Below are 116,018 nucleotides of genomic sequence, written 5' to 3' on the forward strand. Positions count from 1 at the left end.
CCTTCATCATCTGTGAGTAGCCAGCAGTGATATAAACCAATCATTACTACTCTTCCTTTTGATAATGAATAAAGAGATAAAGGCAAAAGCTTCCAGATTATCTGCATTGGTGATTTCACAAGCTCTTTGTTGCTGTTCTCTGTCCCTGTTCTAAATCACTTTCTGTAGTGGTTTATTTTCTGTTCAGCACTGTGGTTTTCTTACACAAGTAGTAGCTGCCTTACTGTTTGTCCTGTTCTGCAATGAGATGTCAGCAGTATCCTCCTACTGTGCTCTCCTGTTTAGACAACCTTTTAGCCTGCGCTAGGAGCAGCCCTTTGAATCTTCATAGGCTTGCATCTAGCTGATCCTCAGCTACTGTTCTGGCCTGATGTTAGTAGACTCTAGAACTAGTAGAGCCAGGCAGCTGTTCAGCTGTTTCTGAAGCAGCAAAGTACAGAGGTGGAGCCATGACTTCTACTCTCCAGCACTGTTGGCTTCTGCTGTATGGGATTCTTCTGCCAGCCCCCTGAGTTTTGGGCATGAACGTGTGCTAAAACAACCCTGCCCTGTGCTACTCTGTGTTCCTCTTTACTGCTCTCATCCTCAGCCCCTGAAGACAATTCCCAACAAAGTCCTGGGGCATGGATTGGATTTTCAGCTCTGTGCCTGTTTTATGTGTGCTTTTCTAAACATTTCCTGCAGGCTTTATTTGACAAGACTGCCTTCAGACCAGCAGGTTATCTGAATGCTAGCTGACAGAGTGAAGGTGGGAAAAGCCCTCTTCACTGAAGGTTTATGATAGGTCTATAGGTTCTACAGGCAGTCAACTGCCTCTGAAGACTTTTCATTCAGACAGGGCCACAGGGAACAGTCAGGAATGCTGTCCCCTCCCCCTCTACTCTGCCCTGGGGACACCTCATCTTGAGTTTTGGGCTCCCCAGTTGAAGAGGGACAGGAATCTGCTGGAGAGGGTCCAGCAGAGGGCAACGAGGAGGATTAGGGGTCTGGAGCACTGCCTGGTGAGGAGAGGCTGAGGGACCTGGGGCTTTTTAGTCTGGAGAAGAGAAGACATAGAGGGGATTTAATAGATGTTTATAAATATCTGAGTGCTGGGGGTCAGGAGGCTGGGGACAGGCTCTGCTCAGTTGCTCCCTGGGATAGGACAAGGAGCAATGGATGTAAGCTGCAGCACAGGAGGTTCCACCTCAACACATGGGAGAACTTCTTCACTGTAAGGTTCACAGAGCACTGGAACAGGCTTCCCAGAGAGGTTGTGGAGTCTCCTTCTCTGGAGACTTTCAAGACCCATCTGGATGTGTTCCTGTGTGACCTGAGCTAGATTGTATGGTCCTGCTCTGACAGGGGATTGGACTGTGTCCTCTTGTTCTGTAACAGGTTGTCTGGGAGAAAACCTGAGAGGGTAGAGAGATGCTAAAAGGGAAATGGAGACATCAGGGAAGCAAACAATGGAAAGGGCAGATGAGAGAAAACACAGCAACACTGCCTGATTAAAGGAGTTGACCATTCTGTCCCTTCTCCTTCCAGCAGTGTTCACTGTGTCCTTTACCATGCATTTAGCAGTGCCTAGCTACAATCCAGCTTTGAGTGACATTTTCAGGTGTGGTTTTGTCTGCCTCAGCTGAATGTTGCTCTTCCTGAAGCAGTCAGGACAGGACACAGTCTCAAGCTGTGCCAGGGGAGGTTTAGGCTGGATGTTAGAAAGAAATTCATCATAGAAAGAGAGATTGGCCATTGGGATGTGCTGCCCAGGGAGGTGGTGGAGTCACCATCCCTGGAGGTGTTTAGGAAGAGCCTGGATGAGGCACTTGGTGCCATGGTTGAGTTGATTAGATGGTGCTGGGTGATAGGTTGGACTGGATGATCTCGGAGGTCTTTTCCAAGCTGGTTAATTCTGCATTCTACTTGTTTGGAACTGGAACCATTCCCACATCGTTCCTGTGACTTCTTTCTGTATGAAGGGTGGCTGTGGCTTTGGCAAGCCATTCTTTGCAGGAGTTTGTGTCCTGCTCTACACCACATCAGTGAACCTATTCTGCTGAAAAATGACCTGGCAAAAATGCCTTCTTTTTTTTCCCCTTCCCTTTTTTTTAAGTGAACTCTGCCTGATTCAGTGTGAGGCCACACAAAGAGCTGCTGGCACAGCTTCAAAGTGGCCTGCCATGCTGCGGGAACAGAGAAGTGAAGGTCCAGGAGGATTTGCAGCTCAATGCAGCCTCCCCCCTGCACCCCATATACATCATGCTATGTAAGCATGGCCAACTCCTTTAAGCAGGCAGTGTTGCTGTGTGGTTTCTCTCATCTGTCCCATCTGCTCCTTCCATTGTTTGCTTCCCTGATGTCTACATTTTCCTCTCTACCCTCTCAGGTTTCCTCCACCTTTATGGAATCCACTGGCTGATATAGTATCATACTATCAGTCAGGGTTGGAAGGGACCACAAGGATCATCTAGTTCCAACCCCCCTGCCATGAGCAGGGACACCCCACACTAGATCAGGCTGGCCAGAGCCTCATCCAGCCTGGGCTTTAACACCTCCAGGGACAGCACCCCAACCACCTCCCTGGACAACCCATGCCATCCCATCCCTATGCAAATTTCATCAAACTCACTGGAAGTCCCTTATTCAAATAGCCCCTGCTACCCCTGGTGCTCTTTCCTGTGCTAAGCAGATGAGGACAGAAAAAGCCACCCCCAAAGCACCTATATTTGCATAAGCATTTTGCACAGTCATTTGTTAAAGCCTTGGTACTAAGCTTATCCAAACCAAAGCAAAGCACAATCCACTCTCCCAGAAGCTGATGGGAAGACTCCTGCAAATACAGCCCTTGATTTGCCTCCCATCCTTGTGTCCTGGCAATTGCAGGAAGGATCAGGTTCCACAGGCATAGCACAGAAAGGATAAAACAAACTCCAGAGCTGCTTCAGGTACAAGGTTCCCTTCCCACACTTCTTTTTACAGCTTGCTGCTGCTGCTGATAGGGGGTTTAAAACAACCTGTTCCTCCTCTGACATTTTGGTCTATGGACTATGCACAGCTAGAGAGCAAAGAGGAATTACTTGAAATAACATGCTATAACAACTGCTGCTCCGGAGAGGACACTAACAGCACTGGTGGTTTTGAGAGCTTCTAGTGGGGCCAATTCACATAAATAGAGCTGGAAACTTAACCCAAGCTTCCATCTTCTTACCTATTTCTATGCTTCACTTCCTTGCCTGCTTTTGCTTTAAGTTCCTTGTTTCTATTAATGTTTGCCCCTGCCTGGCCCTGTGTCTGCCAGCTCATAAAACCTCTGGTTAGTTAATACATTCCCAAGGTTGCTGGCCTCAATGAGCCTCTCTCTCTCTCTCTCTCTGTCCTAATCAAAGTATGGAGAAACCTCCCCACAGGTTATTTGCTGTACACTTGTGGCATCCCTTCAGCTCTCATCTCTGGCAGCTACCTTTTCTTAACCTCCCTGTCTGAATGTGAAAGAGGTGTAGTCCACTGCAGTTCAAGTCCTGCTTGCCATGACAGGCACATTTCTTTTGTTCCCTTTTTCTGTTTGTGCAGCTCTTAAAGATTTATTAGCCACAGACATGACAAAGGCCTGTGCAGGACAGCTGGCCATGATTCCTGCTGGTGCATTTCACCACCCCTAGGTCTTTATGCTTTCTTTAGCAATTCCCTGGCAATCATGGCAGAGGCTTCTGCTTTGTCATTAGGCTGTGGTGCAGAACCATTTCGTGCAGTGCCACCAGAACTGGAATGTGCCAGCTCCTGGCAAGCACTTTCCAAAGCTGCCACACAAACACAAGTGTGTATAATTGCAGAGGGATGTGCATCCTCAGTCTCTCACGGGTAACTATGCATTTATTCTCCCTAACAAATACTTCTTTTTCTCTCACTTGATATTTACATTCCCACAGCAGGATTAGATATTTTTTCCCCTTCCTGGATTTTGGTTAATGCCTTCTCATGGAATCAGAGAATTGTTAGGGTTGGAAGGGACCTCAAGGAGCAGCCAGTCCCAACCCCCCTGCCATGGCCAGGGACACCTCACACTACATCAGCTTGCTCAGAGCTACACCCAGCCTGGCCTTCAAACCTTCCAGGAATGAGGTTTCCACCACCTCCCTGGGCAACCTGTGCCAGTCTCTCACCACCCTCATGGGGAAGAACTTCTTCCTGACATCCAACCTGAACCTACCCACTTCTAGTTTTGTTCCATTCCCCCCATTCCTATCACTCCCATTTCTGAGGTTAAACAAATAATGATTCACCAGACTGGCTGACACCTGGAATGATTTAATCAGGCCATCCCTAATGGGAATGACACTGACTCACATTTCCACACGTAGGTGGGACTGGCAATTGTCTTTTCCCCCTAATTGTCTTGCTTTGCTAGTGAGAGATAGTTTTCTAGGTTATATCTGAAACCTGCTGATCATTAGAGGTACATTCTTTCCATGGATGTTTGTATTTATAGTCAGTGGAAACATCTAGGACACAATCTGACCTACAAACTTACATATGGAGCAGCAGCCTAGATAGAAAGAGCTGTACTTAAGTCTGAACTCTGAACCAGAGCTAAAGATGGCTCAATATGTACACATACAAAGGCAAAATGTGAAACAGGAATTCACATATTAGGGCAGGCAAGAGTTCTGGGGCTCCACACCCCCCATCCCTTAGGTGCTGTCTGATTGCTTGTCCCTGGAGGTGGGCAAGAGGGGATTGGATGTGGCACTTGGTGCCATGGTTTAGTAGCCAGGAGGTCTTGGGTGACAGGTTGGACTTGATGATCTCTGAGGTCTTTCCCAACCTTATTGATTCTGTGATTCTATGTAATGTTTTAATCAGATTTAGTGCACAGATGGGGAGGGGAAGACTTCAAATATTAGCATAAAAAGTTGGAATATTCCAAAGAGTTTAACTAAAAAAAAAAAATTCTATATGGAAAGGGAGAATATGATGAAGCACTGGTTAGGTTTTCATCCAGCTGTGCCTATAGCCTTTGTCCCTGCTTTTCTCTCTACCTGTCCTCTCATCCAAAAGGTGCTTAGGCCATGGTCCTCTTTCTGGCTATCTGCCTGGTCTTTCCCAAGAGATTGGCTTACTCCAGACCCTTGCAATTCAGCAATACTTGGTGATGTTAGTGAACAGAGCTGACCCTGGCTAAGCTGATGGCAGTGGCATGTCATGAGTTTGGCAGCAAAGATTTAACCCAATTAGTGTGACCTGACACACTTGCAATCTAGTACAGCCTGAAGTCTCAAAGCAACGGCCCCTGAAACCACCAGGGACTTAGCTGAAAACTAGAACCAAGCAGAACAGGACTGAATCAAACACAAAACCCCCTGTAGCTGTTTGACATAGCTTGTTAACTCACTCTTGCTTTGCTTGTTAGGGCACATCAGGTGAGATGCCCACACACTTCTAAAGAACAGAGCAGGGGGACACAACAGAGCTGAGAAGATCCTCTTCTGCATGTATATAGAAAGCATGGGGACAAAATGCAGTCTATGGGCTGACTGACCAGTAAGTAGTGAAGCTCCACAGCAGTGCAAAGCAGTGGCAAAGGTGATGTGAGGTAGCTGAAGAGATCCCTGCAGTGCAAAGCAGTGGCAAAGGTGATGTGAGGTACCTGAAGAGATCCCTGCAGTGCAAAGTGGTGGCAAAGGTGATGTGAGGTACCTGAAGAGATCCCTGCAGTGCAAATCAGTGGCAAAGGTGATGTGAGGTAGCTGAAGAGATCCCTGCAGTGCAAAGCAGTGGCAAAGGTGATGTGAGGTACCTGAAGAGATCCCTGCAGTGCAAAGTGGTGGCAAAGGTGATGTGAGGTAGCTGAAGAGATCCCTGCAGTGCAAAGTGGTGGCAAAGGTGATGTGAGGTAGCTGAAGAGATCCCTGCAGTGCAAAGCAGTGGCAAAGGTGATGTGAGGTAGCTGAAGAGATCCCTGCAATGCTCTGAGACATCTTGTGGGGCCAGCATTTGGCCTTAAACCCCACGTCTGCAAACCTCCTGCAGCAGCTTTTTTGTTCTGGTGATTTTGCAACATGCTACAAGGAAATCCTGGTGCAGCTTTCTTCCCCCCACCTATTTAGTATTCATAGAGCAGCCTTTAAAATCTTCTTCTCCCCTCCTTCAAATACCAAAGCAGCCTTTCCTTGCTCCATTAGCACCACCAGGTGCACTTGCATGGAACATTTGCACCTGTACTTCACTGCAGTTATCCTGAAAGTCACAGTGTTTATGCCTTGGAGGTCAAACAGATACAACATAAAGCAGGAAAAAGTCTCAAAGTATCTCACTTAAACAACCACAACAGACACAAACCAAAAGCAAAGCCAGCCAAACAAATCACCACAAAAAACCCAACCCAACCCAAACAAACTGCAGTTACATTGAAATTCACAGTGTTTATTCCTTGGAAGTCAAACAGGTGCAACATAAAGCGGGAGAAACTCTCAAAGTATCAAACCTCACTTAGCAAACCCAAACAAACTCCAAACCAGACAAACAAATCACCAAAGTAACACCCCCCAAACCCAAACAAACGGACAGACATCAAGCAAGCTCTGTGCCGTTGCTTTTGTCTGTAAAAGGTCCTGAAAGCTGCATGCAGAAACTTAGGCAATGTCACTCCTTAGCAGTCCAGGACCTCACTAGTGCAGGTTCTCAGCTCCAAATAAGGCTACACTATGTTCTTGCATGGATCCCATTCAGAAGCCTGTGCAATTTTGGGGCTTGTTTTGTCATTCTGTCAGTACCATCTTTCTGCTTTTGGCTCAGAGCAGGAACAGCTGTAGGAGATCACAACAAGTTCCACCTAGCTCTGTATCCCATCACAGACAGCAGCTGGCAGGGATGATGAAGTGGTACAAGGATGGAAAGATAAAGTAATACTTGCCCAAACTGAGCTCTCTCAGTCTCTAATGACATGCTTCAGAGGCTGCTTGATGAAAAAAGAAAAGAGGCAAAAGGTAGTGCCCTGTGCAGTGCCTGTTACCAGCTGCTGCCTTCACTTCCCAGTCTTATCAAAGCTTGGGAACTAAGCTGCTGGTTCTGCATCTTCTCTATTTTTGTCTCTTTTATGGTTGCTCACTACCACTGAGAAGCCCAAATGCCTCACTCATTCTATGCATGCTGCATCTCCAGTGGAAAAGCAGACTCAAAACTCTGGGATTTGCTGGTACTACTCTTATTGGTAGTCCCAAAGTCAGTCTTTCAGGTAAGACTCCTAACTAGCCTAGCCTGGGATCCTAGTGTTCAGGACAAACAACTACCTCCAGAAGTGCCTGGTGTGCAGGAAGGGAGAAGAATGAGAACAGCAGCATCTTTGAAGCAGTGATCTCTGACTGAAGTTTGGGATGTGGATACAGAGGTGGGGAATAGGTGTAGGAAAAACAAATCCTGAGGAGATTCATAACCACTTTTCAGAGGCAGATCTGAGAACAAGGCAGCTCCAGACAACGTTTTCACAGGCAACATAAAAGAGGCAAACCCAGAGGCAGCAGTGGGGAAGCAATCAGGATTCAGGCTCCCAAAAGACTTCCCAGCCCAAGGGAACAACTGGAGGGCTTGCTCCCTCTGCTGGAGCATCCTAATAGATCCACAGGAGACGTGGTGGTTTGACCCACTTGAAAGTCCACAGCAGATCTCTTGGACTAGGAAATGAAGTTTAAAGCAGGGTTGATTGCCGTTGCTGGCTTGCTATGACAGGGATTTCCTATAGGGCTGAACGTGTATGAGAGCATGCAGCTGAAGGCAGAGGGGAGAGAGCTATTTTGTTGCTTTTGTTCTGAGAGAAGGCAAAATCATAGAATCATTTAAGCTGGAAAAGACCTTTAAGATGTTTGAGTGCAACCATTAACCCCAGCACTGCCCCATGAAACATAGAACAGCTCCTGTGACATGACCTTTGCTCCAGGCCAGATCACTCACCATCATCCCTGGAGCCATGGGCAGAGAAAACCACCTGCCTGTTTGAACTGTATGTTCTTGTTGAGTACAGCCGGGCCTTAAATACTTCAGCTTACAGATAAACAGCCTATTCCCAGAGCAAAGAGAGAGTAACCTCTCCTGAAGCATCTTCAGACAAATACAAGGTCATCACTGTAGTTATTTAGTACTGGTGTTGGGTAATATCAATCCTGGTATCATGATACATGTTGACATCAAGCAACTGTGACTCAGGCACTCACTGGCACAGCTCTACTCTTGTTTGCAACAGAAAGAGGAGCCTCAGTCACGAACTCTCTCTTAAGAATTGTGGCCACCTTTGTGCCAGGAGACACCCCACAGGACTTGGGACACACTGTAGGATCTGGTACCTTGCAACTCAGCTTTCTGTCTGCTAAGTGAGAGTCTGGAGAGCCTTACCCCTCCATACCTTTTTATAACTTCGTGTACACCACTGTGGTGAGGAGTTGTCTCCTCCTGTACAGAACAGCCAACAGTTGGTACAAACACCTCCAGTGTTAGCTGAACCCTAAAATACTCAAAAGAGTGAAATATTTTTACTGTGGAGACCAGCTCCAGGGCAGGTAAGGCTGTGCTGGGCAAGGGGTCTGAAGCCAAGAGCCATCAAAAAGCTCTTTTGGGGGCTTTTTGAAGCTTGGCTGTGCCAGGGCCTGGCAGCTCATGGGTTGGCTGCTGAGAAAGAGGGGGGGTGGAACCAGCACCACCTGGAAAAAAATCTAATCACAGAATCACAGGATGTTAGAGGCCCTCTAAAGCTCATCCAGTCCAACCTCCCTGCCAGAGCAGGGTCACCTAGAGCAGATCACACAGGAACACATCCAGGTGGGGTTGGAATATCTCCAGAGAGGGAGACTCCACAGCCCCCCTGGGCAGCCTGTGCCAGGGCTCTGTCACCCTCACAGGGAAAACACTTTTCCTCCTGTTTCCATGGAACTTCCTCTGCCTCAGCTTCCACCACTGCCCCTTGTGCTGGCATTGGGCATCACCCAGCAGAGCCTGGCTCCAGCCTCTGGGCACTCACCCTGCACATCTTTATCAACATGAATGAGGTCACCTCTCAGGCTCCTCCTCTCCAAGCTAAGGAGCCCTCAGCTTCCTCAGGCTGTCCTCATAAGGAAGATCTTCCAACCCCCAGGTCCTTTTCCCCTTCGCTGCTCTCCAACAGGGCAGTCCCCAACCTATCCTGCTCCATGGGGTTTTGCTTTCTCAGGTGCAAGACTCTCCCCTTGCCCTTGTTGAATTTCATTCAGTTTTTCCCTGCTCAACTCTCAGCCTGTCCACGTCTGGCTGAATGGCAGCACAACCCTTCTGTGTCAGCCACTCCTTCCAGTTTGGTGTCATCAGCAAACTTGCTGACAATGGTCTCTGTGCCCTCAGCCAGGTTGTTGATGAATATATTGCATAGTACTGGTCCCACTACTGACTCCTGAGGGACCACACTCAATATAGGCCTCCAACTAGACTCCATCCAATTGACCACAACTCTCTGACTTCTCTCCTTCAACCAGTTCCCATCCACCTCACTCCCTGATCATCCAGACCACACTGCCTCAGTTTAGCTGTGAGGATGCTGTGGCAGACAGTGTCAAATGCTTTACTGAAATCAAGATAAACCACAGCCACTGCTCTACTGTCATCTATCCACCTGGTCATGTCCTCATCAAAGGCTATCAGCTTGGTCAAACGTGACTTGCCCTTGGTAAAACCACATTGACTACTCCTAATCAAGGTGTTAACACACCAAACAGCCATTGCCAGCTTCAGGGCAGGCAAGGCTGTGCTGGGCAAGGGATCTGAAACCCAAGAGAGAGATCAAAAAGCTCTTTTGGGGGGTTTTTGAAGCTGGGAAAAGGAGCTTGGCCGTGCCAGGGGCTGGCAGCTCATGGGCAGGCTGCTGAGCTAGAGTGTGAGGAACCAGCACCACCCACCTGTGTGGGCACAAAGAACACCACCCATGGTTGATCAGGCAGCGAGAAGCCTCTGGGAGGGCAGCACAGGGCAAGCAAACAGCGACTGTCTGTGCCGCAGATGTCGGCAGCTCGTTGGGCCCGGCGCTGAGCCTCTGCCAGTGCACAAGGGAAGTCCACTTGCCCGAGTGACCAGCTCCTGTGGGGTAAGTCTGCACTGGGGAGGGAAATGTCATAACCAAATTGGTTAGCAAAGGGCTCCTTTTGAGTCAGCTCCGCAGCTGGCACGGGCAGGGCGCGTGGGCAGGATGCGAGGTGCCGAAGTTCGCTGAAGGGGCGATGGTGGCTGCTCAGAGGGGGACTGTGCTCCCAGCACACACCAAAGTGCATATTGGTATCCAGGCCACAGGCTGTAAAATGCCACAGCCTTTCCCTGGCAACAGGGGGCAATGCTGACAAAGTTGGGGAGGGGTTTGGAACACAAGCCCTATGAGGGGAGGCTGAGGGAGCTGGGGTTGCTTAGCCTGGAGAAGAGGAGGCTCAGGAGAGACCTTCTTGCTCTCTACAACTACCTGAAGGGAGGTTGTAGCCAGGTGGGGGCTGGTCTCTTCTCCCAGGCACCCAGCACCAGAACAAGAAGACACAGTCTCAAGCTGCACCAGGGGAGGTTTAGGCTGGATGTTAGGAGGAAATTCTTCATAGAGAGAGTGATTGCCCATTGGAATGGGCTGCCCAGGGAGGTGGTGGAGTCACCATCATTGGAGGTGTTTAGGAGGAGACTTGATGGGGTGCTTGGTTGCATGGTTTAGTTGATTAGATGGTGTTGGATGATAGGTTGGATGCAAAGATCTTGAAGGTCTCTTCTAACCTGGTTTATTCTATTCTATGGATGTGTGCAGTGTGAGCAGGCTGGTGAAGCGATGGAGCTCAGGGAATGAAGTGAGTAGGTTGAGAAACATCAGGGAGAGTGAGAGGGAAATTGGTTACTTCCACAAACTAATCTCTACAAAGAGAGAATGGGAGTTAACTCTTAGTGGAGCAGAGGATCTGATAACCTCTCATCAGTAAGCCCCACTGCCTTCCTGTAGCAACCTGCAGGGGCAATGGGAACAGGTCTCTGCCTGTCGAAACAAGTGATACAAACGGAGCAAGCGTGCTCCTTTAACAAGCACACCACCCTTGCAGAACATGTATGGAGCTCTGCAGGAGGAGCAAGGCTCACAAGGGCTCACCAAGGCCAGAAGTGTCACCAAGGCTGACTTGCCTCAGGCCAGCCAGCAAAACTGAGCAGGGGGGTTAGAACTGGATGATCTTTGAGGTCCCTTCCGACCCTGACTACTCTGTGATTTGACTAAAACATCAGCTAGGCGCAAATGAATGGACCTGGGGGCCTCTCCAGTTTGAACAGCCTCTTATTTTCTTCTCTTTTTTTTTGGTCACCTCAGCAAACACCTTGCCCAGACCTTCTGCTGATCATCTTGCAAATCCCATGGAGGAAATGGAAGCCAAGTTCTGCAGCAGTGACAAAGAGGAAGCTTTCAAGAGAGAGCTACCATATTGCACAGGGGAAATAGACTTCACAGCTTCTGGGAAGAAACGTGGAAAGGTAGAACCCAGAAGAGCTTTCACACTCTTTTGACACTGTTGCTGCTGTTCAGCTGGTACTTCTCAGCATTAAGCATAGAGATTGTAACAGTGAGGGTCAAGGTGCCACAGCGTGAGGCACCACATTGTACTCAAGTAGGCTTCACACCTTCCTGAACGTGAAAGTGATTTAAAGCGAGGCCAGGAAACATTCACTTGTCCTGCACCAAGGTGCTACAAAGTACAATTCATCCCCAAACCAGAAAACACACAATCATATCCCCAGCTTCCTGCACTTTGCATCACTGGAACTGGATGATCTTTGAGGTCCCTTCCAACCCTGACAATTCTATGATTCACCTGGGTTTAACTTTTCTGCCTAAAATCAATCACTATGGATTGAAATAGTTTTAACTTATTGTTGAGCCATTTTAGGCCCTGCTTAAAACTTTCTCTCTCTGTTTTGCTAATAGACAGAGGCTGCCCCTAGACAGAGGCTGCCCCTAGACAGAGGCTGCCCCTAGACAGAGGCTGCCCCTAGACAGGCTCACCTCCTTCCTAGCCCATTGGATACCTTAGTATGAGAAGGAATTTCTGGGATCAGAAATCTGCCTTAAGATTTTGTTTCATCATAAAGCCTTAGGCACAAAGCCACAATACACACAAGCAGCAGCAAGAGATGCCTGCAAGACATCCTCAAAAGAAAAGAAAAAAGGCATTCAATCAGGTAAATGCTTCAGGTAGTGCAGAACCAAGAACCAAATCAGACATTTGTTGGCTTTGCCAGCTGCCCTGGAACTGAAGGCAGTTGGGGAACAGTAGCATTAAAGAAGAGAGTGACTTCATAGAATGGCTTGGGTTGGAAGGGACTTTAGAGATTGTCTACTCCAAGCTCCCTGGCCGTGGGCTGGAATACCTCTCAACTAGACTTGCCTGCTCAAGGCCTCATCCAGCCTGGCCTTGAATACCCCCAGGGAGGAGGCATCCCCAGCCTCTCCAGGCAGCCTATTCCAGAGCTCCACCACCCTCACAGTGAAGAAATTATTCTTAAGCTTCAATCTAAACCTACTCTCTACCTGCTTAAAACCATTCCCCCTTGTCCTATCACCAGACACCCTTATGAGCAGCCCTCCTGCAGCCTTCCTGTAGGATCCCTTCTGACATTGGAAGGCTACAACCCATGGAAATGATACAATTAGTGAGAGGACAATTCCACAGATGCCTTGCTAGATTCCTCCTAGTAGTTAGTCCTCTGTCAGGCCTTGTTCAAATGTGTGGGGTTTTTTTTTAACTAACCAAGCTGATGGTAAGTTTCCCTCTGCAACCACCACAGCAGGAGCAATCTCTCTGCTGTGTCCTACTGTCCCATCCTCATTCAGTGGTTCTTTGTTTTGTTTGTTGAAGTTTATCAAGGTCCTGAGTACCATCGATCCTGGCATTATATTCAAGGTGCTGCTCAACAAATGGAAGCTCCCTGCTCCCAATTTGGTTGTCTCTTTAGTAGGGGAAGAAGAAGACTTCCAGATGAAGCCTTGGCTCCGGGACACCTTAAAAAAAGGACTTATAAAGGCAGCTCAAAGCACAGGTCAGTGCTTTAGGCTTTAGAGGAGTTTATATTCCTGCTGAATGAATTCTCACACCTAGCATCCAGGGCTCTTTTAATGCCAGGGGACCTGCTCACGTGACTACTTTTGGAGGCTCTGAGCTCTGCTCTACAACCTGTATTTAAATAGCTTTGAGAATGTTGTCTGTTGTAGTAGAAATAGCAAAAATAAGTTATTTCAAACCAAATTCCTCCAGGCAACCATTCCTGAACTACAATAATCCCTGAGTTTACTCCCTGAGAGGTGACACTAGAGAGACAGCACAAGATGGGGCCAAATACACTGTCCCTCTATTGCAAAGCAATTCTTAGGAGAGCAGAGCAATTTGACTTCACCAAGAGTGAATTTAGGTCAGAAATAAGAATGCTTGTTTTCTCCATCCTCGCTCCTTAGCTGCCAGTCAAAATACACTCACAACAGCTTTTACTTTGTTTTCTTCAAATCTAAGAGCTGAGCAGGCTTTGTTAGTCGAATCAGAGGTCAGAGACTCTGGTTTAACCAAAGAGACTTTGGTAACAACTAACACAGACCCCGTCAGCTCACTTTCTGCCTGGCTGCTCACAAGAATGACAAGAGTAGTAGAAAGCATTTAAAACCATAAAGAAGGGTCTCCTCATGTTGAGGTGGAACCTCCAGTGTTCCAGATTAAACTCACTGGTCCTTGTCCTATCACTGGGCACCACCAAAAAGAGGCTGGCATCTTCACCTTGACCCCCACCCCTCAGATTTTTATAGACATGAATAAGATCCCTTCTCAAGACTAAACAGCCCCAGGTGTCTCAGTCTTTCTTCACAGGAGAGATGTTCAAGTCCCTTCATCATCCTTGTAGCTCTCCAGCAGACCCTGCCTCTCTTGAACTGGGGAGCCCAAAACTGGATACAGTATTCCAGGCATGGTCTTACCAGGGCAGGTTCAAGGGGGAGGAGAACCTCCCTAGGCCTGCTGGCCATACTGAAATCCAGCACTGCAAGCAATGCTCCCTGACACACAAACATGCTCAGTTATAATGAAACTCTCTGGAAGGTGTCCAGAGAAGGGCAACAAAGCTGGGGAGGGGTCTGGAGCACAGCCCTGTGAGGAGAGGCTGAGGGAGCTGGGGTTGCTTAGCCTGGAGAAGAGGAGGCTCAGGGGAGACCTTCTTGCTCTCTACAACTACCAGAAGGGAGGTTGTAGCCAGGTGGGGGTTGGTCTCTTCTCCCAGACCATCTGTGACAGAAGGAGAGGACACAGTCTCAAGCTGCACCAGGGAAGGTTTAGGCTGGATGTTAGGAAGGAATTCTTCCCAGAAAGAGAGATTGGTCATTGGGATGTGCTGCCTGGGGAGGTGGTGGAGTCACCATCCCTGGAAGTGTTTAAAAAGAGCATGGATGAGGCACTTGGTGCCATGGTTAATTGATTAGATGGTGTTGGGTGATAGGTTGGACTGGATGACCTCAAAGGTCTTTTCCAACCTGGTTAATTCTGTGTTCTGAAATCATCTGGGTTTTCAAACCAATTTCAGGTGCCTGGATCTTTACCAGCGCCCTGCGTGTGGGAATCGCCAGACACTTGGTGCAAGCAGTCCGAGATCATGCCCTGGCCAGCTCCTCCTCTGAAGTCAGAGTGATTGCCATAGGAATAACTTCACTCCAAAAAATCCAGCACAGAGGCATTCTGGACAGCACCAAGGTACTTTTCACTTATCCTGGCTCCTGAAACAGGACTGTTTAGGAGTAAGCTGCACCTTCACAACATCTGGGAAGTGGTAGGCAGAGCAAGGTTGAACTAACTTAAAAGTTGGGTTTAAAGTGTGTTGTGAGAGAAAACAGAAGCTCAGAGTAAGAAGATTTGTTAGACCCTAATGATTCCTGCCCTAGGTGATCTCTACAGGTTCCTCTCTACAACTGCCTAAAAGGAGGTTGGAGTGAGGTGGGGGCTAGTCTCTTCTCCCTAGTATCAGGTGATAGGATGAGAGGAAATGGCCTGAAATTGTGCCAGGGGAGGTTTAGGTTGGATATTTCTTTGCTGCAAGAGTGGTCAGGGATTGGAACAGGCTGCCAGGGAGATGGGAGTCCCCATCCCTGGAGGTGTTCAAAAAACCGTGTGAACATGGCACTTTGGGACACGGTTTAGTGGCCATGGCGGTCTTGGGCTCGATGATCTTAAAGGTCTCTTCCAATCAAAACAGTTCTATGATCCTGCTTTGCCAAGGGGGGTTGGACTCGATCTCGAAAGGTCCCTCCCCACCCCTACCATTCTACGATGCTGATTCCGTGCCCCGCGCACTTGTGCACTCGGCAGCAGTTCTGCGGCTCTCCAGCAGGTGGCAGCATTAGACACAGGCTCAGCCACTAGCGTCAGGACCAGCGCCAAGGGAAAGACATCCCCGGGAGTCATGGAATCAATAAGGTTACAAAAGACCTCAAAGATCATCAAGTCCAACCTGTCACCCAACACCTCATGACTAACTAAACCACGGCACCAAGTGCCACATCCAATCCCCTCTTGAACACCTCCAGAGATGCCTTTAGTGTCTCTCCCACCCCGCCTTGTCCACTTACTTCAGCAGCATTTACTCCAAACTATTTCAGAAATCACAGAATCATAGAATTGTCAGGGTTGGAAGGGACCTCAAGGATCACCTACTTCCAATCCCCTTGCCATGGCCAGGGACACCTCACACTACATCAGGCTGCTCAGAGCCACATCCAGCCTAGCCTTAAAAACCTCCAGGGGTGGGGCTTCTACCAAATACCATCAAAAGGGTATTTTCCAGCATGGAACACAAGCCAAAAATATTTCAAGACCCAGTTTTCTTAAGTAGTCACTGAATTGGTGTCTAACATGCAGAAATTTGCTCAACACACCAGACCAAAAATGCTAGCCAGGCAGGATTTCATCTTGTTATTATTGGGAGCTCTGGGGACTTCACAATCCAGGGCAAAGCAAGCGGTGTTCTTGGGAAACAAAACAAAACAAAGCAAACAAACAAACCAGCCATCCAAACACCAACATTAAAAACCTCTCCCAGCAAAACAGCTGCTGGAAATGTCAGGACAATTTGATGCTGGATTGACCTGGAGGTGGAGCAATGATTTAAATAGCACGACCTTCCTGTCAGTGAGCATACAGCCTGCCCTAAGCAGCGTATAACAGCAAAGTAGGTGTGTAGTGACAACGACTGACAATTCCTCTGGGCTGTTTTACTGCCCTGCAGATGCTAAGAAACAAATGACCAGTGCAGCCCTTTGAGCTCACTCCTAGTTCTTCTCTCAGCCTAGCAAGTAGCAGCTAACAGCTGGGAGATAGCCAGGACCACATCTGCAATCTGAAAAGTGTGGCCAGCAGGAGCAGGGAAAGCATTCTGCCCCTGTGCTCAGCACTGGTTAGGCCACACCTGGAGCCCTGTGTCCAGCTCTGGGCCTCTCAGTTTAGGAAAGAGGTTGAGTTGCTGGAAGGTGTCCAGAGAAGGGCAACAAAGCTGGGGAGGGGTCTGGAGCACAGCCCTGTGAGGAGAGGCTGAGGGAGCAGGGAGTGATTAGCCTGGAGAAGAGGAGGCTCAGGGGAGACCTTCTTGCCATCTACAAGTCCCTGAAGGGAGGTTGTAGCCAGGTAGGAGTTGGTCTCTTCTCCCAGGCAAGCAGCACCAGAACAAGAGGACACAGTCTCAAGCTGCACCAAGGGAGGTTTAGGCTGGTAGTTAGGAGGAAATTCTTCCCAGCAAGAGAGATTGGCCATTGGGATGTGCTGCCCAGAGAGGTGGTGGAGTCACCATCCCTGGAGGTGTTTAAGAAGAGCCTGGATGAGGCACTTAGTGCCATAGTTTAGTTGATTAGATGGTGTTGGGTGATAGGTTGGACTTGGTGATCTCAAAGGTCTTTTCCAATCTGGTTAATTCTATTCTATTGCCATTGGGCATCCCCTTTTCTCATCCTTTTTGCTCTGTCTGGTGGGACTCTTTAGCTGGAAGAATTCAACCTGGCTGAACTGGTCCCACAGGACCTCAGAGGAAAGAATTGTGATTTTTGTTGAGGAAAGCTCTTCTGGCAAATGCAAACTAATTATTTCACCTCCCTCCCAGGCCAAGTGATCAAGCTGTACCTGGATCTTTCCCAGCCAGCAGCTACACAACAAGTGCACTGGCCTTTTTCCTCCCCTATAACTAAAGCCCAAATTCTTTTTCAAGGAATATTTCTTGTAGAGCACTCCTTGCCCTGTGACTTCAGGCACTGCTTCCACTTAAAGGCACTTTGGATTTTAGTCAGTGGCTTTAAGACAAAGGAACTATAGACTGGGATGCTGATCTAAACCCAGTTCTCTTTATACTTGGCACTAACACAAGCAGCTTGTTGTACAAAATAGAGCTAACAATCCATGCTAGCAAGGAGGAAAACAAGCCCTGAGATCAGTGGCTCCCTCTCATCTCCTCTGTGTTGGTGCTGTGCTTCAAACATCACTGATAGATCTCTTCCTCATTTTTCAAGGAAGAAACAGGAAAATCCCTGTGGGCCCTTTCAGTTTGTTGTTGTTGTTTTGCTTCTGAGCCCTAATCAAAGGCCAGATCTTTGGCAAACAGGCTTAATGTTACACAGCAGCAGGATACAGGCACACCCTCAACATCCAAACACAATCTGAAGGCAATTTCATTGTGTCAAGAAGCTTTCCCCCCACACTCCCCCCAAAGAAGAGAGGTAAAGGCTGTGGCACTTGGTGGGTTTAATGATTTGCACATTTACTGCTTTTTTCTCATGGAACAGCCTCGGTCCCTGCTCTTCCCTGAGCTGCTGACAGGGAAAGAAGCCATAGGAACACACCTGGTCATAGCCTTTCCTACCTTGCTTTCAAGGAGATTTCTCTTCTGTAATTCTTCACTAAGAGAGTTGTTAGCTATTGGAATGGGCTGCCCAGGGAGGTGGTGGAGTCCTCATCCCTGGAGGTGTTCAAGAGGGGATTGGATGTGGCACTTGGTGCCCCACCTGGGGTGGGTGGTGACAGGTTGGACTTGATGATCTTTGAGGCCACAGTATCACTGAGGTCTCCTCCAACCTTGAAGATCATCGAGTCCAACCTGTCACCACCCACCCCAGGTCTCTTCCAACCTTGGTGATTCTGTGACTGACTGCATGCAGCTTCATTTCAGAAAGCCACCTAGGGGCTTGCTGTGCTTAACCCTTTTACCCACAGCATGGAGGAGCTTGTCTGCTGGGTTACTCACTGTGTTTATGCATCAGTAGTGCAGCTATGTGCTCCTGGTGATCTGTCCACTCCTTCTCCAACATCAGCCTTAGCTCAGGAGAACCTGGGTGGTCCCTCTGGTGGGCTTACCCCAGGATGCAACTGGGCACCTGCTCTTCCTAGTGGACACTGCCAAAAGCTGAGATGAAGAAAGATCTGGCTCTTAAAAGCCAGAACATGAATCTCTCTGCCACACCTTCATGACAGCTAGGTCACCTTGCAGAGTTACACTGCTCTGTCTAGAAGGGCTTTAACCCTTGTGCCCATGAAGCAAGTGGGAGGGAAATGCACTATTAGAACAGGCACATCAGCCAAGCTGATAGTCTGAGATCTGTTCAGCAACTCAAAGGCTGCAGGAGTTGGGGGAAAAGGCATAATAGCAGGAAATGCAGATTTCAAACAGCTGCTTTAATCTGTCTTACTTGCCACAGGTCAAGAAGAATAAGCAGGTATTTGCAGCTAGGAATGATGCATCAAAGTGGATGGGCACCAGTGGGAAAGGAAGGGTTATCATGGAAGTAAGGGGACCTTGGAAAAGTGTGTGGAAGACTGTATGTATAATCAATCTTTAGAGCAAAAGACTGTAACAGGGGGGGTTTGGTTTACCCAGGCAGTAGTTTTCTGCAAAAACTCATTAAGATACAACCCACTCACCCACAGCAAAGGACAATATTGCACCTTCTGCCTGGCCCTCTTAGAGGATGCAAATCCCAAACTGAGAAGGGCCAATAGCCCTCACACAAGCCCTGGCAATTAAATCAAGCTGCATTTCAATTGATATGGACATGTAGCAGCTAAGTCATCTGCTGGGCTAAATATGGACAAATTGAAGAGGTTTGCCTCTGTTTATACCAGCTGAGACTTTGGCCCTCCATCCCTAACTCTCTGGTCTCATGGGCCTTTTCCATTTGTTCAGCAAACATTTCCATAGCCTCTAAATGAGCGCCCATGTTGCAGAGATGAGGACTGGTGCCACTGTATTTTGCACAGACCAAGAGAAAAAGTTCAGGGCTTTCAGCCCTGTCAAATCTGGCACCCTTCTCCTCCTCCACCCTCTGTGAAGGGTCTGTTTGAGGTGGTGTGCATGACAACAGAAACATGGAAGTCATGGAATCACAGAATTGTTTCAGCTGGGAAAGACCTTCAAGATCAAGTTCAGTTATTCTCTAACTCCACCAAGCCTGGTGCTAATCCACATCCCACACCACCACATTCTTGTGTCTCTTCAACACCTCCAGGGATGGGGAGTCAACCACTTCCCTGGGCAGCCTGTTCCAGTGTTTCAGAACCCTTTCAGTGAAGAAGTTTCTTCTAACATCCAACCTAAACCTCCCCTGGTGCCACTTAAAGCACACAAAAACACGGACTATGTTTTATAGGGAACACCAACGTCTCTCTCTCTCTCCCTCTCTCTAGAATGAAAGCCTTGTACACTACCCATCAGATGACAATATTCAAGGCCCACTGTACTCCCTGGACCACAGCCATTCCCATTTTATTTTGGTGGATCATAGATCACCAGATGAGGCAGATGGAACCACTAAGCTACGTGGCGCCTTGGAAAAGTATATTTCAGTGCAGCGTACTGGCTATGGCGGTAAGCAGACACTACACAGGCATCCTAACGTGGACACCACTCATGCTACAGGAGCACAGAGTAGATCTAGCTGGAAGAGACCTCAAAGATCATCCAGTCCAACCTCTGACCCAAGGGTCAACACTAGACCATGTCCCTAAGCGCCAGCTCCACACGCTGCCTGCATACCGCCAGGGATGGGACTCCACAGAGAGATGTTTGTGTGCCCTTGGCTTTATCAAAGCCAAGTCCAGTTCTTCACTTGGACAATCATTTCCACAGGCAAGATCAAGCAAACATTTGTCATTGTCTAAGAAGTAGAACTAAGGCAACTTAGTGAAGCACAGCCAGCAGGGCGAGGGAGGGGATTCTCCCCCTTTACTCTGCTCTGCTGAGACCCCACCTGGAGCACTGTGTCCAGTTCGGGAGCCTCTGTTACAGGAAGGATCTGGAGGCGCTGGAAGGTGTCCAGAGAAGGGCATCTTGTTCCAGTGTCTCACCACCCTCATGGGAAAGAGCTTCTTCCTAACATCCATTGTGAATCTACCCATTTCTGGGTTTGCTCCATTCCCCCCAGTCCTATCACTCCCTGACACAGTAAGAAGACCCTCCACAGCATTCTTGGAGCCCCCTTCAGATACTGGAAGGCCACAATTAGGTCTCAGTGGAGTCTTCTCTTCTCCAGACTGAACAACCCCAACTCCCTCAGTCTGTCCTCACAGCAGAGCAGCTCCAGCCCTCTGCTCATCCTCATGGCCCTTCTCTGGACACCTTCCAGCACCTCCAGATCCTTCCTGTAACAGAGGCTCCCGAACTGGACACAGAGCTCCAGGTGGGGTCCATCAGTGTGACCTTTGCTTATGATGGCAACTGACTACTGGGCAGGCCTCCTACTGCAATTGTTGCAGTGCTAATACCATTACCTTCCTTTGGTTTCTGTGGTACCTGCAGTGCTGAGACAGAAGGGAGAGCTCACCTAGCCACACTCATAGGGTCAAAGCAACGTTCAACTCCAGAGCCCACACTGTGGCTGCACAGATGTACCTGAGAGCACCCAAGGAATGCTTAGTTGAGAACTCAGAGAGAGAGAGGGGGGAAAACCCCACAGGTGGATGGTCAGGGGTAGGCTGAGGCTGCAGCACTGGGAGTTAGGAAGCAGCCTCTTTCTGCTTGCCAACCAAACGTGGCTGAACAAATCTCAGTGGAACAATCTTCTGTCAGAAGATGCTGATTCATTTGACAAATGTTTTGCTGGAACAGACTGAATTCAGTCCTATCTTCTATAAACAAACCCAAGTGGTGTTCATTTAGGCTCATTTGCAGTCAAGCTGAGCAAAGCTGTGTGACTTTACTGGAGGAAAAGAAATACTTTAATAAGGTCACACAGCAATTCCTTACTGAAAAAACACCAAAACCCCAAACCAAACCTGGAAGTCTTTCAGAGGATGTTTTGGATATGCTGAACATTCTTTGCAATAAAGGACTTCCCACCTTCCCAGCTGAAAGTCTGACTCTCTCCCCACCCCCAGCTAGATTCTCTCCAGATCTGTGGTAAATGAAGGATATTTGAAGCCATAAACATCTCTTCAGGAACTTGCAGTCACAGAGGTCACTCTCCAGGCTGAAGCACCATGTTCCAGAGGCACAGCAATGTGATGCTAGTCACTAAACCATGTGAAGTTAATTGCCAGTCATGTCCTGGCTACAGCTTACTTCTACCTTAGAATCGTAAAATGGTTTAGGTTGGAAGGGACTTCAGAGATCATCTACTCCAACCTGACCTTGACCACCCCCAGGGAGGAGGCACCTTCAACCTCTCTGGGCAACCCATTTCAGAGTCTCACCACCCCATGAGGTTCTTCCCCATGAGGGTGGTGAGACACTGGCACAGGTTGCCCAGGGAGGTGGTGGAAGCCTTATCCCTGGAGGTTTTTGCAGCCAGGCTGGATGTGGCTGTGAGCAACCTGCTGTAGTGTGAGGTGTCCCTGGCCATGGCAGGGGGGTTGGAACTGGCTGAGCCTTGAGGTCTCTTACAACCCTGACAATTCTCTGATTCTTGCTCTCTACAACTTTGTGAGAGGAAGCTGGAGTGAGGTGGGAGTCTGTCTCTTCTCCCAAGCAACAAGCAATAGGATGAGAGAAAACAGGGTGAAGTTGTGCCAGGCGAGGCTCAGGTTGGGCACTAGGAAAAATTTCCTCCCTGAAAGGGTTGTCAAGGCCTGGAACAGGTTGCCCAAGGCAGTGCTGAGTCACTGTCCCTGGAAAGATTAAAAGCTGTGTAGAAATGGCACTGAAGGACATGGTCTAACATGGCACTTGGTAGCTTTAGGTTAACAGCTGGACTCAGAGATCTTAAAAGCCTTTGCCAGCCTAAACTATTCTGTGATTCTATGGTTTTAAACCCTTCTACAGGCTTTTCTCCTGGATTCCACTACACCTCCCTGCACACACAAGGCATAACACCTGGGCAAGCTGGTAGCTTTTCACTCCTAACTCTACCTTAACATAAATAATGGCAGCTGCTGCCCTGAAAAGCTACCAATCTTGTCTTGCACCCTAATGTAGCTCCACTACTCCACTATCTTATCACCTTGCAGTAAGTAAATAGCTTAAAAGGTCAACATTGGTGTGACCCAGAGAAGTGGCAACATCCATGTTGGGTGGCTGAGGTCAGAGCACACTGACCTGCTTGCCAGGGATCATGTATGACTTCCAGGGCAAAGACATCTTTATCCTGAATCTTAGACTAGGACCCTCTCTGCCAGGTCACAGTCTTACTCTCTTCCTTTGCCACTTGCTGCTGCAATTGCCTGCTTTCTGCAGGCTCACATTCTGGTAGGTACCAGAAAAGCACAGAGCTGGAGAACTATTTTCAAGGGTTTGCCAAATTCATAGAATCAATAAGGTTGGAAAAGACCTCAGAGATCATCAAGTCCAACCTATCACCCAACACCTCATGACTAACTAAACCATGGCTCCAAGTGCCACATCCAATCCGCTCTTGAACCCCTCCAGGGATGGTGACTCCACCACCTCCCTGGGCAGCACATCCCAATGGCCAATTACTCCTTCTGGGAAGAACTTTCTCCTCACCTCCAGCCTAAACCTCCCCTGGAGCAGTTTTGTGAAAGCTGCTAAAGTTAACCCATCTATTTCACAGGCACTGGCAGCATTGAGATCCCTGTGCTCTGCTTACTGGTAAATGGAGGGCCAGGCACACTTCAGGTAAGAAGCTCTTTGCAACTTCAGAAAAATAATTTAACTGCTGCTAAGTAATTAATGGCAAATCTGGCTGGCTGACAAGCACAGGTATGGGCACCTCACCTAATGTCCATATCCATACACCATTAAGGGCTGAGCTCTGTTAATATTCGATTTGCCAGTATTTGTTTGGGAGAAATACTTCCTTGTGAACAGGCACCAGCTGATCATTAAAGCTTCCACTGCCAGCTTGTACAGTGAGAAGAAGGAATCCCAAATCAAAACCAAAGCAGAGAAGCCAGCTCCAGACTGAATGAATAGAATAGAATTCACCAGGTTGGAAAAGACCTTTGAAATCATCAAGTCCAACCTATCACCCAGCACCATCTGATCAACTAAACCATGGCACCAAGTGCCTCATCCAGGCTCTTCCTAAGCACCTCCAGGGATGGGGACTCCACCACCTCCCTGGGCAGCACATTCCAATGGCCAAGCTCTCTTACTGGGAAGAACTTTCTCCTCACCTCCAGCCTAAACCTCCCCTGGTACAGCTTGAGACTGTGTCCTCTTGTTCTGGTGTTGGTTGCCTGGGAGAAGAGACCAACCCCCACCTGGCTACAATCTCCCTTCAAGTAGTTGTGGAGAGCAAGAAGGTCTCCCCTGAGCCTTCTCTTCTGCAGGCTAAGCAACCCCAGCTCCCTCAGCCTCTCCTCACAGGGCTGTGCTCCGGACCCCTCCCCAGATTTGTTGCCCTTCCCTGGACACCTTCCAGCAACTCAACATCTTTCCTAAACTGAGGGGCCCAGAACTGGACACAGGACTCCAGGTGTGGCCTAACCAGTGCTGAGTACAGGGGTAGAATAGAATAGAATAAATAGAACAGAATAGAATAGAATAGAATAGGACTGTATTGGGACAAAAATAGCATCATGAACATAGAAGTTGGATGCATTGCTTGTCCTAATCAGGCTGCTCAGCTACTCAGATGTGTTATGAAAAGTATAGACAGGGTCCTGTACATGGATGACTTGCTGCAGGATCAGAAAAATCCAGCTTAGAGGACTGGGGACTGACTCCATAGTTAGGTATAGGTTTATTCCTAGTTAGCAAGAACTGCTTTTGGGGCTAACAGTTTCTTTCCATACATGGCTTCTAAAGATGTACTTTTTAAACCACAGAGAATGTGCAGCGGCTTGGAAAACTCTGCTCCCTGGCTTATCTTAGCAGGGTCTGGAGGCACAGCTGACATCTTGGCAGCCTTCCTGAGTGACCCACAGCTTATCACCCCAGAAGCTGTTGAAAAGCAATTTAAGGAAAAGTTCCCTGCAGAAAGCTTCTCACGGAAGGACCTTCTCCAGCGGACAGCAACAGTAAGCTCATGTGCTTGATAACAACCTGCACCACGCTCACAAGCTCTCCCCCCTACCATTTCTAGCTTGGGTAATCCATTCAGGTTTGCTGCCCTGAAGTTTGGGGTACTCCAGTGCTCTGACACTGCCATCCCAGAAGAGCCTTCCAACAGGAAAACCAAGTGCACAGTGATCAGACAAACTACTTTGTCCCAGTGACTCAAGAGAAGCAGAGCCAGCAGGTCAAGGGAGGTGATTCCCCGCTCTGCTCTGCTCTGGTGAGACCCCACCTGGAGTACTCCAGTTCCAGAGCCTCTATTACAGGAAGGATCTGGAGGTGCTGGAAGGTGTCCAGAGAAGGGCCATCAGAATGAGCAGAGGGCTGGAGCTGCTCTGCTATGAGGACAGACTGAGGGAGTTGGGGTTGTTCAGTCTGGAGAAGAGAAGGCTCTGAGGAGACCTCATGGTGGCCTTTCTGTATCTGAAGGGGGCTGTAAGAAAGCTGGGGAGGGACTTTTGAGGGTGTCAGGGAGGGATAGGGCTGGGGGGAATGGAACAAAACTAGAAATGGGTAGATTCAGGTTGGATGTTAGGAAGAAGTTGTTCCCCATGAGGGTGGTGAGAGCCTGGCACAGGTTGCCCAGGGAGGTGGTGGAAGCCTCCTGCCTGGAGGTTTTTGCAGCCAGGCTGGAGGTGGCTGTGAGCAACCTGCTGCAGTGTGAGGTGTCCCTGCCCATGGCAGGGGGGTTGGAATTGGATGATCCTTGAGATCCCTTCCAACCCTAACAATTCTTTGATTCTATGACTCAGCTGAACACTTAGGGCTCTGTTCTTCCTCAAGTAACAGCCCAGCACCCAGGAACCTCTCAGTCCTCGGGGAGGAGATGAAGCATTATTTATACTCCACAGCTGTGGAGCTTGTGCAGCTGTGACAGAAGAGGCACAATTCATGAGCTACAGCTGTTAAATGGAAACCTAAGCTTGAATAAATTGAGAAGACTGAAGGGTTTTTGGAAGCACCCATTGTCAGCTATGTCTGTCCTTAAAACAGAAAGCCCAGAGTCCCAGTTTCCCTCACTCTTTGTCTTGAGGCACACTTGTTGGGCTTAAACCCAACACTTAAAGCTTAAAAGCTTAAGTGTTTAAGAAACAACAAAAAACCCCTTTGAGATTGTCTGTATGTGAAGATTGAAGTGCCCTGAGATAGCCAAGTCCACTCAACCTGACCTGCTACTCATGTTTTCGCAGTCCCTGCTGTAATCCTGAGCTTGACAAAATCCACATATTGATTCCATAAGGAAAACTTTGCCAGATCACCCACACAAAAAGGGTGGAAGGGCATCTAGAAGCAATATTGCCAGATGCTCACAAAGTCTTGGGGCAGCTGCACTGCAAGGGAGAAAACTCAGAACAGCAGGAGGAACGAGGGGAGTACAGTGCAGATCAATATCTGATGTCTTTTACTCAAAGAAGCTTTAGAGACAACAACTCTGAGAGCAAAACTTAAATGCCAAAGCAGGAAAAGGCACAAGAAAACTAATGGCCTGCTGGCCAGAGCAGGACTGAGGAGTCAAACAGAACATGAATTAAGGAAGGGTCTTCTAATTAAAGCATTGCTCTAGTCCTCAGGATATCCAACTTCTGGTCCCCACACTGTTCTAAGTGCTTATGAAAAAGGCAGTAACTCCCTCTTTGCCTTAGGACTTATTTATATATGGGAAATTAATGTTTGTCCTCTTGCCAAAGCTCAGCTTAACAATTAGACCATATTTTGGGGCAACACTCTATGGGTGCTCTCCCCTGGGCTCTTGGGCACTAGCATCCAGCAGCAGGATGATGTGTAAAGAGATCTTTGTTTCAACTCACCCCACAGATCCAGAACATTGTTTCACAACAGCATCTTATAACTCTGCACAACTTTGAGCAAGACGGCTCAGAAGAACTAGACACAGTCATTTTAAAAGCTTTAGTCAAAGGTAAGAACAACCAACACAGCACAGTGTAATCCTTGACTTATTTGACTTCTTCAGTGCCACAAATGTATTTCATTCCTGTCCAGAGCAAGTTCAGCTGGATCAGACTTCCACTCCTGAGGCAGAGCTCTCCTGTTTCCTTCTCAACAAGTTAGCTGTGGCTGTCACCCATAGCTCTTGCTTTGAATTAGTGCTTGCTTTTAAATCTCAGACTATTGTATAACACTCCTTTATTTCACTGCCTGCTTCTTTTAGCAGTACAAGTTATAGAGGAACTGAAACATGCTGGAGCAGTTGTTGCAGTTATGAGCCATTTAGAAAGAACACCAAGGACAATAACCCTCCAAACCCCCTCCAAATGCAGGTAGACTTGAACTGCCTTAGTTTCAGAAGCAATCCATTTCTCATGTAAGGAATCTCCACTGTCTCTCCTGAAAGACAGATACTGTGCACCCAGTTCAGTTTGCTTTAGCCTAAATTGAATGTGGGCTAAGCCTCACCAAACATTCTATTCCTAATGTGCTAACTGAAGCAAGACAAAGCCACCACCCAGTCCTGTCCTTCCCTTACTGCATGCCAAGGGCTCTCTCAAAGGCCTACAGGCATTTAAACTGACTCCTTTAATAGAGAGTTCAGCTAGGGGAGGAAAGAAAACGAATATTAAATCTTAATAGATCTTAAATTGGGGGGGGGGGAAGGTGGGGGAAGTGCTGTGATAGCTGAAGGAGAGCTTGTGTTGCTAATCAAAGTACCAATGTTTCTTTGCATTCCCTGTTTTTGCCAGCCTGCAAAAGTCACAGTCAGAAGGCTCAGGAGTACCTGGATGAACTGAAGCTGGCAGTGGCCTGGAACAGAGTGGACATAGCTAAAAGTGAAATATTCAATGGTGACGTGGAGTGGAAGGTAGGAGGCTTTAATGCCTTAAAGGACAATGGGTGTATGATCCAACATGGACAGGACACTGGTAGTAGGAGTCTTCATTTGTTAAGACTGCCTACATTCTCCACTGACAGGTTGAGCAGTAGTAGCCTGCCTCCTTGGGCTTTCTGGTCCCCATGTGGTTATGGATAAAGGCAATAATTCAGGGTCACAGTCTCTTTCTTGAGTTTTTTAGGAGCAAGGATCTTTTCCCTGCCTTCTGTATAGACCTTTAAAGGAAACAAACCCTAGCTTAACAAGCAAAAGCAGCACACAGATGTTAATGTTGGAAGATAGTAGGAAGGATGTCACCACTTCCACCTGCTGTAAAACTGCCCAGTGTGGTACCTAACACCCCCACAACTCCTACAGCATGCTCTTTGTGTCAATGGCTTGACATGAATGTTACACAAACATTCTGTGGCAGAGAAACCTGGAGAGTTCACAGAAACACAGAATGTTAGGGGCTGGAAGGGACTTTGAAAGCTCACCCAGTCCAACTCCCCTGCCAGAGCAGGGTCACCCAGAGCAGATCACACAGGTCTTGAATATCTCCAGAGAGGGAGACTCCACAGCCCCCCTGGGCAGCCTCTTCCAGGGCTCTGTCATCCTCACAGGGAAAAAAAAGTTTCCTCATATTTCCATGGAACTTTCATTGCCTCAGCTTCCACCACTGCCCCTTGTGCTGGCATTGGGCATCACCCAGCAGAGCCTGGCTCCAGCCTCTGGGCACTCACCCTGCACATCTTTATCAACATGAATGAGGTCACCTCTCAGGCTCCTCCTCTCCAAGCTAAGGAGCCCTCAGCTTCCTCAGGCTGTCCTCATAAGGAAGATCTTCCACTCCCTTCATCAGTTTTGTGGCTCTGCACAGGACTCTTTCAAGCAATTCCCTGAGGTCCTTCTTGAACTGAGGAGCCCAGAACTGGACAATACTGCAGATGCAGCCTCACCAGGGCAGAGCGGAGGCACAGGAGAACCTCTCTTGACCTACTAACCACAGCTCTTCCAATGCACCCCAGGAGGCCATTGGCCTTCTTGGCCATCTTTGGCCATGAGAGCAAATTGATGGCTCATGGTCAACCATCTATTCACTAGGACCCCCAGGTCCTTTTCCCCTTCACTGCTCTCCAACAGGCCAGTCCCTAACCTGGGGGTTGTTCTCTCTCAGGTGGAGGTTCTCCCTCTTTATCTCATTCTATCCACTGTTAACCTGGTGGAAGACAAAGCACCCATGTCCTCATATCAAATCTTATCTCCCTCCTCATCCATCCACGATTAACCCTAAAACCCTCCTTCTTTCTCCTCTTGTCCCCTTCATCAATCTAGTCCTGTGACCTGGAGGAAGTGATGATGGATGCTCTGGTCAATGACAAACCAGAATTTGTGAAGTTATTTGTGGACAATGGGGCTAACATGCCTGAATTCCTGACATACAGTCGTCTGCAGAGACTTTACTGTTCCATTTCCCAGAAGTGCCTCCTCTATGAACTTCTGCTGAAGAAAAGTGAAGAGAGCAAGCAGACCTCGGCAGGTCAACAGCAGAAGGGGCAGGAGAACCTCTCATGCTTCACTCTCAGAGAGGTCTCCAAAGTCCTCAAGGATTTTCTCCATGATGCAGGCAATGGTTTCTATCAAGACTCCATGCATGGAGGCAAGAAGAAATCTGTGAGTTACAACTTCCTGCTCCTTTCCAATTTAGAACTGAACAAATTTTACCTACGTCTAGTGGAATGGTTTGGAACTTTACCACCACATCAACAAAAACTAAACCCCAGAAGCTGCCTTAAAAGGCACCTAAACCCTAGAAGCTGGGTTTAAATTGGTCTTAAAGGGCTCTTAAACCCCAGAAGCTGTTTTAAAGTCAGGTTTAAAGCACACTTAAAACTCAGAAGCTATTTTAAATGGTTTTAAAATACACTTAAAACTCAGGACTTGACCTATGTTGTCCTACTTCCTCTGGAGAGCTTTTTAATCAAATTCTAAAGGAATAAGCAGTGCTCTACTTAAAATCCTCCCTGTGAGGCAAGGGTTTCTCAAAGCAATGACTAAAAAGAGGCTACTGATGTACTCTGTTCTTGTCCTGAACAGGGCCTGGGCAAGATTTATTCCTGTAGAAAGAAAATGCCTTTTGTTCCCCTTTTCTCTGAAGCCATATCCTCCATGGTGCTCGAGCAGAATCCAGGCAGAACTGAAGGCAAGCCCAGATTAGTTAATCACAGGTTTGCCTCACATGCTATTACACACCAGCAGTGAAACCCTGGCCGCAATATAAAGCCAATGAGAGCTTTGCCATCGCCTTCAATGGAGTCACAGCTCCATCCAGAACGTTCTCACACATCTTGAGCTTTGCTGGGGACACGACAGACCTCTGATTCAGTGCAGAATGAACTAATGAATCAGTCCCACAGAAAAGGGACCACAAGAATATGAAGTAGTGGGCAAGGCCCAGAGCAGCTTAGGTCATGTCCATGGTTTAGATGCCAGGAGGTGTTAGGAATTAGGTATTAGGTTGGACTTGATGATCTCGGAGGGCTTTTCCAACCTGGTTGATTCCGTAGCCATGTCAGTGGCAGGGAATGAGACTGCAAGGCAGGTTTTCATCTTTACAAACCGTATTTCAGGAGAAAATGACCACAAAGCAATCACCTGAGTCCTTGGACATGAACCAGAAAAGTGAAAATCCTTGGAGGGATTTGTTTGTATGGGCAGTACTTCAAAACCGGCACAAGATGGCAAACTACTTCTGGGCTATGGTAAGCTTTGCCCTGTTGCTGCTTCGGGGGAAACGCTGGCATCTTTCAAGTGTAGGAGGTGGGGTTTGTTCAGCCTTCCAGCTCAAGCGACAGGTTTGTTTCTAAAGCACAAGCAGTTGCATTCACAGGGTCTTTCATCCCCGTGTCGCTGATGCTTCCCCGACACAGAGGGAGCGCAGGGCAGCGGCCGGCGCAGGGCAGCGGCCGGCGCAGGGCAGCGGCCGGCGCAGGGCAGCGGCCGGCGCAGGGCAGCCTTTCTTCCTCCTTGCTGTTGGGGAATCGCCATGCTCAGCCTCCTTCTACAACAGGTCAGTTGTTTGGGCTCTAGGCTCAACCTTTAGCTAATGGGCTGTCTGTGTGGGAACAGCAGCACCACACTCAAAGGCTGAGCTTCAAGCTGGCATAACTGGCTCCTGGTTTAAAATCCTCCACAACCTCATGCCTCTGTAGCACAGTGCCATAGCTTCCCTGCCCTGCTGAGCCAGACACAGCTGTCAGACTCCATCCCTGAGCTTCCAGACATTGCATCTGGCATGGGGGAGGCTTGGGGAGAGACGAACTGCAGCACAGCTCTTCAGCCAGAGTGTGTGTGTGCATGCAGCCACATCTGCACCTCTCAGGGCCTTGTGTTTCTGGAGCTGTTACCAGAAGGCACGTTCCTCTGCTGTGTGCCACCATTGTGCCCTAACAGCTGGGCTCCCTCCTTCCCCATACGTCCTCATGCAGGCTCTCACCCAGCCACGTTCCACACTGTGAGGCTGTTCAGCTCTATTCCCATAAACCATTCTTCTACTTTCAGTTTTTGCCTACTACCCTGAATCAGGCCCCTTTAAGGTCAGTCCAACCCAGAAGCCTTTAATCAGAAAAGGCACAAGAATTGCCAGTATATCATTTCCAATTCTCAAACACCACCAAAGCTGCCACTTGGGTTTGGCATTTTGGACTTCCAAGCCTGTCTTTGAAGAAGGTTCTTCAAAGGGAAGACATACATGAAATGTTGTTGCCAGAAGTGTTCCTTAGGGAGCTCTCCCCAGTGGAGGGTGTTCAGAAATGCCCTCCAGGGGACAGTGACAGCAGCACCCCTGTCAATTCTGCAGGGTCAGGAGGGTGTAGCTTCAGCTCTGGCAGCCTGCAAGATCCTTAAAGAGATGTCCCGCCTGGAGACAGAGACCAGAGTGGCACAGATCATGAAAGAGGCCAAGTACGAGCAGCTGGCTGTGGGTAAGTAATGGCAGCTTTTTAACACCATCAAACATTTAAGAGGTAACTGCCAGTGGAAGGCAAGCAAGTGAAAAAGAAAACAACCCACTGCTTCAGTTGCAGGTCAGCTCTCATGAATAGTTTAACAGCCTTGCAGCACAGGCAGTCCCAACCAGTCAAACAACACAGGAGGAGGACTTAAAGCCCAATCATTCTGGAAAAATCAGTACTCCAAGACTGGCCCCTGGGGTGCATGGAAGAACTTAGGCTCCTGCTGCACGTTGGTACTTTGAGTGTCTGATCTCAGTGGAAGGTCTACGACAGCGACCGGCGAGGCAGAGCAGGCAGAGCGCTTCCAGGCTGGCAGCAGCCTGGCTCTCCTGCAGTATCAAGCCTGCTCTCTAAGGGCCACCAGAGCAACAAGTTTCAAAGGTTTGTCTTTGCTGCTAAAAATAATTTGAGATTACCTCACCCAGCAGAGGGCTAACTGCGCTGCAAAACCGCAGGGAGGCTCAGGCTGGTTTCAGAGCAGACTGCACAAGCTGCCCCTCCCTACAGCAGCAAGAATCCAGGCATCTGCAATGCCGGAATGCCAACCCCTCTCCCGCCTTTAAAACCAGATGCCTGCACACGAGCTCCGCTGCTGACCTCACTTCAGTCAAACCTGTACCTAAGGTAGCGCTGCTGTGAGCAAAAGGCTTTGAAAAGAATGCCACAGGGGGAAACAGAGAGGCTCTTGCTCTCTCCTTAGAGCTAGCACCTGGAGCTGAAGGCTGGTGCAGGCATTGCTACATTATTTATACACAGATCACATTTCACCCTCCTCTTCTCACACGGCCGTTGGTGTTTACAAATAACAAAAGTAGGAGAAGATACAAAAAGGGAGAAGATACAAGCAAACAAAAAGAGAGAAGACAACTCAGGTTCTCACAGGCTCACAGGATGTTAAGGGTTGGAAGGGACCTCAGGAGATCATCAAGTCCAACCCCCCCTGCCAGAGCAGGACCATAGAATCCAGCACAGGTCACACAGGAACATATCCAGATGGGGCTTGAAAGTCTCCAGAGAAGGAGACTCCACATCCTCCCTAGGGAGCCTGTTCCAGTGCTCTGTGACCCTCAGGATTACAAAGCTCAACTAATTTGGTCATGGAATTACTGCTCCACAGAAGTCTGCTCCTTGGTCAGCATTAGAGCAGCTCCTCCATGCTAATTTCTGGCCCAGATGACACTGTCTGTATGAAGTAGAGTGATCATTCTTTAAGCCTGCTGAATATCACATCAGCTGCTGGCAAAGTCTGGGTATCAGCTTATTTTAAGTGAATTTGATCCTTTCTCCAGCCCTCACAGTGTGACACCAAGGTGTAGGCTGGCCTAGGGAAGGCGCTGAGATAATGAAGTGAATCAGCAGAATGAAACAGGCACAAGAGGTCAGATCTTGTCTAATGAGAGCACCTTGAATGTTTGGCTGTTTATCCTGATTTCTGAGCTCCAGGACAAGCTTCTCTGCAAACAGGACTGTGCCACAGCATCCTACCAAGTCTAGTGTGTCATAGCTATGTCTTAAAGCCAAGGATTTGTTGGTTACAAGCCAAAGCTGAGCTGCTCCCTTTGCTTAGTGTGTTCAGGAGAGAGGGGGCAGCTTAGCAACCCATCCCTGGAAGTGTAAGAGGGTCACCCAAGAGAGACTCTTTTGTTTGGTATTGCCTAAAGCTCCACATGAAGCAGCTCCAAACGAGAGACTGTGGCAATTACTGACACATTTCCAGGAAGTTTCTTGCAGTCTGTAGAAGAATTGCAAGAGGAAAATTTCCCCTCAAGTCAAACAATAGGAAAAAGCAAAAAGCAAGCCCATGAGAGGCCCCAGGCTGTGAAGGGAGCATGCAGACAGGGGGTGAGAGGGAGGTACTATGAGTTTACTCCACACCTTTCTGCAGATACTGGGAAGGGTTATTTTCTTTTCACCAAGGCAAACCTATTTCATCTGCCCTCTGTTCCAATATGTGTACACACATGCAGAAATCCATAGCAAGTTATTCTTGTGTCCAGCATCCTCCTCCTTCCCCTCCCACCTCCTCTTAGCAATCCCAGGCTCTCATCAATTACTTCAGCTGCAGCAAGGAGCAGCTGGTAGTGCTCAGGCTTTGCTGCCACCATGCTCTGCCCTCCAGCTATCACTCTCTTGCCTTCCACTCTGTATTTTTGAGTTATTATTTTAAATGGCAAGCTCTGCTTGTCTGCTTCTTTCTTTTGGCAGAACTGTTCAGTGAATGCTACCACAACAGCAAGGAGAGAGCGTTTGCTCTGTTGGTGAGGAAAAATCAGTACTGGAGCAAAACCACATGCCTTCAGCTGGCTGCTGAGGCAGATGCAAAGTCTTTCTTTGCACATGATGGTGTCCAGGTAAGTTTTACAGACCTTTCCCTCACCATCTCTGCCCCTAGGCTCCTTACACATAATGTTGGCTACAGAAGAGGGAGGCGCAGCAACTGAGCAACCCCGTGGAATACATCCCCTAAGAGGCATTCCTCGAAGAGGGGACTCTTCCCTCTAATTAGCACCATACAAAGAGGGCATTATACTGCATCCTTGACAACACAACATAGCTCCCCCCTTCATCCAGTTGGCCCACAGACCACTGGCCTGAAGAGGAGGTTTAGCTCTTATTCCATCCTGTGTTTTTTCTTCCTTCCTTACTCCCAGAGAAGCATAAGGAAAGCACATTAAACCTGCCTGAGGCATAATGAAGCTGCTCCAAGACGTGAGGTAATGCCTTGCTCAAGATTCAAGGAAGAGCTCACTGATAAAAGTTAAATCAAATTACTAATCAGCTTTGCCCTCACAAGCCAAGTTCCCTCCACAAATACAAGGCTAAATGAAGACTGATGGTGCTTTTAGCTCCCAGTGCCAGACTTGCACTCTCTTAGTACTACAGATGTTGCTTAATTCCACTTGACCTCTTGTTCTTTCCACTGTCCTCTTCGTGACTCTCTGCACACTGAACATCTGCAGAGGGACAGGCAGAGCACCTCTTTGCTCTGATCTTTAGGTTTCCAGAGCATTCCCTGCCTTGGGAGCCACAGAACATAGGAGCTCTTAGCCATATGGATGTTCCTCTGATGGTAAAACCATCTTTTTGTTTTCCTCACTTTCAGGCCTTCCTGACAAAAATATGGTGGGGAGACATGGCCACAAGCACAAAGATCCTGAAGTTAGTCTGTGGCTTCTGGTGTCCCTTCCTCATCTACACCAATTTAATAACATTCAGGTAAAACCTTAACTATTTGGGTGCAAGGGATAAGTAAAGGATGTTGAGCCATCAAAATTATCCAGGCTCAACATTTCTCACCTAAGTGATAAAAAACAGCAGTGTCACCTCAGAGTGTCAACCAGGACTGCTCCACTGTTAACCAAAGCCTGAGGCTGAGTGATTTGTGTCTCCTGTGCTACTGCCTCTTCTCATATTTCAAGGATCAGTGCCATGGTTTCACAGATCACTTCTGGTTTGCACAGCCCACAGGAAAGTCTGTTGGAATTCTGTCAGCTCCAGGTCCTGGAGTAACTCCACCTGGAGTAACTCCAGGTGTAGCACCATTTACTTCTGGCTTGGAAGAAGCCTGGTTCAAACCTCAGTACTTGGAAAAACAACCAGCAAAAAGCAGTATTGCCAGCCACAAGCCTTGACAGCTCTAAGTCAAGCTTAAAACCACAGGACTGACCTGAAATCAATTAAGATTCTCAGAGGAGACCTTATTGCTGTCTACAACTACCTGAAGGGAAGTTGTAGCCAGGTGGGGGTTAGTCTCTTCTCCCAGGCAAGCAGCACCAGAACAAGAGGACACAGTCTCAAGCTGCACCAGGGGAGGTTTAGGCTGGATGTTAGGAAGGAGTTCTTCATAGAAAGAGAGATTGGCCATTGGAATGTGCTGCCCAGGGAGGTAGAGGAGTCACCATCACTGGAGGTGTTTAGGAAGAGACTGGATGGGGTGCTTAGTGCCATGGTTTAGTTGAGTAGATAGTGCTGGGTGATAGGTTGGACTTGATGATCTCAGAGGTCTTTTCCAACCTGGTTGATTCTATTCTAACTATGATTTCTCTGAGTCTTGTGGATTTCAGCTTTCTCCTTACAAACAGGGAGGATTTACAGAGGTGAGGATTATTAATTATCTGATAGCTTCTCAGTGGAGCAAGTCCAAGATAAGCAAATGCTAGCAGGCCTGTGTGAATGCCCATTTAGTAGTGGAAAAATTGCCAACCATCACATTTCAACTGAGTTTGTTTCCTTACAGCGAGGAAAAACACTCGAAGAATGAACCAGAGCCATTCAGAGAGCTGGACAGTTTAGATACAGAGAGGACTCTCTTTTTCCCCAAGGAAGAAGATAGGTAAGTCAAAAAAACATTAGTCAATATAAACATTTGTGACAACAACCAAAAGAACAGGACACTTCTTGTGGATTAGTGACCTGCTAATGGCTGATAGGTGTTGGATTTAAGAGCCAAGCCCCTGCCAGGTTACTGAGCTGAGCAGAAAGAAGGTTCTCAGCAAAAGCTGCCATGACCCGAGTGCATCACTACATAATTACTACACAACAGCAACAGCAGGACTTGCAAACATCAGTACATGGGAATTCTGTATTTCCCATCATGGGAAATGGTTGTGAAATACTAGACCACGTTGCCCAGATGTGTGGTGGAGGCCCCATCTACAGTAAGATTCAAGATCAAACTTATCTGGGTCCTGAGCAGCCTGATGTAGTTGCAGATGCCCCTGCTTACTGCAGGGGGGTTGGACAAGATGACCTTATAGAATCATCAGTAAGGTTGGAAAAGACCTCAGAGAGCATCAAGTCCTTTGAGGGTCCTGTCCAGTTCAGTGGACTCTATGATTCTATAGCAGTGCTCTTCATTTATGTTTTAAAATATGGGCCCTGAGGACCCTGACCTACAAACTCAGGAGCATCACACCGATGAGTAACTGAGCACAAAGCTTTGGTCAGTTGCTTGTGGTCACTCACAGACCTGTGATTCAGAAAGTCTGATGCCTATACTTCTGCCACACTCACCACCAGCACCTGGGAGGCCACAGGGGTTGGAGTCAGAAGGGGAAGACTTTTGATAAGCACAAAGTCTGAGTAGTGCTGAGTAGTGCTAAACAGCCTCTGGCATTAAGCATGTGTCTTTCAGTGGTAGTGAGGAATCATCATCCACATTCTGAAGACCTGGACCAAGTCATTTAACTGCTGCTCTACTGGAGAAAATCATTAGTCCTTCTCTGTCTCCAACTTATAAAACAAATGTAAAAGCATCAGCCTCTTGGGAGCTATTTGTAAGCAATGTCCTAAAGCACTTCCATATGCTGAGTGAAGCCTGGTTTGGTCTTTACATTCTGCCTTCCAACTGCTGTTATCTTAGCCCTTTATTTTAACAAAAAGGTTCTCTCTGTCCCAGATCTATTTTGCCATCTCACAGTAAAGCTGCAATTATCTGCTTAGGATAGTGGCCTGTTACCATGGCAATGTGTTTTATGATGTCATAAATTCAGAGGCAGCACAGGATCAGGCACACAGAAGAGGCTGGCTGTGAGGAGAAACTTGTCCTGGTAACAAATGAAGTTAGTGATTAGGAAGAGTGTCAGGGGAAATGAAAACGCAGTGAAGAGTCACTGTTTATTTTGGTGGGGGTTTTTTTGTGAGCTGCAATAGAAAACACCCCCTCCTGTGCCCAGCTTTTGACAGAGTTCACACCTCTCAGAGCCACAGCCACAAAACTAAAGATCCAATAACCTGCCTGGCTTCCACAGGAGAGCAATTGATGTGGAAACAAAACCTCTCCCTAAGATCAGGTTGCTTTCAAACGCAGGGAACTTGCAGTTTCTGCTCTCAGGAAGATTTCCAGTGGCCAAGAGGCAGCACTTCATGTTCCAAAACACAGCAAACCCAGCTGCAAATACCCAGGTCAAATTACCCCTTGGTCACCAAAATACTTGTGCAATTTCACAATAGTCAAAGATTACCTTAATAAAGAATTGATGAGGTCAAGTCTTTTCGCTAAAAGGCTTCTATATTGCTTCCCCTGCCGTTTACTGTAATCACAAAGGGCCAGATGCCAGCACTTCCAGTGGTGTAAAGGACTGAAGTATAGAATCAGGGAATTGTCAGGGTTGGAAGTCACCTCAAGGAGCAGCCAATTCCAACCCCCCTGCCATGGGCAGGGACACCTCACACTGCAGCAGGTTGCTGCAAACACCTCCAGGGATGAGGCTTCCACCACCTCCCTGGGCAACCTGTGCCAGGCTCTCACCACCCTCATGGGGAACAACTTCTTCCTAACATCCAACCTGAATCTACCCATTTCTAGTTTTGTTCCATTCCCCCCAGCCCTATCACTCCCTGACACCCTCACAAGTCCCTCCCCAGCTTTCTTACAGCCCCCTTCAGATACAGAAAGGCCACCATGAGGTCTCCTCAGAGCCTTCTCTTCTCCAGACTGAGCAGCCCCAACTCCCTCAGTCTGTCCTCAGAGCAGAGCAACTCCAGCCCTCTAATCGTCCTTGTGGCCCTTCTCTGGACACCTTCCAGCACCTCCAGATCCTTCCTGTAAGAGAGGCTCCAGAACTGGACACAGTGCTCCAGGTGTGGTCTCACCAGAGCAGAGGGGGAGAATCCCCTCCCTCGCCCTGCTGGCTCTGCTTCTCTTGCTGCAGCCCAGGATAATGCTGAGCTAATTCCCACGAACTAAGTTAGGAAATCATCACCACATCTATATTCTTGCTTTGTTTTGTTTTGCAGAGGAAATGTGAAATTGGAAACACAGAACCCTTCTGCAAACACAGCGTGGGCTACATTCCTGTTTACTCGGTGGAGAAAATTCTGGAGTGCCCCTGTAACTGTATTTATGGGGAATGTGATAATGTACTTTGCTTTTCTGTTTCTATTTACATATGTCCTGCTACTGGACTTTAAACCACCTCCACCCAAGGGCCCATCTGCTAAAGAAATTATACTTTACTTCTGGGTTTTCACCATTGTCTTGGATGAAATCCGACAGGTCAGTACCCTGCTGCATTGGATACAGAATTAACCAGGTTGGAAAAGACCTCAGAGATCATCCAGTCCAATCTATCACCCAACACCATCTAACCAACTAAACCATGGCACTAAGTGCCTCATCCAGGCTCTTTTTAAACACTTCTAGTGATGGTGACTCTACCACCTCCCTGGGCACACATTCCAATGGTAAATCACTCTTTCTGGGAAGAACTTTCTCCTCACCTTCAGCCTAAACCTCCCCTGGTGCAGCTTGAGACTGTGTCCTCTTGTTCTGGTGCTGGTTGTCTGGGAGAAGAGACCAACCCCCACCTGGCTACAACCTCCCTTCAGGGAGTTGTAGACAGCAATAAGGTCTGCCCTGAGCCTCCTCTTCTCCAGGCTAAGCAACCCCAGCTCCCTCAGCCTCTCCTCACAGGGCTGTGCTCCAGACCCTCCCCAGCTTTGTTGCCCTTCTCTGGACACATTTGAGATTAAGATGTAATAAGGTAATAATTACACAATAAACCCTGAAGCAGGATGTTGAATAGAGCTGCGAGCTGCATAACTGTACAAACTTGAACATTTTAAGTGTCACTTTTGCAAAGAAGAACAAAATCCAGAACTTACCTTACCCAAAACACATGCATCTCTCTCTCTCCCACAGCAAGCTGTTCCTCCATCATATAAACCTTTAGTCCCCACCTCTGTTGTTCCATCCTGTTCTAGCAGTAGCCAAACCAAATGGGCTGATGAGACTCAGGTGTCTGAGTGCACTCCCCTCCCACCACAAATAATGAGAGTTATAGTCTACACCTGGAAACCCACCAGACAGCTCTACACTCTTTTAAGTGATCCTTCCCTGCTGATGACTGTTTGAGAAACTCAAGTAAATGACTCCAGATTGTTTGTGGTTTTCTTACTTCTCAACTCAAAATGTTAGTAGAACTCTTTCTGGTTTGCTTTCCTCACAAACAAAACCAAAACAGCCTTCTCCATTACCCTCCTGGTGGCTGGTTTTGGAATGGCCTCAGCTCAACAAGGGAAAGAATGTGGGAACTATGGTGCTAGTGTGTTGCCAACTGTGTGTGCATAAAGCTGTCCTCTTCAGACACACACACACAAAGCAGCTACAAACATTTACTGTGAGGAACAAAGGTGTTCATTGTTTGAGCAAAAGGGACACCAAAGGGGATCCCAGTTAAGATTGATTTTGAAACGATGCAGCAAGGACATAACCACAGAATCACCAAGGTTGGAAGAGACCTCCAAGCTCATCAAGTCCAACCTGTCACCACAGACCTCATGACTAAACCATGGCACCAAGTGCCACGTCCAATCCCCTCTTGAACACCTGCAGGGATGGTGACTCCACAACATCCCTGGGCAGTGCATTCCAATGGCTAACAGCTCCCTCTGTGAAGAACTTTCTCCTCACCTTGAGGCTAAACTTCCTCTGGTGCAGCTTGAGACTGTGTCCTCTAACCAGAGGGAGATGTGGAAAATATCTGGCTCAAAGAATGTTTCATTGTAAACCTGTAAAACACGATGAGTTCCAGGCTAAAACCCAGTTAAGAAGCTCAGCTCTCTGCCCAGACAATCAGATGATCAGATGTGTGCTCACTGACAGCTCCAGCACACAGATGCCAGACCTGTCCATGCTGATCAGAGGGTGAGGTCTGGAACCTGAGCTCGGGCTGGGAGTTCTTGTGTTGGTCAACAGCCAGACTGCTAACAAAATCTTTACTCAGGTCTCAAAAAGCCTTAAGGCTAATATCACAAGAAGTAAAAAAACCCCAAACCAATAATTTTTCCTTTTTCTTCCAACTTCAGTATTGTAAAGACACCAAACTGAGCTTCTGTTTTCAAGTGGTTGTTCCTATTACACTAGGAATTTGGGGTTCCTCTTTGCAATGGAAGACAACAGGTATTATGTTAAAGCTGCCAGTGAAACAATGCAAATGGAAAGAGATCAATACCAGTGATTATTCCTCTTCTTTCAGAGTACCTACAGAGATGAAGACACCAATTTAGGGAAAAAATTTAAACTCTATGTGGAAGATAATTGGAATAAATGTGATATGGTTGCCATCTTCCTCTTCATAATTGGGGTAACCTGCAGGTATGTATAAATATAAACATCAATGTATCCAGCTTCACAGCTTCACAGATTGCACCTCAAAAGTCCTCTTGTCCAACCCCCCTGCAGTCAGCAGGGACACCTTCAGCTAGGTCAGGCTGCCCAGGGCCACATCAAGTCTGAGCTTGAATGTTTCCAGGACCTCAACCATATCCCTGGGAAACCTTTTCCAAGATTTGACCATTCTCATTGTGCAGAAATTCCTCCTGATGCTCAGCCTGACTCTGCCCTGCTCCAGTTTCAAGCCATTGCCCCTTGTGCGATCTCCACAGGCCCTTCTAAATAGTCCCACCTGAACCTTATCTGTAGGTCCTCTTCAGATACTGAAATGCAGCTCTAAACCATGGTGTGGCCTAACCAGTGCTGAGTACAGAGGCAGATACAGGCCAGGATGCTGTTTGCCTTCTTGTTCACCTGGGCACACAATGTTACATTCCTCTTACATGCTTCTGCACCCCCAGCCCTGAACCACATGCCTTTGCCTAGCTAGGCTGTGCCTGGAATGGAATGGGAATAGAATAGGAATAGAATTAACCAGGTTGGAAGAGACCTTTGAGATGATCAAGTCCAACCTATCACCCAGCACTACCTAATCAACTAAACCATGGCACCAAGCACCCCATCCAGTCTCTTCCTAAACACCTCCAGTGATGGTGACTCCACCACCTTCCTGGGCAGCCCATTCCAATGGCCAATGTCAGGAAACTGAGAGCAATGTTTGATGAAGGAAACCCTTCCCAGCAGCACCTGCTGAGGTCTGACCTTTCATTTCATGCCTTCTGCAGGATGCTGAACTCGACTTTTCAAGCTGGCCGTACAATCCTTGCCCTTGACTTTATGGTGTTCACTCTCAGACTCATACATATCTTTGCAATTCACAAACAGCTGGGACCAAAGATCATCATTGTGGAAAGGATGGTAAGTGTGCAGTCTCAGGGAAATCCTTGTGCTTGCTGGAAAACGGAGAGTAGAAAAAAATCTTCTCTTTCCACAGAGGTCTGTAGTGGAATATCTTGGTCCCAACTGACCAATCTTTAGAACTTAACCTAATCATAGAATGGCTTAGGTTGAAAGGGACCTTAGAGATCATCATCCCTGTCATGGGCAGGGACACCTCTCAACTAGACTCAGCTGCTCAAGGCCTCATCCAGTCTGACCTTGACCACCCCCCGAGGGAGGAGGCATTCACGACCTCCCTGGGCAGCCTATTGCGGAGCCTCACCACCCTCACACTGAAGAACTTCTTCCTAAGAACCATTCTAAACCTACTCTCCTCCAGCTTAAAATTATTCCACCTTGTCCTGTCTCTAGACACCCTGATGGCCCTCTCAGCCTTCCTGTAGGAGCCCTTCAGGTACTAGAAGGCAACTATAAGGTCCCCCTGGAGTCTTCTCTAGACTGAACACTCACAACTCCCTTGGCATATTCTCACAGCAGAGCTGCTCCATCGTGGGCACCCCTCTGGACTCTCTCCGACAGTTCTGTGTCCTTCTTATGCTGGGGACACCAGAAATGGACTCAAAATTCAAGGTGGGGTCTCACCAGAGCAGAGTATGGGGGCAGCATCACCTCTCTTGCCCTGCTGGCCACACTCCTTTTGATGCAGCCCAGGGTAGGATTTGCCTTCTGGGCTGTATGAGCACATTCATCTTCACTTTGGCAAATGAAGAGCAGAGTGTCTTTGACTTCCTGCTGTTCCTCCTAAGCTGTGTGCATTCAAAGAAAGACCTCAGACAGATGCCAGGCAATGTGCAGAGGGCAGGGCAGTTACTGACTGACTCTGCTCCACTTGATGTTATTTGCAAGAAGTGTGAAAACAAAAAAATCTGTGGAAAAGGCAGGCTGCAGGTTTCCCACAGGAGTTACTACTCTCACTTCTGCTTTGTAGCTCCAAGTTCTCATGAAAACATGTTAGTCCTTTGTGAGCATGTGTTGGAAGATGTTGATAGAAGGAGGTTATTTATTGCCACTCTCCTGCAGGAAGTGAGATGCTAGGATGAGAGTTTCTGCTCTTGGGTATGAGTTGGTTGCTTGAAGGAGCTTTTTCTTTTGGCATGTTAATCCTTCAGGCCAATTAGCTCATGGTAACTGATTAATAGGAGTTCATCTGATTGTAAGTGCAATTATAGATTCTACAAACATTTGATTTGTGACTCACAGCAGAGCTCAGTGAAAGCCCTACAGTCTAAACATGCCTATACATTGAATAAACACAGCTACCAAGCTATTTGGGTTTGTCTCCAAATGCAGTAACTGGGAGTCTAACATGACATTTGCTTGGAGTAGCAAAAGGCTAAATGGCAAATAAATATTTGTCCTTGAACAGTATCTAGCTTACAGCATTAGCAGGCTTTTACTGGGAGAGAACAAGCCAGACTTGCAGCTCCCAACCCTTCCTTGCTGCATACCAAACCAGGGCCTTGAACAAACACAGCAACATGTCCACTGTGTCAGCATCTGAAGCCATACAAGGTGACCTGCAGAGTAAGAAAATGCAAAGAAGATCATAAACAGCAGCCTAGACACAAAACATAAACTAGGACCTTCCTGAGGAGGCTCAGGGGAGACCTTATTGCTCTCTACAACTCCCTGAAGGGAGGTTGTAGCCAGGTGGGGGTTGGTCTCTTCTTCCAGGCAACCAGCACCAGAACAAGAGGACACAGTCTCAAGTTGCACCAGGGGAAGTTTAGGCTGAAGGTGAGGAGAAAGTTCTTCACAGAAAGAGGAATTGGCCACTGGAATGTGCTGCCCAGGGAGATGGTGGAATCCCCATCCCTGGAGATGTTCAAGAAAGGATTGGATGTGGCACTTGGAGCTATGGTTTAGTTGCCAGGAAGTGTTAGGTATTAGGTAATAGGTTGGACTTGATGATCTCTGAGGTCTTTCCCAAGCTGTGATCTTCCCCCATCCAAGCTAACACACCACCTTAGCTTTGGTTGAACCTCACATCAAATGAAAGAACAGTGAAAGTTACTTGGGGTTGGACTTGATGATCTCTGGAAGTCCCTTCCAACCCCCTAGCATTCTATGATTCTACTTCAGCAAATGACATCTTCACCAAGTGGGTTCAGGCAAGAATGTTTCCCTTCATTAATCAGAGAAGCACTCCAAGGTGATCTCTTTCTGTCTTTCTCCCTTTCAACCTTGCTCCAGAACAGCTGAAATAAGACTCTCAGCTGCTAAAATGGCAGTTCAATAGCAGAACAAGGAGTGCTCACACAGAGACTGCTGACTGGAAAAGAACATCTCCAAACTTGCCACCACTCTAACTATGGCACCATTAGAGTGCTGAAGCATGGCTACACTTTAAATCAGGCAGAGAGCAAAGCAGACTGGTGAAACTCAGGAGAGAGACATCAACTGTGTCTTCCCTGCTTAGATATTGTGTTTCTTAATAGAACTCTAAGTAACATCCTGGAGCTCTGAAAGGCTTTTGGGGAACAGCACAATCCAATAATCTAATTGCAATGAATCCACAGTCCCTAATGAACTCTGTCAGACTAGATGGGAAGAGGATGAAGTGTTCCTCTTCCACCAGGGAGAAATTATTGCACTTGGAATGCATATTAGATTTGGTTGGGGTGTTTTTTTAAGTAAGTGTTTTAGGATTCAGTTGCTTCTGCTTCTGTAGAGAAACACAATGCTTAAAAGCAGGAAACAGCCCCTCAGATGCATGACTTAGCTTGAAAACCCAAGACACAAGCTCCCTGATCCATGCAGCCTTCCATGCCTGCTGTACCAGTGGCTCAATGGTCATCAATGAGCAGCAACTGCCGCCAGCAGCTCACTGCTGCAGACCTCTTGTGATGCCCAGTAAAGCAGTCGCTGGCACTGTGAGATCTCACAGGGAATCTACACTTGAAAGCTGATCCATTTCAAAGAGAAGATGTGATTGATGTGTAGATGATTGAAAAGCAAGGCTTTTTCACTTAAAACATGCCTTTATCTAAATAAGCAATCAAAGCAAACTGATGATGACAGGCAAAGAACAACATGATAACAGCAAGATCAAGAGAGAAATTCTGTGCATGGAACTGGAGCCTATTCCACCTCCTGAGCAAGCTTGTAAAGGAACAGAATTATCTGAGCTGTTCTCCTACAGAAAGACTGCTGTTCTGTGACCATGCTGTTACAGGATCACCAAGGTTGGAGGAGACCTCAAAGATCGAGTCCAACTTGTCACTACAGACCTCATAACTAAACCATGGCTCCAAGTGTCACATCCAATCCCCTCTTGGACACCTCCAGGGATGGGGACTCCACCACCTCCCTGGGCAGCACATTTCAATGGCTAACAACTCTTTCAGTGAAGAACTTTCTCCTCACCTTGAGCCTAAACTTCCTCTGGTGCAGCTTGAGACTGTGCCCTCCTGTTCTGGTGCTGGTTGCCTGGGAGAAGAGACCAACCCCCTCCTGGCTACAACCTCCCTTCAGGTAGTTGTAGACAGCAAGAAGGTCTCCCCTGAGCCTCCTCTTCTCCAGGCTAAACAACCCCAGCTCCCTCAGCCTCTCCTCGTAGGGCTTGTGCTCACGGCCTCCCCCCAGCCTCTGGACACCTTCAAGAGTCACCTCTCCTCCTCTTCTCTCCTCTCTTTTGCAGATGAAAGATGTTTTCTTCTTTCTCTTCTTCCTGAGTGTGTGGCTCATTGCCTACGGCGTGACAACTCAAGCGCTGCTTCATCCCGACGACAGCCGAGTGGAATGGATATTCAGAAGGGTGCTCTATCGTCCCTACCTCCAGATATTTGGCCAGATTCCACTGGATGAAATAGACAGTGAGGAAATTTCTTTCCCCCTCCCCCACCTCTCCCCTTAGTTTGGCTAGTTTGGAATGCATGCTTCAGACTAGAGCATGGAATTCCCTCCCAGTATTGTCTTTGTTTTAGTGCTTCTGGGTCCTGCAGGCTAAAGCTGCCACATTACTATCATATAAATGGTGTATTTGCAAAGAGATAATGTGCCCTGTGCAATTACATTAGAGCACAAGGGCTGGCCCTGTTTAGAGAAGCTGCCTGGAACATTCACACATGGATTAGCAGCCTGAAAATTCCTTCCTTCCTTCCCTTCAGTCCGTTTCTGTTGAGTTTAACCTAGACCCAGATAACCCTGGGTAAACTGCAATAATAGCTTCTCCACAGGTCTGGGCAGTAGTTTAATGTGAGAGTGTTAAAGCAGCACAGCTCTGCCCATAAGCAAACACTTCTGGTTCAGAATAAATATTCCTCCAGAGAATTTATTGACTCTGGAGGTAAAGCTGCCCAAACCAAATAAAGCTGGTAATGGCATGTGTGCACCACTGCAAACAAGACAACATATAAATGATCAGAGCACGTGGAAACACTTGGGCAGAAAAGTTCAAAGGCTTCTCATAGGCAAGCAGATGAAACACAGAAGAGGTCATCTCCTACAGAAGTCTGAAGTGAAGCTACAGCATTTAGCCAGAACAACAGCACTAAATCATAGACTCACAGAACTGTGGAGGTTGGAAGAGACCTTTGAGATTATGCAGTCCAACCACTCACCTATGGCTCACAATCCCACCACTACTGCTGAGCCACTACCACTAAACCACATTCCTCAGCACCACATCCAGGGACAGTGGCTCCACCACCTCCCTGGGCAGCCTGTTTCGATGCCCAAGAACTCTTTCTGTGAAGAAATTCTTCCTAGTATCCAACCTGAACCTCCCCTGGCACAACCTGAGCCCATTTCTTGTCCTGTTGCTTGTTGCATGTGAGAGGAGACTGACCCCCAACTCACTCCAGCCTCCTCTGAGAAGTCTCCCCTCAGCCTCCTCTTCTAAAGGCTAAACAGCCTCAGTTTCCTCAGCCAGTCTTTGTAAGACTCATGTTCAAGGCCCTTCACCAGGTTAGTTGCTCCTCTTTGGACATGCTCCAGCACCTCCAAGTCCTAAAATTGTGGCAATATTGAGGCAGGATTAAAATTTGAGGCAATTTAGATGGAACCAGAAAAAAATCCCATAGACAGAAGCAAATTCCTGAGTAGTATTTCATGTTCACCCTGCTTAGGAAAGCCAGAAAACCTCTGAATGAGACAAGAGAGCAGGGTGTGATTCATCTCACTTAACTTTGACTGCCTACACAGCACAACCAGTGGCTCATTTCCATTACAGTAATTGGAGAGGAGCAAATATTTTCTGGGACAAGATTCATCTCATCTGGAAATGGGTTAGAGCCTGCATTCCCTAGATGTGTGTGTTTCTCTCCAGAGGGTGTCTTCACCTGGATAAATGCCTGGCTAAAAGACAGAAGAGAAAAAACAATTCATTACACAGGCAACTTCCAGAAGGCAGGCATTTGTCCTGGGGCCCTCTGGGCTTGTTCTGTTTGACATCCTTAGGAAACAGATGGAAAAGGAGAAGGGTAATGGGAGGGGGGCAAAATCTGCTGACAAACTACATTACTAGGTAATAAAGACTAAAGCTGACAACTAAGAGATCCAGAGGACCCTCATGAATAGAATTAACCGGGTTGGAAAAGACCTTCAAGGTCATGGACTCCAACCTATCACCCAACACCATCTCATCAACTAAACCATGACACCAAGTGCCCCAGCAAGTCTCTTCCTAAACACCTCCAGTGATGGTGACTCCACCACCTCCCTGGGCAGCACATTCCAGTGGCCAATCTCTCTTTTTGGGAAGAACTTCTTCCTAAGATCCAGCCTAAACTTCCCCTGGTGCAACTTGAGACTGTGTCCTCTTCTCTCACTGGTTGCCTGGGAGAAGAGACCAACCCCCACCTGGCTATGGCCTCCTTTCAGGTAGTTGTAGAGAGCAAGAAGGTCTCCCCTGAGCCTCCTTCTTCTCCAGGCTAAGCATCCCCAGCTCCCTCAGCCTCTCCTCACAGGGCTGTGCTCCAGACCCCTCCCCAGCTTTGTTGCCCTTCTCTGGACACGCTCCAGCAACTCAGCATCTTTCCTAAACTGAGGGGCCCAGAACTGGACACAGCTACTTCAAACCTCAGGAGCTACTTGTAAGCCTTGCCAGGCTTGGTTGAAAGAGATTTTGCTCACCAAAATGCAAAGCTTTTGTCTCTGCTCTAAGGATCACACGTGGCAGGAGGGTCTGTCAAAACTACCCTTTTGAGTTCTCTCTCTTCCTCTGCAGCCTCACGAATGTATCCCAGGAATTGCACATTGGATCCACTGCAGACTCTGCAGGAGAACTCAGAAGCATGCCCCAACAGCTATGCCAACTGGCTCGTCATACTTCTCTTGGTCATCTTCCTACTAGTCACAAATGTTCTCCTTTTGAACCTCCTGATTGCTATGTTCAGGTAGGAGCAATTTCAGGACAGAAGCTCAGAGGTTTCACCAAACCATGGTTACTGCTATGCATTTTGGAACACGCTAGTCCTGCTCCTCATGAATGCTCCTTGGGTGTTGAGAGGTAGAGCTCTGTGATCATAGAGTTCATAAGTTCTCGTTATCCTTCCTCTAGCCACATTAAAGAGAAGAAGAAGCCTCTTTTACTGCTAAAATTCAATTAAACAAGCACAGAAGGGCCTGGCTCCCTGGCTGGGCTGCAGCAGAAGCCTGCAGGTGCATAGCAGCTGTAAACTTGGCAGGCTTCACAGGGTAATCTGCTCATAGGGGAAATGCTTGATGTCAACACTGCTAATAATGATCTATTTGGCTGAAGAACTGAGGTGGCATGTTTGCTGTTCTTGCCCAAGTGCAGTGGAATTACCTTTCTTAAGGGAAAAAAAAAATCCTAATGTCTTTTTTTAACATTTGAAGCCTGCAACTGCAATTGTTTTAGTTATGGAATCATAGAATTGTCAGGGTTGGAAGGGACCTCAAGGCTCAGCCAGTTCCAACCCCTCTGCCATGGGCAGAGACACCTCACACTACAGCAAGTTGCTCACAGCCACATCCAGCCTGGCTGCAAAAACCTCCAGGGATGAGGCTTCCACCAGCTCCCTGGGCAACCTGTGCCAGGCTCTCACCACCCTCCTGGGGAACAACTTCTTCCTAACATCCAATCTCAATCTCCCCATTTCTAGTTTTGTTCCATTCCCCCCAGTCCTATCACTCCATGACACCCTCAAAAGTCCTTCCCCAGCCTTCTTGTAGGCCCCCTTCAGACACTGGAAGGCCACAATGAGGTCTCCTGGGAGCCTTATGTAGCCTGAGGTCTAAGAACTTGCACAAACTATAGGTTAAATTAACGCTGCTTGCCGAGCTTGCTGCTCCTTCTGTAAAGTAAGCATGGGACTTTAGCTTACTTAGCTGTGTTTAAAAAACAGTTCCACACTTTTTTTTCCCCTTCCCAATTGCAGTTACACCTTTCAAGTTGTTCAGGGCAATGCAGACATCTTCTGGAAGGTTCAGCGCTACAACCTGATTGTGGAGTATCACAGCCGGCCTGCCTTAGCACCACCCTTTATCATCATTAATCACCTAACTCTGGTCCTCAGGAGGATCTTCAACAGAGTGGAACAGAAAAATGAACACTGGGGTGAGTTGTTAACAGGCATCTAGAGTAGAGGAGAGTAGAGAAGAGTAGAGAAGAGTAGAGAAGAGTAGAGAAGAGTAGAGAAGAGTAGAGAAGAGTAGAGAAGAGTAGAGAAGAGTAGAGAAGAGTAGAGAAGAGTAGAGAAGAGTAGAGAAGAGTAGAGAAGAGTAGAGAAGAGTAGAGAAGAGTAGAGAAGAGTAGAGAAGAGTAGAGAAGAGTAGAGAAGAGTAGAGAAGAGTAGAGAAGAGTAGAGAAGAGTAGAGAAGAGTAGTTCATGCTCTTTAGCTAACTCAAGAGTCATACTCAGCTGCAAAAAAAAGTCTATTGTCTTCCATCACAAGATAAAAAGAAGTAGAAAATACTTATTTTACACTACATTTTCCTGCCATGACACTCCTGCCATGGCAAGACTTCATTTTTCCTTAGCATAGCAGCCTTCCATGACCAATGTAACAGAAAAAGGAGTAAAATAACATTCCTTTCCTTTTTTTTTCCCCCCTACAGAAAGAGATCTTCCAGTTGGCCTGGATCAAAAAATCATAACATGGGAGCTGGTGCAAAAAGAGAATTATCTTGTAAACCTTGAACAGGAAAGGAAAGAAAGCCATGAGGAAAGGCTGAAGGCCACATCCAATAAGTATGTGATTCTGACCCACTGAAAGCTTTCCTCACAAGGAATTACCTCTTGTCTTACACAGAAGCCCAGCATGGTGGGGTTGAAAGGGGCCTCTGGAGATCACCCAGTCCAACCCATCTGCTAGAGCAGGGCCACCCAGAGCAGGTTGCCCAGGATCAGTGTCCAGGGTGGGTTTGGAATCTCTTCAGAGAAGGAGACTCCACAACCTCCCTGGGCAGCCTGCTCCAAGGCTCCAGCACCCTCACACCAAAGAAGTTTCTTCCCATCTTCAGGTGGAACGTAGTGGGTTCCAGTTGGTGCCCACTGCCCCTTTTCCTGTTGCTGCCCACTGCCCCTTTTCCTGTTGCTGATAAGAGTCTGGCCCCATCCTCTTGCCCCCCACCCTTTTGCTATTGATCAGCACTCAGAAGATCCCTTCTCAGTCTTTTCTCTAGGCAGCCCCAGATCTCTCAGCCTTTCCTCACTGGAGAGATGCTCCAGTCCCCCTGTGTCAGGCAAGAGGTGAGAGTATCTCAGAAATGCTGCTCTTGCAGGAACATCCCAAAAGGGGGTGATTTTAGGGGACTTTGGGACATCTCAGCACCACAGAAGTGCCAGTGAGGAACTGTGGCCCCAATAACATGGGCTTTGTGCTTTAGTTTCTTCTGAGGCCTCTCCTGCTTTGCTAACCTGTCTGCTTCGTTTCCACAGGGTGGATCATCTGTCCAAATACTTTGGTGGACTGAAAGACCACGAAAAGAGATTTAAAGCTATGGAAGCCCAGGTAAGCAACAGCTTTAAAGGCACTGCTAGCAGCTTTAGGATTTGACCTTTAGGACTTCTCCTTTAGGCTTGGCAAAACCTGGTTTGGGATAAGCGGAAGGAGGAATGGAGCTGTATTGTGGCTTCACTTTCCTTATTGCTTTCCTCCTGGTGGTATCATATGTAAAGTAACAATTCTGAGCTCTGGTAGAGAGGAGAAAGGGGGATACAGCCTTTCTTGCTCTGCTTGCCTACTCAAGAAGCATTTGTTCCCTCTGATAAGCATGCTTCTGGAAGCAAACACTTCACCTTCCCTCCCCCTCCATTTTCTTCCTTCTCCCAACCTTTTCTTTCTTTAAACCCTTTGAAAACACTCATATTCTCTCTGATCTGACCCAGACTAATCTCCTTGGACACCAGCTGTGCTGATTTTCATAGATGCCAGACAAGATCTCCAAGGGAAGTGTCCAACATACAATAAAGGAAGCCCTGTCTGGAGCTTTTGATGACAAGCCCTTGAAACACAAACAAACATTTATTTATATCTATATTTTTAAAACACTCTGCAAATGCTCAGCATTACCCTGTCTGTGCTATGAGGCACAACTGCTGTTGTTTTCTTTGCCCCTAGAACTCTCTGGTGTACTTTTGGCTTTGCTCAGAGTTCCTTATCTTAATGCTCCCACTGCAGTTTCCCCTCCCCTTCTCATCTACTTTATGGCTTCCTGAAAAAAGCCACGCTAGTCACTGAACAATGTTGACACCAGATCCAGGTTCAACAGGAATGCACTGGGAAAGCTTTAATAGTTTGTGCCAGCTCGAGGTAATGCAATATGCTCCCAGAGAAGGGAAGGTATTAAACACAATTTTTCCTCCAAGACTGCTCAACTCTTTGAAATAGTAAATAGATGTGGTAACTCTGGTGCTCTTTCAGTCTGCTGCCCAGATCCTGTTTCATGCAGAGTTAAGACTGGATGAAGCACTGCAAAAATGAGCTGATGTAGAAATCCCTGTTGATTCTTCTGTAGATTCACTACTGTGCAGCTGTTATCTCCTCCATAGCAGAGGTTTTGGCCAAATCCAACCTCTTGTACAACCAACCCGCTCCAACCTACCCAGGTAACTATTGAAAACAACCACAAAGCAATGGTTGGGCTCAGTGATCTTAAAGGTCTTTTCCAGCTGAAATCATTCCATGAAAGCATTTGAAATCCATGAAATTTTCTGCTGAAAAGCTGAACAATTCAGTTAAAAATGGAAGGGAAAAGGAAGATTGGAAAAGAACCCCATCAGGAGGCACCTAGAGGTAATGGACCTGTAAGCAAGAAGCAGAATATGCATACTTCAGAATGAAAATACTAACTTTAGCCCATTATATTTAAAAGCTTTGGGGGAAAGGGGAGTCTCTCATGTCAAGTTCAAATGATCTCACCCAACTTTAAGCATATACATAGGAATCCCTTTGCCACAGAGTTTCTTTGTCATGAGGTTCTTGAATTGCACAGAATCACAGAATGGTAGAGGCTGGAAGGGACCTCGAGAGATCACCCAGTCCAACCCCCCTGCCAGAGCAGGATCACCTATACCAGACCACACAGCAATGCATCCAGACAGGTCTTGAACATCTCCAGAGAGGGAGACTCCACAACCCCCCTGGGCAGCCTGTTAAAGGACTCTGTCACCCTCACAGGGAAAACATTCTTCCTCATGTTCACATGGAATTTCCTATGCCTCAACTTCCACCCACTGCCCCTTGTGCTGTCATTGGGCATCACCAAGCAGAGCCTGGCTCCATCCTCTCAGCACTCACCCTTCACCTGTTTATAAACGTGAATGAGGTCACCTCTCAGTCTCCTCTTCTCCCAGCTAAAGAGCCCCAGGTCCCTCAGTCTCTCATAAGGGAGATATTCTACTCCTTTAATCATCTTGGTGGCTCTGTGCTGGACTCTCTTTAGTAGCTCCCTGTCCCTCTCGAACTGAGGGGGCCAGATATGGACACAATATTCGAGATGAGGTCTCACCAGGGCAGAGTAGAGAGGGAGGGAAACTTTCTTGACCTACTAATCACACCCTAATGAGGTAGTAATACCAGAACATTTCACATGGCTAACAGTAATAATGAAAACCAATTCAGCAACCCTCCTACATTATTTTAGAATACATAGAATAAACCAGGTTGGAAGAGACCTTCAAGATCATTGTGTCCAACCCATCAACCAATCTAACCCATCTAAACAACTAAACCATGGCACCAAGCACCCCATCAACACAACTCATTTACCTTCAGAGCTGCAACTAGTCCTGTCCATTAAGAACCATGTTCTGTGTCCCAGGGGTTCTGCTGTCAGGAGTTTAAAATGTCAGAGAGACAGCAGCAGACTATTCCTCAGCCACCACAGGATACCCAGCACAATAAGGATTCTGGATATGTTTCCTAATGACCTATTTCAGTATCTACCCATCAGTGCTGCAACAACAACAACAAGCCCTCCAAACCCCATGAACTGCACATACATAAACTATATGGGAAAAAGAAGCAGCTAGGAACTCCAAGAGGTTGTGACATGATGAGACCTCAAGTCACTTGGGCTCAAACTAACCTCAAGCTTGACTTAATTCTGTTAGAAGCTTATAAAACACACACAAATGGCTCCATTGTCAACATTCCAGTAAGGAAAACCACCCTGCAGCATTGTTCCCCTGACACCTGAATGCTGCAACTGCATAGAGCAGGAACTGAACAGCTGAAAGACAAAGAAACCTGCTTTTAATCATAGAACTGTAATAATCTGCAATACCTTTTCATTTGGGGTTATTTTTCAATGTTCTAAACTTTGTTAAGTAATTTCTGTCAGGTGGCCCTTGTCCTGAGGTGTTAAACAAGCACATGGCTTTTGCAATCCTGTTAGGTGCCACGAATGCCAGCGTGGAAGTGCCTTTGCCAGAGAGAAGTGGAAGAGAAGCTCGAGCAGATCAGGCTGAGCCTGATCTCCTGTTCATTGACAATTAAATGGTGTTCTCTTCAGATTAACTCTTTTGTCCTACTGAACTACTGCAGAAGTCAAATCCCACCCTGGTGAACTACTGTAGAAAGTCATATCTCAATCTCCTGACAGCCCAAAGGCCAGCCCTCTCTTGGCCTTCGTGCCAAGCAGTGCCAGTGTTTGACACCACTGAGCATTTCTTGGGTTTCCTCCGCCAGTTTCCTCTTCCTTCCTGCTCCTGTGTTCTGTGGTCCTTTCTCCAAATACCCATCCCACCAATCACACAAAAACCTTTCTCCTCCAGGATGACTCTGCCACCTTCTTTTCTAAACACCATCTGCCTCCTGTTCTCCAAATACCACCCTCACTCCATTGCTCATTCCATGTTTCTCTGTTCAAGGGAGTCTCCCTTTTAAAGGCTGATCGCTTCCACACTAAAAACAAGCCACTTCCTTGGCCAAGAAAGCAAGCTCCTATTTCTGAGCTGCTTAGAAAGGAAACTAAGAAATACTTTCCACAGGAAAGGGCCTGGGATCCTGAACTATTACAGTTCATACAGCTCCTGGAGTCCTTACCACCCTCCAGTGCTTGCACTCACCACGGGCTCTTCTCACGCTGCCTTCTGCGGGTACTCCTTTGCTGGTGTTCTGTAGCGAGGGCTCCCCACTCCCCACCCTGGATGCTGGAACCTCATCCTGCTGTCCTCCAGTGTGCAGTGGCTTGCAGCCACCTCACACAGGCTGAGCAGGTGACCCTCCTGCAGCCAGACCCCCCAGCCTGGGCTGCTTGCCTGTGTCAGTGACACATCACAGCTTCTGTGAAAGGAGACTTGGCCTTTATGCATCCCACCGCAGCCACACCTCAGGTTTCTGCTTTCATTTTGCTTTTCTCTCTCAGGTCAAGAAAAGAAAATCACTCACAGACTTTAAAGCAAGCATGTGTAGGGAGAATTTTCCTATCAGGGAGGAATTGAGCCTGTTTGTCACTGTTTTCATTACTTCTCTGGCACCTGTATTTTTAGCACACAAAATCCAGCTGGCTTTGTTAGAACAGTGTATGAAAAGATGCACCAATAAAATGGAGATTACTGCTGGCCTTCAAAGGGAGATCTCTTTGGAATAACACAAACAGCATCATGAGGGGGAAGCAATGGGCTGGGCTGGGCTGTGCTCTTACACTGATAAGCTCCAGCTGAAAGCAGTTTTCTCACCCATAGGACACTGCTTCCACGCAGCCTAAAGGTAGGTTGTGCAAAAAGCTTTCCCTGCTACCAGGAGTGGAAAGAATCTCAGCTCTAATAAAAATACCTTTCTGACACAAGCCTGTTACTAATAGAAACTCACCTTGTTAGGATGTCTCACAAAACAGCCATTTTTCCAGTTTACTCAAGTGGTGCCCCAGACCTCAGTGACCCCACCAACACTGATGGAATTTCATTGCTGCCCTACCTGTTCCTCACCCTAGGCAGGCAGAAATTACCAAAGCAGTTAAGTTCGTTCTGAGCTACATTTTTTGGTAGGAAATAATATCTGAGGTCACCCCCCCTCCAGCACGCCCTGCTCTTGGCAGCACCTTCCATTCCAGTATGGATGCTGCTTTAATTGCAATCAGCACATTCATCCCCTACTGGAACCCCAAAATCTAGCTGTTTGGAACTGGTTATGTCCCAGTGGTGCACTGGGACAACTGATCTACTTAGCAATGACCTGTTAATGAATGCACATCAAACTATACACTCATATGAGGGAACAAGAATAGTATAGAATAGAATAGTATAGAATAGAATAGAATAGTATAGAATAGAATAGTATAGTATAGAATAGTATAGCATAGAATAGTATAGCATAGAATAGTATAGCATAGGAGTAAACCAGGTTGGAAGAGACCTTCAAGATCATTGTGTCCAACCTATCATCCAACACCACCTAATCATCTAAACCATGCAACCAAGCACCCTATCAAGTCTCCCCCTAAACACCTTCAAGGATGGTGACTCCACCACCTCCCTGGGCAGCCCATTCCAATGGGCAATCACTCTCTGTGTGTACATTCTGCTTTGAAAATTCAAAGGTAAATTTCAACAGATGGAGCAATATTTATGTGGTTTTCTGCTTCTGCTGCCAAATGGTGCTCAAACACAATCACCCAATGATTTGGGCCTACCAGTCAGTTGCTGATGAGATGCTGACACCCTGAGAGGGTGTAACCTCCTTGAATACTCTTCTGAGTCTGAGCATGCACCACAAACCCCAAAGTCATCTTTTACTGCAGTTATAAATACTAACACTAAGGTGGTTTAATTTGGGCTACTGGCAAAAAAAATGTGTCAGTCCAAACTGATCTGAGCTAAGCTGAGTTTCAAAGCATATCACTTTTCAAAGAATTTAATCTTTCAACCTTATTTATTAACGTTCTGTGTGGAAAAAAAAACCCCGACTCTGACTATTCATTCCACTGTGACTCATTGTATGAGGTGATTCATTCCATGAGGCAACTCTCCAGATACTGCAAAGTGACTGAAAAATGTTCAAAATGTGGGTTTTACAATCTAAAATATGAGACTTGAGGGAGAAGTTGTGAGATGGTAAGCCCAGAGTAACCTTCTTGACGTTCGAGACCATTCTCAGATCAAACAGACTATTTGTTAGTGCTCCAGAGCTGCATTCACCAGCATGGCTCAGAGGTGAAGAAATCCAGCTGCAACTGAAGGTTTCCTGAATCCCAAAGGATTATCCCAGTCCTGGTACAAACACCTCATTCCCACCAAACCCACGATGTGGAAGCAGTGCCACCTTCAAAGGACTAACAGTCAGAGCCATCACATCCTGTGTCACCAGTAAGAGGAAGAGCTGCTGCCCAGGTAAACAACTGAAGCTGTGGAATTCTGACCTACACTCAAGAGGGTGAGGCTCTGCTGAAGCCATCCTGAGTGTGTCCTCACCAGGAGGGATCCACACTTGCACCTCTCCCCAGGAAACACTGGGGCTTTATCATTTAACACTAAGTAAGGGAAATATTAAGCCCATCTTAAAGAAAATACTGGCTTAGCCAGCCCCCTGGGCCCTCCAAACTCATGACTGGGTACTGGTGTGCCTTCACTCCCAATGGCAACGACAGACAGAGCCTGGGACAGGGCTGAGGGAAAGCCCATCTAGTTGAAGATCAGGTTTTATTTTCATCTTTGTTGCCTGATTCTTCAGGATCTGGAAACTGCTCTAAATCTGGAGGTTAGGAGGAAGCCCAACAGCCCTTCAGCTCACACATCTTGTTCTTTGAGTATTTCACCTCCAGGGCACTCACCAGGGAGCTACTCAAGCAGACACAGCACACCTGATTCTCTCCTGCTTGGGTCCAACTATCAGGTGCCCACAGCCTTCTCACGAAGAAAGGGTCTGGAATGTATTTCAGGCAGCTTAATTTCTAACACCACAAAATGTTCTGGTGGCTACAATGCAAACTGTTAAGACAAAAAGCTATCCCATGGTTTCAGAGCAGGGAAAAAAAAAGAGTAGTGAGAGAAAAAAACCAAACATATGCAAAGACAATACAAGTCCTTAGATGTTTCCAATGGGCTCCATCCTTCAGGCCTCTTCCTCCTCTTCATCATCCACTTTAGGTCGGAAATTTTTCCTGTTCTTCTTCTTACTGCAATGGAATCCAACTGTTTCCACTGATGCTTCTTCATCTGTGCCACTGAGCCTTGCACTAAGCTTTTCTTCTGCACTCAGGTCCCCCATTGTTGTACATTCCTCCTCCTCTCCTGCTTTTCCACTTCCACTGTCTAAGTGCCCCAGCTCTACCTTATCTTCTTCCCTTGAGTCATCAGTCTTCTTCAAAGATTTTCCTTTCAGATCTGTTTTCAAGTGTTTCTTATCATCCTCTCCGGCTGCTGTTCTCTTTTCCAGTCCATCCACACCCCTTTTTGCTGGTTTGGTGAAAACAATCCTCCCAGCTCCACAGCTGGAAGGGTCCTGGTTGAAGTAAGGGGTGTAGCTCTCTGGAGTAGCTGAGCTTTTTTTCTCCCCTCTTTTCTTCAGACCCTCTAGAAATTCCATGGCCACTGCCCTGTTGGTCTTGTCACTAGACTCTGAAACTCCATCTAGGCTGTATTTGGTCCAGCGCTCTGGGTGTGCCACGTAGTCAGGCACTGCAGGAGAGGTCTTGGGAGCCTGCACAGCTTTGGTTTGCTTTCCCAGGCTTTCTGGCACTGTGGCTCCTGACGCTGTGCTCGGAGGCAACGGACGCTTAAACCTCCCATCAATGACATTATCCTCAGGCATCGAGGGCACAGCTGCCTTGGCCGCCTCTTCCAGACAATCGAAAATGCTCTGGCTGCGGAGAGAGAACGTAGAGCTCATGCCCCTCAGATGGAACAGCTGGGCAGGAGACTTGTGCCTGCTGTCTGGAGAGGCAGGGCCCAACCCTGATCTGCAGTCCCCATCATCTACAGACGTCTCCTCAGGAGATATTGTATCAACCTCTGCTTCATCAGCTAAGCCCAAATCATCGGAATCAGAATCGCTGAGCGACACCGTGTCCGAGGGCAGGACTCCTTCGTAGTCTGTGGCACCACCAGCCACTATCCCCAGAAAGGGTTCACCTGCTTCCTGATCTCCCATCTTTGGGCTGTCACTCCACTGAGGTCTTTGGTGCGGGCCCAGGAACAGCTCCAAGTGCGGTTTTCCAAACGCCCACCGAGTTCAGTGCCTAGAATAAAAAGGATGATAAAAACTGAGCTGTGAAATGAGACCCAAGTATGAGGCCATCACCCTAGGTGGTGCAAAATAATCATTAATGCAGGGCAAGAGGCAGCTCTACTTCAGGCATTCCTGAGCAACTTTGCTTGAAGAACCCCAAAAGCATTATTTCAGGAATGAATGCACCTCAAAGACTTACACAAGACTCAACACAAGAATATGGAGGATTCAAAACTGGTGTTGCACACCAAATTTCCTTAGATACTACAGCAGGTCCAGTTACTGAAGGATGAGCATAAAGCTTCTGAGCACATCTGAATGCCCCATAAGTGTCTTAACACACCAAGAAACAACAGTGACTTCTTCCAGTTACACAGTGTGATACATGCAGGGTGTAAATCCACAAAATACACATCCTCATCTCTCATGCTCTCCTTTGACCACTAGGATCCTTCATTGCATCAGCCACGGTGCCTCCTGTCCCAGTATTCATCACACCCTGCCTGTTATAAAGGACATTATTACTGGTTGAGGTCAGTGGCACAAGAATACCAGGGCCACACCTTCAGGACTGCTTTAAAACAACGTGGAGTACAAGCTCCATGCCTTCCCTGAGCTGCAAGTCTGATGTCATTACTAATTCCTGCAATCAGAAAATAAGCCAGCTCAAGAAACCAAGCCCACTGGATTAAAAAACAAAACAAACATGACATACTTGTGCATGGAAACAAGGGGAGGGTGCCACCAAGGGTCTGCAAGAGCAGGCCCTTTAGTCAGGACAAAGAGAATGTGACTTGAAGCCCAGCTTCCAGTGCTTGGCTGTAATACCTCAGTTGCTCTGCATCTCTGGGAAGGGAGCCTCACAGAACCAGGGCAGTTGATAAGCACACTAACACTTGCTGGGCAATGAGAAACAGAGCTGGCAAACACAGACCTCAGTTCAGCTCATAAAAATATAGATTACAGAAATAGTTCCAATATATTATTAGAATAAGCTCAACTACCTAATTATAGGTTCTTCTGAAACGAAGCAGTAAACAGACATGGAAAGTCTGTTAGTCACTCACTTTCTCTTGAGACTGAGTCAGCTTCCCCTCCTGAGGGTCAGTTAAAGCCACCAAAGATCTCTGCACTTCCACCCTAGAAAACAAACATTTCCTTCAAGATACTGGAAATGTAGTTTCAAACCGAGTTTTAGAAATAATTCCTGCCCCCTGAATCATCTGAAGCTGCAGAACTGAGTTCTAAATCTGACACAAACTCATGCTGGTATAAAAGTCTACAGATATTCCTGGATTTCTGGCAAAAGAACACCACACAGCCTAATAAGGCAGGCACCAGTCAGTCTCCACAATTGCACTGGCTACCTTGTTCTGTAGAGAAGAGAGGTTCTGAAAGGTAAAGCTGTCATTTGCACGTGCAGTAAACCACCACCAACTGCACAGTGCGAAATGCAGCTAAGGAAATACAGCAGTTATGCATCTCAAGTACGGAGTGCTGTAAGGCCACGCATGCCACAGAGGTCTGTTTGCAAAGAGAGGTTAGGGGCAGATCTTTGTAAAGCTTTAATGCATAGAGAAAATTCTGAAGAATTCAGCAGGTCAAGTGCTGTGCTCCATGTAGTCTGCCTGTCTTTGACAAAAAGAATCTGATCACTGATTTTGGACACACTGCCCTCAGCATAAACCCCCAAAGAATCACCTGAAAATTGTACGTTCTTCTGCTTAGTTCTAGAACCCGTGAAAAGTAGGCACTGAAGCACAAAGCTGGCTGGAACAGCTGCTTTCAGATGGCAGCTGAAGCGTCCAGCACAGGCTGTGAATCAGGGCATCTTTTTGCCTGAGGGCAGTTACACAGAAAGGAAACTTTTTGCTCCTAAGGAGATGTTTTAGGCTGAACATACCTAGCAGCCAAACCCTTACAGCACACACCAGCCAGACTCACAGGTTTGTTGTGGTGATGTGATCACAGCACAACTTGGCCGGGACGGTGTCTCTCGGGATGGGCTGGTCCCCTTGGATGGGCTCTTCCATCATGGTATGATTCAAACAGGCCCTGTACGTCTTTGTGCAGCCTGTGACGAAAGCACAGACCCCAGTCAGCCTAAACCACGGCCAGGAGTCTACCCTCACTGCAGACAGCAAGGCCTGCTGCCAGCCATCCCATGCCAACCACAGCACGGCCCCGGCTCAGCAAGGAAGGGCACCAGCCCCCGGGGCTGGCCCACGTCTCCAGTGGGTTCCCAACCCCAGCAGAGGGAAACGACTGAGCCCGCGGCCGTGCTCCACACGACGGGTGCAGCCCGCGGCCTCGGCCGTCCCTCCTGTCCTCCCAGGCTCCTGCTCCCGTCCCAGGGCCGGGATACAAACACAGACAACCGCCCGTGGGCCTCTGCATCCCCGGGGGCTGCCACCCTCCTCTAACCCCCAGAACTTTCTCCGCCCGCTCCCGCTCAGCGCCGCGCACAGAGGCCGCCGGCCCCACCGCCACCTCCGGGCCCGCAGCGAGAACCGAGGGGGAAAAGGGGAGCGTCCCATACCCCTGTCTTGCACAGGCCCAGCGCCTCCGCGGGGCAGCCGCCCGCCTTTCCCGCCTCTCCCCGCCGCCCGCGGCCGCGGCGCGCTGGGACACCGAGTCCCCACCAGCAGCCACGGGACGGCAGCGCCCGGCGCCGAGACCGCAACCCCCGGCGAGCAACGCGGCGCGGAAAGGGCGGGGAGCGGGCGGCCGCTGCCCCCTACGGCTCCGCCTCTCTCCTTAGCGTCCCGGGAGCTGTAGTCACCAGCCCCTCGCCCGGCGGGGGACATTTTGAGAGCGGGGTCGCGGGGAAGATACCGCGGGGCCTGCCGCTGCACGGGGCTGAGCTCGCCCCAAGCAGCACTACAGCGCCCAGGCTGCGTCGCGCCGCCGCCATTTTGCAGCCTGCGAGGGGACCGCGGGGGTGCTGCGGCGCTGCAGCGAACCCAGGCTCCCCTCCGAGCCCTCCGCGGTGCTGGCGGCTGGGCACGGCAGCTGGCTCCGCGTTCCTGGCGTCCCCAGGCACGGCAGACAGCCCCCGGGCTGCCAGGCGGCGTGAGGGGTCTGGCAAAGCAGGCACCGAAGTGCCGCCTCCCCCCGCTGAAGCGTGTGGAAAAACCACGTCGAGCAGAGCTCTTCTTCTCATAAGAAAATCAGAGCTTGGCCACTTCAGAGGAAGTGTCTGGAGTTTTGTTTTGTTCTTTGTGTTTTGGGTGTTGTGGTGGTGTTTCTTTTCCTTTCTATTTATTTTTCAGCCCAAGCCACTTGAGGCATAGAACCATATCCATCCAAAAATAAAAGTTTCCACTTTCTGTCCCAGAAGAACATTTTTTGTGTGTGCGTCAAGAAGTTGAATTCTCTGTGAAAATGTTTTATTGGTGTTGGCTGAAGAGGCTTCGTTTTATTCCCCCGCCGCTCCCCCCCCCCCGCCCTTTCAGCAAAAACAGTTTTGCATTATCAGTGGAAATGTATTTCCCATGTGGCTTCAATGTTTAGCTTGTTTATCCTATGTTAATGCAAAAAGAAAAGGCAAGGTTTGCTGGGTCACTGTGTGCCCAGCAGTTTGCAGAGCTCGTCTGAGGCTCCCTTACTGCTTTGCTTAGCCTTGAGGCTTCATGGTTAGAAACCTAGACTGGTTTGGGTTGGAAGGGACCTTAGAGATCATCTAGTTCCAAGCCCCCTGCCATGGGCTGGGACACCTCTCATTTGACCACGTTGCTCAACACCTCTTCCAACCTGGCCCTGAGCACTTCCAGAGAGGGAGCATCCACAACGCCCCTGGGCAACCTGTTCCAGTGTCTCACCACCCTCACTAGAAAGAATTTCTTTCTAACCTTCAGTCTAAATCTCCCCTCTGTCAGCTTCAATCCATTCCCCCTCATCATATCACTACAAGCCCGTGTAAAAATTCCCTCCCCAGCTTTCTTGTAGCCCCCTTCAGGTACTGGGTAGGCTGCTCTAAGGTCTCCCCGAAACCTCCTGTATGAACAGCCCCAACTCTCGCAGCCTGTCTCTATGTGCCCTGTCCTGCCATGACAGCAGGCTTCCCATAACTGCTACTGCAAATGAGATTTCTTACTCAAACTAGTTTAGTTCAGTTAAAGTAAATGAACTGCTGCACAGAACCCAAGCCTCCAAAGGTGCCATTGCTTTACCTGTGCTAGATTCTGTGGTCCTGCTCTGGCAAGGGGGTTGGACTCTCTGATCTCCACAGGTCCCTTCCAACTCCTAACATGCTGTGATGATCATCAAAGCACCCCACTCTGAAGGATTTGCTGTAGGGGCTGAGGTTGTGAAGCTCATCTAAGCTATTGTTTTCCCCACAAAAGAAGGAATTGCCCTGTAGCCCTCCTCTGTCTGATTCTAGTGCACTTCAGTTTTTGCCCCCCTATGGCATCCCAATCCTGCTTTGCCAACGGGTGTGCTAGAGGTAAAGCTGCGGCCAGGGAGACTTCCCTGAATCCCTTCGAGTGGGGCCTCTGTGAGTCACCCACAATCTAAACAGCAGCCACTTCAATTGCACTGTCAGTTTTTAAACACATAGTTTTGCCTGCTGGAGTGTTGTTAACCACGAGAGAGCAAGGCTGTGTTTGGAATACATTTGGCAGTAATGATGAGGTTAGCTCAAAATGTCTTCCGTCTGGCTGGAGTCGTGCTCTAGTTTTAAAACAAGAGCTCTAGAGGTGTTTCCCCATTTGGTGATCCTGTTATTGTTTACTCTTTTTTAATGTATACACATACGGCAGTATGGTCACAAGCATTCAGATGGGTTCCCAGCTGGAAGTAGGAAGAAAGGAAAACATGAGTCTTCTGCTAGGCAGGCAGGAACTGATAGAAGGAAGGGAGTAAACAGGCCAAGGAAGCCCAAGAGCAAACCATGGGTGAAGCCTCCCAGTGCTGCGTAAGACTGCCTGTGGTGCTGGGCATACCCTGGGAGTGAGCCTCTGAGGGGAGTGAGGAGTAGGCAAGAAAAGGGTGTGCAGTAAACAGTGGCACATCCTGGTTTTGTAGGGCTGGAGACAAGCAGGGTACACCATAGTCTGGTGCAAACAACAGCCCTGTTTTGTTGAACATAGATGACCTCTGAAGTCCCTTCCAACCTAAGCCATTCTATGATTAAGGGCTCAGAGTGGCAGAAGAGGGCAACACCACCTCAACCATCTCCATCACCCCTGGAGGTGGGTGCCTTCAGAGGCAAGCCCCATTCCTCCATTTCCACAGGCTACAAGTTCTTGGTTTGTTGGGTTTGGGTTTTTTGCCTGGATGCTGTATGTTGATGGCCAAGGTCACCTTCAGAAGCTGTCTGTCCTCTTTTCCTCTTTCTAGTTGTTTTGCAGAAAATTCAGTGCAGAATCAGGGATGAGCTGCTGCTTCTCTGGTGGCTGAGGACAAGAGTTTGCAGCAGTGGATATGCTGGTGTGTTGGGATCTTCGCTATTGCTTGGCGACAGCTGAAATAAATATAGTGAGTCAGACTGAAGAAGAACAGATGGTAAAGTGTTTTCCCCTCGCTGACATGAACTGAGGTAGCTTGAAGAGGGTGGGGGGAGGCTGGAAGGCAGAGCTGAGCTGCAGCACAGGACATCATCCAAGCGAGCGGGCCGTGTCCGAGGGGCTGGCTCCTGCTCAGGGCTGGCCCCACAGGCCTGCAGGAAGCCAAGAGCATCCCTGTGTGTGGGTGGTGCATGCAAATGCACACCAGTCACAGCCCTGTGCTGGGTGCCTCATGCTCCTTCCTTGCAAATAAATCTGTTGTTTGGCCCCCATCCCTAACTAACTGTTTCCACTGCTCACTGGCAGGCAATGGCTGCTGCTGTGCTCAGTGCCTGGGTCGGTGCCTGACAGGGACCACTGCTCCCTGTCCTCAGCTGCAGGAAAGACAATTCCCTTGCAGCTGCCCAGGTCCAACATGCCAGACAGAGCAATTGGATGCATTTTCACCATCTCCTGCATGTGAGTATGAAAGTTAGTCTGGTATGGCCACACGCAGCTCATGCTGGAGCTCCTGAGGAGATGCAGAGGGAAAGGAGCATTTTCTGGCTGACAAAAAGCAAAAGCAGAGTAACAATTGCTGCATCCTCCTCTGCTGGGAGAAGGCAGTCACACCAAGTCAGAATGGGTACAGGCTGAAGGAAATCCTTCTAGTTCCCCTTGCCCATTTGCAGGAAGATCCTACAAATGGCCTTGAAATCCCCCCTGGGGTTAGTTTCCAGGATTCAGTGCTTGACACCACCTCTCCTCTACACCAAGCTTCGCTTCCTTGTTTGACTTTGCATTTTCCTTTGGTCCAGGCTCACCTGTGAGCAGGTTGATTTATTCCAGTGCTGTTTACCCACGTTGGTGCTTTTTTCTCCTGAGGTAGCTACATAAAATTAGCTTCTTGTGAAGAGAGTTGTAATGCAGACAGGCCGTGAAGGTCTTTATCAGCTTGATTCTTCTCAATAACAATGTCACTGCCAGCCTGGAGAGGACTTGCAGGGAGACCCTTAACCCCTTTTCCATTAGAGAAACTGTGTGTGGGGGAAGGAGCTGAAGTCATTTAAGAGCAACATTTATATTCCCTGCCATTATTTGGCTTTTTGTTAAAAGAAACAAAACCAGCTGGGGAGGTCTCTGTTCATTTTGACTTAGCTATGGAATATTTGTGTCCCCCCCCACCAAAAAACCTTATTGCCTTTATTTCCCCCTCTCCAACTTTCCTTTCATTCACCCCAGCATGCCTGATACAGGTGTAGTTACGAGGTGAAGGAGGATGTTGGAACCAGGTGAGGGCCTTGTAGTTATTACCAAAAAAACCCAAACCAAGACAACCCAAACCAGTTTCCCTAGAGCATGACATGTAGGACAACTTTGTAGCCACCACTAACCCTGGCTGGGGGACATCTGCCCAGTTTACTTCTAGCTGGCAGAGAGGGGGTTGTGTGGGCACCATCTCGCCTGGCCTAACATCGACACCTCTTCAGCACTCAGCAAAGCTGTGGCCAGCTTAAGGGAATGCCCTAGTGAAGCAGGGCCAAAAACAGCTTGCTTTTTGTAAGAGGAAAAAGTGTGATTACACTCTAATTAGAGTGCTACTTGCAACCACTGGCACTTGAGCTGAGCCATCTAAACCCAGGGAGAAATGCCAGCCAGCCTGCAGTGGCATGCCTGGCTGCAGAGTTTATGTACCCCCTAATGTATCTGCAGGTGTGAAAACAACCTGGGTTTCAATTCCAGCAGTTCCAGATGCTGGGTGGTGTTTTCTGCTTGCTCTAGGTCCCTGGGCTATGAAGTGAAAGCATCAGGCTGCCTGCATCAGACAAGTTGCCAGAAGCTGGCTGAAGAACAGCACTTCTGTGCCCTACTGCTAGGGTCATGCCTGCTGCGAGGTAATCTGGTGTTCCCTAGGCTGCAGCTGAAGAGAGTGATCAGACAAAGCCACATGGATTAACACTGCACCTCCAGTGCAGTGCACAATGTGGCATCTATGGCAGCTGGGGTTTCTAGCCTGTGTCTTTTTCACTTAAGAGCTGGTCTGGAAGTTAATTTTTTCCCTCTCCCCTTCAGCACCCACTGATGGCAGATGTTCTCTCACTGGGATCTGTATTTCCACTCACATCTCTCTTCTCAGCCCTAGTAAATGAGGGAGGTGTTGAAATATTCACCTTTTAGTTCAAAACAGTCTTCTTCATTGTCAGCAGCTTGCCCTGGAGCTGAAACTCCCCTAACCATGAGGGCCATGCTGCCATGCCCGGAAAAGGACCCAGCAGGAATGTCAGAACAGCCACTGTCTAACACATCTTTCAGCTCTGAGCCTGGCAAGGAGAGCTGGCAGGCAGAGGGAGGGTGCTTTGCTCCACAGAAACCTCTACCAGAAACAGCTCTTATGTGGGAGAGCTGGCTGGGCTTTTCCCTCCAGTGGGAACATTGCAAATCTTGGTCAGAGCTCAGACAATCTTTCTATAAGGCATGGACACAGCAATTGATACTGGCTCCTTGCACCTGTCTTAACAGGGAACAGGCACATTGCTACTTAGAACACAAACATCTCAGAAGAGGCTTGTGAAATAGAGCTCACCAAAGCAAAAAAGACATCCAAACCTTCTCCTTAGAAACAGTCTAGAGGGGAAGGGGGAAAGAAACAGTTTGGGAGGGAGCAGGAAAAGAATGCTGCTGGGGAAAAAAAAGTCCCAACGTGGTCTAGCTTAGAAGAATTCTTGCTTGTGTTTTCATTTGTTGAAAAATTCTTGGTTTATGAAGAAAAGATTCCACAGTCATATGCCCAGGAATCATGAGTCCACAGTAAGGCCTCCAGTGACTTTCTCAATCCTTCAGACCTATGAAGAAAAATGTTAACGAGAAGTGTACGCCAAGGTGCAACATGAGAGCCGGTGGGCTGCAGGCGTTCCACCCACCCCTTCCCCTGGCAGGGCCTTATCTGAGTGGCCTCACACGCTCCTGCACAGCAGGACTGCTCTTTCCCAAGAAGAACCCACGCCTTCACAGCACCTGCATGAGCACACCAGTGTTAACACTCAGACCTGAGTTGCAGACAAAGCCAGGGAAGGTTTAAGATCCCAGCTATGCTTCCAGGCTGAGGTCCCAAGGCACCAGCGCTGGCTGCCAAATGTGCACTCTGCTCTGCCAGTTGGTTTCCACTATCATTTCTCCCCCCATTGAACAGCAGTCTGAGTCTGGCAGTGACTCACATCAGCTTCATCCTCACTCCAGAGGCAGGAATAATTTCATCCCTCCCTGGAACAACAGCACAGCACCACAATCTAAATGTTTTAAGGCATGAAGCGAAGAGCATCAGATCCATGGGAAACCACTGATAGGGTCAGCTGAGGACTGCCTTCCCTGCAGCCTGAATTTTGCCTGAACACGAGAAGGAGATGAGCCTGTGCCCTTGGAAGATATGGCAGAAATCTGTACATGCTGGAAAGAAACAAGATCTGACAACACAGCATCAAAAAGCCACTAACAAGTGCTTGCCTTGGTTGGTTTCTTTCCCTTTTTTTATTGTTTTTAAATATATATATTATTTTTATTTTTTTTTTAATTTCCAGAAGTCATCATGTCTGACTCCAACAACATTCAGGTAAACAAGTGAAAGAACAACAGATGGGCATGAGCTGGTAGCAGGGGCGCAGCCGCTGGGAGCAGGGCTTGCCTTTCTCTGGGGCAGCTGAACGTGGCTCTCCCTCGCCTGGCCTTCCCTGGCATTCCCTGCCCTCTCCAGACTGGCACTGCCAGGATGTTCCCACTCCAAACACAGCCAGGAGGCCAGGGCAGGGCAGAGAAAGGCAGGCGCTCTGGGATCACAGCACTCAGCCTCTCCCTCCTCTAGCCAGGCTTTCCTTGATGGTGCAGGGGGGCAGGCGGTGGCAACCACACTGGCATTACCAAGCCACCCACAACCACCAGCCCAGCCCCAGGCCGGATGGCAGCAGAGCACATTTGGGGCCATTTTTGGTCACTTTAGGAGAAGCCCCTGGAGCTTGCACAGTATTGCAACTGCAGCACCCCTGAATTCCAGCACAGTCCCCCTCTTTGCAACCCGCATTAGCTCCCCTACAGCTGTGCCCCCCCCTTCCCTTGAGGGGAGGCACAACTGCAGCAGCCACCGCTGCCGGCAGGCAATGTTGTTTGCCTTCCCTCAGCACCATTCTGGATGCATCCCCAGCCTGCCTGCAGGCCCCCTCCCAGGGGCTGGAAACACCCATGCTGTTAAAGCCTGGTTCACAAAGCATCCTGGTGTTAAGGTTAACTGGTTGTAAAACTGCAGCAGTTCAGCACACTATGCACACTATGAGAAACGTTTATTAAGATTGATTCTTGTTTCATTTCTTTCCTTTTCTTTTGAAAAAATAAAATAAAATTAAAAAAAAAGGAAAAAAGGCAGAAAGAAGTTAAACACACTGCTTTGTGGCATGCTCCACAGTAGGAAAAAATCCCAAGCATTCAGTTAAGCTGTCAGCGGCTCTGTTTGACCTCTCCATGTGGTCTTTGAACTCAGACCTGGAAAGCTGACTGTCCTCTTCCCCACCAGCCTCTCTCCTCCTCCCTGCCTCAGCTCAAGGCCATTTTCTCTCTAGCTCCAGCACCATGCTTCCCTGGAGAGGGAGAGGTTTGTTTTTACAGCCCACAATTTCATCTGTGGTTTGGTTTTGGGGGGCATGGAGAGGAGCAGGGCAGGGGCCCGTGCTGCGCACACAAATGCACAGCTATGCAGAAGAGGGTCTGAGCTAGGGCAGGAGTCCTCCTTAAGTGGTTCCAAGCTTTGGGACTGAAACACTGGCAGAAGAACTCTGTCACGTCTGGATCCTGTCAAGTCCCCTCAGCCCTTCATGGATCCTTCTCTAATTTGTTTTAACTCGGGTCCAGAGGAGGTTGGACTCAAACTGACCCAAGTGGGCAGCCTTTTCTGGGAGAATTTCTCAGCTACTTCATTGTTCTTAAGCTTGACAGTTCCTGCTCTAGTTGCTGTCCCTGCTCACTGCAGGGGGATTGGATTAGATGATCTTTGACAGTTCCTCCCAACCCAAACCAGACTGATTCTTTCTCTCTCTCTTCTCCCAGGGCTCACCTCTCCTGCTCCAGCCAATGACCATTCCATGAAACATGGGGATACTCAGCTAGCCACTCAAGAAAGTATTACCCTCTCCCTCCAAAATGCCTTCTGCCCCATTCCATAAGCTTCCCATGTGCTGGCTGTTCCCCTCCTGCAGCACCTTTCCTGGAAGCACCTTTCCTGCAGCAGCCACAGGGACAGGAAGTGACCCAGAGAACTGCCTCTGGAGCTCCCCACAGTGACAAGCCACCTCTGAAATGAGCCAGAGCACAAACTGCAGCCTGTGAGGGGGACATGGACTAAAAGAATGTCCTGCTCTTCCTCTCATAACTCTCAGACTCCCTCTCCAAGCACCACTTTCTCCTGGGACAACCTTAGACCTCTAAAGCTCTAATGTCCTAAGGACACAGCTGGCCCGCATCGAGATCCAGCCCATCTTCAAACAGAGCTCTGGTCTCACAGACAGCATCAACTGAATGCTGAACAATATCAAAAAATGCAGTATAAGGAAATAAAAAAAACCCAAACCAAAAGAAAAACAGAACTGAAGCTGCTTAATGGCATATTTATACACATTGACCAACAGCCGGCGGCAGAGGCGGCAAGTTACACATCCGTCCTGTACGCTCCCGAGCCCGGCGCACATCCCTGGAGACACACATGCTTGGTAGGTGCATACACAGAGAGCCACATGACAGAGCAGATGTGACCTGAAGGAGCTATGCTGGGAGCAGGGGAGGGAGGTGACCTACTGCAAAACCTCCTCTCGTTCTTCCCGTGCACAAGATGGACATTCAGGGCAGTGTTGCTTTTAAGGCTCGATTTCTAAGGCTGAATCTTCTCTTGTCCAACCCCTCAATTTGAAGTTCTGCCTGAAGCACTTTCTCCTCTTACCCAGCACAACTTGATATATATATTTTTTTTATATATATATATATATATATATATTTACCTATATACTTTCTAAAGGCCCTATATACTAAAAGGCAGGAAGAGGAAAGGTGGGGGGAGTAGCATGGGGAGAAAAGCCTCCGAATGGATCAGCTTGCCCCAGCACAGGAATTTCTTGTCCTGTGGTGGCAATGGCCACAGCACCACGTGGAGTGGACAAGGTTAGTTCATAATGATCGTGGGTCTGCCTCCCTACCCTATCTGAAGCTCATTGTTGCCACAAAGGGGGAGAGTGAGACACTGAGAAACAGAAACATTCCTGAAGTGGGGAAAGTGATCACAAGTTTCAGCTCCTCCCCTCACCTGCTGCGAGGTGACAGAGAGCTGAGAGATGCCATCATTTCCAGCTCGAGTGCCTGTAGGGCTAAAGAAAAGGCTTTGCTTAAAAATATATTTCTATAGAACTATACACATAGATATCTTTTCAGAGACTCTCAGATTTTATTACATAGCTGCTGGGCCACTCTCCCCCTCTGTCTGCATGGTGACAGAAGCCACGTTCCCCAAACTGGCAGCCGAAGCTTAGCCAGGTCACAGGAACAGTTTTCACCCGGTGTGCTCTGAAATCCTGGCTTTGCTAAGCTGATCTAACTGTCATTGATCTAAGTGGACTTTTCTTTTTCTGCAGAATCAGGTGATGGCAATTTCCCAGCACTGCCAAGTGTGTGACAACGTGCTGTAAGGGAGGAAAATTGCCTTGAGCAAGAGAGTGATGCAAAGATGACATTTCAAACATGAGTGGCTGGGAACCCCCAAGCCTCACCCTGCAATGCACAACTGCAGGATTTCTAAAGCTTAAGGACTTCTTTTATTAAGTTTTCTTCTTCCCTCCCCTCTCCCCCCCCCCCCAATATTTATATGCCAGCATTAGCTTAACAGTGGAATCTCAGTGCAGAACTCAAAAGCATAGGTCTATAAAGGAAACACTGAGGGAGGTTTAAAAAGTACTTCCTAGGTTTTCCACTTTGTTCCATTTGAAAAACGGGGACTAAAGTTTAGCCACTGACCCTGGGATGCAGCGAATCAGTGGAAGTGAGCCAATTTAGGGAGTTATAACCCTAAGAAAGAAGAGGAAAAAAAGTACAAAAAGAAAAAGCCCCCCAAAAAAAAAACAAACCTCAAACCCATCACCATTCCTCAAGAGAGCCAAAAAACGGAAGCATGGTTTGTGTTCAGGATCGACCTAGCGATGCAAACAGGTCGGAGAGGAACGAGGTGCCTGTGACCCCCCCCCCCCACTCCTGGATGCATCACACCCAGGTGATGGGGGCTGTTCCCTCTCCTCTCCCAGGCTTCCCCACAGCCAGCCAGGGAGTTGGGGTGATGGTAGGAAAAAGAGGAGCACAAGCAAACAGAAATGCTAAATCCTGCTTCGGCATCTGATTACATATAGATTAAAAAAAGAAAGAAAGAAAGAAAAAGTTGGTGTTGGAAAAAAAAGAGAATAAAAAACCAAGGCAAAGATTTCTGCTGACAGGCTGCAGCCCTTCTCCTCTCTACATCTTCCACCAGCTTTACTTCTGAGTTACAGGGGGTGGGGAAGGGGGAGGGAGGACTTGATCTCCTGCTACAGCAGCTCTCCCCATCACACACAACTGATGTGTAACTAACTCAGCCACAAGGGTCTGGGAAAGTTTTATTTATTACAAAAAAAAAAAAAAAGAAGAGACTCCTTTGCCATAAAAATGAGAAGTACTGCGTGGTAATAGTGGAAGTATTTATATACAGAGTTTGCTTTGTCTTTTGTTGAAATGTCTCCTGGTCACTTGGTGGCACTTGGGGTCCCCTCTAGCGCCGTCCACCCTGCTACCCCCTTCCCCTCCCTGGCTCTCACGGCTCAGTAGACGGAGCTGTTCCTTATGCCACAGCACAGCACCATGCTCAGGATCATTTCAAAGATCTGTTGGGAGACACAGAGACAACCAGTGAGGTTCTGAACAGTAAGATGCCAGAGCTTCCCACATCCCAGCGTCCCTCACTCCAGTCTCTTAATGCCAGAGGTAAGGGCAGTGCTGTGTCTTTGCTGCTCTTTCCATTAGGAGCTGATAGGGGAAGATGTTCTCTCTTGCTTGCAAGCCTCACAGCTGCTAACCACAGAGCAAATGCTTCCAGGTGCCTGTGGCATTATAGCCTAGCCTTTGTACCCATGCTGGGTTACCCAGTGCTCACTGGGGAGCAAACACACCCTAGCAAAACAAGCAGAACTGAGTGGGTTTGGAGGCAGTGAGGAGGTTTAATGGTGCTCTGTCCTTCTGGACTCCTGCTCTGACATCCCAACCCCCTCAGGGAGGACAGAGAAGCCCTCGGTCTCACCACATCCCAGAGCAGCTGAGGTGCAGAGCTGGCACTGCACGCTAAAAGCCACAGAGGCATCCAGAGGAGAGGGACAGACCCAGACCAGCTGGAACAGCTCAGGTGGCTTTTCCCTGTCCCCCAACAGCAGAGCACTGTGCAGTCACACTCACCATGATCACAGCAACCACGATGGCAGCGATACCGATCAGGTAGAGCTTCCCAGAGAACAGCTCGTCGATTTTTTTGTGGCAGCTGGGGGGCTGAAGCAGAGCAGCACACCAGTCAGGAGCCTGCTTTCCCCTCACCCACCCCCAGCACAGCAGCTCTGCTTCCCTCCAGTCTCACCCATACGCCTGGCTCCTGGCTCTAGGACTTCCCACTAGGAAATCCCCAAGGACTTCACCCCTCAGTGCCTGCCAGCCCCATCAGGCAGGGACAGCAAAGGAAACACTGCTGAAAGCCTCCCAACTTCCCACCCATAGCACCTCCAAATCAATGACATCTCTAACCTTTCCCCAAGCTTCTTTGCAGGAGCTGGGTGAAGAGTAGCCATGCCTACCTCAATAAGGTTCTTCAGAATGGAGTCCTTCTGTGGGCAGAGGTCTGCTCTCCACAGGGGAGCGATAGTTCCTATCGCATTGTCGGGACCACAGCAGTCCAGCTACATGGAGAGAGGGGAAAACAAAGCCCACCCAAAGCCAAGAAAATCAGCATTAGCAGACAGCAAACACTTGTGGAATGCTCTCCCCACTGTTAAGCAGCCTTGAGCCCCCCAAGGCCAAGGAGGCATCTTGGAAGGAGAAACACAAGATGAGGAAACGCAGGAGGGGGAACCACTCTCCAAATTCAGTCTTTTTTTCCTTTCCACAAGCTGCTTCCTACAATAGTCCCAGACAGGTCTGGCACTCACATCCTGGAGGACAGCAAACCCAACACTCTCCAGAGATTTTGCTTCCTGCTGAGCAGAGGAAGTACTGAGATTAGTTCCTCCAGGCAGCATCTTTCTTCCAATGACTCTACTTAAAGCAGGGGTGCTGAGGCAAATGAAAAGCAACTCAATTAGAGTTGGGGCCAGACTTCCCAGCACAGCTTGAACAGAATGATGAAGAGGGCACAACACTCTTTTATGACATGTCAGAACAGCAAATCAACAGGCCAAGACCTGAGGCTGCTTCAGACCCTGCTTTTCCCATTCATTTTCCTGGCTTCCATTTTTAACTTTCCTTCCTCCCACAGTCTCATTTCCTCTGGCTGCAAGAAACTCCTATGGAGGGGAGATTTCTATGTAGAGCTTGGGAAGCAGGCAGCAAAAGCCCAGTGCTGAGAATACATTTGATCCAGTTTTGTACTAAGCATTAAAAAACTCAGTGTTGCTTTCATTCCCTGCCCAAGGACCTGGAGTTCAACTTTCTGCCCCTGCCTCCACGGGGAGGATCAGTCCCTGTGCAGCAACAGTCACTCTTCACCACTTACCTACTGACACACCACACACAGAATCGTGGTCTAGCTTGCCTTGAAAGGACCTTTAAAGGTTATCTAGTACCTTGCAGTCACAGCAGGGACATCTGCAGGTTGCTCAGAGCCCCAGCTAACCTGACCTGGAATGGTTCCAGGGCTGGGACATCAGCCACCTCCTAGAACAACCTAGGTCGGTGTCTCACCAGTGTAAAACATTTCTTCCTTCTCTCTGGTCTGAATCTCCCTCTTTTAGTTTAAATCCATCAATCCTTACAGAATACAGAATTAACCAGGTTGGAAAAGACCTTCAGGATCATCAAGTCCAACCTATCACCCAGCACCATCTAATCAACTAAACCATGGCTCCAAGTGCCTCATCCAGTCTCTTCCTAAACACCTCCAGTGACGGTGACTCCACCACCTCCCTGGACAGCACATTGCAATGGCCAATCTCTCTGTGAAGGATTTCTTCCTAACATCCAGCCTAAACCTCCCATGGCACAGCTTGAGACTATGTCCTCTTGTTCTGGTGCTGCTTGCCTGGGAGAAGAGACCAACCCCCACCTGGCTACAACCTCTCTTCAGGTAGTTGTAGAGAGCAAGAAGGTCTCCCCCGAGCCTCCTCTTCTCCAAGCCAAACACCCAAGGCCCCCTCAGCCATTCCTCACAAGGCTTGTGCTCCAAACCCCTCATAAAGCTTTGTTGCCCTTCTCTGGGCTTGTTGTCCTTGTCCTGTCACAACAGAGCCTGCTCAAAAGTCTGTCCCTAGCTCTCTGATCAGCCTCTTTAAGCACTGCAATGCCACCAGAAGGTCTCCCCAGAGCCTTCTCTTCTCCAGGCTGAACAAGCCCAACTCTCTCAGCCTGGCCTCACAGCAGAGGGGAGCTAAACAGAAGTTACCCAGGTGTCATTTGCAGCACACAGGATGCCATCCCTCAGTGGGTGCACTTAGGCTCAGCAGAGCTGAGGCCACCAGCATCTTACCGTTTCATGGAAGGTCTTCACGACAGCTTTGCTGTTTTTGGTGTCCGTGTCTGCCAGGAGCGCCTGTTGAAACGCTTGGTCGTAGAACTGCTTCACATCTTTGGCTATCTAGGAAAGACAGGGGGGGAAAGCTCCCTTTCAGCCAGCAGGAAGAGGAGGAAACCCATCCAGCAGATGTGCCTGAAGGGGGCAGGTTCCATGTAGATGAGCAGTTTTTAAACACAATTCGGACCCCCCTTTATGTGTGAGGGGGGAAAAAGGGCAAGTGCCTCCAGCTGCAAATATGAAGAACTTCATTCACCAGCCAGCAGCTTCCAGCCAATGCTGTCCAAGTGCTCCGTGAGCTCTCTCTAGCAGGCAAAGACAGCCAAGGCCTAGAGGGTAAACCACAAGAGCTGAGATAGCTTTCAGCCCATGTGCATTTGCCATTGGGCTCAGGAAAGCAGAAACAGCTTGTTCTGAACCACTCAATGAATGGAGACAAAGCAGGCAGGAAATACGCTTCCCACTGAGGCTGAAGAGGCAGGGCATGCTGGGGAAGTCAGGAGGAGGTGGGGTGTGCAAGCAAGGCACTGTAGGTATGGGCACCTTGGCTTATGGTGTAGCGGACAGGAATTGGGGATAGATTGCACACCAAAGCCTAGGGAGGTTCATTTGGATCAGGAAACTGGAGCTGGGCACCCCCATCCTGTACATGGCTACATGAGAAGTCTCATTTGTACTCCAGTCCCTGCCACCTGGGCTGGTAATCTCCAGTCACCCATGGGGGTCTGCTTTGCAGTGCAAATCCCCCCTTGTATTCAGGGGAATTGGCCTTGTGGCTTCTCTTCCAACATCCTCCAAAAAGCTGGGAGAGGCAGATGAAAGGAGGACATGCAAGGGAAACAAAGAAATCCAAGCAAGTACAGAAGGGAAAATGCTTCCTAAAACATCTGCTCTTGGCAGCACAGCCTGGATTAGCACAAGAAAAAGAAACTGCAGCAAGAAGGAGTGCAATTTCAATCAATGATCCCAGTGCTTCCCCAGCACTGCTCACACAAGGTTGCTTTGGAGGGCTATGTTCTTCAATCAAACCATCTGACTCTGGTACATGGGAAAGAATAAAATCATCATCCTACGGCTTGCCTGTATCTAAAGCACCTCCAAGAAAGCAGGCTGAGGGAGACGGCCTCCAGCCTCACGGAAGAGCATCCTACACCTGCCTAATAGGACATGACCATCCCCACTACAGGGCTGCAAACCCAAGTGGAATGGAGTCCTTGCTCTCGAAGCCTGGGATCATTCAGCTCTTCCCTTCCAGCCCATGCTGCTCCTAAGATGTCCCTGACCGAGGCAGGAAGAAGAAAGCTGCCTGCCTTGGGAGCAGGGAATTTCCAAACAGCCCATTCATCACCAGGGCTGCAAAAGCAGCTGAGGCAAACAGACTGCCACCAACCCATTTTAAACTGCAAAATTCATCTGAGGGGCTGAAGTCATTGCCCTTGCCTTGCCAAGTCCTGAATCTCTCAGCCCTGTGCTCCAGCGGCCGAGCGCCTCCTCCCCAGCACAGAGAGCCACAGACGTGGGGGCCCTCCAACAGCCTTTCTGCTGTTGGTCGTGTTGCGCATCTTGGACTCTTCAGAATGCACAAATTAACATCTGCAGGAGGCACAGCCCCTCTGCAAAGGTTAATTAGCTCCCCAAAGTTGCTAGGAAACAGCCCCCTGCCCGCACAATAGCGTTTAGCCCCGGAAGAGTCTGTTCCGGTGAAGTCATGCTCTGTGCTGAGCGACTGCGAGGCTGTTCCTGTCCGTGGCTGAGCTGGGCAGCTGTGGGCTGCCTGCCTGTGAAAGCTGAGCAGGCCACCACCTCCTTACACAGCTAGCTTACATCTCTTAGTAAACACATTTCCCACCCTGCCAGAGAGCCTAACCTTGGCTTTGAGCACACTCAGTCCCCTTCTCTCCTCCAGACCCTCAACAGCAGAGTGATCAGCACCCAGCCTGCTGCAGCATGGCCATGCTGCCCTTTGAGGCCAAGCTCTGCATGCATGTGAGCATATGGAATCACAGAATCACCTGGGTTGGAAGGGACCTTTAAGGTCATCCAGTCCACCCCCTCTGCAATGAGCAGGGACATCCTCAACTAGATCAGGTCACCTCACCTTGAATATCTCCAGGGGTGGGGTCTCAACCACCTCTCTGGGCAACCTGTTCCAGTGCTTCATGGTGCAGAACATTTTCTTAACATCCAGTCTAAATCTACTTTTCTCTAATTTCAAACCATTGCCCCTTGTCCTATCACTGCAGGCCTTCATAAACAGTCCTTCTCCAGCTTTCTTAGATGTGATGAAGGGAAGATGAGCAGAGAAGGAAGGTGAAAAGCTGCTATTTTCAGTCCTACCCTTTAGCTAACCCACTGCAGCCAGAGGCCCTCCTTTGAGCAATCCCCAGCAGGTGCCTGGGACAAACACACAACTTCTACCCTGGGTGCATGCCCAGCACATTGATCAGGAGCAATCTCAGTCCTGGCAGAGGAACAGCTCAGAGTGGGTTATCTGACACTAGGAAGGAGCAGGAAGCATCAAGCAATGCCATTAATGCAGACCCAGGCTCTCCCTGTATGGCACTCCCACCCTTCGGAGCCACATGGCTGCATTCACTCCTTGGACCTAGGACCTGCAGATGGCTTCCCTTCAGATGTGAATCACCTCACTCTGTGACTGACAGGGTGAGCAAGGAGTCCCAGGCCAGACAGGGCTATTTTTAATCCAGACATGGTACTATAAGGGGCAGTTGCTCCCATCAAGTTCTTACATTTAAAGTTCATCAGCCCAAGAGGAGTTAGGTGACCTGCCCAGGTCACGCAGCTAATTCAAGCCCCCCATGACTCACTTCAGGAGCAGCTCATGAGCAAAACAACCCATGCTGGGATCTGCTGCAGTCCTGCCCCAGCCTCCCACTCCCACAAAAGCAGGTTTTGGAGTTGTCTTACTTGGTCTTTGTTGACAAATCCCCAAATTCCAGCTGCAACTTCGCAGGCAAAGAGGATCACCAGGCAAGTGAAGAACTGCAAAGACAAATCGAGAGGGGGATATTTAATGGTCTGGGCAAATCAGCACTGAGGTGGCTAGAGCTGTGGAGTGCCACTTCTGCTGATAGAGGTGAGAGCAAGGAAAGTGTCACCTGAGTTGAAGTCATTTTCTTTCTCATACACACTCTAAGCCCAAACATGTTTAACTCATCAGATGTCACCCCACACGCAGAACCCTGGGATGACCGAGTGAGGATTAGCAGACCCCTTCCCACCCAGGGATGCCCTGTGTGCCACCAGGCACCCTCAGGAGCACCCAGACAAGCTCCTTGCTCTGCCCACAGATGCTCTGAGGATGGGAGTGGGCAGTGCAGGGTTAAAAGCACGTTTTGGCTGCCGAGGAGCTGCGGGGTGTGATTTATGGGCAGCTCTCCTGGCATCCACAGCCCCGCAAGGCTACTGCAGTTTTTTGCATAAATACCAGCACTGACGTTTTCCCACAGTCCCACCCTGCTCATGCAGCTCCAGCACTCCTCCCTGCCATGCCCCAGAGCTTCCCTCCATCTTTTTGTTCAGATCCCAGGAAGATGTTGGTTTGTTGGAACGGGAAGCCCTAAAGGTCATACGTCAAAGCCAAGTGAGAAGGCACAGACAGGAATGCTCCACGCGCAGCCAGCATCACCTCTGTGACCACAACGCCCTCAGTGACTTCTTGCTGGGTTAAAGCCCCACGCTGGGAGAGTTGCCACAGAAGCAAAGAAGCAAAAGAGGTGAATGCAGTCAGGAGAAGATAAAAATCACAGCATGGAGGGGAGCAACTGCCTCTGTGTGTTCCAGACATTTTCTTCTTCCACAGAGCAAATGCGAGTTTCTCACGTGCAAGAGCAAAGGATTACCAGCAACATGGAAGGAGAACTGTTGACTTGACAGCAGGAGAGGACTTCTAACATCCTTCTCTAGTCTCCAAACAACCATCTCTTATCTAAACACCTCTCTATCCCTGATTGTCCAAGGAACAGCTCTGGGGGACAGGGTCCCACATCCTGCCAAGGAATCACCTCACCCTCAACCACGTCACTGTAGTTCTCTGGTTAAGCACTAGGGCTCACTTCTTGCTGTGGTCAGCCTCCAGTGAAATATGGCTCCTGTATCCCAGATGTGAAGGTACAGCTTCCTGCAGGCTCAGCTCTGCAAGCTGGCTTGAATCTCTGGGAACACGATGGTCAGATGTGCCTTAGCCCTTCCCAGGGAGCAGAGCCTGCTCCATGCCTAGCAGCTCTCTCCTGCTTTCCTCAAGGCTCATCACTCAGCTTCCATGGGATTTTGTCAGCCTGGAGCTTCCTGGCACTCTCTTCCTGCCATAAGCCTATAGTCACTCCATCAGTGGGCTGCAGGAGAGGGGAGAGAGGCTGCTTCGCTACCGGTCCCTGAGGATGCTGCCTGGAGATGTCCTTGGAGCATGGTGGGAGCCTTGGCTAGCAGAAGCTTCACCATGAGGCATCTCCAGTCTCCTCTTGGCAAGCCAAGGTGTGAGAAAAGACTTGTAGTGCACAGAGCTGCTAATTTCAGCCCAAGCAGCCTGTTTCCCTGTCAGGCCTCAGGTACCTTGTACCATCTGCCCTTCTAATCCTCTTTCCAACTTGAGGAGGGAGTGAGGGGCAAGCCAGGCTCTGTAATCGCTTGTGTTAACAAAAAAAGAGACAACCCAGGCTGCCAGAAATCACTACAAAACCCCTGTCAGATTTGTGTTCAGGCTGCTCCTCTTCTCAGCAGCATGATAAAGCCTGAAAACTCCTACAGCAGCATCTCCATTGATGTTCAGAGGTGCTTTAGAAAAGCTGGTTTGAAGCATCTCCTTCTTAGGGGGAATCAGAAGCAACGAGAGGCGAAGCCATCTGTGAGGGTGAGGGAAAGGAGCTCCATTTCCCTCTGTCCCAGCAGAACCACACCTATGGGTCACTGCACCCCACCACAAGACAGCCAAAGTACTGTAAAGCCCTTCCAATGTGGTTTTTACAAGTTTTATGTTTTACCCTTCCAACTGTTTCTCTTTGCATGGAGTTTGGAGAATAAATCTAATGAAGAGTGACTGAAGGAGCTGGGGATGGTTACTCTGGAAAAAAGAGGAGCCCAAGGGGAGACCTCATTGCTGTCTACAACTACCTGCAAGGAGGTTGTGGAGAGGCTGGGGCTGGTCTCTTTTCCCAGGTAATGAGTGACAGAACAAGAGGGAATGGCCTCAAGCTGCCACTGGGTAGGTTTAGAGTGGACATTAGGAAAAAGATTTTTCCCAGCAAGAGTGGTCAGGCATTGGAATGTGCTGCCCAGGGAGGTGGTGGAGTCACCCAAGCCTGGATGTGTTTAAAGGTGGTGTGGATGTGGTGCTTGGGGATATGGTTTAGGGGTGACCCTTGCAGAGCAGGGTTCTCGGCTGGCCTTAGTGGTGCTGAGGGTCTTTTTCCAACCTGAAAGTTCCTGTGATTCTGAGTTTAAAGTTGAAGCACACATGAGAACTTGCTTCAGATAAATAGGTCTCCCTCCCTTACCCCAAGGCAAAGCCTTTTGGTGTGGCTTCAAGTTTACAGAATGAAGCTCATCCCCTGCCAGGAATCCTGAGCTGCAGCCTCGCACCAAGGACGCCTGTAGGGCTTCAGTAACGGATTTTCCAGGATGTACCTAGATGTCCTCACTATAACATATTGTGGGAAGTCTTGGCTGTTTCCTCAGCCAAACAGATAAAAATAGTAGATGATTCCTTAAAAGAACTGCAGTTGCCAGAGGCAGCCTTGAAAGGGTACAGTGAGGAAGGGAAGCTGTAGGGGATATCAGGTACAGAGGAGAGTTTAAGTGGGTTTTTGGTAAGACAGCCAGACCCTGGTGGGCATAAAAGCATGGGGAGGGGGTATCACATGTAACAGAGAAAAGGAAGCTTCAAGAATCCTGCTGCTTGCACCTCTTCTGCTATGTTGCTGGCTTCAGCCTCTGTTCTGCAGCCAAGCACACAGAGCTTGCAGTCAGCCTGACAAACAGTGCTCCCCTGCTAGACCACAGCATAGTAGGGGTTAGAAGGAACCACTGAGGATCATCCAGTCCAACCTCCCCCTGCTAAAGCAGGGTCACCCACAGCAGGTCACCCAGGATCACAATGCCCAGGTGGGTTTGGAACTTCTCCAGAGGAGACTCCACAACCTCTCTGGGCAGCCTGCTCCAGGGCTCCAGCACCCTCAGACCAAAGAATTTTTTCCTCCTGTTCAGATGGAACCTGCTGGGTTCATTTGTGCCCATTGCCCCTTGTCCTGTCACAGGGCACCACTGAAAAGAATCTGGATCCATCCTCTTGCCCTACTCCCTTTAGCTGTTGATCAGCATTGCTCAGATCCCCTCTGTCTGGTCTTCTCCAGGCTCAACAGCCCCAGGGCTCTCAGCCTTTCCTCCTTACAGAGATGCTTCAAACCCCTCAGCATCTTTGTAGCCTCCATTGGACTCTCTCCTGTCACTGCTGAACTGGGGAGCCCAGGAACAGACACAAAACTCAGATGCAGCCTGACTAGGGCAGAATAGAAGAGGAGGAGAACCTCCCTTGACCTGCTGGCCACAGACTTCTCAATGCACCCCAGGAGACCACTGGCCTTTTTGGGCACATTGCTGACTCATGGGGAACTTGTTGACCACCACCTCTCCCAGGTCCTTCTCTGCAGAGCTGCTCTCCAGCAGGTGAAGCCCTCACCTGTACTGGTGCAAGGGGTTATTCCTCCCCAGGGGCCAGACTCTGCACTTGCCCTTACTGGGCTTCATCAGCTTCCTCACCACTCAGCTCTCCAGGTCTCTGTGAACACAGCACAGCCTGATGGGGTCTCAGCCACTCCTCCCAGTTCTTTGTACCATTGGTGACCACCCAGCCCCGTTTATTGGGAAAGGCTCCAGCAAGGGAGGCACAGCCACATGCAGGGACATCACAGTGCCAAGCAGCACCCAACACTGTGTCTCTCACCGTTCCCAGAAGGCACTGAGACTCCTGAATAGCACCATAGCATCCCAGGAACCCCACGAACATCATGACGGCTCCGACCGCGATCAGGATGTAGATTCCTGCAGGGAAGAGCAAGAGGCAGATGTGTTACTGGGAGCCTTGTACAGCAGCACCCTGGCACCTGGGTCCCCAGAGCAGCTCATCATGGAACTGTTAGGGTTGGAAGGGACCTCAAGCATCATCTAGTTCCAACCCCCCTGCCATGGGCAGGGACACCTCACACTACAGCAGGTTGCTCACAGCCACATCCAGCCTGGCCTTAACCTCCAGGGATGAGGCTTCCACCACCCCCCTGGGCAACCTGTGCCAGTCTCTCACCACCTCATGGGGAACAACTTCTTCCTAACCTCCAACCTGAATCTACCCATTTCTATTTTTGCTCTATTCTCCTTATTTCTCCCTCTGAGTGAGGGAGAGAGTGAGAAGGTTTCCCCTGAGTCTCCTTTTCTCCAGGCTGTAGGACCCCAGTTCCCTCAGCTGCTCCTCACCAGCCCTGTTCTCCAGACCCTTCACCAGCTTCATTGTCCTCTCTGGACAAGCTCCAGCCCCCTCAATCTCTATATCCTGTATTGAGGGACCCATAACAAGCCAGGATTTGAGGTGTGGCCTCACCGGTGCTGCTTTTTACTTCAGCTTATTAAAGCTGCACTGTCAGTTTACTCCATCCCTCATTGCAAGCTGGGAAACTGGGGGCTAGGGGGCTCAGAAAACAGAGGAATGAAAGTTTATTCATCCAGGAAACAAGAGCTTAGCTGAAGGCTCCGGTCTGCTGCTGCTACTAATCACCATCGTCTCGCCAATCATGAGACTGGTGAGCCCATGCTGATGACTCAGCTAGATGCTCCAGCTCAGCTGAATTAAGTTTGGTTTGGTTTTGTTTTCCAAAACCAAAGCTTCCCCCCACCGTGGATCCTCTCTATTTAGTGTATTTTTTGGTTAAGTAATAGAATCAGAGAATTGTTAGGGTTGGAAGGGACCTCAAGGAGCAGCCACTTCCAACCCCCCTGCCATGGCCAGGGACACCTCACACTGCAGCAGGTTGCTCACAGCCACATCCAGCCTGGCCTTAACCTCCAGGGATGAGGCTTCCACCACCCCCCTGGGCAACCTGTGCCAGGCTTTCACCACCCTCATGGGGAACAACTTCTTCCTCACTCAATCTACCTATTTCTAGTTTTGTTCCATTCCCCCCAGTCCTATCACTCCCTGACACCCTCAAAAGTCCCTTCCCAGCTTTCTTGTAGCCCCCTTCAGATACTGGAAGGCCACAATTAGGTCTCCTCAGAGCCTTCTCTTCTCCAGACTGAACAACCCCAATGCCCTCAGTCTGTCCTCATAGCAGAGCAGCTCCAGCCCTCTGCTCATCCTCATGGCTCTTCTCTGGACACCTTCCAGCACCTCCAGATCCTTCCTGTACTAGGGGGCCGGACAGAACTGGACACAGTACTGCAGGTGGGGTCTCACCAGAGTGGAGCAGAGGGGGAGAATCCCCTCCCTTGCCCTGCTGGCTATGCTTCTAATATTCTCAGGCCTTGTGGTTCTACTACTTTGCAAGCAAATCCTACCTCCTGTTCAAACACAACTTGACAGATGCAAGCAAATCAAATAATTAAAGCAATAATTAGGAGTGAGGCAAGGCTGCAGTCACCATTGCTAAGTGACAGGGAGGACACAATTAAATCAGGATGAGAACAAACATGCATGGAAGCAGCCCAGAGGTAACAGCAGCACAGTGAATCCTGCTTGGGACACGTGTTTCCCCTTCAATTAAATGTTTTCCCCTGCTCTGAGTCAAAATGTTTTCAGAGTTATTAATCAGTCTGTCAGCTCCCCTTTAGGAACAGCACAAATGTGTAAACAGAGCTCAAGATTAAAACTGCTTGTAGGTGCCTGTCATGTTTAAGGTTTCGCTTATCTTCCCAGCTTTTAAACAATCTCCTGATAACCAAAGTGCAAACTGCAAAGGCCATGTGCTAAGAGCAGAGCTTAGCCAAGTGAAAGCCTTCTCTGAAGAAGACCAGCTATGTAACAATGGACCTGACTTGTGTAAAAACCCCTTGTAGAATAGAATTAACCAGCTTGGAAAAGACCTTTGAGATCATGGAGTCCAACCTATCATCCAACACCATCTAAGCAACTAAACCATGGCACTAAGTGCCTCATCCAGGCTCTTCCTAAACACTTCCAGGGATGGTGACTCCACCACCTCCCCAGGCAGCACATTCCCATGGCCAATCTCTCTTTCTATGAAGAACTTCTTCCTAACATCCAGCCTAAACCTCCCCTGGCACAGCTTCAGACTGTGTCCTCTTGTTCTGGTTGCCTGGGAGAAGAGACCAACCCCCACCTGGCTACAACCTCCCTTCAGGTAGTTGCAGAGAGCAAGAAGGTCTCCCCTGAGCCTCCTCTTCTCCAGGCTCATCAACCCCAGCCCCCTCAGTCTCTCCTCACAGGGCTGTGCTCCAGACCCCTCCCCAGCTTTGTTGCCCTTCTCTGGACACCTTTCAGCAACTCATCATCTTTCCTAAACTGAGAAGCCCAGAACTGGACACAGGACTCCAGGTGTGGCCTAACCAGTGCTGAGCACAGGGCAGAATGACCTCCCTGCTCCTGCTGGCCACACTGTTCCTGATGCAGGCCAGGATGCCATTGGCTTTCTTGGTCACCTGGGCACTCTGCTGGCTCATGTTCAGCCTACTATCGACCAGTACCCCCAGGTGTCTCTCTGCCTGGCTGCTCTCAGCTACTCTGACCCCAGTCTGTAGCACTGCATGGGCTTCTTGTGGCCTATGTGTAGAACCTGGCACTTAAATGTGTTAAATCTCATGCCCTTGGACTCTGCCCATCTGTCATGGACACCTTAGACTTGGGAAAGGGTCAACTTTGTCTCCTGCTTCTTCCTTCTTGAAAACCAAAGTCACTAGACCCCAAACCATGCCAGCACCAAGGCAAGGGCTGGCTGAGGTAAGGGACACACCACCCTCCAGCCCCAGCCTGGGACCCTCTGCCTGGCGTTTCCCACCGGCTCCAGGCCTGCACAATGCTCCTGCTATATTTAGGCTGCATGTGAGGCAGGAAGCCAGCTGCAGGGAGCACAATGGAGCAGACTGACCCTGTGTAGTAGCTTGGGCTGGGTGCCCTCTGCTACAGGGGTGTTTCCTGTGTCCAGAGGTCCAGCCCAGTGGGTGGACACAGGAAATTAGGTATTTCCTACCATAATTCCTGCACCACTATAAAATCCACGGTGGGGTCTGGCACTTCCTCTTTCCTTCCTCTCCACCACCCAGTAACTGGGGGAGATGTCTCCCGGGGGGATGGGCAGTCTCAGATCTGGCCAGCTGAGACTAGCCTAGCAGTGGGGGGGGGGCAGAAGGGAAGGAGGAGCCCTGGGGGTCTTGGGTGCACCCTCAGGTGGGGATGGGATCTTTCTGGGTCTGTTTTGGGGTTTCTCTTGTCACTGTGCTTCTGGCTTTCTGTACACACTCACTACTGTTTCCTATTTAAACTTTCCATCACTTTTGCAATCCCTTTGTCTGAGTCCTTATTTCTGCCTGTGGTGGGGAGGGGGTTTGCCCCAACACATTGCACCCCACAGGAAGCTCCTCCTCACAAACCCTGATGGCATCAATGACTGGTGACACCAGCATCCTCGCGGCAGCACGGCCAGAAAGAAGGGGGAAAAGCAGGACTTGCACCTCCTGGTGTGTGTCAAAGAGCCTCCAGCAGCGCCTGGTAGCCACCAGGCAACTGGGCTGTGGAAGCTCCCTAATGGGATGGGGCACCTCCCTGATTGAAGGTGCAAAAAGAAGGGAAGAACTGACAAAAGAATCACAGAAACACAGCTTCACAGAAGGGTTCTGGCTGGAAAGGACCTTCCAGACCATCACATCCAACCATTAACCCAGCACTGCCAGGTCACCACGAAACCATGGCCCTCAGCACCACAGCTACGCAGCTTTGAAATCCCTCCAGGAGCAGGGATGCCACCACTGCCCTGGGCAGCCTGTTCCAGCCCTTGGCAACCCTTTTGGGGAAGAAACTTTTCCTTACATCCAACCTACACCTCCCCTGGCACAGCTTGTGGCCACTTCCTCTCATCCTGTCACTTGTTTGCTTGGGAGAAACGACCGACCCCCACCTTGGTACAACCTCTTTCAGGGAGTTGAAGCAAGCAATGAGGTTTCCCCTGAGTCTCCTCTTCTCCAGGCTAAACCACCCCACTTCCCTCAGTTACTCCTCATAATGCCTGCTCCCCAGACCCTTCACCACCATAGAATCATAGGATTGTTAGAGTTGGAAGGGACCTCAAAGATCATCCAGTTCCAACCCCCCTGCCATGGGCAGGAATCCCTCACACTAGATCAGGTTGCTCACAGCCACATCCAACCATTGTTGTCCTTCTCTGGACGTGTTCCAGTACCTCAGTGTCCTCCTTGCAGGGAGAGGCTCAAAACTGAACCCAGTATGGAAGGTGCCCTAGTCCTGCCCCCAGGAGAGTTTCTTGCAAAGGACAGGTCAGCTGCTAGAGTTTTGAGGCAGAATTAGGGGATTTTATCCCAGGGGTGGAGCAGTGGTGGCAGCCAGGCAGAGAGCCAGCGTGGCGAGCAATGGGCTGGGGGCACGTGCAGGGCAGAGGGGCCCCCAAAGGGGCCTGGGAAGATGGGAAGGCATGAACTCATCTTGTGAAATGAAGGCTGTCTGCTGGACATCTGCCAAGCTCCAGACAGAACCAGGGGAGATTTTTGGATGCCACATGACTGCTGTTTCAAGAACAGCCATGTGATCAGCAGTGATCTCTCAAAAAAAGGTCTGCTTGTTGCCACCAGAATCTGCTAATGCCCAAAACCCAATCCTCACCACTCCAGCTTGTGCCAGTGATGCTGCTGGTTTAGGTTTTCAACCCAAACTGTGCCAGCTTTCTCCATCCTACAGCCTTAGGTGGCACCACTGGAGAGTCTTCCTCACAAGTCCCTCTTGGAAAAATCAGCTCTGCTCATTGAGTGCAGCAGCTTCTGACTTCTCCTCACATTAGGTCAGCAGAGAGAAGAAAAAGCTGGGCTGGGACCAAGTCATTTCAACACCTAAGTCACCTTCCATGCTAACCACCCAGGTAGATGGGGAAGAAGCAGATCAAGTAGCATGATGCTGCAGGGACCACAACCACCAGGTCAGTCCCACAGATGGGGCAGATTCTATTCTCAAATTCTTCAGAATAAACACTGAAGGCAACTTCCAGGCTGGACAAACACAGCAAGGAGATCACAGAGCAGCCCAGGTTGGAATGGACTTAGAAAGATCATCTGGTCCAGCTCCTTGCAGGAAATGGAGCCTGGATGAGACCATCCAGCACCCTGCCCAATTAGATGCTGGAAAGCTGCAGTGATGGGGACTCTACCAAGGCCTTGGGAGGTTGTTCCAGTGAATGATTGGTCTCACTGTAAGCCTCCTCATACTGACATCATCAGGAAAATGTCAGAGCCACTAAGAAGGGGTTAGGAGGGTTTTACTCTGAAAATAAGGAGCTAGAAGCCTAGTGAGCATCTCAGTGATGAAGGAGCCCAAGAGGGAACAGAGGTGTTTGCAGTTTTATAGAAGTCCCCCTTAGTTCCTTGCTTCTTGCTGGAATTTGTGGAGCTTCAATAAACCAACCCCAAATTTGACTTGCTGAACTCCCACCTCAGCCAGGCTGTGCAGACCTCAGACAGACAAGCAGGGCCCTGGCTTCCTGCTTCTCTTCCTGCTCATTCTCCACAAACTCCTTGCCAGAGCCAGCGCCGTTGCCAAGCAAGCAAAGAGCAAGAGGTGGAAGAGGGAAGGGAAGAAGATGTGCACCACGTGTGGTTTCCTAACCAGAGCCCAACAGATGCCACCAGTGGGGTGGGAGCAGCAGGAACAAACAGCCAGGCTGGGGAGAGGACTTCAAAAACCACAAAAAAAAAAACCCTGGAAGGCTTTTGGGATAAAGGCCAACTTCATTCCCAGGACAAACAAGTGGCTGTTATGGAGTTGCCTTTTGTTCCCAAAGGCCAGAACACTTCAGCCTCCTGGGAGGCACCAGAGCAGGACTCTGCTCCAAAGTTTGTTTCAAAACAAGCCCCAAACGTTTCACACAACAATGGTGTCTTGTACAAGCGACGCCAGCAGTGCTGCTCCGTGGCAATGCTGCAGCTCCAGGCTGCAGGAGCAAATCAAAGGCAACCAAAGCGCCCAGCCACATGCTTTGGGTGGGGTTCGTTTTCCCACACCCAGCCTTCCCCTCAAGGGATGGGGCCGCTGCGGGGGGGGGGGTCTCTGCCTCCAGCCTGGGTGGCAGGCAGCTGTGGGGGCTATGTCACAGCAGACCCAGCCCAGCCGGGAACAACCAAGCCCTTTTCCCAGAAAGCAGCCTGACACATCTTAGCTTTCATGCCTGGCAGACAGAAGGGATGACAGCCAGCCTGGGTTTGGGCTCCGTGTCTGTGAGCAAGGCACCTGTCATCCCCACCCTGAGTGGCACATTATCCTCCCTGAGGTCAGAGGGGACCCTCTCCAGCACAAGCCTCCTCACCATGTGAGCATCAGGGATGGGATTAACTCCTGCCAGCCCACCCTGGGTGACCACCTCTTTACCAAAGTGGTCTTTGCTCCTTTAGGGCTTCACACAACCTGGCATCATTCTGCCCCAGCCAGGCTCCACCTGCCTTTCACAAGCCACTTCCCAGCTCATTTGCACTGCAGATTTCTCAAGGGATTTAAACCAAGAAATGCTGCTTGCCATAAACACAAAATAAAACCAGAGTGGTGGAAAGAGAAAATACTACAGAAAATTACAGAATTCACCAGGTTGGAAAAGGCCTTCGAGATCATCCAGTCCAACCTATCACCCAGCACCATCTAATCAACTCAACCATGGCACCAAGTGCCTCAGCCAGGCTCTTCCTGAACACCTCCAGTGATGGTGACTCCACCACCTCCCTGGGCAGCACGTTCCCATGGCCAATCTCTCTTGCTGGGAAGAATTTCTTCCTAACATCCAGCCTAAACCTCCCCTGGCACAGCTTGAGAGCTGCAGAGCCTGCAGCCATGCTGCTCCCTCCAAAAGCAGCAGCAGATGGCCTGGGCACAGCCAGGGCTGCAGCAACAGGTACAACCAGCCAATCATTCCCTCAAATTGTGGGCACCAGCATCCTTCCACATCCTTGTGCAACACTGCCAAATGGTGCCTAAGCCTCCAGCACCCTACTCTGGAAGGGCAGCAGTAAAGCAGTGCTGAAGCTGCCACACACAAGCAGCTGCCCAGGGAAGCAAGCTGTGATCTGTGGGACTTGTATCACAGAGGTGAGGCAGTCACAGGAGGACCTGCAGGGATGTGTGGTTTCAGTAGTAAGTCCTCCATCTTACGTTGAGATGGAACCTTTGCGACTACCTGAAAGGAGGCTCTAGACAGGTGGGGGTTGGTCTCTTCTCCCAGGCAACCAGCACCAGAACAAGAGGACACAGTCTCAAGCTGTGCCAGGGGAAGTTAAGGCTGGAGGTGAGGAGAAAGTTCTTCCCAGAAAGAGTAATTGGCCATTGGAATGTGCTGCCCAGGGAGGTGGTGGAGTCACCATCCCTGGAGGTGTTCAAAAAAGGCTGGGATGTGGCACTTGGAGCCATGGTTTAGTTGTCAGGAGGTGTTAGGTATTAGGTCATAGGTTGGACTTAAGGATCTCTGAGGTCTTTTCCAACCTGGTTAATTCTATGATTCTAAACCAGAAAGCTTTAGGAAGGAGCAGCAACCTGTCTTAGCTTCACCACCTTGTTACAGAGAGCACAGCGTCAAACGGCCACAGGCTCCTGCCTGAATTCCAAGCAAGAAGCACAGCAACAGTGATCTGATCTTTGCTCGAGAGCACCAGGTTGTGATGCATCAGAGAAAGCAGCAGCAGTGAGCCAGACATCCTCCCTTCCCTGACAGAACCAGAGCTGTGCTGCTTTCAGCTGCAGGGACTTCCTAAAGCTACAGCCACATGGAAGCCCCCAGACATCAGTCCCAGGGGATCTGATATTAATTAAGCACTTCTCCCTGAATGGTGCTAGGTGGGGAAGACAGACAGCTTAGCTCCTGGCTTAAGCAGATGACACTGCCATGGAGGACCCTTCACTTATAGGCCAGGTAGGAAGCAGGTTATTCAGTCTGGGAGCAGGGAAGGGCAAGAAGAAAGCATCATTCACTGTCAGTCCTTGCTCTGGCATTAAAGCAGCAGAGCTGGTGCCTGCAGGGTTGTAAAATCCATGTCCTGTCCCTACTGAGAAGCAAGGGGGGGAGAAGAAAGGGCAAGTAGAAAAAAAACCCAGACTTAAGAAAAGGCCATGATGAAAAACAAATAAAAAGGAGGAATGAGTACAACAGAGTCCCTCTAAAATCAGCAAGGGGAGGAGGGGAGAGAGCCAGCCCTGCACAGCCTCCCCTAGTGCCCCACCATCCCCATGGGAGATGCTGCGCAGCTCCAGGCACAGGCATTCCCTCTCCCTCATTTCCATCCTCTCCCAGCAACTTTAACTGGTTAAGCTAATGGAAGCCAGTCTCTTCCCCCAGCTCACCATGGCAATGTTTCCAAAGGGAAAAAAACAACAAACCACAACAACAAACCCAAAAAGAGGGGAAAAAAACCAGAAAGACCCCTCCTACCATCACCCCATGCTTCCCAGGAAGCCCTGGCAGCTCTTCAAGCTGTGCCTGCCCTCCCCCTGGGATGTGCTTTAGAAAGGGGCTGAGAGCAGAAGGGTTTTGTGTTTATTGTCCCAACAGAAAGGCTGCAGGGCACACTCTGCACATCCAAGAGTTCTGCAAACTTCAGAAAGAGGGAGGGTGGGCTGCAGTGCCTACCCTGCCATAGCTCCTGGCCTCTGTAGCATCCTGGAGATGCTGAACATCACTGGGTGTGCCACCACCCCTGCTGCAGGCAGAGATGGGACCATCAGGTGGGGGTGGGAAGGAGATTCCTTCCTATGCCACACCATGAAGCCTGGAACACCCTCTCCATACCAAGGAGTTCTGGCCACAGCATGCTTCCTTGTGACTACAGGGCAAGGTACAGGCAAGGAGTGGAAAGTCCCTCCAAGATAGTGTAGGAGTGGGAAAGGGCTGGCTGTGCCAGCCACCCAGCAAGGGAGGGCCTCCTGGACCTTTTTCTCCAGCTGCCCACTGGAATTGAGCCAGCAGAGCTGAGAGTATGTTCTTGAGAGTGGAAAAAGAGGGTTTGCTGGAAGATGACAACTGGGAAGCCCCTCATTCCTCTCCACCCCCTCTCCCAAGAACAACATCGCTGCTCCACGGCTCCTAACGACTTCCAGATGGAGCAACAGCGTCGCAAAACACGGAGAGCTCTCCTGGGGCTGCCAGCTCACATAGGGAGATCCAAGGCTGTACGTGCCCTTGTGTGCAAGAACAAGGCAAAAAGGAAGTAAAGGACACCTCTGTCAAGAGAGCAAAAGGGAAGTGGAGAAAACTCCCAAACAGTGTCCTGGTGTGCACACCCACACCCAACCCAGCTCCACGCTGAGATGCCACACTCAGGTCTCTTCTGCCTACCCAGGAAACTCTGGAAGAAGGCTTGAGTTTTGCAGCAGCACTGTGCCCACAGGAGCTGAACACCTCCAGGACTGGAATGGGGGTGCATGACAGGAGACCCAGCTTGGAACGTACTGGCCCATCCTCTGCTGCCTCAGCCTGAACATCTCTGCACACCCTGGGGTCTCCCTCAGCAACAGAACCAGGGGTGACCTTATTGCTCTCTACAACTACCTGAAGGGGGATTGTAGTGAGGCGGAGGTTGGTCTCTTCTCCCAGGCAACCAGTACCAGAACAAGAGGACACAGTCTCAGGCTGCGTCAAGGGAGGTTTAGGCTGGAGGTTAGGAGGAAGTTTTACAGAGAGAGAGTGATTGCCCACTGGAATGGGCTGCCTGAGGAGGTGGTGGGGTCGCCGTCGCTGGGGGTGTTCAGGGCGAGGCTTGACAGGATGCTTGGTTCCATGGTTTAGTTGATTGGGTAGTTGGATGATAGGTTGGACACCATGATCTCGAAGGTCTCTTCCAACCTGGCTTATTCTATTCTATTCTAACCCAAGTCCCGGGCAGAAAGTTTCTGGTGGCCTTTGCATGCCTGAACATAGGGCAGGTTTTCAAAGCAGCTGGTTTGAACCAGCTCTAAAAGAGCAAGAAGCCCTCTTTGGCACAGGTCCCTGGTGGCAAAGCCAGCTTGTAGAGGGGACAAAGGAGGAGGAGAACCACATTATTTGCAGGCAGACAGATATGAACCCCAAACACCTTGGTGCCACCAACGTGGGGCCTTAAATCTTCACTCATGTTAGTAAATGAGTCGCAGGAGTTGCTCAGGATGCAAGGCAGACTGAGCTGCAACGAAACACAAGTTGCCTTATTTCTTTTTTCTTAATAAAAAATGGAATTCTAGGTTAAGAAAAAAAAAAGAACAACAAAAAGAGGCAAGCAAGCAAGAAAAAATAGACCTGCTTGCATTGTCACATCTGTATGAGGTAAGCCAGGTACTTCAGGGAAGGGCTGACAAAGTGCTCTGCCTCAGAACTGCTGCTTCAAAAGCATTCCACAGTTATTGAAGGAGTTGACCTAACAGTGATTGGAGGAAAAATCCAGAGCCAGGAAATCTCAGCCTCTTTTTCTGTAGGGGATTAAATAATTAACTTGCCCTGCACTGCAAATAAGTTCATGTTTCCCAGGCAGAAAAATCCACGTGCTCTTATTTAGAGTGAGGGCCACCTAGAGATCATTTTGTCACTTGTCCCTTTTGCTCCCTGTGGTTTGAGGCCAAGTGCAAGCTTGGTTTCCCCTTCCAAGCACGCAAGCCTGGCCACAGCTTGCCTCTCTACCAGCAAACCACCAACATATGGAGCCCTGAAGGAGCACAAATGGATGAGAGAAGAGCCCAGTGCTGAACCAGCCATGTGCATCCACAGGGATCGCTGCAGCACCTCATACCAAAGCTGGAGGTGGTTTTTCACCACTGTTTATTCCAGGACACAGAGACCAGGCTCTTATGCTCTTCTCTCCAGCCCTTTCATAGAATTGTGGACTGGTTTGGGTTGGAAGGGACCTTTAAGGATCATCCAGTCCAACTGCCTTGCAGTCAGCAGGGACATTGGATTGTCCTGCCCAGGGTGGTGATGGAGTCATAGTCCCTGGAGGTGTTCAAGAGGGGATTGAATGTGGCACTTGAAGCCATGGTTTAGTTAGTCATGAAGTGTTGGGTGACAGGTTGAACTTCATGATCTCTGAGGTCTTTTCCAACCTTATTGATTCTATGATTCTGACATCTGCAACTAGAGCAGGTTTCTCAGAGCCTCAAACAACCTGACCTGCAATGGTTTCAGGGATGGGGCATCTGCCACCTCTCAGGGCAACATAGGCCAGTGTCTCACCACTCTCCGCATGAAACATTTCTTCTTTCTCTCTATTCTGAATCTCCCTCTTTTAGTTTAAACCCATCACCCCTTGTCCTGTCATGATGGGCTCTGCCAAACACTCCAGCTTTCTTATTGACCCCTTTAAGTCCTGAAAGGCCACAAAGAGGTCTCCCCAGAGCAAAAGATTTGCTGGTGGGTCTAACCCCACAATGAACACCACCTTTGAAAGATGCCTGATCTTTCTGGAAGGATGTGGACAAGGATGGAAGCGTGGAAAGAACCTAGGAACTACCCATTGCTCACAGGCAGGTCCACTGCTGCCTTCCAGAGCCTTTGCAGTACACCTGAGCTCACCACAACCCTCTCTGCAACAAAGGTCTCTCTGAAACTCTGGACATCACTGCTTTTTGTCCAAGACAGTCCTGAAAGGGCTAATTAAAGAAAAAAAAAGCTGTTGTTATGGATGGAAAAGACAACTTAGCCAGCAGAAGTTTGTTTGGATGTTGTTCTGGGATGCTCTGCACTGCTGGTCACATCTGGGTCCCAGGGCAAGAGTGGCTGAAGCATCTTCACAGACTGTAAGAACAGCAGGCAAGCAATGGGGAAGCTCAGGCAGGCATCCTGATCCTTACCCATGCAGGGTAGGTGCAGCAGCCCCTCCTGAGGCCAGCAAAGCCTGATGACAGCCCTTCCAAAACTCCTGAGGACATCCACAAGAGCTTGGCAGCCACAGATACTGCCCTGACTTCAAGGACAGGCGCTCGGATGCACCTGCGGTTCCACTCGGAGGCGGACTCCTTTGTCAGAAAGACTTCAAAGCATCCCTGTGTTTTCTGGCCCACTTCTTCCAGCCTGTGTGACAAGCAGCTTGAACTCATTTCCAGAGCAGAAATCATTGTCCTGGATTCTGTTTGTGCAGAGCAGGAGGCTGTGGTTCACCTCGTTAGAGAGCCCATGTTCCCATTAGCTGGGCTCCCCTCCAGTGCTGCTGCAGAATGCTCACCACCTCCAATCAGCCCCAAGACATCGCTGCCTACAGCTCTCCCCACTTCTACCCCACAGCCTTTGCTGCCTGACCTGCTTAGGAGCTGGATCTACAATCCCTGTCCTGGCTGCTGAGGAAAAATAACCCCCAAAATTAACTCGCAGCCTGTTGCTTGTCTATCAGAGCAGTGATACCCAGAGGGCAATGGAGGCAGCCTCAGCAGACAAGTTTAACCCTGTCCCAAACATTATCCACATAAAGCCATTGAATCAACCAGGTTGGAAAAGACCTCAGAGATCATCAAATCCAACCTATTACCTAACACCTCCTGACAACTAAAGCATGGCTCTAAGTGCCACATCCAATCCTTTTATGAGCACCTCCAGGGATGGGGACTCCACCACCTCCCTGGGCAGCACATTCCCATGGCCAATCTCTCATTCTATGAAGAACTTCTTCCTAACATCCAGCCTAAACCTCCCCTGGCACAGCTTCAGACTGTGTCCTCTTGTTCTGGTTGCCTGGGAAAAGAGACCAACCCCCACCTGGCTACAACCTCCCTTCATGTAGTTGCAGAGAGCAAGAAGGTCTCCCCTGAGCCTCCTCTTCTGCAGGCTAAGCAACCCCAGCTCCCTCAGCCTCTCCTCACAGGGCTGTGCTCCAGACCCCTCCCAAGGGCCCCCAGTGCCACCATGCTCCCAGAAAAGCCACTCCCAAGATAGGATTTGCTTATCAAACACAAAAGCCTAGGCAGAAGCAAACCCAACCCCCTCCTGACCCCCGGAGCTAGACAGGGAGCCACGCCCCAGCCTGGGATGCCTCTGCGCTCTTCCCGGCGGCTGGCCCCGCTCCCAGGGCTGAGCTAATTAGAGCCGCGGGTCGTGTCACCCTGTCACTTGCTGCGAGCAGCTGGAGGCACATTGCCTATTTTGGACCTGGCAGGCAAGCCCGAAGCTGGGACCATCCGGCTGCTCCGCTCCGCTCCCGGCCAGGCAGCGAGGAGAGGAAAAAGGGGGAGCGGGGATGAGCATCCGGAGATGTTCCAGCACACAGGCACAGGGGGAAATGTAAGCTTCCAGAGGCCAGCATTTTGAGGCCAGTGACAGCTGAGGCTTCTGTCCCCACCCTGCTGAAAGCTTGTTGTGCACAGCAGCCATCTCCAGGCATCACATAACCGGATCCCTGAAGGATGGGTGACCTGGCTTTCCCTTGGCACAATGCTGAACATGAGCCAGCAGTGTGCCCAGGGGGCCAAGAAGGCAAATGGCATCCTGGCCTGCATCAAGAATAGTGTGGCCAGCAGGAGCAGGGAAGTCATTCTGCCCTGTACTCAGCACTGGTTAGGCCACACCTTGAGTCCTGTGTCCAGTTCTGGGCTCCTCAGTTTAGGAAGGACATTAAGACTCTTGAACATGTCCAGAGAAGGGCAATGAGACTGGGGAGAGGCCTCAAGCACAAGCCCTACAAGGAGAGGCTGAGGGAGCTGGGGTTGTTTAGCCTGGAGAAGAGGAGGCTCAGGGGAGACCTTCTTACTCTCTACAACTACCTGAAGGGAGGTTGTAGCCAGGTGGGGGTTGGTCTCTTCTCCCAGGCAAGCAGCACCAGAACAAGAGGACACAGTCCAGGGGAGGTTTAGGCTGGAAGTGAGGAGAAAGTTCTTCACAGAGAGAGTTGTTAGCCACTGGAATGTGCTGCCCAGGGAGGTGGTGGAGTCCCCATCCCTGGAGGCGTTCAAGAGGGGATTGGATGTGGCACTTGGTGCCATGGTTTAGTAGTCATGAGGTCTGTGGTGACAGCTTGGACTTGATGATCTTTGAGGTCTTTTCCAACCTTGGTGATTCTATGATTCACTATCATCCCACTGAAATGGAACAAAAGCAGCAAGTCCAGTGTTCCTGGCCTCTTCAGGATCCCCAGGGGCTCCTAAAACCAGTGACACCACAGCACCAACTTACTGGTGAGAGATCAGACTGCTCCAGTTTGTGCTGGTAGCCACAGAGGTGGAGCAGCTCAGCCTTTTCCCACAGCTCTCAGAACTTACATGAATCACAGTTTTGGTTGCTGCTGTTGTTTTTTTTTGGTGGGGTTTGCTTGTTTGTTTGTCTAATGAGAATTTACATGTAGGGTCAATCGATAGCTGAGAAGTGGTTAACCAGCTGTTAACATCCAACTTAGCAATGGCTCTAAGCTGTCTGGAAGGACATTTTCTGACCTGCTATCAACACCTTGCCCAGCCTAAAGACAAGGACAGGAAGGATTTCAGTTTCTCAACTACAAATAGAACAAATAAATGCATATTAGACCATGAGCCTAGCTCAGGTGAAGAGCAACTATTTTCCTTTATGGTCACAAAACCACAGTGCTCCAGCCACCCCCAGCCCCTGCTACTGCTTGCTTTTCCCAGCACTGAAGCAGTTAACTCGCCAGCTGCTGAAGCATTGTGTCCACAGCCAAAATCAAAGTGCCAAAAGCCAAGGCTGCAACAAGTGGTTAGGGGCTCAGATGGTTTGCAAGCTGCACTGAGGCAAACCTCGTGAACAAGAGCCCATTTAACCACCTCCCAAGCCAGCCCACAAGGCAGCTCACTAGGTGCAGTGCCAAAGGGTCAGGGGGGAGAAAACCCCAACCCAGGAGCTCTCTCCTCATGGGCTGGAGAGGAGAACAGGGGAACAGTTGCCTATGCCCAGGGAAGCTGCAAGAGCAGCTGCTGCAGCTGCCACTGAGAGCAAGGACTGCTCCTCTCCTGCCGCAGGCTGAGGGCAGAGAAGCATCATGTCTGGTAGCCCCCTGGCTGCCCTGCTACTCGCATCCTCCTCCTGCTCCCTCACCCCACCCAGCTGTGTAGATTGTTCTTCCCCTCCTGTAACACACACACACAGCCTTTAACAAAACACCTCCAACTTTGGGACACTGAGAGAAACCAGGAGACCCCAAGAGTGCTGCTTTCCCACTCCTCCTTCCCTCAGGACAAACCCTACAGTGACAGTTTTCCTCCTCTGAGAGGTTTTATTGCTTCCCCCAGCCCTGCAGCACTGCAGCAAAGCCTGGCTGGCCTTTTAAAAGCCTCCTGACAGATCCTGGGACCAGCATCCTGTGCCAGACACCAAAAAGCAGTTTGCAAGGAGGGGGAAAAAAAGCCCAAACCCAAAAAAACCTAAACAAGGCAGCTCTGGAGGCCAACCCCAGAAAGGTTCCCAATCCCAAAGCAGGAACATTGTGTGCATGTGTATCTTGGATGCCAGAGGAGAAAAAGGAGGGAGTATCAGTTGTACTGGGAAGGGGGGAGGGAGAAGGGAGGGGGAAAAAAAAAGGAAAAGAAGAAGAAAAAAGAAACAAGAAACCCCAGTCTTCAGACTCCAGAGGCTGGCTGGGAGAGGCAGCAGCTGAAAGAAATGCTCTGCTGTTATTACTGCATGGAAATTACAGCTGCCAGAAGGAATCCAGGGCTGATCTGTTGCTGAATGCAACTTCAAAAAGGCAGCCAGGCTCAAATCCTGGACTGCTGATGGGCCTCAAAGGCAGTGTGCTGGTGGGATCCATGGTCCATTCCTCATTGCCTTCTGAACAGCCAAGGCTGGGGACAAAGACAGAAACCAAAAAAAAAGGGGGGAAGAGTGAAAGATGCCCAAGGAGCAGGAGGGGAGGGGACAGTCCCTGTGCTCCAGGTGCCCCAGGTTTGGGGAGAAATATGCTAACTAGTGAGTTATCAGCTGCTGGCCCCTAAAAGGAAGGAGATGTTTGGGCTGGGTCCTGGAAAGGAGAGAGCTTAATTGCTTTAAAGTTCCCTTTTGTCTTTTTACAACTGAAAACTACACAGGGGAAATGCTCTGGGTGTGAGGCAGGAGAGGGAAGACAGCAAGAGAGGAAAACTATTTACACACTATTTACAGCGTGTGTGTGCCTCCTGTAAGCCAGCACAGCCAGGGAGAAGGGTCAGGTATGCTGCTCCATGGGCAAGCAGGGAAATCCAGAAGGTAATTCCAGCTAGAGGTGAGAGCATGACATTGGATCAGATGGCTCCTTGCCCCGGCAGCTTGCACTCCCAAGTCAGCCCCTGCCTGGCAGCCAGCTCCTCCTGCAAGCTGCTGCTCCATGAGGGAGAGCAGGGCAAACCCAGGGGCTTTCATCCTCCAGCAAGCCAGTGTGCTGTCAAATTAATAAAACTCCTGCTAAGCTTAACCATAACACAGAGAGGCTCCACCTGCCCTCCCGGAGAACATGAGTCACGAGCGCACCGAGCTCTGCTTTCCACGGCCAGCCACTCCAACAGCCACTTTCACATCTCTGTGGAGAGGAAAGGAGGCACCCTTCCAAAGAGAGCCCCCCTCCTCCCAAGCCTGCTGTGGCTTGATGGCACCACAGAAAGCCTGCCAGGCCACCACATGGCTCTGGCACTTTGAGCCACAGCAATCTAGGATCCTACCCTTGGGCCACAGCCAGCACCTCAGGGCACAGTGTGGGATATTCCAGGGAGCACAGAAGGGAGTGGAAGGTATTTTCAGTCCAACATGCTTTGGGGCATGCTGAAGTCCCACCCCACCCCCACTTCAGGGCATGACACCTGCATAGCGATGCCAGCAGCCTCAGACCTACTCACCCACGTAGAAGGTGTTGGGGGCCTGCTTGTCACCCAGCTGCAGGTAGAGGATATTCGTCGTCTGTGAGTCATGCCGGAGCCACAGGGCCACTCCCAGGATGATGCCTCCAGCGAGCTGGGGAGAAAGCAGAGACAAGCATGACTAAGGAACCACGCTCAGTGGCACCTGGTAACACTTCCAGCAGCATCTTTCTGTTCTGTCCCACTACTCCACTCCCTGTGGGGCTCAGGGATGTCCCAGATCAGGAGAGGACAGAGGGATTCACTCTGCCTGCCCTCGCAACATCACTTCGATTCATGCCTGCTCTTCTGCCAAGGTGTCTCACGAGCGAGGGAACCCCTGTAGTCACCACTTCCACTACTCAGTTCATTGCACAGCACAGCAGAAGAGGAACCCCTAACACAGGTCTCAAAAGGTGGGATGTGAGCTGAGAACATGCCTTCCTGTTCCCCCAGCACATACAACTTCCTTAATGCCCTAACACAGGGATTGAAGCAGAGCGATGCCATGGCTCAGGCCAAGACACAACCACACCACTTTTGGAGGTGACTATGAAGGTGCTCATTGCTGAGCAGCTCTGCAAGCTGAGAAGGCTGAAAGCACTTCCCTACCTGTGTTGCTGTCATAGAATCGTAGGATGGCTTAGTTTGGAAGAGACATTACAGATCATCTACTCCAACCTTCTTGCCATGGGCAGGGATGCCTCCCAGCTAGACTTGGACTGCTCAAGGCCTCATCCAGCCTGGCCTTGAATGCCCCCAGGGAGGGGCAACTTCTCTGGGTAGTCTGTTCCAGAGTCTCACCACCCTCATACTGAAGAACTTCTTCCTAAGACCCAGTCTAAACCTACTCTCCCTCAGCTTCAAACCATTCCCCCTTGTCCTATTGCTAAACACCCTGATGAAAAGCTCCTCTGCAGGATCCCGTTGGGTATTGTTCAGCAGCTGTGAGGTCCCCCCAGAGTCTTCTCCTTTCTAGGCAGAACAACCCCAGCTCCCTCAGCCTATCCTCATAGCAGAGGTGCTCCAGCCCCAGGATCATCCTTGTGACCTTCCTCTCTGCTTGCTCCAACAGCTCTGTGTCCTTATGCTGGGGACACCAGAGCTGGACGCTGAAGAGCAGAGCACTCACACACACTCATGTGCACAGACACAATGACAGAGCTCCCAGGGCAAGAACAAAAACATGCTTCAGGCATGGGAGATGTTCTGCATAAGGTACACCAGCTCAGCTTACCACAGGAATATTTATGTCCAAAACCCAGGAAGTTTTCTGACTGACTTCCCCTCTGTTTTCTCTTTCAGGGAAGAGCTGAAAATGGCTGCAGGGGACAGGAACAGTTCAGGGTCACAGCAGCAGGGAAGGTGTCACTGAACAGAACTTGAGCCAGAGCAATTCCAGCAGGACTCATTGTGTCCTCCAGGACACCTCTCTTCCATTTAAAACCATGATAGGAAAAACAAAACTCTACACATTGGCCACAACAACCCCAGGCAGTGCTCCAGGCTGGGATCAGAGTGGCTGAGAGCAGCCAGGCAGAAAGGGACCTGGGGGGGTACTGGTTGATAGTAGGCAGAACATGAGCCAGCAGTGTGCCCACATGGCCAAGAGGGCAAATGGCATCCTGGCATGCATCAAGAACAGTGTGGCCAGCAGGAGCAGGGAAGTCATTCTGCCCTGTGCTCAGCACTGGTTAGGTCACACCTTGAGTCCTGTGTCCAGTTCTGGGCCCCTCAATTTAAGAAGGGCATTGAGACACTTGAATGTGTCCAGGGAAGGGCAACAAAGCTGGGGAGGGGTTTGGAGCACAGCGCTGTGAGGAGAGGCTGAGGGAGCTGGGGTTGTTTAGCCTGGAGAAGAGGAGGCTCAGGGGAGACCTTCTTGCTCTCTACAACTACATGAAGGGAGGTTGTAGCCAGGTGGGGGTTGGTCTCTTGTCCCAGGCAAGCAGCACCAGAACAAGAAGACACAGTCTCAAGCTGCACCAGGGGAGGTTCAGGCTGGAGGTTAGGAAGAAGTTCTTCACAGAAAGAGTGGTTGGCCATTGGAATGTGCTGCCCAGGGAGGTGGTGGAGTCACCATCCCTGGAGGTGTTCAGGAAGAGCCTGGATGAGGCACTTGGTGCCATGGTTTAGTTGATGAGATGGTGTTGGGTGATAGGTTGGACTTGATCATCTCAAAGGTCTCTTCCAACCTGGTTAATTCTATTCTATAATAAAATGAACACACATGTGGAAGAAAAACCCCAACCCCTCAGAATTTAACATCACTTCTACGAAGGGATGGAAGCTCCTGCTCGAATGCTGATTTAATTTCAAGTGTCCTAAATCCTCAAAGCCTTTCATCTCAGAAAAAAACAAAATAGGGAAGATAACTACCAAAGAGCACAGAATCAGAAACACCAATTCATCTAAAAGGGTCTGAGCCAGGCAGGAGAGACACCATGAAGGTCACATTGAAAGTTAAGAGAGTTCTGTTCAGCAGCAGTGCAAAGTTCCCAGTTGTGCAAGCGCAGCAGAGCCTCACACACAAGGACTGGGATCTGCAGGACACTCCATTGGTGGGAGCCTGGCTTTGCCCCCTGGGACCTCAGCTGGTGGTTTCACAGAATCAATTTCAGGGGCTGGAAAGGACCTGGAAAGATCCTCTAGTCCACCCCCCCTGCCAGAGCAGAATCACCTACACCAGATTACACAGGAACGCACCCAGGTGAGGTTTGAATATCTCCAGAGAGGGAGACTCCACAACCCCCCTGGGCAGCCTGTTCCAGGCCTCTGGCACCCTCACAGTGGCAAAACTTTTTCCTCATATTTACATGAAACTTCCTATGCCTCAACTTCCACCCATTGCCCCTCGTCCTGTCAGTGGGCATCACCCAGCAGAGCCTGGCTCCATCCTCGCAGCACTCACCCTTTACATATTTATAAACACTGATGAGGTCACCTCTCAGTCTCCTCTTCTCTAAGCTAAAGGAGCTTTGCCTCCTTGCTCATTCCTAGCAAATCCCAGCCAAGAGATTTTTCACCTCGAAGCTGGAGCAAAACCACACAAATTGTGCAAAACCCTCAGGGCAAGTTGACCTCAGAGCTTTTCTGCTCTGAAGAGAAAATCCTCACCCCTCCCCACAGCAGATTCTGCAAGCCTTCCCCCCGTTTGCCACCAAAACCAAATCATCAGCCTTTGACAACTTGTCCCACAGCACCTAATGCATTTTCCCTGCTGGCAGAGTCCCTCGTGTCTCTCTGACACTCGAGAGAGCCCGAGGTTCTCCAAACACTGGCTGTGGAGAAATGTCACAGAAGCCAGCCCGTGCTCAAACCCAGCTCCAAATAAGGCAGCTCATGGCTTATGCAGAAAGTTACCCAAATCCTTCCTGGCATGGCTCTTTTGTTATCTGAGGGCATAATGAAGCCTGTGCTTATCCTCTTGGGAGAAGGAGAATGTCCCCAAATTAATCAGTGCCTCTCTTAAAGGAGGGAAAAAGAAAGAGACCCCCAAAGAGATTTGGGTTTCTGGGCTGGCTGAGATGGGTTGAAAAACCAGAAAGGCTGCAGCCCTTGTTGGTGTGGTTTTCCCCCTGCACAGAAACATTGCTCTGCACCAGCATGCTGCCCTTCATGCCTAGCAGCACTCACCCCAGCATCTCTTGGGGTGACAGCAGCGCGAGGAGCAGCTGCTGACTTTCAGTCAAAGTTGCCCTAAACCACCCAGCATGGAACCAAAATCAGGCTGCAAGCTACCCTTAGAGTATTCCTGAGCCGTTTGGGAGAGCCAGCTGAAAGGACAGTCCCTTCCAACTTCCTGCCCAGCGGTGAGGTTTGCCTCCAGCAGCCAGCTGAACCACCTCCAGACGCTCCCAGTTCAGCCCAAATGCACCCCAGGAACACCCCGGCTCCCTCCTGGGCTGCTCGACTCCGCTTGCTTTTGTAACGGAGCACACAGGACCTCCAAATGGAAGTTTGAATCCTACAGCAGCTGGATCTCTGAAGAGAAAGCAATGCTCCCTTGCTAATGGAAACAGGGTTTGGGCTACAGTGAGTAACTTTTTCCATGAAAACCATACATGCCTCCGGCACCAAGAGGCATGGAACGGAATTCAGGCATCCTTCTTCTCGAAGGAAAGGCAAGAGGGAGAAAACCTTTCCACTTCACCACAGTAACCCTGCTTCCCACTGCCCCTTTCTTGGCATGATCTCATTTTTAACACAATTACTTGTTCCAGGTACCAGCTTAGGGTTTTTCTGCCCTCCCCACCCTGCACTCACTGCTCTTTGCCCACGTGAGAGCCAGAGGAGTGCCAGCCACTGACAGCAGCATCTTGCTGGTCTCCAGGCTGCATATCCTCATGCATTAGAGATCCCTTTTCCCTCCTCCCTGTGCAGGGATCCTTGATCTCGTGCAGGTCACCTCATGGCTCTGGGCTCGCTCAGCTTGTCTCAGAGGCTGAGGCCACCACTTGTTCCCGATACAGCCCGAGCACCCAGAACAGCTCTGTTGGAATTCTGAGGGACTGCTTGAGTGAAAGCAACAACCTAAAGCTGGAACTTCAGCATCACCAGAGGTGCATCACACTCTGATCTGCTTTCCACAAGCCAACCTCCCCAGCCCAGTCTAAAGGTGATTGAATAGAATAGAATTAACCAGGTTGGAAAAGACCTTTGAGATCATCCAGTCCAACCTATCACCCAACACCATCTGATCAACTAAACCACGGCACCAAGCACCCCATCCAGCCTCTTCCTAAACACCTCCAGTGGTGGTGACTCCACCACCTCCCTGGGCAGCACATTCCAATGGCCAATCTCTCTTGCTGGGAAGAAATTCCTAACATCCAGCCTAAACCTCCCTTGGCACAGCTTGAGACTGTGTCCTCTTCTTCTGGTGCTGCTTGCCTGGGAGAAGAGACCAACCCTAGCCTGTAGAAGTGGAGGCCACTGAAACAAGCAACTGCTCAGACCTGGAGCATCCAGATTATTTCCCAGCATTTTCAACCCTACTTTCTCAGCTGCTTTTACAGCCTTGCCCTTTCCTTTGCTCTGCAGTGCTTTTAAGCTCTTGCTCTGCTGCCACCCTCCACCTGCACTTTTCTAGGTCTTTGATTACATGAAATAAAATAGAACCCCACAGACTTATTCCCTAAAAGTCAAAAGGAATCAACCTCTCGATGAGAATAAGACTTCCTATGTCTTCCCTGCCCCTTCAAAAATCCACTGGAAGCCCAAAGGCAGCCAGTCCATGTAGTCTACCCTGGCATCCAGGCCAGGGCCCTCCCTGGAGATCACTCCCCGAGCAGCCAGCACAGCAGAGGTGGCGCAGCCAGCTCCGGCATCTCCTCTTCACCACTGTTTTCCAGCTTCCAGAGATTTATTGCTTCTTCCACAGACAGCCAGCCATTTCCAGCTGGATCCTGCCTGCCCAGGGCTTGCTTTTTGCAGGGAAGAAGGCAGGGAGAAACCCACATCAAATTCTTCCTGGTAGAGGGAAGAGGCAGCCCCTCAGCACCCTCCTGAGAGGGGTTGGGGTGGCACTGCGATGACGGTCGGTCCACAGCCCCAGTTTGCTGCCCCATCCACTGTGCACAGCTGACTGATGTGCCATTCACCCTGAAATTCCCCAGATCCAGCTCTGTGCCATTCACCCTAAAATTCCCCAGATCCAGCTCTGTGCCATTCACCCTGAAGTTCCCCAGATCCAGCTCTGTGCCATTCACCCTAAAATTCCCCAGATCCAGCTCTGTGCCATTCACCCTGAAATTCCCCAGATTCCAGCTGTGTGGCAATAAGGGAACAAGCCAATCTTGCACAGCTCAGCCACTCTTCCCCTCCCTGAGAAATTCCCATCATTTAGGGGAGCAAGGAGCAGCCTGTTCCCCCTTTAACGTGGGGCACCCCAAATCCAAGCTGCCCTCACCCTCGTCTGCTACTGCCCAGACACTTGTGTACTCCAGGAAGTGCATCACCCCCCTCCCTTCCACTGCCCCCAGCCCTTTTCCTACCGCTGCCATCCCTCTCTGACAGAGGTTTCCTGGCAGGGAGGAGGAGGAGGAAGGAGTCCTGGCTGTGGGGTGCCTTGCTGGGCACGTCCAAGTGAGGCAGACATCCTGCGGCTCAGGCCGGCGGCGGCGGGAAGCGGAGGTGCCAGCAGTTTCACAATGCTGTATTTTTAGCAGCTCTGCTTCCCCCAGCCATGGCCAGACCTGCTGCTGCCCACCCCACACCAGCTCCAGGGCTGGGAGAAGCTCCTGCCCTCCTGCAAGAGTGCCAGTGGCCAAGCCCATGCTGCAATGCCTCTGGAACACTGCAATAAGATACAAGAAGCAGGATGCTGCCGAGAAAGCTTAATGGTTTTTAACTGGTTTAGGAGATGATTAGAGGCTCTTTTAGCAAGTTTTCACCCCAGAAGCCTTGTGGGTTTCCCTTACCCTGCCTGGAGGCTGAGCCCTTTGTGGGAATGGCACCAGACCCCGCTTTGGGAGCCCAGCCTGGGCTCCCCACAGCTCCTCTCCAGCATGACATACAAAGCAGCCATGAGAGAACAAAACCAACCCTGCTCTTCCTTCTAGGTGTGGGGAACCAGGGTACAGAAGGATGAAAGAGCTTGCCAAAGGTGAAGCATCTCACATTGTGAGATGCCCGTGGTTCATTTGGGGTTGTAGCTTCTGCTGCCAGGTCATTTGCCAGTCCCTCAGCAGAGGGGCAGGGATCCTGTAGTGTAGGCAGCCTAAACAATGGAACACAGGATCACAGAATCCTGTTGCTTGGAAAAGACCTTTAAGATCATCATGTCCAACCATCCTCTAACTCTGCCAAGCCTGATGCTAAACTACATCCCTCAGCACCACACCTCTGCATCTTTTAAACAGCTCCAGGGGTGGGGATTCAGCTACCTCCTTGGGGAGCATCACCCTGTCCCTGCACTCAGCACGAATGGGGAAAGAAGCGAGGAGCTAAAGTTCCACAACTTGGTGGAAATTCCTTTGGAAGGGCAACTCAAGCCACTGCCAGAGGGGTGCTAGGGCCTAGCAGGTTCTGCACTACCATCTTGAGGACCCAGGCAGGCAGATGAGAAGTAACCGTTGGTGGCAGACACATGTGTACAGTCAGCAGTGAGCCTGCCCACACCCTGCACCTCACTTCCTGGAAAGCAGAAGCTGAATTTATTTTCTACTACAAACAGGCCCTCTGGAAGTGCTGAAAGGGCTGGGCATGAAGTAAGGGGCTGAGAGGTGAAGAGAAGCCCACGACCCCAAATCCTTCCTTGCAGAGATTCCAAACCCACCTGGACATTGTGATCCTGGGTAACCTGCCGTGGGTGACTCTGCTTTAGCAGGGGAATTAGACTAGGTCATCTCCAGAGGTCCCTTCTGTGATCCTGTAAGCCTGGGGACTTTGTGTGGATGCTGTGACAGCCTTCATGTTAAGATGGTGTGATTTCACCCCCAAAACTCACTTGCCATTTTAATGCCAGAAGCACTACAGACCACCCCCACATTGCTTGTAGGCATGGGCTGTGGGCTGCCCTGCAGCACCAACACCTCAGAAACCTCACAGGACTTTTTGCAGGGGGTGTGAGCAAGGGAAGTGACTTAAATTAGACCAATGTGGTTGCAGTTTGACAGCCACAAAACACAAAAGCTGCTCTGCCGAGCTCCACGCAGGCGCTCCCAAACCCTGGCGATGGCAAGGACTCTTCTTGGCATGCTGGTGAAGTGTTTCTGCTGCCCTCACGCTCAATGGCCACCAAAGATCAGGCTGGAAGTTTGCAGGCAAGGCTCAGCCTGCCCAGGAATTGCAGAGGGGGTGTTTGGGAAGAGCTCACAGGCAGGAGGAGGAAGAGAGCAGCCCACAGCCCCTGTCCCGCTCCCAACAGCGCAGCCTCCATCACCTTCCAGCAGTGCCTATTAATAGAGCTGCTGGCCAGGGTGAAATTCCCTGCTGGTGCCTATAGTTACCAGCCTCACAACACTGTGGACGTTGAAAACAGGCGCCCGAGGAACACTCCCTGATGAGCAGCACGCCAAAGGCCAAATAAAGCCTGAGGGATGGGAGGAGAGAGGGAATCCAGCGCCAAAATCCAGAAGTGGGGACCTCAGGTGGGGAGCACCAAGCCCCAGCCCCCACAGCCTGATCCCTACTGGTTTAGATGTGTCATTGCACACTGACATCAACCACCCTCAGGAGAGAGAAAAGCAATTCCAGGTACTGCTTCAAAGTTCATTTGGCCCTATACATAAGCATTTAACTGCAACCTGGAATCATTCAGTTGGAAAAGACCTCTAAGATCATCAAGTCCAACCACTATCTAACTCTACCAAGTCTGATGCTAAACCATGTCCCTCAGCACCACGTCTCTGTGCCTTTTCAACACCTCCAGGAATGGGGATTCAACCACCTCCATTAGGAAACTATTCCAGTGCTTGAGAACCCTCTCAGTGAAGAAGTTTCCTCTAATAGCCAACCTAAACTTCTCCTGGTGCAACTTGAGGCCTCTCAGTTGTGACTTGTGTGAAGAGATTGACCCCCACCTGGCTCCAACCTCCTTTCAGGGAGCTGTAGAGAGCAAGAAGGTCTCCCCTCAGCCTCCTTTTCTCTAGGCTGAGTAACCCCAGCTCCCTCAGCAGCTCCTCACCAGACCTGTTTTCCATCACAACAACTTTCCCTTTTTAATAAAACAGTGAAAGGCACTCACCCCAGCACGGGTCAAAGTGTTTCTCAAGGCATCACACATGAGTTAATGCTCTTGCAGAAGATAAGCCTCATGGTGGCTGGCAAAAGAATAACCTCAGGAGCAATACCCCCTCCAGCCATCAGCAATGCTCCATCCTTTCAACTCCCAGCCCATGAACTGACAGTGGGTACCCCAAGGGCAGGGCACCTGTCTCTTCAAGAGACCTGCTTAAATCATAGAATCATCAAACCATTTAGGCTGGAAGAGACCTTGCAGACCATCAAATCTGACCATTAACCCAGCATTGCCAGGTCACCACTAAACCATGTCACTCAGCACCACATATCCACAGATCTGAAATCCTTCCAGGGATGGGGACTCTACCACTGTTCCACGACTTGACAACCCTTTTGGGGAAGAAATTTTTTCCTAATATCCAACCTGAAACTCCTCTGGCCCAACTTGAGGCCAATTCCTCAACCTTCTGCACACAGAAACTTCAGAAGAGGTTTCATAGGTGACTGTGTTCACATGACAGAGAGCCCAGACCCAGAGAGCCCTCATCAGGAAAATGTGGGTCCAGACACTGAGCCTGCTGAGTAAACCTCTCCCTGCATTAAATAGCTACAGACTCACAACACACATGGGGAAATGATACCTTGTGCAGTGACCCAAGATACCAAACCCACCACTGACAGGAGAAGAAGCTGGACCAGCATCATATCCTGGCAGCTCACAAGGCTCTCTGCCATTCCCAAGGAGACCAATAACCAAACCCTGTGTCAGCAGAGGAGCAGCCTGTTAGCTGCTATCACTGATAGCATTTCAGCAGTGCTCAGAAGAAGCCTGTGCTCAGAACAAGATGAAAGCTGCTCTGGGAGCCCAGGGAGAGGTTTCTAATCATCCTTCAGAGTCACACTCCATGTGAAACACCAGCTCCTCCATTCCCCATTTAAACCTGTGAAGAGCAAGGACCCAACTGCCTGCCTCATCACAAGGGTCATGAGGCACTGAGCAGAGTTGTCTCCTCTTCCTCTACTCTGTCCTATGGAGGCCACATTTGGAGTCCTGGGTCAAGCTCTGGGTTTCTCAGTTCAACAGAGACAAGGAAATACAGAAAAGAGTCCAGTGGAGGCTACAAAGATGCTGAGGAGCCTGGAGTGTCTCTGTGAAAAGGAAAGGCTGAGAGCCCTGGGGCTGTTGAGCCTGGAGAAGAGCAGACTGGCAAAGGATCTTCTCAATGCTGATCAGTAGCTAAAGGGTGGGGCCAGGCTCCTTTCAGTGGTGCCTAGCACAGGATAAGGGACAATAGGCACAGACTCTACATCTCAGGAGATTCCATCTGAACAAGAGGAGAAACTTCTTTGTTGTGAGGGCGTTGGAGTCCTGGAGCAGGCTGCCCAGAGAGGTTGTGGAGTCTCCTTCTCTGGAGAGATTCCAAACCCACCTGGACATTGTGCTCCTGGGCAAGCTGCTATAGGTGCCCCTGCTTTATCAGAAAGGCTGGACTGGATGATCTCCAAAGGTCCCTACCAGTGCCTGCCAGTCTGTGATTTTGTGGGGCCACCACCACAGAGAGCTGCCACCTCCCCCCACCATCACTTCTTGCCACCACAGCCAAGTATTTTCATGCATGCTTTGTGGGCTTCAGGGAACAACAGACAGATTTTTCCACACTGCAAAGAAAATGCTCAACTCCTTCACCCCATCCCTTCTGATCACCACAGTTGTGACAGACTTTCACTTCCACCTCCCCTCTGCCCTTGCCCTTCTTGCTCTTTGCACCCTGTCTGCACCACATCCCCTCAACAGAAGCAAGAGAAGAGAGTTACATGATGCCTGAAAAATGGCATTTTGAGCAAGCTCTTCAATTAGACACCTCTCTGGTAGGGCAGTCAGCAGAGCTCTAGCCCTGGAAGGCTGCCATGGGCTGTATTAGCTAATAAGCTGGGTGATCCTTCTCCAAGCAAGCCAATTCCCCTTGGTTACGTTTAATTACATTTTAAAATAGCTCTCTGGCTTCCTTCGGCCTCCCCAGGGACTCTTTGCAGTGGTGGTCAGCTCAGCCCCGTGTGCTGAGCTCTGCTATTGGATTCCAATCATTCAGGAGGGCAGCTGAAGCCCAGCCATCAATTGATGGGAGAGTGGGATGAAGAACCAGCTCCACCCCACCACATGCCCTGCCCAGTCCTGCTCTGGGCTGCTGGATGAGCTGGGACCATCCCCTGCACCAGCAATGGGGACAACCAGTGCTCCCTCTTTCAGGGCAGGGAAGCAGAGCATCTCCTCATCGATCGCCTCCAGGTTACAGGTCAAGTTTGCAGCACAGAAAAGCTTTTATCTTGCCAGTTGTGTGGTTTACTAATGAGGTGAGGTCCTCAGATGCTGCCCATGGCCTCCTCCACCTCTTTGATAGGTGTGTGGACCCTTTGCCACCTTGGTAGAGGCACCCATTTGTTTGTATAGTCCATGCAACAGCCACTGCTCCCTTCTCAAGAGCCAGCCTGGATCAAGCATGAAGCCCTGGCACCTTCTCCTAAAACTGAGTGCACAAAGGAAAAAACATCCCCCCCCCCCCCAAAATAAACCAAAAACCACCTTGGTCAGAGATAGCTGCTGAGGGCCCCTGGAGATCTGGCAGCAGGCCCACCCTTCCCTTTTGCTTTTCAACACAGCAGCTCTGTGGATCTCGCCCTGTGCTGCCAGGGGCAGCAGGAGGGGAAGCCAGAGGGCCGTCAGTTTATTTACACACCGGCAGGACAGCTCAGCTGCTTCCACAAAGCTCTCGCAGTTTATTTCTTAGTTGTTAGCACCCTTAAGACTGAGAATTGCTTCCTTTCTTCCTCCCGGGCATGGGGGCAAGCTCCCATGCTGCGATGCGGAGCTTGCCAAACTTCGGGCTCTGCCGCCTGCCTGTTTTCATCAACGGCACCCGACCTTGGCTGGGCATAAGGCAAGCGATAAGCAAACGAACGCGGGGAGCCCAGCAGCCCTTGAACGGCACGCAGCTGGAGGGACCACAGGGTTGCCAGTGCCCTATCTCATACCCGCTGGCATCAGGCTTGGGGTCTTGGCACGGCAGGAGTGTTCAGCACTGTGCCCAGCCCTTAAATGCCACCCTGTGAAAAGAGTCTTCACGCTTCAGTGGCGACCAAGGCATCCCTCCGCAGCTGGGGGTGCAAGGTTGACTGCTAACCATGTTGACATGGTGGCAAACCTAAAATCCCTCTCGACTACTGGCGTAAAAAACAACACCGAAGGGCTTGGAAATAGTAAGACCGGCATCTGCCCAGCCTCCAGAAAGTATCCTTAATCCTAACGAAGTCCAGGCTCCCCATCCACATGGGAGCCGGTCCAAGGGGACCGGCCCTGGGCCAGCCCAGCACTGGGAGGTGTTCTTGGGAGCTGGTGGGTCCCAGCTCACAAACACCCCTCGCTGGGAGGAGCTGGAACATCTCCCTCCAGCGCTCACAGGCGTCAGGCTCTCTCTGAGGGGTAGGGCAAGGCAGCAGAAATCCAAACAGGGAAATTAAACGGATCAGCTATTCCTCGTGGAAGCCAAATGCCCATTTATACGAGATAAGCTGTTTTGCAAAGGCAGATTGGACTTGCTCAAGAGCAGTGGCTTTACAGAGCCCCCCACATCCTTCCTGCTGCCCAGGAGACCCTTCCTCCCTCCCTCACATCCACACCCGGTGGCTGCAGGGACAAGAATGGCAGGAAACTGGGATCAGAAAGGAGTAAAAGCCCCTGGGATAAGTGTGATATCTCGGAAGCAACAATACTTCAGAGAAGAGCCCAGTCACCGCTGTCCTTACATTTTAAGGGCGGACGAAAAGGTTAACAATCCCCCTACGTCCCCCCCACCCCAGACTGTCCCGCACTCATCTCGCAGCTGGCAACCCATCAGGTATCAATTACCATCAATGTCCTCAGACAGAGCTCATCATCTCTCTCTTGGTCAGCGTTAAACCCAGAACCAAGCCAAAGGCCCCAGATCAGACCGGATTTTTGCGCTCCCGCGCAGCCTTTAAACCCTACCCCTCCCCAAGGTGGGGGAACCCCAAGAGTTTCATCAGCCCCCCCACCCCACCGGGGAGAAGGCAGCTGGTGGAGGCTCCAGCCGGGCAGAGCCTCTCCCGCTGTCCAGGCAGGGTTTGCTCTGATAAGACATCGCTCCCCTTCCCACTGCTCCAGCCCTCCTTGCTGCAGCAAACACGAAGAAAACACCCAAATTCCTCACCCACAGGGCGAGGTGTGAAGGAAGGGACACATCCTGAGCAGGCAGCCAGCGCTCGGCTCAGCCGTGCCTGGCCTCCGTGGGGTGGTGCTGGGCTCGCTGGCGAGGAAAGAAGCATTTGAGGGAATGGAAAGCAGCCCGGTTTCAAACTCAACAAGCAGCCTGTTCGGGCACATTTCACCCCTGCCGGGCACTGGGGCGGGGAGAAGGCTTCTTGCCAGCCAGCCCTTCGCTGCCGAAGGGCGTTTTGCACCGGGACGAGCCCGGTTCGCAGGGAAAGCAGGATACGCTGCTCTTGCGGAATTAGCCGCACGTCTGGACGCATTATTTCAGGAGGAACTTTCTCAGCCTTCCCAGCCTGGCTAGAATCTGCATCCTAAAATAACTTCCCAGGCAGCGGTCCCCAGCTCGGGCACGACCCAAAGGCGGGTGTCGAGGCCAGGTCCCCGCACCATGCCATCCAGCCCCGTCTGCTCCCTGCGAGCTCCTGGGGTGGGGAGAGCAAAAACAGCCCTGAGCACCCGTATTTTTTTGGAACAGCCTCTCTGCGGCGGACAGCTGGGCCAGAGCTTCTCTTCCCTCTGCCTGGCAACATCCATCCTTCCATCCCCTCCCTCCCTCCTTGGCTGGCTGTGGAACGGCGCTTTCTCCGGCGCAGCCCCACAGCCACAGTGGGGTGTTTTTTTTTTGGGGGGGGGGGAAGGGTTGCACAGACCCACTGCAGCCCCCCCGGCCCTCCGGAGGGAGGCAGCTCCCACCCTTCCCCTTGGAAAGGAGCCGTATAAACATCTAGCCCTGCAGATGCCTCTATACCGAGCAACGTACATGTATAAATAGCTATCACGCGTAAAGAGATACGGACATGCATATGAAAAAGCAAGGGATAAGCGGGGCCCTCCGCAAAACAGACAGCACCCCCACACCAGAAAGCAGCCCCCAAGGCACATCCCAGCAGCAAGTCTTAGCGCAGGAGGGGGAAGCCGAGGTTACAGGCGGGCGCAGGCGGATGAGCCATATTGAAGCCCCCGTTATCCCGGGCCCGCCCCCCCGGCCGCTCACCCAGAAGATGAAGTTGAAAACGAAGAGAAGGTATTTGATGCACTTGGTGCAGCCTTCCACTCCCATGGCGGCTCCGGTACGGCGGCCAGCGGCTCTACTCAATCTCTGCTGCGGGGATCGGGTGGCGGCAACGGCGGGAGGGGAGATACCGCCCCGGGTACGCCCCCCCGGCCCCGCCCCGGCCCCGCGCCCCTCCCTCGTCGGGAACGGGAGTCCGCGCACACCGCCCCCCGACCCGGCGCTGGGGACCGGCAACCTTCCCCTTTCTTTTTTTCATTTTTTCCCTCATTTTCTCCCTTTCCTTCATTGCCTTCCCCCTCCTTTTCCCTTTCTACCCTTTTCTCTTTTCCTATTATCTTCCCTTTTTTTCTTTTCTCTTTTCTTGTTTTCTCTTCAGCTTCATCTTTCCCTTCAGCTTCATTTTCCCCTTCAACTTCATTTTCCCATTTTTTAACCTTTTTTTCCTCTCTTCCATATTTTTTACTTTTTCTTATTTTTTTTTCTATCTTCTTCTTCTTCTTCTCTTTTTCTTCTCCTTATTGTTTGCTTGTTTGGTTTGCTTTGTTTCTTCCTCTCTGGCTGGGTGCAGGAGGATTTGCACTGCTATGTACAGAAGATTTAGGGTCCAGCTTAGGGGAAAATGGAAAAGGATTTTTGCTTTGAAACCCAGAGTTTGAAATCCAGGGAAGCATTTCCTCACTTGTTTCCTCCTCCTGTTTTACCCTAAGCCCTGATCTGCCAAACACTTCCTGCCTGAGCTTCTGGCTTCATCACTGCAAGCACCTGCATCAAGTCCAGTAGAACCACTCAGGAGGTTTGCCCTTGGTTACTGGGTCAGCTCAGCCTCTGGGGGCTTCAGGGCTGCCCACCAAGAAAATTTGGGTCAACGTGTGTCAACAGCTTAAGTAAGCCTCACATCATGGTTTAGAAATGTCAGTTAAACTTTAGTTAAAAACACCCAAAGTTGTGTGATAACATTTCCCAGCTTTTGGCCCAAATCCAGTTTGGCTCATTTCCCTAAAACCTTAGAAAGACAAGCTTCTCACTCCCACGTTCAGCTCATGCTTTGTCTAAGCCACAAGCTTTCTCTAGGGGCAGGACAAGTCACCTAACCAGTGTTAGAGGACTGCTGGTAAGGGCAGCAGCCAGCAGCTCCAGCAAGGGTTGTAGCTTACCATCCTAAATATACCCAGGGAGGTTTGGATGCCCCCTCCCTGAAGGTGTTCAAGGCCATGCTGGCTAGGGGCCTCCACAACCTGGTCTAGTGTGAGGTGTCCCTGCCCATGGCAGGGGGGTTGGAACTTTAAGGTCCCTTCCAATCCAAACCATTCTGTGAATCTATGAAATATGAACTTGGTCCCTGCATGGAGCACAGGATCATAGAATTGTTAGGGTTGGAAGGGACCTCAAAGATCATCCAGTTCCAACCCCCCTGCCATGGCTAGGGACACCTCACACTGCATCAGGTGGTTCCAGCCTGGCCTTAAAAACCTCCAGGAATGAGGCTTCCACCACCTCCCTGGGCAATCTCTTCCAGTGTTTCACACTGGACATTGGACAAGGACAGCTGCCCTCTCCCTGCCTGGGCACTTCCCTCTCATCAAAGCATCTCATGGAGCAACTTCTGAGCCGAGCACTGTCACTCTTGATGAAGTCTTCCCTGCCACACATTTCCCATACAGCTCATGCTGAAAATGAGTTGACTTGTCCCAGCTTCAGCCCATTGCCCACGGGGAGGAGTTGCTCCAGGACTCCACCATGTCTCTCAGACCCTTCTTTGCCCCTCAGTGGCAGCAAGGAGTGGGGATGAATAGAAGTTGGCCTCGTTCCCCAATTACTTATGCTGAGTACATCCCTGATTGTGGGCTTGCCATGGATGCATAAACCCTTTGTCTCTAAGCCACAGCCACTCATCCAGCCTTACCACTGTGGCTTATGAGGCTCTGTGTGTGTGTAACTGCTGGCCCAAATTATCAGTCCCACCCATGTGGTTATGACAATAGCCATAATCCTGGGTGGCTCTGAAGGAGAACTGCAGGCACCCAAAGCTGCCCAGTTGCTACACCACAACATCCCACACCACCTTTTCTCTTTCGTGCTTTCCAGCTATAAATGTTAAACCCCACAATACTGCCCCCAGAGCACCCCAAGCAAATGGAGAGGTCAGAGAAAGGAGGCTAAATGAACTGAGGAGCCACTTGGGTGGCTGTTTGCAGAAAACCCCTTGGAGGCAGTGCTGGGAAAGTCTGCGTGAGGGAGAGGAAGGAACCAGCTGCCAGCCGATAAGGCCTGCAGCAGCAGCAGCAGCAGCAGCCCCTCCAGCTCCGAAGGAAAAGGACTTCTCAAACTAACTTTTGTGTGCTGGAGAGCAGACAGCCCCAGCTGCAATCACTGCCACAAAGTTGGCATTCCAACTGCTTGTGGGGAGCCTGAGATGGGGCTTGGGTTTGGTTGGTTAGGGTTTTTTTTGGGTGGTTGTTGCTTTGCTTTTCTTGCTTTCTGCCTCTTTCTCTTCTGTTGGGAAATGAAGGAGAAATGGAAAATGAGAAACAAAACTTTGCATACCCTCAAAAAAATTGTACTAACAAGCAGTTTGGTTTGGAGCTAATACAGTCCCAGTCCTGGAACCCTCCTTCAGGCCACGTTGGAGGATGTGCTGCCCAGGGCTCTGGGTCCAGATGTGGCTCTGGCAGAGGCAGCAGGCACAACCACACCGCCTCCTACATCAAGAAGCTCCCAGGCTAAAACCTGCAGGGTCTAACCCGGGTTCAGCCATCTGGCAGTGCCAACACACTCCTTTCCAGAACTTGGAAGTGGCAAATTATTTCAAAGCTTTCTCCAAAACCAGGTTTCATTCGTTGGGGTTTCGTGTTGGGGTTTTTTTTTAAGCAGCTCAGCTGGGTATGCTTGGAAACTTTTGACCTTAATGTACAGGAAGGAGGCAAAAAAAAACCAACCCAACCCCAACACCCCTGAGGCACAGTATGGAGATACCAGCTCCGCTGCTCCCGAAGATTAGGTGCGATTTCAGATGTTGTATATTCATTTGTCATGCTCTCCAGTCCATGAAGCACCAGCGCTGCGTTTCAAAGGCTCTCAGCAGCTTTCTCAGCTCTTTTCTGAAAGGCTGCAGCAGAAATAAGCGAAGCTAATTTGCGCAAATTCGGTGCGTGTGCCGGTGTCACATTGCCGGTGTGGAGTGTGAGCGCTATGAATAGGGCTGATGACTTCCCTCTTCAGGAGGATGGGCTGGGTTCGAGTGTGAAGTGTGAGTGCACAGCTCTTCACAGAGCAGCCAGCTGCAGGCAGGCTGCTGAAGAAGCTCCCAGAGCTTCTTTCTTCATCGCTGAAAGGAAAAAGTAAACTCCAAAACCAGTGAAAGATAAATGCCTCAACCCCCCCCCATAAAAACCTCCCCCTGCCCAGAGTGGCTGTTTCAATTTGCTGGTGCAATTGGGTTTGCAGGCAAAGAGAAGCAGTAGGGAGCTGAGGCTCTTGCAGTGTTTTCCTGTCTGCTGAGCTGGAGTGGCTTGGGGGTTCTGGGTGCCTCTTTATAAAAGTCAGTGTCATGCTTGTGGGTTTTGGCTTAGCTGACATCAATGAATATGACTCACCTTAGAGCAGATGTGGCTCAAACTGTCTGCCAGCCCTGGGTTTAGCCAGTGCTCCCTTGCCAGCAGGACTTGGAGAATCCTATCCCTGGGACTTGGAGCCTGGGAGATGTCCATCAGCCTTTCAGCAGCTCTGCCTTAAAAACTCTTGTTTGAGGAAAAAAAAGGATGGAGGGGGATGAGGGGAGAGGACAGACCACCTCCCC

General features: G+C 49.8%; 3 protein-coding genes across 4 annotated transcripts; 1 reads left to right on the forward strand and 2 right to left on the reverse strand.

Annotated features, from left to right (window-relative positions):
• Positions 1-11,361: 11,361 nt before the first annotated feature.
• Positions 11,362-53,281, forward strand: TRPM5 (transient receptor potential cation channel subfamily M member 5). Its single transcript, XM_054171704.1, has 24 exons — positions 11,362-11,478; positions 12,861-13,041; positions 14,563-14,729; positions 19,692-19,872; positions 23,012-23,076; positions 24,231-24,422; positions 26,275-26,377; positions 27,159-27,277; positions 28,622-28,960; positions 29,917-30,048; positions 31,146-31,269; positions 33,505-33,650; positions 34,403-34,515; positions 35,537-35,632; positions 38,038-38,296; positions 40,278-40,396; positions 41,200-41,332; positions 45,015-45,189; positions 47,544-47,712; positions 48,718-48,896; positions 49,398-49,530; positions 50,221-50,293; positions 51,300-51,390; positions 53,181-53,281. The coding sequence occupies exons 1-24, from the start codon at positions 11,362-11,364 to the stop codon at positions 53,279-53,281; spliced, it is 3,507 nt and encodes a 1,168-aa protein (XP_054027679.1).
• A 3,155-nt stretch (positions 53,282-56,436) lies between these two features.
• On the reverse strand, positions 56,437-60,574 carry TSSC4 (tumor suppressing subtransferable candidate 4). 2 transcript variants are annotated; one of them, XM_054171991.1, is made up of 4 exons: positions 60,492-60,574; positions 59,897-60,026; positions 59,020-59,092; positions 56,437-57,962 (listed from the first exon to the last, which is right to left on the reverse strand). In XM_054171991.1, the coding sequence occupies exon 4, from the start codon at positions 57,872-57,874 to the stop codon at positions 56,837-56,839; it is 1,038 nt and encodes a 345-aa protein (XP_054027966.1). In that variant the 5' UTR covers positions 57,875-57,962; positions 59,020-59,092; positions 59,897-60,026; positions 60,492-60,574; the 3' UTR covers positions 56,437-56,836. The 2 variants fall into 2 exon arrangements, with proteins under 2 accessions (XP_054027966.1, XP_009898278.2); XM_009899976.2 differs by lacking the exons at positions 59,020-59,092; positions 60,492-60,574 and having other exon boundaries at positions 59,897-60,078.
• Positions 60,575-70,601: 10,027 nt separating this feature from the next.
• CD81 (CD81 molecule) lies at positions 70,602-112,346 on the reverse strand. The gene is made up of 8 exons (XM_054171992.1): positions 112,202-112,346; positions 98,235-98,349; positions 81,213-81,310; positions 77,183-77,257; positions 74,210-74,317; positions 72,327-72,428; positions 71,938-72,027; positions 70,602-71,372 (listed from the first exon to the last, which is right to left on the reverse strand). Exons 1-8 carry the CDS (start codon positions 112,265-112,267, stop codon positions 71,310-71,312), a joined length of 717 nt encoding a protein of 238 aa, XP_054027967.1. The 5' UTR covers positions 112,268-112,346; the 3' UTR covers positions 70,602-71,309.
• Positions 112,347-116,018: the final 3,672 nt, after the last annotated feature.

The sequence above is a fragment of the Dryobates pubescens genome, chromosome 22 (assembly GCF_014839835.1).
Source record: "Dryobates pubescens isolate bDryPub1 chromosome 22, bDryPub1.pri, whole genome shotgun sequence".
In the NCBI taxonomy this organism is placed as follows: domain Eukaryota; kingdom Metazoa; phylum Chordata; class Aves; order Piciformes; family Picidae; genus Dryobates; species Dryobates pubescens.

What these genes read in the sequence shown, in the direction of transcription:
- TRPM5 (XM_054171704.1), top strand. Translation starts at nt 11,362, where the DNA reads ATGGAGGAAATGGAAGCCAAGTTCTGCAGCAGTGACAAAGAGGAAGCT. An exon ending in CTGGGAAGAAACGTGGAAAG is followed by an intron (nt 11,479 to 12,860) that starts GTAGAACCCAGA and finishes TGTTTGTTGAAG; the next exon opens with TTTATCAAGGTCCTGAGTAC. An exon ending in ATGGAGGCAAGAAGAAATCT is followed by an intron (nt 28,961 to 29,916) that starts GTGAGTTACAAC and finishes ACCGTATTTCAG; the next exon opens with GAGAAAATGACCACAAAGCA.
- CD81 (XM_054171992.1), bottom strand. Translation starts at nt 112,267, where the DNA reads ATGGGAGTGGAAGGCTGCACCAAGTGCATCAAATACCTTCTCTTCGTT. An exon ending in TTTTCAACTTCATCTTCTGG is followed by an intron (nt 98,350 to 112,201) that starts GTGAGCGGCCGG and finishes CTTTCTCCCCAG; the next exon opens with CTCGCTGGAGGCATCATCCT. An exon ending in GATTTGTCAACAAAGACCAA is followed by an intron (nt 74,318 to 77,182) that starts GTAAGACAACTC and finishes TGTCTTTCCTAG; the next exon opens with ATAGCCAAAGATGTGAAGCA.
- TSSC4 (XM_054171991.1), bottom strand. Translation starts at nt 57,874, where the DNA reads ATGGGAGATCAGGAAGCAGGTGAACCCTTTCTGGGGATAGTGGCTGGT.